Consider the following 144,179-nt stretch of genomic DNA (forward strand, 5'->3'; position numbering starts at 1 on the left):
CCTACTACTACACACAGCTGAGCATTCATCCCCTCTCGAATTTCCCTGGATTTTGCACCTCTAGCCCATCCCAAATGCACCTTTATCTTGGATAACATGAGGCTCCGAAAGTCCTAGGTGCCAGTGAGGGTCCTTCTAACCCCTGCTCCTTTATTCATTCAATTAATGGTAATAAGTTCAACGCGCTAGATATTAGCTGTTCTCCACTTGACTTTCCATTAATGACATGGTGGCCCCTTTCCCGTGGACCTCTTCTTGATGCCTAGCTCCCAGCTTTCTTCTTATGGCCTTCTGAGTAAAGCCTGGGTAGCACTGCTTTTTCTAGAAGGTAGCCTCTCAAATAGCTGGCTGTTCCTATGTCTGCACTGTCCTAACTCATCAAGTGTGAAACTCCAGAATTGACACCTAAATGACAAGTGTTTCCTCTAAGCAACCCCCACTCTACAACCTCTCCTCTCAGAGGGTCGAACACCTGCTTAGTCCTCGTGGACTCAGACACATTCGTCATCTCCCTGAACCTCAGGAAGCAAACACGTTTTCCCACACTCGTGGAAGATGTGATGGATGAAACAGCCAGTGCGGATGGCCCAGAGTTTCAGAGGCACAGTGAGGCTGCCCTGTTGGCAATGACCCATGTCCTTGTGGGGCTGGGGCACCAACAAAAAAAAATCCAGTAGCACCCTTCTTCATCTTCTCCCCAAGACTGTGAGAGAGACACTAACCAAGCTACACTCTACATCTGGAATGTGAGCCAAACACCAGCCACAAAACCCTCTCTCCTCTCTAGGCTCTGACTGCCTTCCAATCCAAGCAGCAGTCGCCCGGAACCCTCCGCGCAGTCCCTGTCTAGGGAGAGGGCTGAGCAGCCAGGCAGGCTGCTGGTTTTCAGGAGATCCTGAGCTCTGGCAGAAACAATCTCCGCACCTTAAGAGCTCGCTCTAGCTCACACACTTAGAAAATCATTGCCAAGTACGTACAGATTTCTTGGATCATTTTCAATTACTAAGGGAAGGTACCAATTGTTAAAGAAAACTGAAAAACACCCACAATGACTGTGAAATCTTTTCATTCCCCACTCTTTAGGTAATTTGTTCTGATTGCAACTATTTCAAAAGGCAAGATTACACACCAGGGAAGCAACAAGATTTTTAAAAAGGGAAATCTGTTCCCTACTGAGGCCTGATCAGAGAGCTTCAACTCGTGTTTGGAAGGAAAAGGCAAAATTTTTTTTGAGCCCTAATGAAAACTTGTGAGCTATGAACACCGAGGCTGCACTGATCTCGTGAGAGGAATTGCTGGGTCATTAGGAGGTCATTAGGGGCCAGTAGTGCATCAGGGATTGTTGCCATTCTTGTCTTTCCTCTTAAAGAAAAAGAACTTAGATATTTACTAAAAACCGTCCTCATTAGGATATATAAAAAGGTAGAACAAAGTGGAAGTCTATCATCTTCTTTCAGATAGAAATATATATTACAGCATTTGTAAGATAAAGACTGAAACATTTAGGTTTTCACACCTTGTTTCTTTTTCCCCTACTTTGCCAATTCTCTTTGACAGTCAGCAACTTACTTATCCTACTTGGATAATGTTTTAATGGTGGTATGTAGGTTAAGGGTGTGCTACTTTGTTTACAAGGGATAAATTTTTGTTACAATTACTGTAAGGAGCAGCAGACAAATGACCTTCAGGATTTGCCAGGAAAAGCAGTGAGCCTTCTGTGTGTTAAAATGATCCAGGCTCCATTCACTAGGACATGGAGCTAGATATTTCCTCTGGTTGGGGGAAGTGAAGGAATGGACAGTTATAGCATTTGATCCACCAACATATTCTTACCTTGGAATCCAATTCCCATCTAAATGAAAACATCTGAAGCAAACAGAGAGCAAACACTGCGTTTTAGACCTCTGTTACAAGAGTAGCAAGAAAAGCGGCTTGAATCAATAGCTAGGTGTTCTGTGTCATTCATTTACTCAGTGATCCTGTAGGCTTTCACCAGGCTTCAGAACTCGTGTGTCATACCTAACAGCCTGCATAACAACATGCAGTGCAGAGCTAAGCTGGAGCACAAGTACATTGGTCTAGAACTACAGCCTCTGAAAAGGAGGGGTACCATGAAAAAAATAAGACTCCCACCCCCCTTGAGAAGATTATGCTTAGATATTATATGAAAAGTAAAGGATACACCCTGGCCAGGCAGCTCAGTTGGTTAGAGCAATGTCCCCATACTCCAAGGTGGAGGGTTTGATCCTCGGTCAGGGCACATACAAGAATCAACCAGTGAGTGCATAAGAAGTGGAACAACAAACTGATCTCTCTCTCTCTCTCTCCCTGCCACTTTTACTCTTTCTCCCTAAAATCAATAGAATTTTTAAAAATTAAGGAAAGGAAGAACTGTACAATCCCTAGGATTCTCTCCAGCTTTCCAATTCTTTGAGTCCGTGAAGAAGACTTGACAGGAGAAACGTCGCCCGGGCCCAGGGAGGACCAGCAGGTGCACTGTTGCTCATTTCATTCTTGCCCAGACCGTTTACACAACTTAAATATCTAAGTGAGATTTAGTTAAATAAAAACTGCTACGTTTGTAAAAGATTATGTTTACATAAAAGGCATCTCTAAGGTTTGAATTTAAAACATAGAAAAGACGTTTAAAGGTAATTGGCGCAGCTGCAGAAATCACCCAGCCCAGGATCTCTTTGTTTCACAGGTGAGGAGTCCCCCAGACTCAGGGGCCGTCCTCCCAGGCCTTGGTTCAGCGAGGGGCAGAGCTGCAGCCCAGGCCAAGGCCAGCGCAGCGCTCTTGCTTTTGTGACAGGGGGCCTCCTGGTTGGCAAGTCCCACTTGCCTAATAAGGAAACAGTGTCACCTAGTGGCAATTTGTCAGAGTCCTCTAGATGGCCTGTGCTTCAATTCCGTACACAGGGAGACAGAGAAAACACCTCATTTTCATCTCTGCTGTCCCTGACTGCCCAAGACAGCATTTCTTCCTCTAGGTTTTCCAAGCCCCAGGCATTTCCCAGTGGACCCCCTCCAAGAACCCCTTTTCCTCCTGACAGTTTCCAGTCTCTTCTCATGTCACACTTTCCACACGGCTTCAGGAGCCATCCGCCTCAAGGGCCACACCCACCTGCTGTTGTTTTCTGAATGCTTCTTGATTCAAGTTTTTGGCAAAATAGCACTCTTACCCATGATTTCAGGCCTTTCCCCAATTGATGTGCTGAACCAAAGAAGTTTCCTCCTTTCTTATAAAGATTCAGGTTATGCTTTTCATGTAGTCATGCTGATGTAACAATAACATTCGCTTTTCTCTTCCTGCCAACAAATCAGGACACTTTCGTTGCCTTTCAAGTAATTCTGAGGATTGCCCAAGACAGTTCTGTGAACAAATGTATGGACTAGTTTCAGGCAGGTGCATCTATTATTCATCTTTCATGTTTTCAAACACTTAACAATCCAGAAGCCAGCCATGTTCCCTCCCTGGGAAACCTAACTTAAAGGTAGAAAACAAAATATATCAACAAATAATTGTCCTATGTGACAACATGCTCTGTTAGAACTAAACTCAAAGGGGGGAAAAATCATTCTGTTGAGCTTAGATAAAGCTGCACAAAAGCGAAAAGATTTAGAATTGAGCTTTGCGGGTAGATAAGCCTTTGTTTTCTGAAGGAGGAGCAGGAACGGCATGCCAGGCAGGGGGGAAGGCAAGAGCAAAGGCCCAGAGTCAGGAGAGTACAGAATATGATAAACAAAAATCTACTGTATTTTCCAAAAGGGGTAGACCAAGAAAATAAATGGGAAGTGATGTGGAAGAGCCATTCAGAATTAGAACCCAAAAATGCTTAGATGCCGTCTTAGAGAACGTGGGCTTTATATGCAATAATTTGCCATCATGTTATGAACCACAGCCAAAAGACCATGTTTCGAGGTCTCCAGGAAATAAAGTACTTTATCCATTACAGCCATTTGAATGCTATTTTCCTCGTTTAAAAAATTAACCAGATTCACACAGCTTCTCCAAGTGGCGTCCTCAGAAACCGCTGGTAACCCTGCACGGGAATTACTTGTCAGTGTTGGGATGAGAACACAGACCCGATGGCTCCCAATCCAGTTCTTTGTAATAAGGAGCTAGCGAAGAAATGAAATATTTATTAGAAGAATAAAATAATTTTAAATTAGAAACTTTCTGGCTTTTCCTTCAATTTTGTTCCCATATACATTTTGTGAAAGTACAGTTAAATATTCACAATTGTTTTTTACCCTGCATCATCCTCATTCATGGGCCTGCCTTATAAATGAGAAAATAATTGGGTAGGTGTTCTATTTAAAAGCACCCATAAGAGAAATAGTCATAAATTTTTCAGACTAAAAGGTGTGATAAAATAGAATAAGGCCAATATAAATCCCCATGCTGAAGAATAAAGAGTGAGAAAGCTCACCTTCAGCATCAGAAAAGCACAGCTGTGGAAAGATTTTAGAAAAGCCTTTTTCATTTGGCTTTGTGGAGGTACCACTCCCACTGTTGCCAGAGGAAAAGACAATATACTGACTGACCCGAGGACATTTGACACCTACAGGCTGACATTCCATTCACCGTGAACACCCGGTGGGATAGGGAACAAAATGGATTGTCATGCTCCTGAGCTGCCAGACCACAAAGAATAAGCAGACTCACAAAGCTTCTCCTCGACCGAGCTCAAGAATCAACTCAGAGCTTCCGGTGTGTCATTTCGAAATTCTCCTCCCAGAAAAGTGGTAGCTGGGCACACCACAAGACCATGGGAAGGGCCAATGGCCAGGCTGCCTCCCCCGCTCCCCACTCTCGTAGAGCCAGCTCCCTTGAATAGCCTTGGAGCCCTGGACTTCGTGGATACCCAGAGCCCCCAAAAGCCTGACCTATGTACCTGTTGGTCTATGGCTATGATGGCTCCATACTTGGCCTTCAGAGAGAAAGTGCCTATCAAATTAAAAGGAAAAACTCTAAGCATTCAAAAGAGAGGGTGGGACTGAGTAGAGTCAGATTCTGTGTCTGTTGAGAGCCCTGGCCCTAGATGCCAGCACACCACAAGGCAGAGCCTCCAAACCTCCAGGGTGGCTGTGAGACAAGGTGGGAGCCTTCGGTAAGTACAATGGTTCACACTCATTGTGAATGTGGCTTCTCACATAGGCCACCTTTTGTGAGAAACAGGCATGGGGAATGAGTTCACATAATTGCAAAAAATCAAAACATAAATGAACACATGAGCCTGACATCATGTTAGACAATGACCATCACTCTGTTCCTGTGGAACTTACAGGTGACATTTAGCAAAAAGAGCAACTCTGATCTTGCCTTTGACAGCAAGGACCTCCCAGAGAAAATGACGTTTAAACAGAGACTAAGAGAAAGGGGCAGAGGGAACCAGGGTCCTTAAGGCACAGAAATAAAGGGATAAATTCCAGAAACCATTGGATGTCTTTGACTAAACAAGGCAGGACGGACATTCCGTCTGCCATCATGCGGCCTGCTTAACTGCAAAACATCTGGCCCCCAAACTCTACCCAAGTCTGACAAGCTCATTTCTCAGGAGCAGCCTGGAAGGGGTATTGTAAAATCTCAGGTATTTGCAACCTATGGCTCACCCCCCTGATTTAAGTGTAAATAAGTGTTCTGGGAACACAGCCACGTGCATCCATTTACATATTCTCTATGGCTGCTGTTGCTCTACAATGTCAGAATTGAATGGTTGCAAAAGAGAAAGTATGGCTCATAAAGCCTTGAATATTTACTGTCTGGCTCTTTATAGAAAAAGTTTGCCAACTCTAGCAATGGTGTGAAGCAAGTTCATGAAATTCTAGGAAGAGGTTCTCAGTAGACCACAGCCCTTCAAACTAATAGTAGTTCATATGCCAAACATGGGGCTCAGTCAGTCAAGTGCAACAACTCTAGAGAGTCCCATGTTGACTGCAAGAGATGGACAGCCTGGTGAAAACCCTCTACAAGGTCACACCCACATATTTCTAGAGAAACTGATGTCAGACTCAGAAGAGTATATCCACTTAGCAGAAAAAGAGGCCATGGCACCAGTGTGATATCACAGTAGCACTCTGGACTACAGGTCAACTTTTCTCCTTCTACAATGGGAAATGCTTTCCTATGAGGCATATGCTTGATATGCTTGACTGGAATCCCTGGCATGATGGCTTTAGTGAGGATGGAAGCTGACTGTAGACAGAGCCATCATTGATGACAGAAGACAAGGGTATGGTTCTTTGCAAGATGGCTGGATCACTGGAGGGGTCAGAAAGCGCATAAGCAGCTCGCAAGAGCACTGTGACATAGTTTCCCACAGACCACTGGCTTCCTCGAGCAATAGGGGAGAGGACCCATGCCTGCCAGGAAGTAAGAAACAGGCTGATTGACCAGACCTTGATTGATGATGCTCCGTGCGTCTAGCACTTCAGTGTGATAGGACACAGTTCTTCCTGAGGCTGAGAACTGCAGCGTGAACAAGGCAAGAACCAGTGAAGTGGGAGAACCTCCAAGAGCTAAGCAATGAAAAAGGGAGCCTTACGTAGCAGAGGTGTGCCAGCCAACATGGCAATGGGCCCCCACGGTGGATGTCAGGAGGTTTGGGACACTTATCGCCAGCAAAAACCTCCTGTGAGAGGACAGAGTCAGGGAGTCAGCACACCTGGAGAGCAGTGATTTTTCAATCGGCGTGCCCCAGGAATGTTCACTTAGTCTGGGGCACTGACCTCTTTTTCCTTAACTGTCATATAAAAAAATGACAACAGACAACACAACAAAATAGCTGCCCAGTGTGAATGAATCAAAACTATACTTTTTTTTGGTCAGATTGGCAAAAAAATATATTTTTTGTTGAGTTGCAGAATTTTAGTGATTAGTTTATATGTGCCATGGGATAAAAATGTTGAAAATCATTGTTACAGAGGGTGGGAAAATAGTCAAAAAACACTTTTATTTTCATGATGTGGGCCTTGGAAAGGCTACAAAGGGCCAGGAGTGATTTGGTGCTGGCCCACAAATCGTGGAGCTAAGGATGACCAAGGCCAACCCGAATACCAAGTAGGCAATCCACATGACACAGCAACTGAAATGGGCAAGGTAGAAACATGATCCTTAAGTATCCAAGGTAAGTGGTTGGAAGTTGGACATCCCAGATGCTAGGGGACAGAGCTTAGAGAGAAACCAAGGACAGCTGGTGCATTCCTGGGGCCTTCTCCATAGGTGAGCGAGTAGGCTGCTACGGTCAGAGTAGGCCGGATACCTGGGGGAGGCATGATCTGCTAATCCTACCTGACATCCCAGTATGAGTGAGTAGTGAAATGATAGTTTCCAGGTGAGTCTGTTATGCGTTGTTGGATAGAGTTCTGGACTGTGAACTGCCCTGAGACATTTCCCTACCTACCAGGGACTGTGTGTGTCTCACTGAACAATTTCTGAACCCAATCTTCATCATCTCTGACAAAGAGATTCAGCCTCATGAGGAAGCTTCCTAGAGGATGCAGCCAAGAATGTCTGAAGGTCACCTTTGCTGAGCTGCTCAGAGAAATGTTTTCTATTTTTGAGCTGTCAGTTTTTTGCCTCTGCCTTCAAGATTCAGATTCTGTTGATGAAAGATTCCACATATGTTTAGTGTAAAAGGCTTTGCAAAAAGAGTCAGAAAACCTAACTCTGGCTGTGCACCTGATTAGGTCCTCCAGTTTCCAATCTGTGGTCCCATCCAGAACTAATACCCTACGATTATTCATAAATCAAACTGTATATTATGATGCATGCTGGCAAAAAGACAGGCCCATATGGTGTTGTACAATCCCCCGCAAATCAATTATTAATGACGTCTTTGGCTTGCAGATGCTGTGTACAAGGATTGATCTGGTGCCCACAATGTAATCATCTGTTTCCAAATCAAGGCTATTGTGATCAATAAGCCTTGTTAAATATTACTAAGGGAGTGGGCAAACGTGCAGAGTTAATAACCTAGTACCCATGCCATTGTTTTCCCCGTGATCCACAATATCTCTTTCTCCTTCTGCTAGATCATGCTTGCTTGCACTAAACATATTCTAACTCATTTACCTTTAAAATTCGTCATTAATCTTTATTTATTTATTTATTTATGTTAAAATTCTCAGAGAGTCATTTCACACTGATTTCCTGAATGGGTCCCAGTCTTGTTACTAGTTTTTGGAGTTTAGCTAACATGGATACATTGGAAAACTTGATCATTTTAGATGAGACCTAGAAATGTTAGCTAAACTGTTTTTTGGCTCATATGAAAGCAATTAATTGAATAAAAGTATCATGCATTTCAGTATTTCTTGTTAGAAAAGCCGTCCACTAATGGTGCCAGAACTTCTCTAGCGAGGCTTTCTGCATTCAGTCACAAAGAGCTGGGGATTACCTTGGACCAGCCTTCCCCACAGAATCTCATTCACTGGGACTCCACAACATGTATACGTGGTTACCTGAGTTCAGTTTAGATGAAACGGTAGGAACAGCTAACCACTACCGAGGGCTCACTTGTGTCAGGCCCTGGTCTCGTGCCTTTGCATACGTCACCTTGTTCAGTCCTTACAACAACCCTATGAGATGTGTTCGACCGCATTCTGTACGTGGGACTTGAGAAGTTGAGTACATCACCTCAGAAAAAGTAAACTTAGCCAGCCTAGTTCCAGAACCCCAGAACTTGGCCAAGTGCTTCCACATGGTTTCCTTTCCTTAAGATGAAATATGCTGTACTTTTCTCTTATTCTGCCTGCTCTGGCCAGAACTTCACTCTCTGAAGCCACAGTGAAGATATGTAACCCATCTTTCTCTCAGCACCTTTTAAACATTGGAAAGAGTAATTTATGCACCATCCTGAATCATATCCTTCCTGGTTCCTCACTCATCACTCAAGTACCACTATTTTAAGATCCAGTTATCCTGGTCATTCTTCACTGGGCTTTCTAAGCTTTGGCAAATTCCATTTGAAATGCAGGGGCTGGAAACTGAGACAGTTGTCAGAAGGCCTGATGATGCAAAGGCATGGCTTCCACGACTGTAAGCCACTCCCCTGGGTGCACCCTGAGGCTGCCATGCAGGACGGATGGCTGCCCTGCACTTGACCTCGCATCCAACTCGCAACCCACAAGGAACACTTCTTCATATTACATTCTTATCAGCTCACACCTCCCCGCTTGGTGTATTTTTAAAGTTATCCTTTTAAGCACAAGTGGAGGATTTAGTATTTAGCAATAATGAACGGACATCCCCTCCAGCCTGCAGAGAGGCCATGAGACAGAGGGAAACAGAGGTATTTTACTCTGTGTTCTTTTCACCCCACAAATCTTTTCTATGGACAGTAAAAAATCCAAATGGTCTGTTAATCAGCTCACAGGCATAATGAGTTATTTTAGAAGGGAAAGCAAAACAAGGTACTATTAGCACAGAGCTAACCTGTACCTTAAAATATAAAAAAGCCAACCAAACGGCTTTTAGAGCCTGGGGCTATTTTCCTATACTGTTTCCCTTGTGGAAAAGTGATCAATTGGATGCTATAATTTTGGACATTTGGTGAAATAAGAGTCACCCCAAACGTCATAGAGGCCGACCTGAAGTTTGTGGAATGTGGGTCACTGTTTTGCCACATGCGACACTGTTTCCATGGACAATGGAATGAACGTGGGATTGAACGTGGGTAATTGCAGTAGTTGAGTCTGCCTATCTTAGCTAAGGCTAATGAAAAAGTAAGGCAGAAAACTAGGTTTGTAGAGAATAAAATATTCCTTCATTACATCAGCAGCACCAATGACTTTACTACACCTAAGGAAAAAAATGAGTATTCATAATTTTACACAATTGTTCTTTATGTTGCATAAACTTTGATTAAATAATTCATAGCTACATAATCAAGATCCCACATGCAAACTACAGAAGATTTTATCTGCGCATTCCAAAGGGATTTAAAATATTTGGAGTCGCATATTCAGAGATCTTTCTCTTTTTCCTTCCAAATCCTTTCATATTCTTTACATCATAAAACAGATTTCGGGTTTAAAAGTCAACAAAGAAACAATGAAACATAGACTTTAAACAATAAGAAATAAAGAGCCTAACATTTAGAACAACTTTTCCCCTTCCTTTTTTTCTGCTGTAGAATGGAACTGGCTTTTTGCAAAACAGAGCTAACATTAAATTATGATGTTAGTGGTTTTTATTAGATATTTTGAAATGCAATGAGGCAATATGAAACATGAAAGAGACATTATGGAAAACATCTTACTATTGTGTTGACTATTCAAGGTATCAAAAGTGTCTAGATATGCAGGTAGATTTTAGATGCCTGTAACTAACACCCACTATCCCCAAGAAAGAGGGAAACCAAGTCAATTACAATAACATTTTCCAAGGGCACTTAAAAGATTTGCAGAGGAACTATAATGTGAATCTGTTATTTTCTGGCACCTCATTGTCTTTCTTCAATGGCATTTTGAATAAGGAGTTAGTAAAGCCTAACATTCCTTTGTTGCAATAATGAAAGAAACCAGATCAGGGCCACGTGACTGGATAACCAGGAAGGAGCTGTGGGGCCACAGAAAAGCAGCTTTTCCCATGTGCCCCAGTGATGTCAAGTAAGACATCAATCTCCTTGGCAAAGATGGACAACCTCTGTTTTCCGCTTTCCTGGGGCCCAACGGCATCCATATCCATGTCATTCCATTGCCTACAGGAGTGAAAGAAAGAAAAATGAGATTAGTGCTGAGTACTTAACACACGTGATTCACTGCAATCAGCTTTAGTAGAGTGCCCATAAACACAGGAAGAAAAAAGAAAACTGTCTTGCTATTATTTGGGAAACTTAATAATCGTTACATAAGGGAAACGCATACTGAAAATTCACAGTGTTCAACAAAAGAGATGTAAGTAGAGGACTTTTCCCAGGCATAGTTTGTCCACAGGCAGTAAGAAACAAAAAAATACACACATACCCCACCCCACCCCCGGAAAATAACAGTGTGTCTTCTGTTTTCACTTTCTCTTTGAAGTTACTCAATTTCCTATCCTCTCTTGTTCGATCCATTCTCTCTTCAACATTTGTACCTATTAATTCCACAGGGCTGTGATTCTCATTTCAGATACATTTTTGAGTATCTGAACACTATCTTAAAAATGTAAATCAGAAGTAGATTAAAAATTCAGTTAGACAAGATCTTATTTTAAAAAAATGAATTTGTGAACCTCAATGTGGTAAAAATATATGTTCCTCTCCTCATATTTAACAAACATATCTCTTTGAGATTAATGACCTATGAGAACTCTGGTTTGCTGTCCAAACGATTCAGGGACCCAGGACGGGTTGACACTGGGGGAGGTTTTGGCAGTGGATTTTGAGTACAAAACACAAAAACACACAATGGGAGTTGAAAAATATTTGAAAAACTCCAAAACAACGGCTTATGTTAATTCTCAGCTGATTTGTGGCTGACCTTCACTTTTCACCTCATTGAGCCTGATGGCAAAAGAGCAACACAGGCCCTGTGGCCTTCTCTGGTCCCAGATGCTTTATTCTAATTCCTTCGTTAAAGAAACACAAACCATCATGAGTGAGATGCGCATTTCTTGGGAAACAGAAATACATGGCAATTAAAACAGACTTATCCACAATTAAAAACAATCGGGCACAATATACTAGGTTTATGAATATGAATCCCATGATATAACCTACGTTTTTCCAAGAAAAAACAAAACAATAAATGAAAATAAAACAATAAAACAAAGACACATAGTATACCACAGAACTGTAGCCAAGCACTTACATTTAAGAAAACATGTTGCATGAGTTACGGAGATTCAGACTAGTGATTTCAGAGATAAGAAAGCTCCAGAGCTCTTTCTGAAATTCTTGACATCAGCCCTGGGTCAGAACACATAGTGGTGGAGGCGCGACTGGTGATGCAGTGGAGAGGGGGCCGGGAGCTCTGCCTGCATAGGCCCTTCTTGTTCCCAGTGGAGGCCTCATGGGCCCCAAGACCCTGTAGATTGAAGAACCGTTAACTTAGAGAGAGTGACTAGATCAAAAACTCTATCAGAACATATCCTTGACAGCAAAGCACTTAAATACCTTAAAAGCAACATATGCAAAAATAAAATAAATGTTTAAGGGAATGAGTACTAGTATAGTGTCAGGATTATGATTTCTTCTAAAGAGATAGAACCATATACCCCAAGCTCAGTGAGTGGCACTGGGCTCACTTCTCGTCTTCCACATCTCTATTCAGATTATCAAGTTCTGTCTGGAATACTCTGGAGCATCTTTCATTACATCCCTTCTTCTCCATTCACCTGGCAGCTGTCCTAACTCAGGCCTTTACCAATTCTCCACCTAGATCAGGGGTGTCTAACTCATTATCACCGGGGCCATATCAGCCTTGCAGTTGCCTTCAAAGGGCTGAATATAATTTCAACTCCTTAACAGTTAAGGAGTAGTTACATTTATACAGTCCTAAAATTATACTTGGCCCTTTGAAGGCAACCACAGGCTGATGTGGCCCCTGGTGAAAATGAGTGTGACACCCCTGCCTTAGATCCTAAGGTAATCATTCTAGAAGCTAACAATATTGGTCACTTCACTCACCTGCTCCAACGCCTCCACTGGCACTGCCATCTTTGCAGAGTCAAGTCCACACTTCTTGGAGTATCCAAACTCGGTCTGCATCTAGACACGGCTGCCTGTCTAGCTCTCCCCACACTCCGGGACAGCCCTCCCCAGCAGCACTCCATGAACCCAAATGCCTCTGTGCCTTTGTGTTTATGTTCTTGCTTCGTACGCCACTCATTCCAAACAGGGCCACAACCCTGAAGTCCTTCTCCCTCCTGCCTTTTTTGATTGGCCTCTACACTTCCTCAAGACTCAGCTCCTCTGTCCCCTTGTATTTCCCTATGTGTGTCCTTGCATGGACTAGAAACTCCTTCTTTTATGCTGTTATACATTATTAAAAACCTCCTTTATAGTATAAATTTTATTGTATAATAATCATCTATGGATCAATTTTTTCACTTCCCTACATTGTAAGCTCTTCAATGAGAGAAATTAATGTTATTCATTTTTGCATCCACAGAATTTAGCTGGGACTTAGTAGCACTCAAGGCATGTTTACGGGATGAATGAAGGAAGGAATGAACGAACACATATTCTGGGGAAATCCAGGAAAGGAGTTTACCAGATAGAAGGTGAATTCTTATTATCAACTCACTTTCGGGAAGCTGATGGGTGAGTCAGCCCTGACCTGTTCCCACACTTCTTGATTTGTTCATTTGTTTATTCATTCATTTATTTAACCAACATTTGTTGAGTGCCTGCCATGTTTTAAGGACTGTACCAGTAATGGGAGTTCCACAAATAATGAAATACACTTCTTGAGCTCAAGAGCTGTATAGCCCAGAGCGGGCAGCAGAGGTGTGAACACGGCTGCTGTAAGGAGCTGCAGGGTCTACGGCGGCAGACAGCGGGCAGAATGGAAGGTGAAGACAGGAACGAGGAGCAGGTATCTCACTGGAGCAGGCTGCCTCCTGGCAGCGCAGTCTGAGGAGCGTTCTGAAAGGTGAACATGAGGACCAGGCAGAGGAAGGCACAACCGGCCAAGGGCAATGGTTTGTGCAATATTGTAGAGATGAAGAAGTGTGCCAGAATTAAGTGAAATGGACACAATTTAAGGCAAAATTGTCACAAACCCAGACTCTAGAAAGCAGTCCTGTATGGAAATTTCGATTCTCCACCTGTGTGGTTGAGTGCTGAAATGATTCAAAGAATTAAAGTGTATGAAGAATGCTGGCCTCTAGAGGGGTGATGATCATAACAACTCAAGTCATGGGGGGACAGTGAAGAGGGGCAGATTGAGTTCATCAACAGGAAAATGATAAGTAAAGGGGAAGCAGACAAAATAACCCAGCAGATTTTTTCATACTCTTTCACATAGAAACTTAATGTGACTAAGTTGTTTTTTTTTTTAACATATTCTGGTGTATTAAAGATGTTCTAGGACTGCAAATACAATATAATAAAAAATGAGTTATAGTTTTATCACACATCAGTATGTTAAAATTCTCTGGAGATTTTTGCTCTGCCTTGCAACTGGACACCCACTTCCCTTATCCCACCCACTCCTGCCAAACCATCATTCTGCTACCATATTCCCCCATTTTATCATCTGTTGCCTTTATACACTTATACTATATAAAATTATCTTGCTTATGTGTTCACTTATATGCTTATTTCTCCCCCTCCCCTAAGAATGAAAGCCCTATGAAAGGGAGGGAACACTATTATGTTCCCATCTCTTAGCAAACCACCTAACACATAGTAGGAACTCAATAAAGGAGTGTTAAATGAAATGAATAAGAGGAGAGATTTTTTTACATACTCAGTTGTTATCAGAAAGGATTTCCCTGACCACCCGATCTTAAAATACCACCCTTCAACCCTCCTTACCTAATTTATTTTTTCTCTTAACACTCATCACCTGATACATTTTGTATGTCTTCATTGCTTTTTCTACCTCTGCCCCATTAGCATGAGAGCTCACGGGCAGCAGGCTATGATCACCAATGTGTAACGTCTCTGTGCTTGGAACGGGTCCCAGCATGGAGCAAGCTCTCAAAAGAAGTGTATAAATGAGTGAACTTAAAGTTAATGCCTGGAGTACACACTGTAGCCATGCCACATATCAAGTTTTTTCCATGTATGCAGTACATTATTTTTATCCTTCCTTAATTGTGATTGGTGTTGATGGCATTATCATCCCCATTCTATTAATTCTAGGACACATACATCATCCAGGCATCATAAGTCTGAGGCTTTAAGTCGGTGACATTGATGTTCAGTGTCCTTTCCCCTTGTCATATGTTCTTCCTTTCCCCCCACCACACACACACCCACCCATTCAGGCTCCCATGTCTTCATCCTATCTCTTGTCTTCGAGAAGTCCGGGTCCAGGCAGGAGCCCCTACTCTGGACGTTTGCCTTCTCCTATCACAATTTACCTCTCCACTTCTCAGGGAATGACAACTGTAACAGTCAACTATGTGTTCACGTAATTTAATCCTCATAATAACCTGTGAAGTAGTCCATTAGTACTGGACCTCAGTATAAGTAAGGAAATAAGGCCCCAAAACTGAAATAATTTGTAAAGACAATAGTATGTTATTTTAAAGGCCCAGGTCAGGTATCCCAGACCTAAAAGTTTGTTTTCTTTCCACCACCCCCATTGCCAAGTGTGAAAGACAAACGAAGGTGATCGTAGCTGGGAATGGCTTACCACGCTCTGTCTCCCTAGGGGGAAGGGGGAGACACTTGCTTTTATATGGCATTGCTGGAGACCCAACAGCCTGACACAAAAGAGTGGGTCTCCAATAGTGGGGGTTATGGGCCCTCTGGAAGATCAGATTTGGGCAAGACATACCCTCTGAGCAGTTTCCTTTAAATCTCACTGTGTAAGAAACCACTTTGCATGCATTTTGCCAGGCCTGGTGAAAAAAGTGCAGAAAGTACTTAATGAATGATGTGTTTCTCTACCTCCCAGGCTGAGCCAAATTATCCTCCAGGTTCGAGTGAGTCTGGTTAGAATAAACTGGCTAATACGAGCACTAGCATTTCCCAAGTATAAATACTTCTATTGCCTTTTATACCTCTTAACTATTTGTTCTATTTGCCATACGATACAGATTCCAAAATTTCAGACACAGGAAGAGGCCTCTGGGACTCAATATCCTAGCCCAATATCCTAAAGCCGTCAGTTCTATTTTGCTCTATTTATGGGAGGTCTTGCTTCACTACACTGTTTTCTTCAGCCTACTCAAAGAAGACTCAAAGAACAATAAAAAACACAGTGGGTTTCGGACCCTGTTTGTTTCCTCTCAAATGAAGGCTGTGTCTGCACCGTAATTCCATGAAACGCCTGACCGTAACCAGCTCTTTGCCGTCATGCAGGTGCAGACTCCTTTGGAAACACTAAACCTAACTTCTGGGATAACGTTACTCAGACGCTGTATGGTCAGTAGCCCTCTTGACTGTCACAACACACCTAAGAGGCAGATTCTCTTTTTTTATCCATCATTTTACAGATAAGGAAACTGCACTTCAGAGAAGTTGAATAACTTACCCAAGGTCACACAGCTAATAAACGGTAAGTTCAGGATTTGAACCCAGGTAGTAGTTTGATGATATAAGAATTCCAAATCTTAACCACTACACTGAACATTATATACATTATTAATGCTAATTGATTAGCAATCAGTTTGCCTTGTGCTCACAATTCATTTTATAGCTTTTATTCATAACTGCCCTGTGTGTGAATTTTATTTATTGCCGTAGGAAGGGAGAAGTCAGCATATGAAGCAAATTGAGTCAATTCCCCAGCTTACCACCAACTCCTGGATTTCAGACAAGAACTTGCACAATCCGTAGGTTTCAAAATGCAGAGTGTTTTATCACCTGAGTTGCTGGCTATCCACGTTATCAACTAACATGCTTTTAAAGTGTGTTTATTTTAAAGTGGCCACTAAAGATTAAATCTCCTGATTGAATCCCAGATAAAACTCGAAGCCACCCAGCTCCATAAAGACCTAAGGCAGCTGCACCCTGGAACAGGATCAGGGGAAACTGGTCAGATGAATTCCCATACTTTTTGAACAGGAAACACATTTGAGCCATCAGAGAGGGGACAGTAGGCTTTCTCCCCTGGAGAGACAACAATCCAGTGTCTGCTGATCCTGGGCAAAGAGTAAGTTGCCCCTGGGGTCATAGGCATGTGAGTGTCACAAACTCTGGGGCCCGCGGACATCGACATGTGCAGTCAGCAGGGCAGTCCCTAGCGCACCTTTCCGAGCCCATCTAGGCAAGCCAGGGCTGTGCTCAGAGTTGCGGGTTCCCTGACGAGCAAAAAGAGTTTACCATTTTGTGCTGGAGGCAGAATTTAATCAAAAAAATCTCCCTCGTGAATATATCATTGCAAATCCAAATAAGTGCTATGAGGCAAAGAAACGGGGCTCTGTGAGGAAATGGAGCAAAGACCTCATGGGAGAAGTGACACTTGAATGGAAACACGAACAGATATTGACCCTTCAAAAAGGGATGGACTTCCAGGCGGAGGGAACAGCATGTGCAAAAGCCCAGTGACATCAAGGCCACCATTGGCCAGAAGCATCTTTGTGCAAATTAGAAAAAGGGCACCACCTCCTCAAGACCCTTTGCTTCTATTGGAAAATTGTTATTTTTATTTATTTTAATAGAACAAGAGTTTTTACTGTCAGTTTCCAGAAAACTTGTCTATACAATTCTATATTACCTGGAATGTCAATGGCTCAGCCCGATGTCATCCAATATTATAGCAACTAGCCGCATTTTGTGCTGAGCACTTAAAACGTGGCTAGTCAAAGATGAGATGTGCTACACATAAAATACACACTGAATTTCAAAGATTTAATGTGAAAAAGTATACAGAATACTTCAATTATGTTTATATTGATTACATGATGAAATGGTACTATTTGGACATATTGAGCTAAATGAAATGTTTTATTAAATTCACTTGCTTCTTTTTACTTTTGTTTTTAATGTGGCTAGAGGAACATGTAAAATTACATGTGTGGTTCATGTTTGTGGCTCCCATCCATTCCCACTGGCAGATGCCCCTTTGGCAGAGTGGCCTTGTGCACTGCACAGCCAGGCAAACCGTGCCGGATGTCCTGCATGGCACAGGGACATGATGAGTGCGGGGAAATGAACGAGGGCAAAGAGGAGAGTGACGCAAGATGAGACAGAGGCCAGGTCATGCCAACTTGTGCTTTGTAAGCCAGGAAAGTTTAATAAGGTTCATCCTTTGCTTCATGTTCACAGATGCTTCCCTTGCTTCTTTGTCAGGAGTTTGTCTACTCAGTGATTAATTTTAAAAGCACTTATTGGACACCCACTGTGTGCTGGGCACTTTGCAGCTGTAGCTGCAAAGGTGAACAAGATAATCTCTACTGATAAGAGCTCTTTGTTTGCGGCAGACACAGATAAAGAAGCAAGCCATTCAATAGAGAGTGAGAAGCCCCGTGACTGTGCTGACCCCTGGTAATGCAAATGCTAAATAACCATGTGCTACTGATAATAGAGGGCCTGGGCAAAAGAATGTGGAGAACTCCGCACATACCTGCACATCCCTCAGAGAAAGGTGTTGGCCCGTGCCTTCTGATGGTGAGCTCTCTCTGTCCAATGGGCATCACACTGGAAGTATCCAGATTTAGTACGAACAGAAGCATACTGTGTACGTTGGGCTAGTTCTTCTCTAAGGGCTTTGCCCTTTAGGTCATTTAAACCTCAGACCACCTTTGTGGAGCAGATGTTACAACTGATCCTTGTTACATGCAGAAACAGAAGCACAGAGAAGCTAAGGAAGCCTGTCCAAGGCGACACTGCTGCTAAGTGACCAGGCAGGGCTTCCCACCCAGACAGAGGCTCTTACTCTGCTCTATCTTGCCTCTTAATCCACATGACTTAGCGCTCCAGGTGCCAAGTAGGTACCTCTGTTTCACTTGTTAGGAAATAAGATATTCTAAAAATAAACTAGAACACTAGAAATTATACTTTAAAAAATATTCAACAAAATGGAAAGTAGCTCGATCATTATTTCTATGTATTATTGACTTAAAATGAGAACCATTTTAACATATCCGAGATGACTCATTTTCCCTTCATTCAGACATCAGTATGCCTGATTTGAAAAGCATAAAATAGCATGCAAAATGGCTCTAATGCGTATTTCTTCCCAAGGACGTACAGTGAGTGGTGTTGTGTGCACACATTAACCCTCAAGGTCACGACACCGAGACTGCTGCCAGGACAGTCAGATGCCAGCGCCAAGCTGCCTCAGCCCTGCCCTTGGGGGTATCTGGAAGAGCTAGAGGTGTGTCTGCACAGACCAATCTGCCGCAAGGGACGCCTGTGTGCCCCAGCCCTGAACAAATAGGGACCAAATGGGCTGATGGGGTTGGCACGACAGCCAGGGAGGCCACTCAGTTTCTGCAGATAACCTTGCTGTAGGCTGGGCTTGTGCCAGTATTCGACGGGGCCACCCTGCGTTCTTGCACGCACATGACCTCTCAGGACTGCCTTGTCCACTGCCTGCTTGCAGTGATTTTGCTGGAATCCAAACAGTAGGACAGCCTGGGGTCCAGATGCACACTCTGGAGCCAGACTGCCCGGAGGGGAGCCTCCCTCTGCCACGCGCCAGCTGTGCGGCCTTCCGCAAGTCACCTGACCTCCCTGTGCCTCAGTTCCCTCATTGTTAAGCGGAGTTACTGACAGCACCCACCCCCGGGAGCTGTTGTTCAGGATTAAATGCATGGACACGTCAGGTCTTTGTACAATGGCTGCTACACAAGGAGCATGGGTGCCGTTATTATTATGGAGAGCACTGCAGGACTGGTCACCTCCAAAGCTGCTGCTCACCAGTCCTCATCTTCAGATGACATATTATTTTTTGTTATTGATATAATCCCTAATTCATCATTCTAAAGTATACAATTCAGGATTTGTAGTATATTTGCTACGCTGTACAACCATCACCACTGTCTGACCCAGGATGTTTTTCATCACCCAAAATGAAACCCTACGCAATGGCTGTCACTCCCCACTCCCCCTCCCCCATCCTCTCACACCCACTTCATCTACTTTCTGTCTCTGTGAACTTGCCTATTTGGGACATTTTATGTACATAAACGGGACCTTGAAATAGGTGGCCTTTTGCAAAGATGACACGCTGTGGAAGAAGGTTTTACACCTCACAAGCAAAATAACAGGATCCTAGCCACTTCCCACCCCCCAATAATAAAGTGTCAGCTGCATTCGCTAGCACTAACAGCCTCTCAGTGGGCTTCCAGGAGGAGGCTCAGCTTGATCTGCAGTTTTGAGACATTCCCAGCTTTGAAGCTCCTTTTCCATCCCACATAGCACAGCGGAGACCAGAGCGGCAGGCCTCTTGTCCCATCCTCCGCCTTTCCTCTCATCTTCAAAGACCAGCAGAGCACTCCTGATCACTAAGTCTCCTTACCCACTAATTATCTCCCCTGACAGCGGACTCACTCCTCCAGACCTGCCCTATGGGAGGAGACAAGGCAGAAGCTTCGGGAGACAAACTCTGGAGCACTCAGAAGCCCCAGGCTAAGGACTCTCGTAGGCTGAAATCCCACTGCAGCTGCTCCTGTTTTAACATACACTGAGGCCACCGGGTGTTTTTGGCCTGGGGGTGCTATTTAATTCCAAGAAAGAAAATTCCAACATTGCTCTTAGAGACAAAAAATGCAAAATAAGCTATGTCTCATTCTCAGTTTGAGAAGAAAGCAAAGAAACGTATTAGTTTCTCAGATTCCTGAAATCTTGTAACAAACACTGTGGACAGAGCAGCACAGGGTGGAGGGGAAGAACGGACCCCCACGTAGCCAGAAGTGGGTTACACGTTCAGCTGTGAGCTCACAGAAGGAGGCAGCGTCAACCTCTGGACTCCCCAGGGGCCAGTGAATGAGGGCCACGGGGAGCAACCTACCAGTCTGTTCATCACAACAATTAGGGGTCTCGTTTTAGAAAAGCCCCTTCTAGATGCGCGCATGTTCATAGAAACCATGCTAAACTAAACCCATACTTCATAGCTGAATCTTTTGAACACCTCGGTATAACTTATTCTGAATTGTTGTTTTATCATGATAACTATTTGTACTGTCTAATTATGGGACTAGATTCTTTTTTCCAGAACAGTGTTGTAAAAAGAGCTGTAAACTTAGACCCAACTATCTAGGGTGCATCCTTTTTCTTTGTTCGAACTGTTTACATGCAGCCAGGACTGTGCTCGGAGTTGGGGATTCCATGGTGAGCGATGTTTTTGTGAACTCTAGAACTTGTTCTTCTGACATTTACCATTTTGTGTTGGAGACAGAACTCAATAAAAAATCTCACACAGGAATATACCATTGCAAATCCGAATAAGTGCTATGTGGCAAAGAAACAGAGTTCTGTGAGAAAATGGAGTGTCTGTGTTTTTCGTGTATTTTAACTGGATGTTTATTTTTGATTGTTGAATTGCAGGAGTTATTTACATATTCTGAATACAAGTCTTTAGACAGATATATTAATTATAAACATAGTGTCTCAGTGTATGCTTGTCTTTTTATTCTTCCTTTAAAAGCTTTATTGTTGTACACCTTAAACTTACACAATGTTATAATGTTAACTACATCTCAATGAAGCTGGAAAAAAGATTTTTTTAAAAACCATGGTTTACAGAAACAAAAAAAGCTTCATTGGAACGTAACTGACACACCCGAAATAGCGCACACTTCTCGTCTACACCCTGATGTGCTTGGAGAGACACACGCACTGGCAGCACCATCGTGGCAGGCGAGGCTCGAGACCTACCCAGCGCTGCTGAAACTTTCCTCCAGTCTCTGTGCGCGCTTTTATTTTGTTTTGTGTGTGGCAGGAACACTGAACCTGAGATCCATCCTCTTAACATATTCAGTGTCCTGTGACCTTTAACAAACTTCTATTTCTTTGCCCTGGAATTCTTCAAGTGTTAAAACAATGGTGACTCCGAGACCCCTACAGCTCTAAGAATCCACCAAAGTTTCTATCACTAATTCACTCATGTGGGAAGGTTGTGTTGTGGGGGAAACTCCCAGAAACTCAGTTCTTCTCGCTGATGCAGTAAAGAATTACAGATCAGTGAATCTATTAGTGTGTAAGCAGGATTTATTGGTGACCTGTTCTCATGGGAGAGAACGGGGCCTGGCTAAGGTGGGGGGTTGAAAAGCATAGGCAAAGCAGGGTAAGGGCGGTGAAAGGAAGGGCAGCCAAAGGCCAGGATGGCAAGTGGGCCAGGTCCTTTGTTCTGAGGACTTATGTAGTGGGCAGGATGGGGTAAAGAAGTTACATATTGATGGATGGGTAAAGGCGGTGCCAGCTTTCCTGGGGGGGATGTGACTACCCAAACTTAGGCATGCGGGGGGGGTCTGTTAGCCCAAATCCCCATCTTGCACCAGACACCATTTGTACATCTTGTTGTAAAACAGACATGTGACAGGAGGCAGGTCATTACAGTTGGGGCAGTCACCCAAAGCTATTTGTGGGCTCTCTCTGTAAGCATTAGGGACTCCCTGTAAAACAGACAGTGACCAGAGGTAGGCAATTAACCAAAGCTGTTTTATGGGCCTCTTCCTTTGGGCACTGTGGACCCTCTCCCGCCTTTCAGGCCTTGAGGTGGAAGCACAGTCTCAGAGGCTTTCTTTCCCAGACAGTGGAAACAACACACAGAATTTCAAGGACGGCCCTCCTCCCATGTGAGCACGGTATTTCCTGTGATGTTGTAACACCTGGCAATGTTATCAGACCAGGCTCAGGACTGCTGAGTCAGTGGGCGAGACACATCTCCCTCCTCCTCCCTGCCTTGGCTTACTATCTATCCTACCTAACAGTAGACCAGCCTCAAGACTCTCAGGGCTAAGCACCTTTGCATAGTCAGGCTGGTCCAAGAGAGGAAAAGTAAGTGGTCCTTTCTGGCCTGCTGATCTCCTGCTGACCAGGAAGGGGTTCGAGAATTGAATAAACACTCCTGAACGTCACTGGTCTTCAGTCAGGTGAGGATATCATTCAGTTAGAAAGTAATGTTTTAATGTCACAATGGAAATAAAGAACACAGATGCACCTCTCCCCTTGCTTTTTAATTGTCACCAGAGTAGAGAGTTTTAACTCCTCTTAAGGAAAACCAACACCCTCCTGAAGGCATTAAGCTCCAAGCTGGCTAACAGTCAGGCAGCAGGAAGGAACACAGTACAGAAGCTGTGGAACCCGTCCCTGAGTAACAGAGAGCTAATTATACAATGGACCTACTGCAGGGCCCCGTTGCCATGGGTCACTCACTGCCCTTCCCCGTTGGATGACCTGGAAAAGGCCGCTTTTGTCACCTGAGTGGACTCTGCCTTGAGAGCCAACAGCTAAGAGTCCCATTGCCTGTGTGGTTCTGATTACACGATTCTTCAAGCTGACTAGGATTTCTTTCTTCTAGATCAACCCTTTTTATCAAAGGACCCAATGACGACCTCTGCACATTCATGCCTTTATGGTAGCAAGGCTATCAATAGCAGTGGGGCCACAGTACCCTCTGGCCCAGTCAGGAAGGGACAGAGGCCTCCTGCAGGCACTGCACCTGCCCCTAAGGCTGGGGTTTGCCGTGTTCTAACTTCTCCGAGACTCCAAAGCACACAGTAAAAACTCAGGCACGGGTCTGTGCGTCGCACAGGTGCTGAGACTACCTTTTGGGATTAAATGCAGCTTGAATCTGCAGTTTACACACAGCGCCCTGTTTCCATAGAACTTGTGAATTTAAAGCAAACCCTAATCCATTTAGGCTTCTTGTCTATCCTGACAAGTTTCACATGGTTTTGTTTCCCAGTCCATTTCAGCAAAACATGATAGATCAGCTTTCACTGTAGTCAAAATATTTTGCAGGAGCTGACGAACAACTCTCATCATGAGGCAGATAAGAAGGTACATATGATGTCAAAACAAGGTCAGGCAAACTTGAAGATAAATATTTCTCAGTGGGCTGTTTTGAACATCCCTCCTTGTTAATTGGAAGAAACACAATTTTTAATTTTCTAAGCAGTCCCTTCCTGCAAATGCTCAAAAATGATAATCTCACTCTCTTTGCTTATGTATGCAAACGTATCTCTGTTGGAGCAGCCCAGGTGGACGAGGAGGAAATGTCGATTACTGCCAAGGCAAGACGAATTTGAGTCAGGGAGCAAATTCCCCCCAGGTCTGAAGCTGACCCCTCAACAGTATTTACTGAGTACTCACTAACTGACACCTGATTTTTTATTTTTTATCTGTGGAGAGGCTGCTGAGAGGACAAACCACGGGCTCTCCTTGAATCCTGTAAGGACATGGCTTATGGGTAGGTGTTGTCATTTACACGGAAGCAGGTGGTGGGATTTTATGTAAACTGGTCCCTGTTTTTCAAAGAATCAGAGTGATCTTTTTTTTTTTTTAACCAGGTATTAGATAAAAATTGTCAACAATTTCAAAGTAAAGGTCAGTAGAGGATAAGTGTGAAGCCCTACATTGCCTTTTAATGTGGTCTTTGTGACTCTGCTATTCTCGCTGCTTAGAAATTCCTTAATCAGTACTTTCCCTCTTGGGAAAAAAAGGCCTCTGTTCGTGTTATTTGCAAGTACTGGAGTGAGTTGATTTTGTTATTTTAGGAGTGCTTGCAAGAGAGGCAGTATTTATAATGTGAAACTAAGCTAAATACTTGCATGTATATTTTTTGGCTAAAAACACAGATGCTGCCTTTCATTTTTTTAAAGTAAAGAAGGCACTGAAAAGTGGACAACCAACCAGGATCCTAATACAAAATAAGCCTTAAGAGATCCATTTAGAACAGGGTTTCTGAGCCTTGGCACTGCTATCATTCAGAATGAAACAATTCCTTGTTCAGGAGAACTCTCCTGTGCATTGTAGGCCTTTCAGCAGCTTTTCGGCGTCTGTTCACTAGAGGCCTGTAGCACTGGCCCAGCTGTAACACACAGAAGTGTCTCCAGACGCTGCCAGGGGCCCCGGGGGGCAAAAGCACCCCTGGCTGACAACACCTGATTTGGATGAAAAAGGGTTGGGTTTTATGGAGGGGTGGGGAGGTGAGGGAGTATAAAGATTAAGTCTGCGAGAGAATCTGAAATGGATTTCTAGTAATCCAAATAACATCCTGAATTGTAAAAACAACAGGGTTGTGTAGAAAGCTAGCATTTCCATCCTAGAGCCTCTGTTAATACATCACACTCTTGTTTTTCAAGCTCCTGAGGGAGCAGGTGACTTATCTGAAAGAATGAAACAAATTATACTGACTTTTAAAGATACAGTGTTTTCTAGACTACATAATCTACTTAATAATAAGAAAAACTAAATTCCAGCCTAAATAATAAAGATGATCCAATTTTTGCTTTAGGTGTTTTAGAACATATTGCTGAAAGAAATGAGAAAAATTCAAACATTAATTTCTTCAGTTTCTAACCCCATAAAGTTGATGGCTAGTTTGTGACTTTCTGAGGGTCTCTGCCACTACGTACCACTGGCTTTCATTTTGTGCGTTAGAGGTGCAACAGGTAAGATTCACTATCGAAGTGTTCCAGCAAATCACACGATCTCTTTATATCACCTTTCTCTCCTTCTCTCTCCCTCCTCAAAACACATGCACACACACACATTTTTCTGAGCTTTGTTCATTTAGCTTGATTTTCTCTGTAACTATTAATTTTAACCTACGGCAGTGGTTTTCTTTAAAAATAAAATAGGGAATCTCTTTCTTCCAACAACGTTTTAAACAGAAACCAACTTGTAACACAAGACTTTTCCTCTCCCCCTGAAACTATTCTTGAGGCAGAGTTTGAAACCCCCGACACAGGGAAAGGAATTAAACTTTTCATTCCATAGTTATTATAGACAACATGAAGCATAATGGTGTAAATAGGGTTCATAAGCATTTTAAGGTCACAATGACTGTCTTTATATGGGGCAAGTTCTCAACCTCAGAAAAAAAAGTCATAGTTTCAAAGACAGATATAGGCTAACTATAAGGAAGAACAACACTCTTGGGTTGTTAAAAGAGCAAAACAAACTGTGATGAAAATTCTGTTTATTGTACAAAGCGGCTGTTCCATGTAGAAGTCACTAACTATCAGTTCTGTGCTGTAAGAAGCCAACTGTCAATTCAAAACTCACAGGAGCCACACTGAATTCCTATCCTGCAAGTCCGCAGCCCATTGACCTGTTTGTTAGTAGCTTCTCCAGCCCCAACACGGCCCCACCTCTTCAACCAACCAGGACATCATAGTGTTCTTTGGACATCTCTATAGATATTTATATCTAACAGGAATTCCCACTTTGGAGTCTCTGGCAAGTCAACTGCTATGTTTGTTTTTAATTTAGCTTCAAATATTGCCCGAAGTCTTTCTTGAATATTTCTCTCTGGAAAGAGCTCTGCCTCCCTTGAAGACGTCTTTGAATCTCTGCTCCGGGCTGAACTAAATCCCTGCCTCACCTTTGAATCTCTTTGACTTGTTCAATGAGCAGATTGGTTATAGAATTATACCTAAACGACAAGTTCCTCAAAGACAAGACCCTATTTTCCCCCTTGATTCCCTACTTTACGTTTATAGGACATACAGTAACTTTTTAAATAATGCTTGCTAAAATAGAATTGCATGTATAGCTTTTAGAAAGTGGGTTACTGCAAACCCAGATATTAACAGGCCAGCTCAGTGGACATAACAGTTCACTCAGTTGACAGAGTGTGATAGTTAACTTCATGTTTCAGCTTGACTGGGCCACAGGGTGCTCAGATATTTGGCCAGACATTATTCTGGATGTTTCTCTGAGGATGTTGAGATGAGATTAATATTTAAATCAATATAATGAGTAAAGCAAGTTGCCCTCCAGAATGTGGATGAATCTCATCCATTCAGCTGAAGGCCTGGATAGAACCAAAGTCTGACCTTTTCCCCAAGTAAGGGAGAATTCTTTTACCTGGTGGCTTTTAAAATGGGACATTAACTCTGCAGGCTTCGGACTTGCCAGCATGCATAATAGCAAGAGCTAATTCACATAATTCACATACATATATGTATTATATACATAACATATACATCCTATTGGCTCTATTTCTCTGGAAAACCCTGAGTAACGTAATCCGCTGAGGGGAAGCATGTTAATAACTGTTACAGGGCCCAATCTGAGCACAGTAGACCTGTCAATCTAACCCGGCTCCTGAGGAAGGAGCAGCAGAAACAGAATGCATGACTACTTCTGCTTCCTAGGCCAGGAGAGGAAGACACACACAGGTCTGGGGGTCTCTCACATGGCCACAAGGGCACAGATGCATGCAAAGTTTTGTAGGACGTGAAGCATAGACCACTGCATGTGTACGGGGTGGGGGTACTTTTCAAGAGAAAAAATATAAAATCAGAAAAATTTTCGGAAATATGTAAATTCAGATAAACACATTATTTGGGGACCTTTCACTGCCTTGGAAAGAATGACAGGCGCTGCAATTTAAGCTTCATTCACTTTTTAATCTATTTACTTCTGCACATTTAGCTGAATGACCCAGAATCCTCCACCTGAGGATTCTGGTTTGATGCTTCAGCAGCTCCAAAAGTGTCAAGGAAGACAGAAAAACAGAAGGGAAAATGAGGGCTGCTGACAAATTTTGACAACTAACTTTGGAAATTATTTCCAGATTTAAAGTAGCAGATGCCCTCCTAAAATATAAACAAGTCCCAAGTAAAAAAAGATACATGCATTTACAAAGAAAAAAAAATCCCTCAATAAAAAAAATATAATTAGTAAATAAAAGTGAAATGGCAGCTGCTTATAATCCTGGCAGATTGTCAGTGTCCAGCTGCATGAGTGCTGAGGGTACATACGGGCAGGGACTGCATCTTAAACCTGAGGGGAGGGCACCAAACTTGGCTCACTGCCAAGCTGCCCACGCAGATGTCACCCCCCATGCTCAGTACGTGTTGACAATGCATGCTGTGGAGAAAAGAAAGCTAGTTTTTTGTTTGTAATGCTTGCAGTTAAAAGAATGGGTTGGTTTTCTAGAAATTCTTCAGGGCTAATGTGAATTTTATGTTTATTCAAATGAAAGACAGTTTCCAAGTTTGGTTCACCTGAGACTGGGAGTTAATTTGGATGACCACGGGGTGGAAAATGACCACACCTCTGTTAGAAGCAGCAACCTTCCATCTCAATTCTTTTCAGGTGAACACAAGGTTACTTAACACTGTGTTGGGGAAGTAGCTATTTGGTTCTCTGCCCATATAGCGTCTTATAGATGCCATTTCTTCAATCCTCAGAATCTTAATTTATGAGTGAAAGATTGACAAATACCAAAGCTAGCCACAGCTCTTGCCTTTATTTCCTTCACAGATGAGGTGTTCTGGGGCAGGTAGAAATCACAATATGGCTGACTCCAAGGGATGTGATTTCTCGCTACTAGCACAGAACTGAAGACTGCTGGGCCCTCAGCTCATCAGCTATCAACCAGCACAATCAAGAGATTACAGAAAGGAGAGCAGGCAAGTCCTGCGTCTCTCCAGGGGAACATAAACGTGGCCAGCAGCATATTGGGCAAGGCGATACCACTGAGGAGTGATGTGTTTAGCTCTGTTATAAACCTCCCTGGGACAAACCCAAACTATGGGAGGCTGGCTGTGCGTCTGCATTCAGCACATGCTACAGATGTTCTTTCAATTTGTTCACCATTGCAGAGCCTAAGGGAAAAGAACAGGTGTGCAGAGCTAAAGCCTCAGAAACAGGAAAGAACCAATGAAGATGCAAGTGAAATTTATGGCAGTGATCACTAGACCAACAGAAATGGTGACATAGTTTCCATTAGAATCTGCCCTTACTTCAGAGTCATTACAGATCACCTACCAAAATAGTTCCAGTGCCAGGAAGACAAGTTCCCATAATTTCTGACTGTAAAAACCAGCGGGGATTGTGGTTAAGTGAGACAGGGGCTCCTGAAGCTCCAGGCATTCTTCTTAAGGGGCTCACACATGGACTCACTCAGACTAACTCACTCTGAGCTCCAGCAATTGAACAGCAGATTGAAAGGCACCAGGGATACAGGGGAGGAACTAAATTGTCTGGCATCAGGGCAAGAGCTGGGAGGCAGCTTTCTCCCAGACAGAAATGCTGGCAGAGGCCATTGTTTCTTTGCTGAGCCTTCTCCCCACAGATCAGGCAGGCAGGGGCCATATCTGAGTCTCCATCAACCTGGCTAATACTGTTTGCCCCGCCCTAGTGGTTCCCTAAGGCCTCACCCCACCCAACATATAAGCCCAATCCAAGCTGCTTCTGGTGGCTCTTCTATACAAAGGAGTCTCTTGGTTCATACCTCAGACTTGACTAAAATCTCTCAAACAAGCAGCATCTGGCCTCAGCATGCTCCATACCTCTCACTAAGTGGCCCCAGGCTCAGCACTAGTGGCAGCTGGCTCTGGTTCACAGCTTGGCCTCTCCTGGGCACCTCCAAGCCCACCACAAGTAGCAGCCATCTGCAGATCACTTTGTAGCTCATGCCAGGTGGCCCCTGGCAGGACACAGGTGGCAGTGGACCTTGGCTTGCACTTTCCAGGATACACCAGAGCCAACACACCCAGTGGACAACTTCGGACCACGTCAAAGTACCACCCATCCCCTCCATAAGTGACACACTCAAGAAGCAGACTCATCTGGCACTAGAGGCCCACTGAAGTAACTTCTGCTCCATGGGGACAGCCCTTGCACAGCTGATCCTCCACAGTAGTCAAAGCCAGTCATTGTAGCCAATCAGCCTGGGGGTAAACCCCTACCACTGAGGTACAAACAGCAATTAGGATTCAAATACAATAGGAGAGTGTACACAGCCTACACTGGGGACACACAGTGAGTGCTCAGCTCGGGTGATCTAGAGAGGCTATGTCACTGGACCCCACAGGATACCTACTACATAAGGCCACTCTACCAAGCCCAGTTACATAACAGTTCTACCTAATACACAGAAACAAACACAGGGAGGCAGCCAAAATGAGGAAATAAGGAAAGATGACCCAAATGAAAGAACAGAAAAAAATCCCAGAAAAAGAACTAAACAAAATGGAGATAAGCAATCTACCAGATGCCGGTTTCAAAACATTGGCTATAAGGATGCTCAATAAACTTTGGGGAAGAGTATATGAATGTAGTGAGAATTTAACCAAAAAGATAGGAAACATAAACACAGAGATAGAAAACATTTTTTTAAAAGTCAGAAATGAGGAATACATTAACTGAAATGAAGAATGCATTACAGGAAGTCAACAGTGGAGGAGATGAAGAAGAGGATCAAATCAGAGATTTGGGAGAGAATGAAGGAAAAATAATCAAAACAGCAAAAATAAAAAAGAATCCAAAAAGTGAGGATAGTATAAAGAGCCTCTGGGACAACTTCAAATATATCAACATTTGCATCATGGGAGTGCTGGAAGGAGAAGAGAGAAAGAGCAAGGAATTGAAAATCTGTGTGAAAAAAACATAACGGTGAACTTCCCTAACCGGGTGAAGGAAATAGACATACAAGTCCAGGAAGTGCAGAGTCCCAAACAAGATGAACCCAAAGAGGCCTACACTAAGATACATCATAATTAAAATGCCAGAGATTAAAGACAAAGAGGAAATCTTAAAAGCAGCAAGAGAAAAGCAGTTACTCATCTCTAAGGGAGCTCCCATAAGACTGTTAGCTGATTTCTCAACAGAAACTTTGCAGGCCACAAGGGATTGGCAAGAAATATTCAACGTGATGAAAACCAAGGACCTACAACTCAGGTTATTCTACCCAGCAAAGCTACCATTTAGAATCAAAGGACAGGTAAAAAGCTTCCCAGACAAGAAAAAGCTAAAGGAGTTCATCACCACCAAACCAGTATTACAAGAAATGGTAAAGGGTGTTCTTTAAGAAGAAAAAGAAAAAAAGATTAAAACTATGAATAATAAAATGGCAATAAATGCATATCTAACAATTACTTTAAATGCAAATGGATTCAATGCTCCAATCAAAAGACATGGAGGCTAAATGGATAATAAAACAAGACCCTTAAATGACCATTACACATGCTGTCGACAAGAGACTCACTTTAGATCGAAAGACACACACAGACTAAAAGGAAAGGGAGGGAAAAAGATATTTCATGAAAATGGAAACGAACAAACAAAAACTCTATGGCAGAGATACTTATGCCAAACAAAGTATACTTTAAAAGGAAGGCTACAAAACGAGAGACATGGAAAGACCAAGCAATTCCACTTCTAGGTATTGATCTGAAGAAACCCAAAACACTAAATTGAAAAGATATATACACCCAAATGTTCACTGCAGTCTTATTTACAATAAGACTTAGCCAAGATGCAGAAGCAACCTATGTGTCCTTCAGTAGACGAGTAGATAAAGAAGTGGTGCAGATATACAATGGAATTTGACTCAGCCATAAAAAAGAACGAAATCTTGTCATCTGCAACACAGGATGGACCTAGAAGGTACTGTGCTGAATGACATAAGCCAGACAGCAGACAAATGCCATATGATTTCTACTCGTGTGGAATCTAAAAAGCAAAATAAACTAGCAGGCAAAATAGAAACAGACTCATAGATACAGAGATCAGACTGATGGATGTCAGAGGGGAGGGGAGTTGGGGGACTGTGTGAAAAATGTGAAAGGATTAAGAAGTATAAATTGGTAGTAAGAGAATACTCTTGAGGATGTAAAGCACAGCATAGAGGATACAATCAATACTATTGTAATAACTATACATGGTGTCAGATGGGTACTAGATTTATTGGGGTGATCACTTAGTAAGTTACATAATGTCTAATCACTGGGTCATACACTAACACTAATACTACTATAATATTGTATGTCAACTGTTGAAAAATTAAAAAATTATTTCAAGTTAAAAAAGCTGAAAAAATTAACAGCAGACTGAGGAGGCAAATTTGAAATACAATAGTGGGAACACTCTTGTTTTATTGTTTTCTGGTAAAAGATTCTAAGGAAAATTCTATCTTCAAGTATAACGTTTGTAGAAACAACATTGAGGTCAGATCAGAAATTTCAGCGATGAAATGGTCTTACTCCTCACATTACTTACTTGTGAATTACAGATACACAGAGTTCACACTGGGTAACCACACTGGTGAAGGAGGAGAAGACCCTGTCTCACCAGAATACAGTTGCGTGTGTGAGCGTGTGTGCACACAGACACATATGTGCTGCTAAGCAGTTGGCCTAAAGGATGTTTTCATGTGCTTCTTTTTCCTGAGCCTCTGACTTTGTAACACTGAGTTTACAACCTCCCAGGCACATTCAGCCTCGGAGCTTGCGGTGGCCATGGCGAGAGGAAGAGGGAGAGGTAGTTCGGGTGTGCATGGGGCTCCCCCTCCGCAAGCTCCTGGGAGCAGGTATTATTTCTGGTCTGTGTCACTGAAGTCTGTTATACCTGGCATCCTTTGGAGTAGGATCTTAATGCTTATTGTAAGTGATTTTCTTTTAAAGACTGTGTAAAACATAAAAGTAACCAGGCAGGCATAATAACTGATTCTTACATAACTTATACAAGTCTCTCATACATACCCACCATATTTACCTACTATACATACTTAGTACATTTAACACTCGAAACATAGCATCTTTCTCCTAAAAGTCTAAGATTCTGGAGTCTAAGATTTGGTTATATAACCTTGGTCACATTTCAGAAATACATTCAGAGGACATCAAATAAAACGGTGCTGGTTGTTCTATCATGTTTACATCACTTTTACCACCCCACCCCTTGTTGCTAATTAGATATAAAACTGAATTGAAAGGCAAAGAGTAAACCCTCAAGCTATAACTAAAGCTTTATTTACAATAATACACCAGCACATTCAATAATTTAGAGGCAGTGACAATGTACCAGGATCCTGAAGTCAGGAGGCTGTTGTCAACTTGCATTTGAAACCTGGAATGATTGAACAGCAGTTGTACCCTGCACTGAGAACACAAACACACCTGTGCTTCCTATTTATGGTCACCTACAAAGTAATGTCGCATTTTGTTGCACAATGGCTTTCCCGAAAAACTACTTTACTGTAATGTTTTAACCTGTTAAATTCCCACTGTAATATAAAAGCGTTCCTCCCATCTGTCTGTAGCTGGATATGAACCGTGGGGTGCCGGAAACAGCTTGTACCAGCTAGCAAGAGCTGATGGTTAGGTAGCATCTCTTCCCGATTTACGTTCAATGATGTCACACTGGTGGTTTGAAACTGGCCGTGGTGGAAAATTTACACCGCAGAAAATGGCAAATGCCTCATATCAGGGCTTCTTCCTCCCCGAGAAAGCTGATTTTTAAACATTTACCAGAGCTACATACACACCTGTTATTACTTCACACAAGGGACTTCACCCCCACTTCTTCCTGGCCTGGCTGGTGTGTGCCAGGTGAAAAACACAAGAATGTATATGCGTGAATGATTAAAAAGGTGTAAGAATTTATTTAGAGACAATGATGGAGGCCTACCCTATATTCTCTCTCTATAAAGTAGACAGAAGGAGAGAGGATACCACAGTTGGTCAGAGTACCTGGTACCACTTTAGGGATCTAATTTAAGAAATAAACATCCTCTGAGCCATAAGTCTGTTTATCAGTCAGGGTCCCAGCATTTGCATATGTAAAGGTTCAACAGAGAACAGTTTACTAAAAAGACAATCCACAAAGTTGAAGGAAGTAAGAAGGAATACTGAAGTACCTAGGGACTAGCAATGGCAGAGAGGAAAGTCATTATTACTCTAAAGCCTAAAAGGGCAAAGGGAAGGGCACTAACAGGAGCTCTAGCCACAGGCAGAGAAACTACCGGAACTGTAGCAAGGTATGCAGGGGCAGGATGACATAAATACCCAGACCTCTCTCTATGCCTTCCTCCCTCCTTACGACTGCCTCCCATTGGACAGGCCAACCAAACAGCAGAGGGCAAGAGCTCAGGTGACAGTCCATTGGGGTTGGCTCCCTGTCGCAGAGCATGGCACACAGGGGCAGAGGACAGAGCTGAGGAACAAAGCAGGCAAAGGAGAACAGCCATCCAGGCTCCTAGGTTCTCCTTTCCCTCCATTCTGTGTTCCTTCTTCTACCTCCATGTGGCCCCAGGAACAAGCAGGGAATTGAATACCTTAGCTATCCAGTCACGTATTTTGAAAAAAAATTTGTATAAATTTTTAAATTCTGATGGAAAGAGAGACTGTGAGAGGGAAAGAAGGAATTTGGAGGAGGTTAGCATTCTGTGGCTGTAATTTCAAAAAGAATTCAAATTGCAAAGCACTCTTCATATTTTCCTTAGGAAAGCCACACAGATTTCCTAAGTAAAATCCACGTAAAAGTGCAAAATAGAAGGACAGTGTAAATATATCCTGGAATCGTCTTTAACAGGTGAGGTGAAGCTAAGACACTACCTTCTTTTGACACAGAACAGCAATGTCATTCCACCAATTCTGCAGACGAACAAATGAGCAATGAAGCCAGACGAGTCTGAATCACCGAGCTTGAACGTGTTAAGGATACCTGCTGTAGTCCGGCACTCCACAGCACGTGGTGACCGGGGACCTCAGCTTCCACTCTGCTCCTATAAGCACAGAGATAAAGAAAATGCATTTCACGATCATAAAAGTTGTTCCAATGTCCTAGCCCTAATGTACTCAGTAAAATTATAATAGCAGCCAACGCTGGCCCAAAGAATCTCTCCATAATAAGCAACACTCCCACACCTGTTTTTGATTAGCGTGTGTGATTCCTACAACTGCCACAGCAAACACCATGAAGTGGGCAGGTTAAACACGGAAATGTTTTCCTCAGTCTGGAGGCTAAAAGTCCAAGACTGAGGGGTCAGCAGGGTTGGTGTCTTCTCAGTCCTCTCTCCTTGGCTTGTAGACGGCTGCCCTTTCCCTGTGTCTTCATATGGCCTGTCCTCTGTCCTACTGCGCTCTAATCTCTGCTATAAGGACAACAGTTACATTGGATTAGGGGGCACCTTAATGACTTAATTTGAAACTAATTAGCGCTTAAAAAAAAAAACCCAACCATATCCAAATACAGTTACATTTTGAGGTAGTGAGGGTTAGGACTTCAATATATGAATATGGGAGGGGACACAATTCAGCAAATAACAGCTCCTCCCACCCCCCACCACCGACCACCAATGCCACAGCTTCCAGGAAGGACATTTTTGCCCTGGTCTACTTTACTTCACCCACTCAAAACACATCATTTCTTGGTTCCTATCTTTCAGTCCATGCTTTTCAAGTATTAGAGGCAAATTGTCTGACAAATTAGAAATTATAAGCAAGTTGATTCTTTCCATTTGTAAGCATATCAATCTCCCAGGTAACAGGAACCTCCTAGAGACAATGCTATTATTGAAAACCTGTACTAGAATGGCAAGAATCTCAGGAATCTTACAAGCTGGAAATAGGAATGTTTGAGGAGGGTGGGTATTTGCAGTTGGTTTCAGATAAAGGGGAAATTGCACAGAAGGTCCCAGCGCAAGGCCTGGTGCTCAGTGGGGTCTGGATGCTCATTAGTTCTCAGGGGCGCAGAGGCAGGTGTCCATAGATTTGACGGCCACCCTCCTCCAGTCCCCCATTGTCCTCTGGTCCAGTGCTCCAGCCTCCTAATATGCCTCTCTGTTTTCATTCAAGGCCCCTACACTCGCTCTCCATTGTCCCCAGAGTAAATTTTTTAAAGTATGTGAAAAAAGTAATTTCGCAGACACCTCGCCTCACCCCCTTAAAATGCTTCCACAAATCCCTATTGCTCTTAGAAAACATTTTTGTTTCTCATCAGGATCTTTGAGCTGGCCCACTGCCTGTTTTTATGCAGCCTGCAACACAAAAATGACTTTTCCGTTTTTAAATAGCTGAAAAAATTCAAAGCAGTTCTCATGATGTTGCTGGTGGAAATAGGACTCTTCCATAGATTCACGAGATAAGCATTTTGGGGACTCTTGCATAGGGGGATGAGGTGAGTGGGAAGATTTATTGGAGTAGAAACACAGGAGTGTCCCCAGGTGCCCGGCGTCTCGGCCATGACCAAATGGCTTAGCTCCGTCTTGCTGTGAAGTCAGTCCTGGGCCTGGTGAGCTTAAGTGCCCAACCAGGAGGGTCAGGATTCAGAGCTGTAACGCCACCATCCTGCACTCTGGTCGTCCCCCGTAATCTCTGCTCCCAGCTGCCTGCCCGCGGGCTCTGCTCTTGGGCCACTCTTGGAGAGAGGAGGCTGCTCTGAAAAGAGAACACTAGCAAACGAGGGGGTGAATCTACCAACAAACACCTGACATGTCTTTGTTAAGCTTTGATTGTATTACCAGGCTTGGGAGAGAGCAGGCCTTCTTTCAAACTAGCCAACCTTCTTCCTAACCCTCCCGGGGCCTGCGCTGGGCCCTCCCCCATCCAATCCAGTCTTCCTTCCACGTTTTCCCAGACTAGACTCCACCCTTTTATTTGGCCATTTTGGCTCCTACTGCACATGCCCCAAAGTTCTGCTGCATCATCCGGTCCCTACTGTGCTCTCTAGTTTCTACTGCACACATGTCCAGCAGAGGAATTTGACTTCCAGACCTAATCAAGCTTAGACTTTGTGGGTTTTTTTCCCTTTTCTTTTTGTCAACAACTAAGCAGCTGCCTACGCCAACGAGGATGCATGACTATGACATAACATTCAAATTACAGGATGGAGAAATAAAGTAAATTGAAACACAGCCACACCGACTTTTCTGCATATTGTCTGTGGCTGCTTCTCACACAATGGCCGAGTTGAACCGTTTGTATTGTATGGCCTACAGGGCCTAAAGTAGTAACGATCTCACCCTTCACAGAAAAAGTTTGCCAACCGCTGCCTTAGGAAATCTGGGTCATTTGACACCTTTTCCACCCTCATCTCGGACGCTCCCCCACTGGTCGCTGTGCTCAGCCACAGGAAGCATCTGACTGTTCCTCACCCAAGCTGAGCATATTTGCACCTCCAGGACTTTAGGCTTTTTCCTCTGCCTGGAATGCTCTGGCTCAGCTCTTTATTAACTGGCTTCTTTTTCTTTAGGAATCAGCAAAAATGGTATTTCTTCTGAGAGGCTCTCCCTAAAGACGCCGTAAAGTAGCTCCCCAGACCTCCTTCCAGGTACTGTATGAAATTAAGTAATTTACCTCTGTTATACCAAGGTATTTAATAAGTACTAACTTCTCAGTGGTTGAAAAGTAAGATAAAATATTGTTTCTAATTTTTAAGCAAAAATTTGAGCAAAATTAGAGTCATAACATCTTAATAGTTTGTTATCTTCTAGAAGTGATATGTGTCTACTGAGGTGACTTTACAAACTATAGAAACAAAGGGAAGATAAAGTGCTTCCCAGATAAGGTCAAGTTAAAGGAGTTCATCATCACCAAGCCCTTATTATATGAAATGTTAAAGGGATTTATCTGAGAAAAAGAAGATAAAAAATATGAAAAGTAAAATGACAGCAAACTCACAGTTATTAACAACCACTCCTAAAACAAAAACAAAAGCAAACTAAGCAAACAACTAGAACAGGAACAGAACCACAGAAATGGAGATCACATGGAGGGTTGTCAACAGGGGAGTGGGACGGGGAGAGAGGGGGGAAAGGTACAGAGAATAAGTAGCATGAATGATAGGTGGAAAATAGACAGGGGGAGGGTAAGAATAGTGTAGGAAATGTAGAAGCCAAAGAACTTATCTGTATGACCCATGGACATGAACTAAAGGGGGGGAATGTGGGTGGGAGGGGTGTGCAGGGAGGAGATGAGTGAAGGGGGGAAATGGGACAACTGTAATAGCATAATCAATAAAATACATTTTTAAAAAACTATGGAAACATAAAGAAGGAAATTTTAAAATTCATTCCAGAATGCTATCTGCCTCAGATTATTACCTTCAATATTTGATGCGTATCCTTTGATTTCTATAGAGCTTTGTTTTTCTACTGAAACAATATAATTAATTAACTTGTGATTAGATTGGTCTAACTCTAAAATATGCATGTAATTGTTTGGTGCTATAATACATATTAGAGAATATCAATTTATTAATTCATGGTTTAAGATACTGTTTATTTATAAGTAAGAATCATGGGCAGACATATATATAATAGCCAAACTTGATTGTGTACTATGAAATACAAGTGTTAATGCTTCCACTATATGTTAGGAGATTCCAAAGTATAAGAAAAAGGAAGGAAGGAAGGAAGGAGAGGAAGAAGAAAAGAAAGGAAAGAACAGTGGAGAGGAAGGAGGAGAGAGTAGTTATTTTTCCTGAGTTTAATTATACCTCTACACTAAATTGCATGCCCATCTCATTTCTGTGTATTCTCTTTAAAGGTTCATGCTAATTAGCCTCTGAGCAAACGTTTTGGAAACAACTGCACAGAAATTGAAAGTGCCCTTGACCTGGGCATTTCACAGGTCTTCATCTCTGTATCTCACCTGCACCAGCAGCAGCACCATTCATTCCCTTTTGCTTGGTGTGGCCACTGTCAAGCATGTCTGCAAAATTGACATTCCTTCCATTGGGAAGTGTGGCCCACGTCCCTCTCCTTGATTCGGGGAGAGCTTGTGACAGCTGCCACCAGTAAAGTATGTCAGAGATGATGCTGTATGATTTCTCGAACAAGGCCAGGAAAGGCCATGAGGCTTACTGGCTAGTTCTCAGGATGCTTGCTGGGTGGGTAGTTAGTTAATCATCATGAAAGAAGTGGGACGACTCTCAGACCACCACCCTTAGGCATTCTGTCAGCAGCCCAGCTGAGCTCCTAGCTGACGACCAGCCTCAACTGCCAACCATGGGAGTGAACAATCTGACACATTCAGCCCTAACTAGCTGTTGTGGATTGAATTGTGATCCCCCCAAAACATATTCATGTCCTAACCTGCGGAATTTGTGACTGTGACCTTATTCGGAAGTAGGGTCTTTGCAGAGATAACTAAGTTAAGATGAAATCATACTAGATCAGTGTGGTCCCTAATCTAAAGACCGGTGTCCTTAAAAGTGAGAAATTTGGACACAGTGACACATACAGAGAAGATGGCCCTGTGAAGAAGGAGACAGGGAGAATGCCATGTGACAAAAAGGCAAAGTTTGATGGGGTCCATCTATAAGCCAAGGATTGTCGGTGACCACCAGAAGCTAGGAAAAGCAAGGACTGATCCTGTTTCTTCACAAAGACCATGCTGCTGTGTGCATGAGACTGTTCTATGATGTGACCACTGCTGAGCTCACAAGCTGAACCCGGCCCAAACAGAGACTGCTTCCCATAAGCCCCTTCAGAGACAGTCTGATCATAATCAGTGCTTTTCTTCTGACATAAATCAGTATCTCTCCTGGTGTCCCACAGCATGCTGGTTCCTGGAACAGGCCGTTGTCCCGACACGGACAAGCATGTAAGGCATTTTCCCGTACCTGAAGTAGGTCACATACCAGCTCCCCTGTCCATCCTGCCCTGTCCTGGTGAATTCTTTTAGGCGCCTGTCCCAGTGACACAGATGATATCCACTCTGTCTTGTAGCCGCCCAAGACACAATGTAAGTTTGCCTACATTCTGTTAATTGCCAGACTGGGGCAGCCTGCCTCTTTCTTCTGTCAGTCCCTGCCTTCCACTTATACTGGCAGGTTTTCAGTCTCAGGGCGTTTCCCTGGGTCTGTGTGTGTGAACATCCTGTCGACACCTTGACGTTGGACTTCTAGTTTCAGGACTGTGAGAAATACACTTCCGTGGTTTGAAATCACCGGTGTGTGGTGCTTGGTCACAGCAGCCCTAGAACGCTAACACACTGGCCCTCAGGTGACTGCGGCCCAGTCGCCATCTGGCTGCAAACACCTGAGACACGCCAAATGTGACCTGCCCACCAAGGCCTTCCCAGTTCCCTGGCCCTCCCAGTTGTGAGCAAAGTGAAATGGTTTTCAGACTCTAAGCTTTCAGGTAAGTTGTTACATTAACAGCACTGACTAGAACACTTGGAGCGCTCCCATTCACCCTTCGATCTAGGAAGCCTCCTTTGACCTACTCCCACCTCCATTGCATGGTCCTCCTCTGAATTCCCATTGTTCCTGATCCAAAAGTTTGTGTGCCTGATGCTCCTAAAGGCCAATATTCAAGAGGTCAAAGTTGGGAGTAAAAAAATATTTATTGACCCAGAAGACACACAATCGAGAAGATGAGGGCGATAGACACCCCTCCTGTCCATCTTCCCTGAGCCCAAAGGCCAGGCTTCTCCAAACCAAAGGAGGAGGAAAATGGGTGAGGCGAGAGGTGACTGACACCACATCTGGGCACCTGCAGGGGTCTGAGGCAGAGCACCAGATCTCTAACTCTCTTTGTTCCAGGTCCATTGACTCCTGCTGATCAGTCTGGAGGTGCCTGCAAATCTTTGAGAAACAGTCTTGTTTGTACACACAAGTATTTCCCCACCCTTTCAGGAGGGATGAGCTCTGCAAGGGGCTGTTCTTCCAAACACTCAAGCCTCAAGCAGAATTCTTCCAATAATTAGCATATCTGTAGCAGAAGCTATTAAAGAATTAAGCTGGAGTCAGAGAGTCCAAACATCTCACTATTACACCACTCTTCACTCTGCCTCGTGCGTGGAACCCACGGGTTAGCTGGTCCCCAAAGCCAGTCTTTCCTTTTGACACATCCTAGTAACTCTTCCCATTCACTCATTCCCAGAGCATTCACTCATCCCTCTTCACCTCAAAGCATTTTAGTGCTTTGACTAAAGGTTTTGTGCAGACACAGAAGAGAAGGACTACAATTTGCACTCTCAGCACGTGTAACGGAAATCCTCACCAGTGGGCGTGTTTTCCTTGTGTCGCCTGAGGTCCTCTGGGGAGCTCTCTACTGCAGAAATTCTCAGAAGCCTTCAGATGTCAGAGATGCTCCCTACAGAGGAGAAAAGACAGAGGGTTTCCCAAAGTTAGAAAATCAACGAACCCATGGGATTGTCGTAAATCCGATCCATCATTATTATACATTTCTTCTAAGTAATGTATTGAATTCTTTCCACCAAAGGTATAGACTCTCTGAAAATAGGGGCAGGAGCCTGGCATTTTACCTTGGCTTCTTTATCATCATTAGTCAGTCCCAGAGCAAGTTTCCAGAGAGACCTATGAAGTGATAAGACTGATATCACTCTGACTCCTGTTCAATGCACTTCAGGCCGAGAGCATCATAGAAGAAGCTCGCCCATGCACTCCTGCTGCCCAAGGCCAACTACGAAGCCATGTGGGCTCACCAAGGACTCAGTTTTCCAGCTCACTGTTTTGTTTTGTTTTGTTTTTTCAGATTGAGGCATAGTACTAGTAGACAATTTTTAAAGTTTGTGGTTCCAACGTACATGGCACAGAGAAGGTCCGCTGGGGTCAGAACAAGTTCTGGTGTCTCTCCAAGCCAAGTTCTCTCACCTCCCAAACGGCCATCAGCCCTGAGAAACTGTTTGCCCCAGGGCCTGCTGAAAAGTTGTGTTTGTAGGTGACAAAGCAAGTGGTGTTATTCCATAACCACTGAGACGCGCGAGTGTCCTGTGAGCAGCATGGAGGCCTGTTTGTGAGCACTGGCCCGGTGCTGGGTGGTGTGGTTGGCAGAGGAGGGCTCCCACAGGACCGCTCTCATTTCCTGTTGAGCTCTGCATGTGCTCAGTTGTCCTATGGTCCTTATCTGTGTGGTTTTCTGTAGTTGCTTGAGCTTAAAATGCAAGAACTATGCCTACCTGAACTCCTATAGGGTAAGGAGAAACCAAGCACGGTCTTTTAATAACTGAAGTGTTATGCCTATGACAAAGATTGAGATGTGTGCTATATTCCTGGTGGGTGACCGTGAGGCCTCCTGAAGACTGCCTTTCTTTAAGCTGAAAGTCATTCACCCCCTAAATTGAAAATATCCCATCCCGTCTCCCAACACACTCCCATTTTCTCATACACTCACACAATACCACACACACATTTTTGTGAGACTACGACTCCCCCAAGACTCTCCTGCTTAGTACTCTTCATTCTACCTGCCTGGTTTTCAAAATAAAACGGGAGGTTGTCCTAGGTCCGTTCCTCTCCCTCTGCGTCAACATGAACAGCTACTATTACTGAACTGAAGGGGTCTGTCTGCTGGTGCACGTCAAAACTGAAAAAACACAAACAGGAGTTTGTAGCACAGACACTGAAGGTCTTTTTAAGGAAATGGTGCCAGGCCCAGAGACACAGGTGGGTAGCGCCCTGGTACCTGGCTCTGAGATGGCCTCTAGGGGATAGATTAGATAGGGAAAATCATTACTCACAGAGACTAAGGGAGTTCGGGGCACAGGCTCCACTGGCTGGTAGGGGCCAGGAGAGGGAGGAGGTGATTGTTGGATCAGGTCCTAATGTCAGCCAAGGCGTCATTCTGTCTGGTTTTTGTGAGGGTATGGTCGGTAAGATCAGCTCTCAGGCCTGGGGCTGCAACGCAGCTGAGGTCAAGATGTTATCTTTAGTTTGACCAAAACTCTGTTCCCTTGATCAACAGACCTGAAGCTTTATTCTTAAGACAGTTTGATGCTGGCCAGGGCCTGATGTCCTAAGGGAAGAGAGTAGATGCCAGTGTGTGCAAAGGTGGAGGGGTCTGGTTGAAAGGAGGCAAGTGAGTCATGGGGCTATTAGATGGGACAAAGCTAGCGTGAATTCAGGGAAAAGACACATTAAAGAAATGAAGCTCCTGTGTGGTTCCACTACTGTTTTCTGCAACCTACCTCCTTTCCAACCCTGAAGGCCACCTTCCCCTTCTCTCCCTGCCTCCTTGTGCATTAGGATCACCAAAACCTTGGCCTGGCTCTTCCCTACAGGCGCAGGTCTACATTCACATTATCGTTCTGCACTAGGCCCTGACAACATAGTGCCTGGCACCTAGCAGGTCCTCAATCATGTTTGCTAAATGAATGATTTTCTTACACAACCTCCTCGTGCATTCGCAAGAGCATATGGCTGCCCAGGTGGTATGACTGGCAGGCAACCAAATGGAGTACAGAATGATTTAAACCCACCTCCCTCACAGCATGATATAGTGCCAGAAATCCCCACTGGCCAAGTAGAAGTAACTCCTGAGCTAAAGCATTATGTTTCTAGGACGCCTGTGCTAAAAAAAATTAAATATGCCCTCCCAGATAAAAAGCAGTGCATCAGATCAATTTATGTGCTCAGGTAGCCAGGGTCTGAGTGGGACATAGGACAGGTGAGTTTGGATAGCTGATTAGGTCAAGCCAGATCCATGGCATAAGGTGTTGTTCCATGGAGGGACAGAAATAAAACTCAGGACATTTGGGCTTTCCCTCTAAAATCAGATACATCATGAGAAAGGAAAACCAGTAGTTCATGTCTGAGTCAGAAATAAGAGCAGCTGTACCTGCTGTCTCAGCCATAGTCTCTATGCTCTGCTTCAGCTGAAAGGAAAAATTCTCATTCTAGACATGAATCTAATAAAACCATGTGTCTGAATTTCCTGGAATTTTTCTGACTTTGAATATGGACTTGTTCCCAAAAACTTCCACGTTCCATCTGCCCTCGTGAATGGACCATTTCCATGACGTCAGCAGAGGGAACGCAGGAAGCTGCCTGATGCCTGCCCATCGCTGCCAACTTCATCCTCACTGAGATACACGAGGCACCAAATTCACCTTTTCATTTATTGCCTGAGTAAAAATAATATGCCAGGAGACCTAATAAAACAATTCAGTTGGCTAGACAGTGCCTGCATCCTGTTTCTAAGAGTGCTCCACACCAGGCTGAACCATCTGAGGACCTACCAGGTGTCACTGATAATTAGAGCTGCTGCAAGGTCGCTGGGCTCCATCCCCCCACCCCCTGCTCCTTCCTTTTTGTGTTTTCTTCCCTTCCCTTCTTTTCTCCTTTTCTCCCGTCCTTGATGTTAGCTTTTATCACATTAGTTAGTGGCACAGCATTCCTGTTGTTAAGTGGCATGCTAAAGGCCAAGACAGGATGGGACAGTGAAGGTGACTGACAGATCTGGGTTGCATTCCTGGCTCTGCCTTTGACTTTATGAATGACCTTGACCAGAAAACTGTGCATAAAATCCTCACCTGAAGAAAGGAAGGGTGGGCCTAGATGCCTACTCAGTTCTGTCTGTCTCACCTGATTATAAGATCTGAAAGGTCCTCTCACTGCATGAAGAAGGGCCCAGGGATAATAATGTGGAACCTGGTCTCCCAAGGTCAGAAATGTGAAAATAAAACCATTAAAAATAAAAAAAAAATTTAAAGTTTAAAAACCTGGCTTTTTGAAACTCTTATATATCAAAGAACATATAATAAATGCAATCAATTCTTATTTCCACTCAGATAAAATGTTCAAAATGCTTTTCTGGGTCAGGCTTTGCAGGATCAATGCCAATCAGATTAGGGAGGCTGAGCAGAAGACGCACATTTTCTGTAGGGAAGCAGCGCCACCTGCTGGAAGGTAGTCGTGCAGCATGTGTTAAATATAAATCACAACAAAGCGTCGGTCTGGGGCTGTACTGAATACGGAATCAGGAGCATTAGTCTTAATCAGAAGCTGAGCCTTTAAACTTTGACATGACCACCAGACTGTGGAAAGATTTCTCCACGGGTTACTTTTAGCCATGTTTTAGATTTATTTTTGCACCAAACTGCTCATCCATGCTTTCCATCCTTCTTCATAAATCAGCCTCAATAGCATGTGCCAATAAAAGCCACTTAGTCAAAATCTGTTATTTTGAGTACATAACTAGGTTCAAAGGCCTAAAGTGTCCTTTAGTCCAGACTCCATTAATCAAAGAGCCAGCCCTTCAGATTTCCCAGTCTCCCTCCGGCTCCAGAATTCAGCTACATGGAGAAAATCATGCAGTTGTTGAGTTTTATTAAACAGGGAACATTTTATATACTGAGGAATATATAGAAAAGAGTGTAAGAAGTGTAAAACACATTCCTGATCTGTCATTGTGGAGATTTGGCATGAAAATACACCAACATAAATAGCAATTATAAAAAGTAAATGATTATGCCAGTCCAAATAAAACATGTCCGGGGTGGAGTGAGCCAGTAACTGCTTTGAGAACCTGGGCTTCAGGCAGGGGGCACAGTGGGTCTTATGCCTTTGTTTAGAGCCCATTTCACCAAAACCTAGCACAGCAGGTAGCGTCAGCTAAATAATTTATTTTTAAAAGTTTAGAACCCAAGTGCCAGCCAGGTTGTGTGTCTGGTGAGAGGCCACGCAGCCCTGGATCACTCTTCACCACTCAAGCACGTGACCAACTCTTGAAGCACAATCGAGTTTCTTGGGTACAGACAGCCCTTGGCCACATCATTTAATTGAACGGCTTCAAAGAGTTCTCGGTGCCACCTCTGAGGAGAGAGACAGGCTCAGAGGTCTGGGAAACAGTAATCGGATAAGTACCTTCCCGTTGAACTGAGAATCAGTCTTGCAATAGAATCTTTGCAAGATAAATTTAAATAACAATGGACTCTTTTGTGTAAAGTTAAAGAGGAGTCTTGAGAAGGTGACAGCCAGCTGTCCTCTGTGTTGTCCTCAGGATTTCATTGTCATTCATTAGTCAATTTTCTTCTTCCCTTCCTCCCTTCCTTCCCTCCCTCTTTTTTTTCTTTCTTTTACTTTCTTTCTGCTTATAACACCCCCTACTTGGGAATACCTGTACAAGGTATTGTGGGATTTCAAATAAGAAAGTAAGATAATAGACTCTATTCCAAAGGCATCTGACATCTACCCTGAAAATAATTTTTAAATTAGCCCATTCCTTTTGAAAGAGAAATCTTTCAATGTTTTGATATCTTTACTTTGTACAATTAGTAAAAGAGAGATTCCAAAAGATGAATTATTAATACTTAAATTTTTACATACACACAAAAATAGCAAATGTTTTAAAAATGAATCGATATAAATGGTTAAAGTAGAATAAACTGGCCCCATGCATGCAAAGAGAAAGGGAGTCACAGAGTACAAGCGTGAGTGTGCCCTTGCAGACATTTTCCCAGGTGCCTGCACACTTGTAACACACATGGAGCAAAGTGCCGCAAGAGTCTTCTCCTGTAGGTGTGAAATCTTGGCTGAAGCTCCAAAGCGGAGGCCAATAAAGCCACACATGATAAATACAATGCCGAAGAGCTGCCCCAACTCCCTTCTGCCTCATAGAGTTGGCCAAACTGGGCCTTCTACCCCTCCTCCAGAAGTAGGTCAGGCTACTGGAAGGACAAAAGGAGTCATCCAGGTCATGAGGTCCAGGCCTGGAGAAAGGGTGCTTCTGCAGGAAGGAGCAGGGATGCTCCCTTCCAAACCCTTCCACCCAAACCCACCGCCCAGTCCATACAGGGCGGGCACCAAGAGCATCAATCCCAGAGAATGGGGTATTGACCTGCCGTGGGACTTCCTAAGGGAACTTGCTGTGTGTCCCTGAGCACATGGAGACTGGAACCTGCTGTTCACCTGGATCTTCAGAAGGCACCAAGGCTGCGTGTGCCGGCAGAGCAGGGGCGGGGGTTAGTGTGCCCCGAGCCCCTGGTGATTCGGAGAATGTAAATGCAAACACTGAGGCACCAGTGTGTGACCAGTGGGCAGCAATTTAAAATGTTGACAAGGTTATGTGGAAAAGGGCATTCTCAGACATCACATGTAGGACTACAAATGGGACTGTCTTTTCAGAGCAGAACTGGCAGTACCTACCAAAATTTTAGAAATGTATTCCTTTATACCCAATAGTTCTACTTTCGGGACTCTGTCTCTAAAAATAATAATAATCTCCCTAGGTTGTTGGGAAACACAGACAAAGCTGCTGGGAGGCTTCATAAACTCAGATAAAGACTTACACTAAGAGAATGGCAGTGAGGAAGAGGAGGAGATGGACTTGAGAGATAGTTGATAGGTAGAATTGCCAGAAGTTAGAGGCTGCCTTGGGTTGAATGTTATCCCTCAGAAAGATATACTGAAGCGTTAACCCCCAGTACCCACGACTGTGACTTTATGTGGCTATAAGGTCTTTGCAGATGTAACCAAGTTAAGATAAGGTCACATTCAGAGTAAGTCCTAAATCCAATATGACTTGTGTCCTTATAAGGAAAGAAGAGACAGAGATGCAGGGGAGAATGTCCTGTGGTGACGTGACAGGGACAGAGATTGGAATGTTGCAGCTACAAGCCAACAAACGCCAAGACGACCAGGAACTGAGGGAAAGCACAGGGCAGACTCTCTGCTAGAGCCTTCCGAGAAAGCAGGGCACTGCGGACATCGGGTTCCGGGCATCTGCCCTCCAGACGTGTAAGAGAATACATTTCTTCTGTCCTACGCCCCGCAGTTCGTGGGGCTTTAAGGCAGCTGTAGGAAGCTAATAGAGATCGGGTGGTGTGAGTGATCGAGAAGAGGGAGGAATCAAAGATGTTTCGCGTGGCAGGGGTCACGAGTTCAGCGTCTGCCATCGTAAATCACCGCCCATGGTCCAGTCCGCCTGTTTGGATGTGTCCATTTTGCATTTAGAAGGAGAATCTGAGATCGACAACAGCCTGGACGTGTGAGTGTGTGAGTTTTGAGAGACGTTAAGGTCACTTACAAAATGTCTGTGTTCGGACTGGAAAAACTCCATTCTCTCCAAGGTGAGAGGGACTCGATGCTGTGGCACAGACAGTAGCCTCTCTGTCGCTACACCCCCAGAACCAGCATGGTGAGTTCTGGAAACTGGGTCCCACCCAATCTTGAGCTGACTCTCTGAGTTGACAGGGGTCTGCTGTGGCTCTTTGGGCCTCAGTGTGACCCAGACAGCAGAGCACCCCAGAGTCTGTGGACCTCAGTGCAGGAAGAATGGGCCACAGGGACTGGAGTGGGCTTGCCCCTAGCCAGGGGCACAGTGGACATCACATAAAGGCATGTGAGAACTGAAGTAACCCCAGTCAGTTCAAGCATTTTGTTTTATAGGAAAGGGAAATCAGACCCAGAGAAGTGCTTTATCCAAGGTCACGAACGATTGGTTTCAGAGCTAGAACTGGAAAGTACTGTTTTCATTACATCATTTCTGATGTCTTTTTCAGCCTTTAAATCTTATGCTTATAAAAGCAATTTATAAATAGAATGGGTGCCAGAAGTTTCTAAATAGCGCCAAATACCAAACATTGCTATTTAAAGAACTAACTGGAATTCATCCATCTCACAATTCAGAGGCCCGACATTAATTTAGTGCATTGGGGCACAGCATTTACAGGCCAGTCAGACTGTGTCTTCAGAACTTTAAGAGCATTCAAGAACACTGACAAAAATCATTTTATTACAAATGTTTGCAGCTGGACTTTCACGGGTGTTCCTGCTACACAGCAATCGGGCTGGCTGCAAATCTTCCCCCACGTGTCCCCACCCCATCTCCAAAGGGAAGACGGACATGGTGGCAGCAGCCTGGCCCTACAGTCCATACCTTGAAATTGTAAAAAACATCAGCTTGTCACTGTCTCAGGTGATGTGTTCACTGAAAATGAGCTTCCTGTAAACTAAACCCAAGCAGGCTCCAGGGGCCAAGCTGGACTTGGAGTTGTGTGACACGTGAAGAGGGGCTAGAGTGGATAGGCCTGCGGATGCAGCCACCTGCCAGCTGCCAGCTCCAGACGTGATCATAGACCAAGGCTGCGCCGCTGCCCAAAGCTGCCAGCTTCCTCCTCCAGAGAGAGCCAGGGCAAGGGAGGCTCTCATCCCAGCTCCCACCTTCTTTCCTCTCTCCCCTCCCCTCCCCTCCCCTCCCCTCCCCTCTCCTCTCCTCTCATCCCATTTTTCCTGCCTTTCCTTTTTCTCTGTCTTCATTCTTACTATTTCTTCCCCTCTCCTCTTTCTATCTCTTTCCTATTTTTCCCTCTGTCATACCTTCACCAGTAATGCTCAACCCCAACCCTGGTCTATTACTGGATGCACGGAAATAATGTCACTTTAAATCAGTATAAGTCAGTCATTTCACTGCCTCAAAAAGACTAGTCTCGTCGTAATGAACAGGTCTGTCCTTTCCTCCAAAAACGTTGCAGCGGGTTCCAGTGGCATGGGCTGGCCACCGTGAAATCGCCAGCCCGAGGAGATCACGCCAAGCTCCGTAAAGGAAGTGCTGCCCTGGTTCCCTCGTGTCTACGCATCAGGACGATTGGAATTTTCTAATACTGAGTCTTATCTCCATTCTCAGTGGACAGGGTAAATTGAGCATGTATAGGAAATACCCCTCTACTCCCAACATCTAGAATGGGTAGAAATACTAGATAAAATATAAATATATATATAAATATATGCCAATAAATATATGTTTGTACGTATGCTATATAACAGCCATTCAAAAGAAAGAAAGAAAGTGCTGAGAATAAGAACTTTAAGAGCACAGCTAGGAGCAGGTGCTGAAGCCCTCAGGTGTGCTGGGAAAAGACATTTCCCTCAGAGCGAAAGCTCTGGAGCGAAAGCTCCAAGTCCCCACTTAGCTGGCAGTTGGAACTAGATGCCCTGCATGAAGCCAGGAATGAAAAAGCCAAGTGCCAGCCCTGATGAGTGACCAGAAAATTCTACCCAGAAGTTGTAAAGCTGCTAGCATTTCTTCCAATCACCTCTGATGCTGATGAAACCATAACTCTATTAATGGGCCCTTTTCAGAGGCTTTAATCTCAGCAGATGGCAGAACAAATCTTTCAGGGAAGCCTGCTTTAATTCTGAATGTTGCATTTCATGTTAACAAATAAGCACTTAGCAGAGAAATAAGGCTATTGGTTTCTAAAGCCGAATCTTTGGAATTTTGCTTGGAATCAATCCTTCTTTTATTTGCCAAAACCTACAGACAGAGTCATATACATCCAAGAGCCACCTCTTACTGGTTTTTATGGATGTGAGTCAACAGCTCCATTGTTGGCAGCCCATTAAGAGACACTCGGCTAGAAAAACTGGCTGCTTCGCTCCACTGTGGAGGCAGCTGAGCTTTCACTGAGGGTTGTAAAGTCTTAACGGAGGAGCAGCAGCACAGCGGGCAATTCGGGCCCACTTAGTTCTTGTAGCACGTATGTGAACAGCTGCCTCATAGTTCTACTCTAACCCTTTCCGCCCCTGGGGAGCCACCCCCAGAACACTCACCTAAGGCAGTGGAGGTCTCCACTTGCCATCTGGGTCACTGTTTGGGTCTGTTCATATCCTCTGATTGTAAGGCCTTCATTTGTCTAGAATTTTAGAAGTTTACAAAATAGTTTCCCAGGATAATCTACTTCCTATGAGGTAGGTAAAAGGACCAATGTTACCATCCACTAATGTGAAGAAGAAGTTCAGGGAAGTTTGGTGACTTGTTCAAAATTCCACGGAAGAGGTGGGGCTGGGATGCATGTTTCTGGTCCACTGTACCATGTGACAAGTGTCCCCTCCCTCCCGTGGCCATTTCCCCTATCTTGACACTGATTGGCTTTGGCTATCCTACACTCTTTTTTTTTCTTTTTCAAATGCAGTACAATATACATAACATAAACTTGACCGTTTTAACCATTTCAAGTGTAGAGTTCAGTCGTGTTGAATACACTCACGTTGTTGTGCAGCCTCCACCACCATCTACCTCCAAACCAAAACTTTGTGCCCACTGAACGGTGACTCCCACCCCCACACCCCAACCCCGAAACCCCCATTCTACCTTCTGTGTCTATGAAGGTGACTACTCTAGGTGCCTCATATAGGTGGGATCATACACTATTTGCCCTTTCGTCTCTGGCTTACTTTACTGAAGATAATATTTTCAAGTTTCATCCATACTATAGCGTGTATTAGAATGTTAATCATTTTTAAGACTGAACGAGATTGCACTGTTTGTGTAGTCTACATTTTGTTTACTCATTCATCTGTCGACTGGTGCCCTGAACTTTTATCTCCTTCTTTGAAAAATAGCACTTGATTTTTGGAAGATGGCGGCAACATAGGTGGGAGCAGAATTCACTTCCCCTCAGTGCCAGGGAAATACCTAGCTGATCTGAGGAGCAGAGCGAACAGCCAACAGTACTCCAGCATATACGAAGATTAGAGACCAAAGATAGAGGACACTGAAAGATCTGACGGTAAGAAGAGTGCTCAAGGACAATAAGGTCCCCGGGACCCGGGACCGCGCGGTACAAGGGCGGCAGAGGCGCCAGCCCTGGCGCAGGGGCTGCTGCAGGAGTCCTGAGAGAGGGCCAGGCTGCGCTGTGAGCAGCCAGGTGCTTGATTGGACCAGGGGGGCTTGAAAAGGAGGAATTTCTCAAAAAGAAAAAGAAAATAGAGACACTCAGGGGCTAGTTAGAGAACTCTCGGTGGTGGCCGAGGCCCCTGGCGCCCCTCCCCCCTCCGCCCCTGGACTGCGAACGGGGAACGCGGGATAAGCAGCACCGGCGCTCACCTGAGGTCCGGTTGCGCGCGGTAGCGAGCGCGCAGATTAGCGAACGGGGCCCGTACATGAAACCCCGGAGGGGCGCCCACACCTGAAACCTCCGAGATCTTTTGGAGCAGAGACTAGCTGCTCCACCCACAGACCCAAAACCTCGGAACCGAGGACCGCGTGATTCGGTCCCAGGGCGGCCCCGCCCACCCGAGAGTCTCAAGCCCCGGACAGCTGGATCGGCCCCCAAGCGTAGAGCCTCTGGCTCGGCGGCGGGCTGCGCGCTCACCAAGCGTAGGGCCGGCTGGATGCGCACTTCCTAAGCACAAAGGGGCTGGCGAGAGACGTAACACCAAGGCGGCTGAACCAGCAGTTTGCGGCGCGCCAGCCTCCCTAGCCTGGGCGGCTCGATCGGTCGGCTGCGCGCTCAGAGCCCAAATAACGTCACAAACCCGAAGCGGCTGGATTCCCCTGCTGCGCGCGCACGCGTCCGGAGCCAAAGCGGCTGGAGCGGCCACTCGAGAGTCCCAAGAACAAAGCTGCTGGATTGGCTGATCAACGGCCTGATTGCCTGCCAGGGACCACACCTACAAAACAGTGAAGAGTGTGACCCAGGAAGGAAGAAAAGTGAAACCAATCCTTCCAACCACCGCCTCCCGTTGCACAGACAGGACAACAGCAGAAATAACCTGAACGGTTTAAAGCCAACAGAAGATTTTTTTTTTTTTTCCCTTTTTTTTTTTTTTTTTTTTTTTTTCCCTTTTCCTTTCCCCCTGAACTCCTTCTTCCTCTCTCTCTCTTTTTTTTCTTTCATTCCTTCTTCCTCCCATCCTTTACCATTTTTATGTCTTCTTCCTCCCTTCTTTTATCTATTTCTATGTTTTAATTTTTGTTAAAATTCCTTCTTATCTTGCCTCCGATCTTTCTTTAATCCTTCTTCCCTCCTTCCTCCCTTTCCTCCTTTCCTATTTCCTTTTTCCCTCCTTCCCATCTTTGGTTTTTTTTTTTTGTTTGTTTGTTTGTTTGTTTTTTCCTTTTCTTTCTCCCCCCCTTTCTATTTTTCCCACAGGTGCGACAACAAAACCTGGAGTGCTGAAAAGACTAGAGTTAGACCGTGTTAAACACATAAACGTCAGCTCAAGACCAGTGAGCACAGGAGAGTAAGGAGACAGCACCACCGAATCCCATTGGCATTCTACCATAGAAGTTCATATCATAAACCCAGGGATTCAGAACAAAGCAATTTAAGAAGCAGAGGCCAACAAGAAGAGCCTCACAAACAATGGGAAGACAAAGAAACAATTCCCAAATGAAAGGAAAGGAGGAAGTCTCAGAAAGAATACTAACCGAAAAAGAGGCAAGTCAACTATCAGATACTGAGTTCAAAGCAATGGTCATCAGGAAGCTCACTGAGCTCTCTGAGCTCAAAGAGAACTACCAGAAACTACAAGGAAACTACAATGAACTCACTGCAAACTATATCAACATGAAAAAGGAAATAGAAAATATCAACAAGAGCCAAGAGGAAATGAAGAATACAATTTCTGAATTGAAGAACACAGTAGAAGGAATTAAAAGCAGACTTGATGAAGCAGAGGATCGGATCAGCGAGCTGGAGGATAAAGTAGAAAAAAACACCCAGAAGGAACAAGAAAAGGAAAAGAGGCTCAGAAAGAATGAAGAGGCAATAAGGGAAATGCAGGACAACATGAAACGTAACAACATCCGTATAATAGGAATACCAGAAGGAGAAGAAGAAGAGCAAGGGATAGAAAACCTGTTTGAAAAAGTAATGATGGAAAATTTCCCTAATCTGAGGAGAGAAAAAGTCACCCAAATCCAGGAATCACAGAGAGTCCCAAACAAGAGGAACCCAAAGAGACCCACTGCAAGACACATCATAATTAAAATGGCAAATTTCCAAGACAAAGAGAGGATCTTAAAGGCAGCAAGGGAGAAAAAGGAAGTAACATACAAGGGAGCCCCAATAAGGTTAGCAACTGACTTCTCAATGGAAACGCTCCAAGCCAGAAGAGAATGGCAAAAAATATTCCAAGTAATGAGAACCAGAGGCCTCCAACCAAGACTACTTTACCCAGCAAGGCTCTCAATCAAGATAGAAGACCAAATAAAGAGCTTCCCAGACAAAAGAAGTCTAAAAGAATACAGCTCCACCAAACCAGCTCTGCAAGAGATGCTAAAGGGACTGCTTTAAGGAAAGGAAGGAAAAGAGAAAGACAGAGGAACACAGGTAGGAAATAATGGCAATGAATAACTACCTATCGATAATAACCTTAAATGTAAATGGATTAAATGCTCCAATCAAAAGACATAGAACAGCTGAATGGATAAGAAAACATGACCCACACATATGCTGCCTACAAGAAACCCATCTCAGGACAAAAGACTCACACAGACTGAAAGTGAAGGGCTGGAAACAAATTTTCCAAGCAAACGGACAGGAAAAAAAAGCAGGGGTAGCAATACTCATATCAGACAAAATAGACTTCCAAAGAAGGGCCATAAAGAGAGACCCAGAAGGTCACTTCATAATACTCAAAGGAAGAATCCACCAAGAAGACATAAACATTATAAATATATATGCACCCAACATAGGAGCACCCAAATACATAAAGAAAATCTTGGAGGATTTCAAGAAAGATATTGACAGCAACACAATTATAGTAGGGGATTTTAACACCCCACTATCAAAAATGGACAGGTCTTCCAAACAAAAGATTAACAAAGATATTGTGTCACTTAACAATACCCTAGAGGAAATGGACTTAACTGATATATACAGAGCTTTTCATCCCAAAGAAGCAAAATACACATTCTTTTCAAGTGTCCATGGATCTTTTTCAAAGATAGACCACATGATAGGACACAAAGCAACCCTCAACAAATTCAAGAAAATTGAAATCATATCAAGCATCTTCTCTGACCACAAGGGTCTGAAACTAGAAACCAACCCCAAGGGTAAAAACCCAAAACACTCAAAATCATGGAGACTGAATAGCATGCTATTAAACAATGAATGGGTCAAGAACGAGATTAGGGAAGAAATCAAAAACTTCCTGGAAACAAATGAAAACGAACTCACAACAACCCAAAACCTATGGGACACAGCTAAGGCAGTCCTGAGAGGGAAGTTCATAGCAATACAGGCCTACCTTAAGAAGTTAGAAACAGTTCACACAAACAACCTAACCCTACGCCTACAAGAACTGGAGGAACAACAACAAAGACAGCCCAGAGCAAGCAGAAGGAAGGAAATAACCAAGATCAGAGCAGAACTAAATGACATAGAGACTAAAAGCACAATTGTAAGGATCAATGAATCCAGAAGCTGGTTCTTTGAAAAGATAAACAAAATCGACAAGCCTTTAAGTAGGCTTATCAAGAAGAAAAGAGAGAGGATCCAAATAAACAGAATTAGAAATGAAAGTGGAGAGATTACAACTGATACCACAGAAATACAAAGGATCGTAAGAAATTACTATGAAGACCTATATGCTAAGAAATTTGAAAACCTAGATGAAATGGACACATTTCTAGAAAAATATAATCTTCCAAAACTGACTGAAGAAGAAGCAGAAAACCTGAACAGACCAATATCAGCAAAGGAAATTGAAGCAGTCATCAAGAAACTCCCATCACACAAAAGCCCTGGACCAGATGGTTTCACAGGAGATTTCTACAAAGCATTTAAGGAAGAACTAACCCCTATCCTTCACAGACTATTCGAAAAAATCCAAACTGATGGAAGACTCCCAAACTCTTTTTATGAAGCCAACATCATCCTAATCCCAAAACCAGATAAAGACACAACGAAGAAAGAAAACTTCAGGCCAATATCGCTGATGAACATAGACGCTAAAATTCTCAACAAAATATTAGCAAACCGCATCCAGCAATATATTAAAAAGATCATCCACCATGACCAAGTGGGATTCATCCCAGGGATGCAAGGATGGTACAATATTCGCAAATCAATAAACATAATACATCACATCAACAACAGCAAAGACAAAAATCACATGATCATATCAATAGATGCGGAAAAAGCATTCGATAAGATACAGCACCCATTTCTGATAAAAACACTCAGCCAAGTGGGAATAAAGGGAGCAGTCCTCAACATAATTAAGGCCATATATGAGAGACCTACAGCCAGCATCACATTCAACGGACAAAAACTTAGAGCTTTCCCACTAAGATCAGGAACAAGACAAGGATGCCCTCTCTCACCACTCCTATTCAACATAGTATTGGAAGTCCTAGCCACAGCAATCAGACAAGAAAAAGCAATAAAAGGCATCCAAATTGGAAAGGAGGAAATGAAACTGTCACTGTTTGCAGACGACATGATAGTGTACATGGAAAACCCTATAGACTCCACTCAAAAACTACTCGACCTAATAAATGAATTTGGCAAAATAGCTGGATACAGAGTCAATACCCAGAAATCAAAGGCATTCCTGTACACCAACAACGAAACTGCAGAAACACAAATCAGGAAAAAAATCCCATTCGATATAGCAACAAGAAAAATAAAGTACCTAGGAATAAACCTAACCAAGGAGGTAAAAGACCTGTACTCAGAAAACTACACAACACTGAAGAAAGAAATTAAGGAAGATACAAACAAATGGAAGCATGTACCATGTTCATGGATTGGAAGAATTAACATCATCAAAATGGCCATACTACCCAAAGCAATTTATAGATTCAATGCAATCCCTATTAGAGTACCCATGACATATTTCACAGATATAGAACAAACATTACAGAAATTCATATGGAACCATAAACGACCTCGAATAGCAGCAGCAATTTTGAGAAAGAAGGACAAAGCAGGAGGTATCACAATACCTGATATCAAACTGTATTACAAGGCAACGGTAATCAAAACAGCCTGGTACTGGCATAAAAACAGGCTCATAGACCAATGGAACAGAATAGAGAGCCCAGAAATAAACTCAAATCTATACGATCAATTAATATTTGACAAAGGAGGCAGGAGCATAAAATGGAGCAAAAACAGTCTCTTCAACAGATGGTGTTGGGAGATCTGGACAGCTACGTGCAAAAAAATGAAACTCGATCACCAACTTACGCCATACACGAAAATAAACTCAAGATGGATAAAAGACTTAAATATAAGCCGTAACACCATAAAAGTCCTTGAAGAAAACATTGGCAGGAAAATCTCAGACATTCCACGCAGCAACATCCTCACAGACACATCCCCTAAAGCAAGGGACATAAAGGAAAGAATAAACAAATGGGACCTCATCAAAATAAAAAGCTTCTGCATGGCTAAAGAAAACAGCACCAAATTACAAAGAGAACCAACAATATGGGAAAGCATATTTGCCAATGATACCTCAGACAAGGGCCTGATCTCCAAAATATATAAAGAACTCACACGACTCCACTCCAGGAAGACAAACAACCCAATTAAAAAATGGGCAAAGGACTTGAACAGACACTTCTCCAAGGAAGACATACAGAAGGCCCAGAGACATATGAAAAGATGCTCAGCATCACTAGCCATCAGAGAGATGCAAATTAAAACCACAATGAGGTATCATCTCACACCAGTCAGAATGGCCAACATAAACAAATCCACAAACAAATGTTGGAGAGGATGCGGAGAAAAGGGAACCCTAGTACATTGTTGGTGGGAATGCAGACTGGTGAGGCCACTGTGGAAAACAATATGGAATTTCCTCAGAAAACTAAAAATGGAACTGCCCTTTGACCCAGCAATTCCGCTGCTGGGATTATACCCTAAGAACACTGAAACACCAATCCAAAAGAATCTGTGCACCCCAATGTTCATAGCAGCACAATTTACAATAGCCAAATACTGGAAGCAACCGAAGTGCCCATCAGCAAACGAGTGGATCCAAAAACTATGGTATATTTACACAATGGAATTCTACGCAGCAGAGAGAAAGAAGGAGCTTATACCCTTTGCAACAGCATGGATGAAACTGGAGAGCATTATGCTAAGTGAAATAAGCCAGGAAGTGAGGGACAAATACCATATGATCTCACCTTTAACTGGAACATAAGCAATAGAAGGAAAAAGCAAACAAAATATAACCAGAGACATTGAAGTTAAGAACAATGTAACAATAGCAAGGGCGGGGGTGGGGGGTGGGGGCGGGGACAGTAGGTAGAGGGGATTACAGGAACTACTATAAAGGACACATGAACAAATCCAAGGGGGAGGGTGGAGAGGGGGGAGGGAAGTGGGTTCACCTGGAGTGGGGTGAAGGGATGGGGGAAAAGGCATACAACTGTAATTAAATAACAATAAATAAATTTAAAAAAAAAAAAAAAAAAAAAAAGAAAAATAGCACTTCAATTTTCCTTAAAAAAATTACCTCTTCCCATCGATAAAGCCTGTTGTAAGTATTAATTAAGATGCTCTGGGCTGAGAACAATCCAAGCAGCAGTTCTCTCTCAGAATCTGAAACCCAAGCAACACGGTAAATAGAATAAAAATGGAAGAGACTTTTAGAAAAATACAGTTATAACTAGGCAAGATGGAGCAGTAGTTTTGGCTACATAGAGATGTTCCAGTTCTGATTCATTCTCAAGCTCTCCCTTTGATTATGTGTCTTACACTACAGCCAGTACTGGGTTCTGTGGCTGGAAACCAGGAAACTCTAACAGTCATTAAAACCAAACGAAGACTACCCCACAACCTCCATGCCGCGATAGGCATGATTGTTTCCCCTTAAAAATGCATTCAGTGTTGATTTTTACATTATTTACCTACATGGATTTGCGGGGACAGGGTACAGAGGGTAGGGGGCAGGGAGAAGGGAAAAAATAGAAGTTGTTGCCAACTATTTGTCCCATAGATGAGCTTGAATTTCCTTTAAAAACCTAGTTATCTTCAGTATGGCTTATTGTATGTCAAACCTAAGTCTAATGTATAAGGACTTGATTATCAGTATTAAGAGACTATGTCCCTCTCTCCAATCTGGTCGCTCCAAGTTCCTCGGGGGTCATCAAACTGTACTTACAGGGTGACCTATGTCCAAGTGTTCTACATCACCAAATCCCAACAGTCAGGCTTTCATTTTCACTGACAAAACAAAGCCCCGTTTCTCTCAAAATATACAATTATTCAACAAATAATTATTGAACACCTGAAATACACCAGCCACTGGACTAGGTTCTGGGGATTTGGCCACAAACAAAAGAGATATGCTTTCATCCCTTGTGAAGAATACCTTTCAGTGGGAGAGACCAAAGGGAATCAAACAATCAGGCAAAACAATTGAAGTCTAACTCAGCTAAATGCTCTGAGCAACTTGGAAGCGGGATGTCCCCCGGTCAGGGATGCAGAAAAGGCTTCCCCTAGAAAAGGTGAATGAAATGAGTTTTAAAAGATCAGTGGAATAAGTAGGAGTTACCTAAGGGGTAACTGGGCTCTGGGGCAGGGAGGGTGTTGGCAGAAGAACAGACAGCATAAGCCAAACTGCTATGTTTGGAGATGGCCTGGCATCTCTGTCTCATAAAATTTTAGAATTTCATTCTTATTTTACCTAATAAAATGGATTTTCTTTTGGAAAATGCTTTCATATACCTTATCCAACAATGAACTCACAACACCCTGTTAGACCAAGTATATCAGGTTTGGGCTGGGTCCCAGCTTCTGCAGCCCATTTCCCCTCCTTCCTTCTTCCAGGCACGTAGCATCCACTTGACCTTCATAGACAAGGCCAGCCTGGCTGGGCTGAGCATCTCGAGGGCCAAGAAAGAAGGGACCAAAGGAGTTCTGGGCTCAAGTCAGTGTGATGGCTAGTTTAACTCTGACCTTCTGTCTCCGTTCTCATAACCTCGTTGCTAAAATAAGACTATTTTACCCACAAACGCAGTGACCGCTCCCTCTATGGGTGACCTTCCTGGAGCTCCTATCTCTCTGTTTGGCCCTAGGGTACTGCCTTGCTTTTTCCTATCTTCCTTCAGGAAACCAGAGCCCCACCCTGAATTCCAGCAAAACCCTTCTATCTACAACCACATTCCCTGAGGCCACACTGTGCTTGCCAGAGTTTGGGACAGGCTCTCACTCAGTATTTCCCATTGCAATGTCTGCCCTGGTAGGACAGGTGCCCACTGCACAGGTGTGCACAGTGACAGCCCACCACCCCAGCTGGTGGTCGTTGCCAGTCGCGATCCCACTTCCTAGCTCATCTAGGCAGGGCTTCGGGCCCTTCAGCACCTGCCCCACTGTTTTGGGGATACCCAGTGCAGGATCCTGGCTCTTTCTAGTTGTATACAACTAGCCAGACCATACATACCCCAGTCAGACTACAGCCAAGCTGCCTCTTCTGACTTCTTAGTCCAGGGCTCGTCACACTCCATCCAAGCCCTATACCTAGCAAGTAAAACTAGCTGTTAACAGGGATTTGTACACTCTGATTCAGCTGTAAACAATAATCGGTGATTAGAGAGGGACTTTATTTTCATTACTTAAGGAACACTGTCATCCTCACTATGTTATTCCCTCGGCTACTCAAGAAACATCTGTAATGAAGTTATTTTCTATCAATGAAACTCATACTGTCAACAGATTCACAGAGAGCATGAGCCACAACCAAGCGGCCAGAACCCAGGATGATTAGATCTGGGTACACAGAACTGACCGGATCCCGTGCACTTCCCCTTTGAGGTCTGCCCAGATTCCTGTGGGGAACAGCTACCTTCAGCTGCAGTTTCTCTTCTCAGCTCTCAGGGCCCCCACTGCTGCCGCACCCCAAGGCTCCCCCTCCCCAGGGCACACAAGGCATCGATCCACTCTTTGCAATACTGAGCCACCCTGCATAAGCAAACACCCAGCTCAAAAGGAGCCCCTATTTCCCAGCCACCCTACAATCTTCATACTAAGAGGCTGCTTCAGTGTGCATTACCACATCTGCTGAGTCAGTGCTAAGGATGACTAGCCAGGCTGGACTTTTCCTTTTCTCTGCTCATGCTCTTTGACACAATTCGAAGACACGATAAGATGTCTCCTCCTGTGTCCTCATTCCCTGCCACCGGCCCAGAACAAAAACCACTCAGCCATTTCCTTGAAAACTGCACAGTGGGCAGAAAGGCCAAGCTCAGAAAATGGGCCAGGGAGCGGGAGTTGTCACGCCACTTTACCGGATGTCTCAGAGTCTGTAACCTAATACAAATCCCCATAATCTTAACACTTCATCTTACTTAGCAATACCCAGTGACAAGGATGCGTGTGCAGATGGCTGGAGCTGCTGATAGGAGCTTGGAGTACAGGCCGTTCTGACAGTATCCGAGAAACACTGAAGGGTGGGGGAGATGGGGCAGGTGGAGAATGATGACGCAGATACAGAATTCTTTAAATCTAGAGAAGAGCACACTAAGAAAATGACTATGTAAAACCTTCCCAAATATGAAAAATAAGAAGAAAGAGGAGGAGAAAGAAAAGGAGGAAGAGGAGGAGGGAGAGGAATGCAAAATGGGAGAGAACAAGAGGCCTCCACAGTCCCTACTGAAAACACATGCATCCCTGCAATTCTTACTGCAGGTCCTCTGTCTGGTTCTAGAGAGAAGGCCTGCCGGTGTTTCCTCAGTGACCCACTTCCATTCACCGCCTCAGCTGTGGTGGCTGCGGTCCCTGTGCCCGTGCAGTGGCCGGAAGCAGCTCACCGACACCATTCCCACTGAGGAGGATTTGGGGTTGGGGATACCAGGTCCAACTCCAGATTCTTTTTTCCCATTAGCTTAAAGCTGCTGGCCAGTCGCTTGAGTGCTGCCAGAGGGTGGTAACTGAACACCGTCTGAGCCGGCCAGGGCACTCCCAGGCAGCCTGTAGTGTTGGTATTTTCCATCCACTGCAAGGCAGACAGAGTGCTGAGAGCCAAGAGGGTCTGCGGAGATGAGAGGAGGGCAAATGGGATCTCGCAGGCATGGGGTGCCCCTACATCTGGCCAGTCCAGACAGGTACAGCATTTCACAGCTCGAAGGGTGGGTGGGTGGAAGGTATGGAAATGTGCACATTTTCAAATCCGGTGCTGACATTCAGAAGGGAAACCCAGCTAGAGAAATGTGACCGTTTGCAAACATAGGCTCTAAAGGACTTGAGAAGTTGTTAAAAGAAAGGAAATTTTCCTTACAAAACATATGCTTTCAGGAATGTGATTATGTAATCCAGGAAAGCTACGTTCAGTGAAAAATCAGGTCAAAAATAAAGACCCGAATTGGGAAACTCCAGAGTATAAAATAAATATCTAGCAGGCCAAGTAAATTTTTTGCTGTTAACAAACAGCAAAAACTTCCTGGAGAAAAGGAAAAGAAATGAGGTTGTGAACTCCATCAGGAGCCAAATAGCTCCACAGAAGACAGTGAGTGTCCCCAGATTAAACTCCAGGACCAGAACGCATTCCTTCAGTTTTCCTACCTCCGTGCGTGCGCTTGGCTTTCTTTAAGGAAACACCCCACACAATACACAGAGTCACCCCAGGCTGGGCAAGGAGATAAAAGATACATCTGGGTAGAAGCAATCCTCTTTTACAAGGGCCAGTAAATTCAGCAGTTCCTGAAGAAGAGAATTATCCTCTGAACAGGGATAACAGAATCACAATAAAGCCGTATTGTCTCCGTGCTCATGAATACATTTCCTTTTCTAGAATGTCAGTCTGCCTCTTTCCCAGCAGGCAAATAAACCCTGGGCTTTTTCAAAACTTCCTGCCATTTTCCCATGAGGAAAATTCCACTTTATGATCATTTCGACCTTGCTTTATATTTTATTATTTTTAGGAGTCAGCATTATTTAATTTTGCTTCTCTTCGTCAGCCATCTCTTCTTCATTAGCCCTCACTGAGAACTCTGAATTGATAGGCTCGGAATCTGCTGTTTCTTTGTGCTCCGTTGTACAAGCCTATAAAGACAACGGGCATTCAAAATACATATTCTTGTTGGATGTTGAAAGTATAACACATTAAAATTATTACTACAAAGATTTCTTTCATATAGAGAAATATTGGGGAAATTCGAAAACTGTCCACTTCCATTCTGCACTCAGGAAATGACTTCCCGTCCGCTTCCTCATGGTTGACTATTTAAAGTTAGACGTGGTAGAGTCCTCGTGGGTTAGTTCGACTCCTTTTCTATAGATCTGAACATGATGGAACTCACTGGAACTCACCTTCTTCATTTCCATTCTTAGCATAAGTCTGGAACCCAGACGTGCAGAATTCGTTCTAGCACTTGCGGTTGATCCTGCTTCTGCACTGCTCTCTGAGTACAGGGGGTCTCAAGGACGATCACCCACATCACTTGCCCTCCATCCAGGCGTGTTTTGTTCCAGAACACATTCACCCAGGCATAACACCCAAATATTTCTTCACTGAAACTCTACTGCATTATTTTTCTCTGTGAAGTGGGCAACATAAAATGAAGGGGATCAGAATATGGCACCCCAAAACACACCATTCTGGCATAAAGATTATTTCAAGCTGGAAATAATTGAGAAAAAGCGGACACAAAAAGAGCTCTCTGCTATCTTCTTCTCTGTCCAAAAGCAGGACCTAAACTCCCCTTGGGAAGAGGTCCCCTGCCCTCTCCCCCACCCCGGGGAGGGGAGAACCCTGATCACCAAAGAAGAAGGCAGCACGTAAGTCAGTCTGCAGAAACAAACCTTGCGAAGAAACCCTTACCTACCACTAGTTTTCCATATATGTAACTTAACACAATTTACCATCCTTTAGTCACTTCTGCAGAATTTATTGTCTCAAATGGCACGTAAGCCTCCGAGGCCAACTGCTTCTTTCAGTTTTCATTTCTTTTCTGTGGCACTCATGTGCAAATAAAATTAAAAATAAAAATGTTATGCCTTTTCTCTTGTGCCTAATCTGTTTTTTGTCAGCTTAATTTACGTGTCCCAGGCCCAGAGCCTAAGAAGGTAGAGGAAAAGTTCTTCCTCCCCTACAGGAATAAGATGAAAAATATGTTCATCTAATTTTTGCTCCTCAGGCATGAACCCATTTCAGAACTTTACATTTGCCATGATAACAGAGCACAGGAATAAAGTAAAGAAAGTAGGAAACAATGGCTTCCGGATTTAAATGCTAAAAGTAGAAGTTGTGGATGACAGGTCCATGTTCTGGCTCCAGGGACTTCTCTGGCCCATGAAGTCCCCTCCTCGTTAAGTGGCCAGACCGTTAAGAGAAGTGGCCTTCTCGTTAAGAAGGCTTCATTTTATAACATATAAACTTACTGCTTTAGTGAGCTTAGTGCGAAACACTTGAGTAAGTACTTTCCTGATTTTAAAGCCCTACAAAAATGTTAGTTCATGCTCCTAATCGGACCTTTTTCTTACTAGATTGGTTTATTGGTACTTTCTCTCTAAGTTTTCAACTTCAAGGTTTTTTCCTGCTTCAGAGCCCAGGCACACACGTTGGAGAGCTTTACAGAAACTCTAACGTTCATTCCCAGGCTGTAAGGCAGCAGTGAGGCAGCCAGGCTTCCCAGTCACTCCGTGAAGCCCCGGGACCTGGAGGCGCATTTCCTGAATTCTGAACATGTGTTCGTGAATGACAGGCTGGTCCTGATGCACCTGCTTGAGTGGTGGTCGGAGGCCCTGGCTTCATTCCCCACCACTTGGGCCACAACTCTTGACCAAGAATCAAGCACCTGGCACCAGGTGCCGCACCATCTGACAAGCCAGGACACCGGACTTCTGTATTCTTCTTTCAGGGACAAATGGGCTTGCCAGAAATCAGTGAAGACTAACATAATTAGCACAACTTGGTTTCAGCCTCATTGCAAACACGTGTGTTATTTCCCCAGGACACAATACAGTTCATATGAAGTCACACAGTGATTTGTATTTCCCTTAAATTCACCACGGCAAGCTTTTATTCAGTCTCAATGCGGTCAGAGGCACTGATCAAACAAACTCTGACAGGCATCTAATATGAAAACCATTCCCTGACTTCATGGAGCTGGCACTCTGGAAATTTTCTGAGCACTGCATCTGAAGCACAGAGATAACTCTTAAATATGTGTCAAAATATATAAATCACCAAAAAGGAAAAACAGGACTGGGCCACCTTAAGATCCATCAGAGGCTGAAAATTAAATGTTGCTTTATGTATGGTTGACCTCTAAGGCAAACAAAATAGAACATAAAAAGCTATCTGTTGCTGCCAAGATTTGAATCATTTTTCCAAAATGGGTTTGCCAAGACCAAAGGAGGTGTTTTCTGCAGTGAAGGGGAGGTGAATGAGAGGGAGAATGTGTTGCAAAGTCCTGAGTAATCTCAGTTAGTATGGCTTCTGCAGTTGCCTGGACCTCTGCTTATGAGAGCCAAGCAGTCAAAAGGCGAGGCCCACCTCACCGTGCCCTGGGATGGTACAGTCTCCTACAAACAATGCGGTGCAAAGGTTCCAGGAGAGTGAGGAGTCTGATCTGAAGCAATGTGGCCACTTATCATTTTTGACAGTTACAAGAAATCAAGAAAAGAGATTTTCTTGTCTTATCATTTTTAACCTTAAAGTTCAGGGAGTTAGTCTTTCTCAAGATTAGGATGCACTAAATACATCCTGAGGAAAGGACGCAGCACATTTTCTGCCAGCGCCATCCAGGAGATGTGAACTCTCTCCCTTTAGGATATCAGAGGAGGGGGCAGGAGTGGGGAGGAGAGTTCAGTCGGCTCAGCTCAGAGCAGATGCTCCACCCGCAACAGGGCAGTAGCCATCCTGATGGTGGAACTCAGTGTGGCTGCAGACCACTGCGGCAGCCCAAGTCCCAGCCCGTGGTGTTGGATCCAGGAGAGTTATAAATAGCCCCCCAGAACTGCCTTCTGGTGACTTATTACTACCAAGGGGAAGCGTGCATTTCCTGAGAGATACCTAAAGTGACTGCAAAAAGGACTCCAGAAGTGTGTCTTTTGCTGAACCTGAAACATCAGAAAAATAGTTGAAATATCTCAGGACAGATAAATATGCCGATCTTCAAGTTTTAACCCATCTCACATGCTTTGATTTCTCAAGGCGGTTGCATGAAAATCGGGTATCTCTGATTTAGGACTCTGTGAGCCCCTGCTGCTCATTTCTCAGGGGCAGACCTGGTGGACAGCTCGATGAGATCCTGCAGCCAGAGCATTTGATGGGGGCACAGAAATCTGTCCCCACGCAGGCAGAGGGGCCCCACAGCTCATGTTGGCACAAAAATCACTCACAACCGGAGCCGGCCCCCCACCACCCAGCAGCCCAACTGCCTGTAACAGGGGATCCATCCTGCTTAGAATCCTCCAGAGAAAAGGTTTTTACCTTCTTCCACCATTCACTGTCTGAGCTTGAAACGTTCAAACAAAGCACTTCTATGAGCGTGTGCTGTGCACAGAAGCAAGGTTTCTGGGAGGAGGGTCACTTACACAAGAAATACTGGTACTGCAATAAGAAATAAATAAGTATTGTACTTCTAGGTTTTCATATAAACTCAAACTGTAATTAAGACTCTGTTTCACCCTGGGCAGTGTGGCTCAGTTGGTTGGACGTGGCCCCACAAACCAGAAGGTTGTGGGTTCAGTACCCAGTCAGACCTGGGTTGCAGGTTCGGTCTCTGGCCTGGGTGCGTACAGAAAACAGCCAATCAATGCTTCTCTCTGACATCATTGTTTCTCTCCTTCTCTCTCCCTCTATTCCCCTCTCTCTAAAAAAATAAATATTAAAAAAAAAAGAAGCCGTCCTCCCTGCCAATATCTTGTCCTCAGTGGAGACGCAGGCCAGCTGCTTGCTCTCTGTGGGAGGAGACTCCAGAATCTTTAATCAGTGTTCATTGCCCTCATAACACCTCCACCTCTTTGAGGCTAGTCTACACGTTTCTGTGCCTCCAGCCCCACCTAGAGGCGCTATTCCCTGCAAGATCTGTGACAAGTCAGTTGACTTCTTTGTGCCTCAGTTGTGCATCTGGAGCGAGGAGAGAGCTGCAGAGGGTGATCTCAGGATCCTTGGCAACTCTACCTTGTTAGGATTCCATGGCTCCAAGGAGTAGTTCTCAGTGCTTTGTTGGGAACAGTTGAGTCACACTGGGTGGCAATTTTAAGATGAGGTTGCAGTATAATCATATTTCCTGAAACACGATTGGACTGAGGAATGTGGATGAGGAATGCAGTGCGGGCGGAGTGGGAAAGCGTGATCAGTGCAGAGAAGGTACATCCTCGGCCAACAGACAAGATTAGGCAAATTCCTGATGCTGGGTGAATGGTCAGCGGCCACGTGAAACAAGACTCTTCCCTGAAGAGCTGCCTACCACCTGTTTGGCGGAAGCCTGAGAGTAGTGACGTCAGTGGTTTGCACAGGCCCTGGGTGAGTCAGCACTGATGGGCAGGCTGGGTGGGGCGCTGACGAACGTGGTAACAGAGACTGTCGAGGTGAATGCTGGGGGCTGTTGGGCTGATAGACACCAGGACACATTCCAGAAGGCTTGCTATAAACACCTGTGAACAAAATGTCTTCATAAAACTAACCCTGGAACGCTCCTCTGCAAAGCCAGAAGTCAAGGGCTGGGCTCTGAGGCATGCTGAGGTCACAGGCAACTGCAGGCACCTCCAAGAAAAGGACACCAGAAATTCCCAGGAGATAAGCCAGTCCAAAGCAAAGAAAGACCGCATCTTTGGAGTTTTCTTTTAAAAGTCAGAGCTCAGGTTTAGGGGAACATCCAATCTGATAATTTTCCTGGACCCGCCTCCCTGGTGAGGCGTGGTGGGAGTAGGGGTCCCCTGGGTTGCCTGTGGGGACTTCCTGCTGAGCAGCCCTTGGGGCACAGGAAGACACCTCCCTCCTTTGACCAGCCCAGGGCAGGTTTCCCAGGTTCTCTACAATCAGGCTGGGTCTCTCAAGATCTCAGGTGATCTCAGGTCTCTTTAGGCAACCAGGGTCGGAGCGCCGAAGACCCAGAGTGCCCTCGGATGGCATGGGGCACGTCTTCCCCAAGTCCCACGTGTGTGAAAAACTTCACCGGAAGAGTTTCTAAATGCAAATATTATTATTTATCAAAGGCTGTTCACAGCATGTTCAAAAAATAAACTCAAATCATACCGAGTGATTCAAATGTGTCTTTCTGTTATGTTGAACACCCCCTCTCTCAGCCTTAGTTCTACTTCCCAGAATTAACCAATTTTTAAATAGCCCTGGTTGTAGGTGTTCTACAGGATGGAACTAGCCCATATGTGTGTGCCTGTGTTCATGGCCTCATCAGCTTCATCAGTGTGAAGTATTTAGTATACTTCCCTCCATCTCAGCTCCCTGCATTTCACCTTCCCATTCTTAGGGGTCGCATGAACATTTTAAGATCTCTGATTTTAAGGTCTCTAATGGCTACATGCGTAACTTTAATATGTATAAATCCCTGTTTCTTGATTTTCCAGTTTCTAACATTATTGACCTGCTCCCTGTTCTTAGGATGAGGAAAGTAGTTCACTGCCTGTAACCTGGGCCCCTTCCTTTCCTCTTCCCAACGTGTCAGCTAACGATACCATCATCTGGTTTATAACCTTCGAACTCTGCTCTATAATTTTCAGTTGGTTTTCTGCACTATGTCTATAGTGTGACTTAAAAAATTAAAAACCAATAAGATGCATTTATAATATTGAGATTATATAGGTAGTAATTGCAGAATCAAGTAAGGCTCATAAAGTTGGAAATGGGATTTTATGTTTCCAAAAATAGGCATCCAAAAAATGATTGAAAAATGGATTCCCTTTACTTACACTCCTTCTATTTTTCCAAGTCATGTCAAATTTCGGTTTGCTTCATCTTTTCATGATTTCTGAATACTTTTAACTCACCTTTATTCTTTTTTTATTGTTATTCAATTACAGTTGTCTGCATTTTCTCCCCATCCCTCCACCCCACCCCAGCCGACCCCACCTCCTTCCTCCACCTCCACCTTCCCCCTTGATTTATTCTAATGGATAGAATAGACATATATGTTCCTTTTTACATATCTAAGATCTTTCAGATAACTGAACCTATTTTTTAAAATTAGTTTCCTTTAATCACTACCTCCTGTTTTCCCTGTTTGAATTTGGGCCAATTGGTTTGTTGGCCTGTTTCATAGCTAACCACTTGAAATTTCTTTTCATTTTATTCCTGAGGCAGTTTTTCTATTTGCTGGACTACTTTTCCTGCATCATATCCCAAGTCACACCAGGAAGAGTAAACAGGAGAAACTTTCTTAGTCACTAGAGGACTTATTTTGCATTAATTCTTGTGTAACAGGTTGCTGGCTCTAAAATTTATGTTCAAAATCATTTTTCCTGAGAATTTTAAAGACTTGCTCCACTGTCTTCTAGCCTCAATGTTATTAATGCGAAGTGTGATGACAATTTTATGCTTTTTATTTTTATTTTTTGCAGGTATCCTGTTAATTCTCTCTGCAAGTTTTACACTCGGCATTTTCAAAGTTTTTTTAAGATTTTATTTACTTTTAGAGAGAGAAGAAGGGAAGGAGAAAGAGAGGGACAGAAATGTTGATTTTTGAGAGAAACATTAATTGTTTGCCTCTCTATGCCCCCTACTGGGGACCTGGCTTGCAACCCAGGCATGTGCCCTGACTGGGAATTGAACCAACAACCTTTTGGTTTACAAGACAATGTCCAACCCACTGAGTCAGGGTTACAATAGGAATTTTTTACTTTCAATCAAATAGCTCTTGGCACATGGTGAAAATTTTCCATCTGAAATTTTTTTTGTAGTTCAGGAAAATTATCTTTTATTACTTATTTCATTATTCATCTTTGTTCTATCATCTTGGATTAGTTACATATTAATAGCTTTCCAGATCTATCCTCCATCTCAACTACTTTCTGGTAGTTTTCCTTTCTGTCATCCTCTACATTCTGAGCTATTTTCTCAACTTTATCTTCCATAATACCAATTTAGTTTTAAGCCATACCAATGACTCAATTCTATTAATGTTTAAAATGCTTTTGGGGAACCAGTGTTCACTATTTCAAGGGCTCTTTCACATTCCTTTCTTGCTCCTTTTTCATAGTAGTCTATCCTTCTGTATGAATGCCTTTCCTCTCAAGTCTCTCTTAGGAGATTAATTCAATTTTGGATGCCTTCTTTCTTTCTTTTATCTGATCTTCCATGGTTAGTAGCTCTCTCACACATTTTGCCATTTCTCTTTTACCAAATATTTGCTGATCCTTGACTGATCCCTCGTGTTTTTTTAACAACAACAACAAAAAATTGGGTATTTCCTATTTATGAAACAGTATAGTGAACACCCATATGCCCATCATCCTGCTTAGAAATAAAACTTTGTAAATATAACCGAAACTCTTGTGGCCCTCCCCAGATTGCCTTCCTTTCAGCTCTGAGCACAGCAAAGCAGGGGTCCCCGCAGCCCCACATCTGTGGGGGCACCCCCCGGAGGGGCTGTGTCCTGGTGTGACACAGACCGCACTGGCACCTTTAGCTGGTGTGGGACCTGAGACAGTCTGGGCTGGCTGGGACAGGTAGGGTCTTGGAACTACATTTGCCCACTCGGATGGGCTAGAAAAAATGAGGAAAGGCCCACCTAGGCTCTAGGACATAATAGCCACTGGTCTTACCGCCGGAGGACTGGGATAGTGTCGGCCTGGGGAGAGCGGCTTTGGTCACCTGTGCGTTACTCAGACTGCCTTGTGCGCCCAGGAGGAGCTTCTGCAGGTTTGAAGACACACAGGAGTGGGGAAATGGCATCCAGAATGTCTGCCATCAGGAAGCAAGCCCTTCCGGAGGAAGGATCAGAGCCCAGGCGGGAAGTGACAAGGGCAGGGCTGGCGCCAGGTCCTGGAGGGGAGTCTCCTGGGCAGGAAACAAGTGGGCAGGAGATGGGTATCCAGGCACAGGGAGCAAAGAGGTTCAGCTGACAGAGTTTGGAATCAAGATATGGCTTTTAGGTCTGAGAAGCAAGGATGAACTTGAGGCAGACCAATTACAAGAATGAAAATGAAGAGTCTTAGAGCCTAGAGCTGCTGAAATTCCTCCTGCTGGTACTCAGAATTGGTCTTAGGCTTAATTAATCAAGGTCAAGGGGCTTCAGCTGGGGAAGAGGGGAGGCGAGGAAAGGAGGAGGAAAGGAAAATAGAAGCTAGGAAGCAGATATGACCCAACACAATCACTGGACTTCAAGGGGATTATATTTTTCAGCATTTGTGAACAAGCCAATATATCCAAAATCCTATGCAAAATTATAAAGATCAATCTATCCCCTCTACTTACCTCCCCCCAAAACTATGCAACAAACACCCCAGAGTTCCCAAAGGACCTGGTTCCATTTCTGAAACTTGTTTTGAGCATCTTTTATGCACCAGGCACTGTGTTATGAACTGAGGCCTCAGGGTGGATGAATGCCTGCCTTGGCCATCGGTGATTCTGGTCCTGTTGGCGGGGAGAGGGTCAGCCGTGCAAACAGACCGTTTCAGGCAGTGTGGAAAGGGCTGTGCCGGAGGTATCCCTGGGTTGCTTGGGCGAGTGGAGCAGAGCAGAAGAGAGGAGGGAAGAGGCAAAGCAGGGGATCCCCAACATCGTGTGCTCCACAAGCCTGCCTGGCTGCTCTGGAGCACAGTCCAGGGCAGGTGCGAAGTGGTCAGAGATCATGGCTTTGGAGTCAGAGCCCTGGGTTCAGACCTCCCTCTGCTCACACTTTTTGTGTGATCTCGAGCATGCTATTTAATTTCTATAAACCTCAGTCTCCTCTGATTACCAGGGCATCTAGGAGAAAAAGCACTAGAAATACCTTTATTACTTCGTGTAAGTCCATACTTCTAACAGGATGGGCAGGAGGAGGAAGAAAGGGCAATTCAAAAAGAAGGTATGCCATACTGGTTGCTAAAATTGCTTCACATTTATCACTTTGTATAGGATTAGTAAATTGTAGGTCTCATTAGGTACACGCTAAGAATTGGAATTGATTAGACTCCACAGTAGGAATGGGTCAGATTCTTCTTGTTCTAAGTTTCTTCCAAAAGTAATAGTTATGTTATTTGTCCTTGTGCTTCTACAGGTATATTAATTGGGAGCTACCATATATGCCTTCTCTAACAAATTCCATGCTGCATTTATCACTGACATTCACGGCCCAATCACATAATGAAGTACAGTCAATTCAGTTAGCCATGCAGCTAGCTGATGGACAGGGACCCTTTGGCAATCTCCCCAAAGGTAGGAAATTATGGTGATTTGTTTCTCTTCAGCTTTGTAGATTTTTTTAACCATCCATGTGCAAATGAAAAAAAATCTGATGATCTGTGAATTTCCAAGAATCCGATCAAAATGGTTTTTTAAAACCCTGTGAAGATGCAACACAGGAGGAACCTGACAATTGCTTGGCTTCCTTTTTGTGTCTTCCTCTGCAGAGGTGTTCTCTTCTTGCCCTCACCTTGAAAGTAGACATCTCTTTGCCAGCAGGTACAAATACTAACTACCGAGAATAAGCCAGAGAGAAGCTCCTGATGGGGTGAGACCTGGCTGGAATTGATGCCAGTATGTCCACTGGCCACATTGGATCATTGACTGCCGTAGCCACGCACTGACCACAACCATTCTCCACTGGCCAAGGTCAGTGTTTAACGGTGACAGTTTTGATTTCAGTGAAGAAGTCATAAGAGTCCTTGGCTCCCTCTCTACCTATTCCAGAACTCTTCATCCCCCCAAAAGGAAGGTTCAGCTCTCTGATGAGCCAGCAGTTGGTCCAGACCAAGCCAGACTGCAACTTCTTAGCCACCCGATGGACACGCCCCACGTTGCTTGACCACACCGTCGCTGCCAGCCCATATTTAACACTGTTGGCTCTTTCAATCACTTCCTCTTCGCTCTCAAAGGGGACAACACACGTCACTGGACCAAATATCTCTTCCTTCATGCAGCATGACTCATCCTTAATGTCTGTTATCACGGTGGGAAGCATAAAATAGCCCCTTTGATTCCCCGGGGGGAGACTCAATGTATCCACTCCCTCACCGCACAGAATACGGGCCCCTTCTGCACGAGCTCGCTCGATGTAACTTCTGACCTGGGTGGGTAAAAACCACAATTAGCAATATCTTACCATTTGCCGTCAAGCAAAGCAACAAAAAATTCAGTATCTGCAAATCATCCAGGAAAGACGTGTGAGGTCATTGCCGAGAAATCGAAGGTTGTCTTATCACTCAGCTGCTAAGACCGAGGCGCAGAAGTTCACTAACCATCACTTGGGCATTGAGCCCTCGTACCGAAAAGGAGCGAGCAGTTTACTTAATGTCTAGGTGCCACTCAGGTAAACGCTTTTTATATAGTCTCACTGATTCTCTCAAAGGCCTATTAGCTAGGTCCTATTATCCCCCTACTTGCTCATAATATCGCTGAGCCTCAGAGAGGGTAAACATTTCATGACACTCATAAGCAGGAAAACTAGAATTCACACTCAGGCATATTCAGTAGTTAAATATGCAAAAGAGTATTTTTTCACTCTTTGAGAGGCTATGTCCTTTGCAGGAAGTGTGAAGTTGAATAGTATGTAAGATTTAATTAAAGGTCAGGATGCCCTTCAAATATCTGAGCTTCCAGAACAAGTAATTTCTAATCTCTAGTCTCATTACTGATAAGTAATATAGCATAGCTAACTATAATGGGAAATAAATTAGGCAATAAGTTAACCTAGTGACTCAGAGATAATGACAGATATTTATTAAGAATGGCTATAGAAATGACTCATTATAATAATAACATATACATCTATACATGGAAATGTTGTTTAAGTCACAGTGATAGATGATGCTACCTCTGAGGGGCATTATAAGCATGGGAGAAATTAAAAATAATCCCCCAAATTAAAAGTATAGAACAAGAGTCAAATAGCACACCAAAGGCAAGGTAAATTTTGGAATGCATTTTGGATTCCTATTTGTCCTTTCGTGTCTGAGGATTCTGTCCCAGTATTAAATTAGGACTCCATTATAGAACTCCATTGTATTCAACACAGAGCTATTTGGTTGCCAAGTAAATGTAAAAAAGGTAATGTTACTTACTATTAAGTTTGCTTCAATTTGTAGAGCACTGAATAAGCCATGAAGTCAGACTTTTTAAAAACAGAACATTTGGTCCAGCTGTATGTGCCCCTCTGCTCCACCCCCGCCCCTAACACGTGCAAGGGTCGCAAAGCCTCCCAGGAAAGCCCGAGGCTGGTGTGTGGGTAGAGATTCAAATAGATTTGGACTTCTCTCTTGCCCTACGCTCTTGCTCCTTTTGAAGCAACCCACCCACATTAATTTTAAAATGCCAAAAGCAGCATCCGGGACAAAGGAAGTCTAGGCGAGGTTCCATCCAGGACAGTGGTCACAATTCCAACAGTTCAAGGAGTGTTCCAGCTTTACGTTACCCCATGACTGTCTCTTAGACACTCTTGGGATAATCAAATATGAAGAGCAGTGTCAGTTTCAAAGGGCGAATTTATCAAAATATTTGATGTATAAGGTGACTCTTACTGAACTGAATTCATTTTCTAGAGAAGGTATCACTGAAGGATGCAATGATATCTATACTAGCAGCAGCTTAGGAACCAAGATTTTCAGTAAAATCTGAAAAAAAAACCCTCATGACTGGCAATGTGCTATACAAGGTAATGAATTACTATTATAAAACTTTTTTTGGAGCAGAGAATAGTTCGTACTTAGTAGCCCAACTGTGTTCAAATTACTCACTAGCTAAGGGATTTTAACTGTTGTATGCCTCAGTTTCATCATCTGAAAAATAGGGGTAACACTGCCACCTATTCATAGCAATAAATAAAATATGTAGAACATTTAGCATAACACTTGGTACACAGTAGTCTTTTGAATGTCAGCAGCTGCTGTTGCTGTATGTGATGATGATAATATAATGCACGATCTGACACTTACGAGCCTAGAGCCTTCAGAGGTGTCCTCCGCTCTGTGTGTCAATTTGTTTAGCTGACAAAGGAGATAAGAAACTGCAAGAGTGGACCTATAGCCTGGTCCTACTGGGGGAGGCACCTGTGAACTTCCTCCGGGCCTCACGCAGCCTCACTGCAAACACTCAAGAATTCTATCTCACTAGTTACTTGCATCTCTGGGAAGGCAGGCATATAGCCAGATACTCTAGACAGCCAAGTGGGGAAGGATTCAGGAGAGTGAAAAGAAAAACAAAAAGCAACTCTCTGAATAGGCCAGGGAGGCTTTCCCTCATGCCTTGAGGACAGAGTCACCTGAAATTTTCTGCACATCTCCTGTGGTCACAAGGAAGCTGGGAAGTGACGTGCCCACTTAGGAGCATGCTGTATCTCTGTGCATTCCTGAGCCCTTTGCCATTACAAAACAACACCTATGTATTCTACTGGGATTCCTCTGTCACTGCATCACCAGCTATCGTGACAATCGCACAGAAGTAGGATGGCACGGAGACCCCAGACTCCACAGGGCTAGTGTGGAGAAGACACGGACACACTGTGGAAGAGGAGACAAGGAATGCAACGATGGCAGACGGGATCTTCCTTGGCACACAGCCCCCAAAGCTTCCCTGTGAAAGACAGACAAAGATGTCCACTGCCTCCTGCATCCCAGATGGTTTGGCAGACTGAACTGAAAAGAGCCACGGTCTGAAAAGGCCAAGATGAGGGGATGAGGGGATGAGGGGACACCAGGCTCTCCCTACATACCTCAGCCTGGGCTCAGATGAGAACAAGCTCACTTGGCAAAACCCACATGGGGAGCAGGGCTGAGGCAGAAGGAGACATGCCTGGAGGTGGGGATACCCAGGGCCTTCAGGTGGTGCATCTTCCCGTCTGTGCCCAGGCGCTAAGGGGACACCCACGTGCTGAAGGAGGCCTTGGCTTCCTCCTGCCCTCAGCACATTCTCCGTCTGCGGCAGGGAGGTGTTCAGGGTGCACCAGCACACCCCGCGCATGCCCGGGGATCACTGTCATTAGACTCCAACCACCAGCTTACTAAAAAGAAGGTAATTTGGGTCTTCTCTATGGAGTCACTCAAAGACGCTAAGTTTAACATGTATATTCCACTCTGGAAAAGAAATTTGGAAATTTTATACTAAAATATTTTGACACTGTAACTTAGTAAGTTGTCTGTGTCCATGTCAGGGGTAATTAAAACTACTGGGAATCACCAAAAAACCCACAAATGTCTGATAATTTGGAAGAATATGTTCTTTTCAACTAAAGTGTGTTATAACTAAAATATTTTGGTACCTTTTTACAAGTTGTTTTTGAGAAAACAAGAACATTGGCAGTGGGGGGGTAGGGGGTGGGGAATGTGGACCTACAGATAACGTTCCATTTGACTGTTTGTAGTAATGCTGTAGAAGTCTCTAATGAATTTAGAACATAAGCTAATCATATTCTTGAAATTTTTTTCAGAGAATTAAAAAAATGTTTATTCTAGTCTCCATGTGGTTTCTTCTAATTCCTTAGTTGTAGGACTTCCATGCAGCCCTATTTCTGGCGATTCTGAGCGACGGTTGTTCCGTAGTGTAACATTGTAACTTTGATGTGGTTGTGTGGGGAGGCGAGCCCTGTTCACCTATGCTGCCATCTTGAATGGCAGTCTCTATTTTTTTGAAATTCTTAGTTGGCATTTAAGAACCTAGATTTTTATAATACTGAGGTATCAAACACCAAATATTTTCCCAAAGATTTTTATGAAACTAGAATTCAATTCTTAAGCTGCCTATGAAATAAGTTGAAATAACAAATAGAAAGATGGAGAGTTAAAGGAGAGTCTCAAGCAAAACCTCAAAGACTTGTATGTGTTTACATGGACTTTTTGTTGTTGTTATAAATTAATGATCAGTGAAACCAGATGTTCCCTGCTTGTGTTCAAGAGGTCAAAGAAAATGGAATCCTCAAGTCTGGGGATTATACTGTACCTGGAACACAGGAGGGAGTGTTCATTTAATCATTTGTCATACAAACACTATGCTCCTTTTATGTTCGGGGTACTTTTTTAGGATCTAAGGATCTAGCAGTGAGTATAACTGACCATGAAGCTAGCGTTCTAGCCAAGGAAATACAGCCAATAAAGGAATAAACCATATGCAGTATATGCCAGTGGTAGTAAGAGTCATGGGGAAAATAGAGCAGCAAAGAAGCAGAGGAAGTCCTGCGGGGTGTGATTTTTTGTAGGGTGAGCCGGGAAGCCCCCATTCGGACAGTCACATTTGATCTAAGGAGAGAGTCCAGCAAATCTCTGAAGGAAGAATATTCCAGGGAGTGTGGGCAGCAAGAGCAAAGGCCAAAAGGAAGGAGTGGGCTGATATTTTCAAGGAAGAATAGGGAGGTCAGCATGCAGCAGCGGACTGACGGAGGGCAAGCAGGGGACAGAGGTTAATAGGAGACAGTGTCCTGGGTCATTCTAAAGACTCAGGCTTGACTGTGAGCAAGATGAGGCTCATACAGATGTATCATAGGACTATGATACTAAAGCAAGGGTTAGAAAGTAACTTGACTAATCTGGAAATACCAGCATGGACACAGGGGCCTCTCAAACGGGCAGTGAGTGAGCTCAGCACAGCCAGGTTTTAAGTTGCCTCCTCCTAAATGCTGTCGTCATCACGGGACATCAAATGGCACCCATAGGGTCAGATGCTGGCCTTGATTTCTCTTCCCCACTGAAAGGCACCGGGGCTCAATTGGGAGGGGTCCCACTGCCCGTGTGGGGAAGAGCAACTCAGGTGGCTGAGGCTGCTTATTGTCAGCGAACAGAGAGGCCCGCAGAGGGCCTTGGGTGGAGCTCAGGAGGACAGGGAAGCAGGCTAAAGGGAGGGCCACCTTGAGCAAGTACGGTCATGCTGAGCATCAAAACTATCACACGAAAGCCCACACAAAAAAGCAAACACTCTGATTTTCTTCACTGATCTATCTCCCTCACTGGGTAAATGAAATAGTGATTGCAGCCTACTGCAGAAAAATCAGTTTCTCCACTGACTGGATGTAAAGAGAACTTGGAACCTCAGCTGAGCAGTGAATCACAAAGGGGACTTCAGACTGCAGCATACCCCTGAGTCTACTGCAAGAAGCTTCGGGAAGTTAACTTTCATTGCACAGGAAGCATTCAGCACAAGCTTACATTGTTTTCACCAGTTATTGGCTGGTGAAGGTGGGCAGGCATAGAGGCCTCCGGTCTGGAACAGTCAGACAAGAGAGGGCAAAGGGGCCTCTGGTACCTGGTGATTCCTGGTCATCTGTGGCAACTGCAGGTCCCATGGGCACTCTGGGGACTGCTGCCTATGCACCTGCGATCTTGCAGGTGACTTTGACTGGAGGGAGACACAGCCATGCTGGCCAGCCTCACTTTAAATAAGTGACCACAAGCCTCAGTGAGCCCTTGGAGCTGACCTGCCAACAACACAGTCATTTCCAAGTCCGTTTTCTCTCGTGATCTCCTGCCAGACTATTCCACAGCTTCTCCTCCCTCCTGAGACCTCCAATACCTTCTCCCTCCTCACCTGCTTCACTGAGAAAACAGGAAAAAGAAGAGGACACTATCAAGCTACCTTCCCACCTTCCCACCTATGAGCATCCGTGCTTCACAATGTTGTGAAGGTCAAAGTTACAATGTGGTAAGTCTGCCAAACCAGTGCAGTGTCAGGGCTGTCTACAAGCTTTGTAAAAACTCTGCCCCTTACTGGCTGACTGGTGGAGGCATGTTTTCCTTGCTGAGCCTTCATTACTGCAGCTGAAGACAAGATCCTTCTAGGACCCAAATCTGTGACTTATTTTGGGAGGAGCCATATCAGGTAATAAGATGACCTTAGAGATCTAAATTCCATAAGCCACCCAAAGACCATCAATGGCTTCTCCCGCACAGGCCACCCCTCGTCATACCACTAACTAAAGACCACATAATTTGGAGCATGTACCCTGGGCACTTATGGAATGCCATCTGCTATAAGCCAGAGGCAGATCCCTTTCCACTGGGAACATTTACTGATGGAAATTCTTGCCACCCTTAATCCCCATCGTTTTGACCTTTAGGCTTTGAAAGCTTCCGTTCTCACTCTTCTGGCGGCATGTCTGTGCTGCTTCTCAAGAGCATTCGTTTTACCCCAGAGCTGCTTTAAATCTGGACGATTCACAGCCAACATTTTTAGACTCTGTATCCAGAGAAAATTCCCCACAGGTCATCATTGTTCAAAAACAAGGTAGTAGCCGGCAGTATTTCAAAGCATGGACTTGTGCTAATCCTTGCACTGAGCTTCTCTCCAAGTAAGAACTTTTCTGTACATACATGGCGGAGACTTGCTCACCTTCTCCAAGTGAGTTTTACTTATCAGAGCTCCCATGCTGGCCGACGGGTCGGAGGGAATGCCGACTTTCCACATTCTGGTAGCTGCTACAAACCTCTTCAAAAACTCACTGTAGATCCTCTTCTGGACAAAGATCCTGCTGGTGCAGAGGCAGATTTCACCCTGCCAGGAACGACACAGGAGGACAAGGACAGGGCTGGAGGACGCGCTCCTCTGTGGGTGGGTCACACTGCTCTCTGAGCACCTGCGTGCATGTGTGTGTGCGTGTGTGTGTTCCTAAGCCCCTTGCTGTAGGAACTTCTGTGAGAAAAATAATTACCATCCTAATGATTGTGAAAAAGCCATCAATGGCTTAAGCCATCATAATTACTGTGAGGAATGTTTTTCATTCTAGACTCACAAAAACCCTATTGGAAGACATTATTAGTGCCATTTCCATAATTTACTGGCAAAAAAAGGAAGTTTCAAAAGGTTATGCAAATTATGCAGGTTAGGTTAAATAAAGATACATCTCATTCCACCCATCTTTCCTTCTATGGAAGTTCTAACTCTTTGGCTTAAGTCTTTGTTTTTTGATACAAATTTTTAAAAAATACACCTTCTGGAGAAAGGCATTGGGACCCACACACACCTGCTCCATCCTCGGCTCTGTCCTGGGTGCTGAGGCTAAAGTGCTGCACAGGCGCAGGCGCAGCAGCTGCCTGCAGGACGCCGCGGGCTAGGCCGTCTGATCCCGCGTCCTTTGGCCTTTAGGATGCTATGGCCTTGAAGACTCTGATGAGATCTATGGACCCCGGGAAAACATCCGCTACAGTTTCAGGGGATGCAAAGTTGCCCTGAATTCATCCATGACTCTAAGGTAAGAAACCAGATGTAGACCTGTTCCAGTATTTACTTGTATGTTTGAGGATGCATTTGGGTTGCTTTTGGGAAGAGAATAAGGTTTCCTGGAGGCAGGACATCTAGACAGCAGGAAGAGCCTAAGGACAACACTATGAATACCAGGATGGAATAGCAAAAATCAATCATGTTGCCCATGGCAGCTCCCTGAGAAAACTTGTGTAGCTCAAGAAAAGGAGCTCTCTGACCAGAAGCTGTGACCCGACAAGGCCACAGATGGACACTGAGGTCGAGCAGATGGAATAACACAAAGTTAACGACTCTCCTTCACTGAGGTAGCACTGGGTTGACTTACTCACTCCGGGCTTTGCACTGTGCTGACACAGATCCTGCCTGACAGGGCACCAGAGTTGAGACAAACAACAACCCCGAGGACACACCTGGTTGGCAAAGCTGGACCTGACAGTGGTGGGGACACACTCCTCCAGGTTGGCGTCCTCAAAGACGATGGCGGGGTTCTTGCCCCCCAGCTCCAGGGAGAGCTTCTTGCAGTGGGGAGCGCTCAGCTGTGTGATCCGCTCAGCAGTGGGCTGGCTCCCGGTGAAGGAGATGACAGGCACCTCCGGGTGGGACACCAGGGCCTCGCCTACCCTGGGCCCTGTTCCGAACACAATGTTTACCACACCTGGTGGCACACCTGGATGAGAAACAGTATCCGTTACAGAAAGTCTTCTCAGTACGTCAAGGACTTCAGGTTATGTGGAGATTGTCTTTGAAAGTCCAGTAGGTGGGAGTGAACTCTTACACTATCCCTAGTTTACTAGTAAAGCAAGAACAACAGCATCACCTCCGCCTAGCACACGCCTAGGTGGAGTTTCTCTGGGCACTTTGCCCTACAAAAATGCAGGGTACGGTACAACATTCGACACCATTCGTTCCATAAAACTGACTAGGCCTTAGGGGCTGAGGATGCAGAGATATCCCCAGGTAGGTCAAGCCCTGTGGGAAGAGAGCCCTGCTCGAAGTTGGCATTAGGAGTCACTATCCAGTGTAAAAATGTTAGTAGAGGGGAATGAAAATGCTGCAAAATCCAGAGAAGAGATCGACTATCTTGGCCCAGGGGGGTGAAGGAGGGCTCCTGCCTAGGAAGGTAAGTTTTGAGTTGGAGGGCTTGTGCCCCATGATAGAGATGCACCATTACACCCTAGGACTGACTTAAAGTACTAAGAACACCCACAAATAGATGCCTTAGTCTTTTCTATCATCAGGCCCTGCTTCTCCAAGTCTCGTGTACTTACCTACTTATGCATTTTTTGGAGTTACCTGTTTATTACTGATCCACCACTAGAAGGCACACTAGCTAAGGGCAGAAACAGCAACTGTTAGGTTTTTTTCCCACTGTCCATTGCATGTGTCCCTGCATGTAGCCTAGTTTGCCACACAGAGTTAACACCAGTGAATGCTAATTCACATTCACCGGGTGCTTACTGTGGGTCAGTCACTGCTGTGAGTGGTTTGCCCCTCTAGACCTGCCAACACCTTCGTTAGGTAGGCAGTATGAACACCCTCACTTTATCCACGAGAAAACTGATGCAAAGTTAAATAACAACGAGTAAGAGGCAACACAGGGTGTAGAAGGTCAAGAAATAATTGTTAAGTAAATGGATGAATGGATGCTTAGTGTACTTTATGCAGATTAGAAATGGTTTTTGACTTTGGAAAACTTCAAGTGTCCAGGAAAAAAAACAAAACAATACAAAAAATTATGAGCAATTTGTGTTGCGTCCTGGACATTCTTAGGGTTGGCCTGGAGGTGGTTGAGTTTATGCCCTTGGTGTCCTTGGGCTTCAGGTAGAGCAAGGGCAGAAACCCTCCCCACCCTGCCCCCGCCCCACACATGAGGGTTTGAACTACTTCCCACTCCTGGTATTTCTCCCTTTCTCCAGGCCAGACACTCTCCCTCTTAGAGTAAAACATTCTCTCCAAAAATATGCTTTTAAAGTATAAATAATGATTTCACATTGGTGACTCATCATCATCTAGAACACCTGCCCACAGAGCCACAGCCTTGGCCTGATCGCCTTGAGGGGACAGCCGAGGCCCGTTCAGGCGAGCCCGCAGGAGACTGGGGGAAGCTCCAGGGAATCATGACGATGTCCGTGGAGCCTCACTTCCGGGGATGCCGCCGCCTCTAGGCCCAGTGTGCCCCCTTGTTGACATCTAGCTGAGGTGGGACTCCTGGATCAGAGCCAGGCACCCAGGGAAAGCCACTGGGCCTGGGGGCGGGACAAAGAAGATGCTGGGGCGAGAGGTCCTCCCCCTGGCTGATGGGAGGAAAACTGGAGCAGGTTTCCCACCATTGGCAAGTCGAGGCCCTGCATCTCCATCAAGTATCAGGCATGTGGGTGTTTGTCGGGTATTTGGGGGCTGGGGCAGGGGTCGGGGCATGGGCATAAGAAGCTGGACTCTTTGGTGTTATAAACTCTGAAGGGAAAAAATGGATCGAATCCCTTGCACTGTTTACAGTAGCATTGTAACCAAGGGAGAGAGGAAACATGGAAACACCTCACATTTGCCACCACAGGATAATGAGCCGTTTTCAGCCAGCGCCAACAGTTTGATTATGCGGTCTTGAGCTCCAGTGTTAGAGCTACCTACTGGCCACTGTTTCTCAGTGCTGTGTCACCAGTTGATCAAGACATTAATGGCATTTTTTTAAAGGGATAGCTGAGCTCTACTCTTAAAAGATTCCATTCATAAGTGAAGGAAGACAGTTTAATGGGCAAATAACAACTGGTAAAACCCAGGATGGGTGCTGACAGACAGGAAGGGAACCAAGCCCCTCCAAAGCTAGGATGCGGCTGGGTGACAACAAGAAGCTGAAGCTTAAATAGATCAGAACAAAAACCAATAGGAAGGACCCAGAAAACTTCATCAGTGGACACTCCAGAAATGAGGGCAAGCACTGGTGCCCCCAAGGAAAAATAAATTAATATGCTAGGACTCCCGAAGAGGTATTCACTGTGCACTTTTTAAAATTATTTTGTTTCAAGGAAAGTCATCCATAGAGTCTGTTTGGACACGTGGGACTGGGGCAGCTAGCTCTGGAAACACCCTGAACATACCAGGAGGTGACCTCAGCTTTCCCCTCCCTGTACTATTAAAGGCTTCTCTCACTGTGCTCTGAGCAGAATTGTGTAGCTGTGATTCACACCTCCTCCAACCCCAGGGGAGAAACTGAGGGCTCACACAGGTGCAAGCTGAGCATCCCCTTCTCAATGCTTGCTAGAGGAGGGAAGCATAGCAAAGCCAACCTGGGGACGGAGGGCGGGAGGTACTGTCTTGGTATCATAAGCTTAGTCACTTGTAAGAAGTAAGAGCAATGCTGTGCAAACAGATGGAAACACAAGGTTCTCACCCAGGCCAGGCTCTGGACTCTGACTGGGAGAGTGGTTAGGGAAGAGACGTCACCCTCAATGAAGAGGTGGTCGAGTTCAGAAGACAGTGGTGTCTGGAACGCAGATGGGCAGCACCCTCCCACCTGCATGGCGCCCTCCCCAGTGTGGATCAAAGCAGAGTTTGGGCTCCACCCCCCACCCCCCCAACCCCCACCTACAGTCAAAGGCAGGGAGGAGATGCCTTGGACCTTGCAGGCACTACAGACTCAATTTTGTGAAGCCTGGGATTCGAGCATGATCCCTTGTGCAAGGGAGGGGTGACACAGTCTGGAACACAAGGGAGGGAGGCACATTCCTGTTGTACACCTGGAAGAGGCTGGGGCATCCACAGACGTAAACCCCCAGAGGAACGAGAGGCCCCCTTCCCCTGGAGGACACAAGGGAAATGGGCAGCCAAACCAGGGCTATGAGGCTTGGTACTCTTCCCTAAACAGACATGGTTTAACTTGCCATCAAAATCTTAAAAGAACTGGCTCAACTTTTCTGGGAGCCTCTGTGTACGTTTTTGTTTTGAGAGAAAAGGTATCCGGGAGAGATGGACAGAGAGAGAAAGACAAGCTCTTCGCAAACACCCACTCAGTGGACATGGGGGCGGAAGGCAGCAGTGTCTTCTCTGTGGGCTTGAAGGAGGTGGGCACAGCAGAGACCAACAGAGCCTGAAAGACAGTCCCTTTCCCGCCACCCCCTCCCCATCCTTTCTACCCAAGCGGTGGAAACAAGAGCTGAGGGCCCTAACGGCAAGGGCCTGTCTCATGGGGTGCAGGGTTCCTTCCAACCCTGGTGCAGCATCAGGCTGAACACCCCGGAACTAAACCAGGAACGCATGCTGAACGTGGCCATTACAATATTATCAGCAAGAGGACAAGAAGCCAGATTATATCAGTACCTGAGTAGTGATTCCAAATGCAGGGAAAACTGAGGAATGTATTTCAAATCTCTTGAAAATGGGCTATTTCTATCAGGTATTCTACAGCCATACAAAGAGTACCTAGTAATATCCTTATTTTCAGCAAGATGAACCTGTGGTCCCAACATAAGATTTAAATTGACTATCACAGACGCCCTCTGGAGCTGGCTGCTGCCTGGTTTGTTGGTCTCCTTAATCCTGAGTTGTGTTCCTATCCTGCGCTCGTTGCTGCCAGCGACCCCTGCAGGGAGGAACGGTGTTACAGCAGCACGTTCTGCAGTTGAACAGAGGAAGCCCCACGAGCAAACCCCGTGGATGAAGGGGATTTCTGAGAAGAGAAACAGCACGACAAAAACCAAAGATGTCAGGGGAATCTGTTTTGCTGCTGAGCAGGTTTCTTTCCGAAATAACTTTTCACATGTCAGTGACCCTCGGGGGGTTGAAGTCTACAAAATGCAGAGCCCCAAAGCTGATCCTCAATCAGACGCGAACACCCTATTACCTGCTTTCTCCAGGAGCTTGCACATCATCCACGCGGTCACTGAAGTCAGCTCGCTGGGCTTGGCTATCACCGTATTGCCGGCAGCGATAGCTGGAGCGATCTTCCAGGTCAGCAAGTAGAGCGGCAGATTCCAGGGACTGATCAGCCCAGCTAACAGAGAGCAGAGGCAGTGCCAACAGTCCCTCGGCCCTCAGAGCAGACCAGCTCAACGGGGTTTACTAACAGGGACCTTCATGCTGAATGAAACTGTAGCTCCTGAAACCCCAAACTTTGCTTATTTGTAGCCAACTTCCAGAAAATCATCTAAAATATATTACAGACAACGGTGCCCTCTAAAACTATGATGACTGACAATTATATTTATGAACAACAGTAAGTTTCAGAGCTCAATGGCTGTCACCTGCCACTGAACGTTTCCGTAAAGTGACGAGTTTTGACATTTATGGACTGATCTTCATGTGTGTAGGCCTCTCCCTCCTCATCTTTAAACTGTGCAGCTACTATTTCTTCAAAGCGTCTTCATCTCTGTTTCTAACCTGTTATGGATTGAGACATAACATCTCAAGCTTTTAAGATTTCTAGAATAAGAGCAAATACATTCTGAGACAGTGAAATCCATTTTAGCTAGCCAGAGTATTTTTGCATAAAAAAATTCTCTCTAGGTTCTCACCTGTATCCTGATCAGATAGGCTTTCTGGATAAGTAACAGAGACAGCAACTAGCGTGTGCCTGCCTGTGATAGTACGGAAGTGTCCAGCCTCCCAACCATGAAACACGTAAGAATAAAAAGCTGCTTCATAAATAAGTAAATGGATTCACCTTATTTTATAATCTGCCTTCAATCCTGTGCTATAAAGGTAAACATATTTTATATTATTAAATTTCCCATTGAAAAACCTTTTCTTTAGGGGATAACAATATTTTTGCACCATAATTTGTCAGCATACTTCTGAGAGGATGTCTGAGTTTTTCATAATGCCTTGAAAGTACCATTTCTGAAGGGTTCAAATAATCAAAGTGGTGAACTGTCCCATTTTCTTTCCTTTTAACTTATCCCATCATAAAATGTAATTAGTAAAATATAAACAGTTGGGGTCTTTTTTATGGAAAACAGTGGCATCTAGTGGATAGTTGGAGTCATTGCAGATATTTATGAGCCCTCAACAGGCAGGAAGCAAAGAACTGAATGAGGAAAATAGGTAATTCAGTCAAGTCTTATTTATCACATCCCTGGTGCTGTTATAAGTGTTCTACACTTATTAATTTCTTTAACTTGTATAAAAATATAATAATACAGAATTAGACCATCCTCCCTGTTTTTCAGGTGAGAATACTGAAGCACACAAAAGTTACGTCACTCGCCCCCCACATACCCAGAAGCCACACTCTTCACCACAACACTCTCTACAAGTAGACTTTGCTTTTTTAGTTGCAAAGGGAAAACACTGGCTTGTGAATTTACTCCCAGCACCATTCTTTTCCCTGTGATTTCCTAAGGACAGTCTTCCAGGAATACGTAGGGAATTTCACACAAAGAAAATAAACTAGAAATCGACTTTTAAGGCCAATGATGTTTCAGTCAATGTAGAAGAAATCAGCTCCTTCCTTTTCCTTAGTCTGTTCCTTGAGATCAATTCTATGGGGCTGACTGAGCATCTCTTTGTGAAATCGTGTCCAGTATTGACGGACAGCACCTACCGATCCCCACAGGGGTCCGCACGGTGTAGTGCAGACAGCCCATGTGGTCCATCTGGGTGCACTCTGACGTGTGGTGGAGGATGGAGGAGGCAAAGAACCGGAAGTTCTGTACAGACCGGGGAATGTCCATGGTTCTTGCCAGTGCTATGGTTTTCCCTGTAAGAAGTCAACAACGGAAGGCACAGTCAGTGGATTTCACCACGGACAGTGGAGACACTATCGTGCAGAAGTCGCCTCCAGTCCTTCCAGCCTGGGGCGGACATTCGTTGAATAGACAAAGTGTGGATCATGCATTGATAAAACCACGCAATAATTAGATAGGAGGTTACAAGACAAGGTGGGGGTGCGGTTAAAGTTGAGTCAAATGATGTTTACTTTATGGACTGAGCAATTCAGAGCCATCCTCGTGAATGTGCCAGATGCTACCACTTCACCCACCCCAGCTCTGTCATTTCAGGGTCGCAAGCTTTGTACCTGCTACAAAGGGGTTGGAACCGTGGGTGTAAAGACAGCTGTCTTTGCACGTCACAGAAAACCACTTTGATGAACACATGATGTATATTAAATGCCCCTCCAATACCTGGTGGCGTCATTAAGACAGACACGTGGCAGAACAACAATGGGACCCCTGGCATGGGGCGCTGTGTGGCACTTGGTCACCCATCACGTGGCCCACACACATCTAGCCCCTGGACTGAACAAAAAGAAAAACCTAAGCTGACCTGGCTTGTTACTTAATAACCCCGAGTGCGGCAGGGACACTGCAGTGTCAGCAGCTCCGGCAGTAAACATGTTCTTTGTAAGGGCTTGGGGCAGTGTTGTGGGTGGGGGCCTGGGGTCCAGGCTGTTGCCTAACTCTACTCGTATAATTTTAAACCATCTGGGCTTTTCCTAACAGATATTATTGCAAGGATTTACACACATTTACTCCATTATCCTCACTTCTGGGAAGGAGTTTTTTTTAAATTGGGAAATGGCATTGGAAGTAGAATGGTGGTATCTCAGGCATTCTTCTGAGTAATGTGGCTGGGCCACTGCCCTTCAAATGATCTCTGCTTTGCAATTCTCAACTTAGAATTGGCGGAAGACTCACGATCAACCCTAGCTCCTCCTCTCTCAGCAGATCCATGCCCTTAGACATTCATCTTTGCAGTTCCTTCCACCAAACAGAGTGTATTTCTTTCCCTGACCCTTGAACTTGGTTTGGGCGGTGACTGGCTTTGGACCCTCAGCCTGCAGAGGCCTTGGGCAGCTTGGCACCCATGTCTCCCTCTGCCTGAGAAGCATGCCCGCTTCTCAGTGGTCCCTGTAGGGGTAACGTGAAGAAAGTGCCCAGTTCCATCCATTACGGTTCAGAGGCAAGAGATCATCTGACAAACTGGAAGGAGGGCATGAATCCCAGCATCTGCAGGATGGATTGTGCTCTCCATAGCGCATTCAGTAAGAGACCGCTGCACACAGCCACCTGGCTCTGCTAGAGAGAGGGCCCGGAAGACGGAAGAGGCGGGGGGCACAGACAGCTCTGCAGACGCGCCGGCTCTCACCTTGGTCCTTAGATTCGGCCTGAGCCAGCTCCTCCAGGGACTGTTCCAGCAAGTCCGCCAAACGGTGCAGCACCCGCGAGCGCTCTTGCGGGCTGCGGGACGCCCAGCCCGGGAAAGCGGCTCTGGCGGCCTCCACCGCAGCCTCTACCTTTGAGGAGCAGCAAATGGGAGAGGGTCGCTTTAAAACTGTTGCTCCCGGGGGGTTGCATGAATCCAGAATCCATACACTCCAATTATGTTTTTCTGCCTAATTTCAAATATCCCCGCAACGTGGTGTTCACGTGACCAGAAAAGCAGGGGGCACCACAAAAACAGAGAAAAATGCTCTGTTTGGAGCGATGCATCCAGAATATGCAGTCAGATCATTAGAAAGCCGCTATTTGAATTGTAACAGATGTACGTTTTCAATCAGTTCAAAATACAGATTTTTAAAACTATGTGAGAGAGGAAATGAGATGGGTAGAATCTCTAAACTCGTATTTCAGCTCTGACATGTCGGGTAAAATCTAGAATTTTGTTTGGAATCACTGTCATCCAACTTGGAATGACCAGTCATGTTGGTGATTTACCAGCTAGTTTTTATATATCCGGAAATATGCTAAATGCTTTATACAAATTATTTCACTTAACTCCTTTTAAAATTCTGTAACATGAGTATTGCTTTGCACATTTACAGATGTAAAAAACTGAAGCACAAAGAGCTCTAGCAACTCGCCAGAGGTCACACAGCCATTAATGGGCAGAAGCAAGATTCAAACCCGGATCTTTGTGGCTGCTAAGACCACAGGCTGGCCTGCTCTGGCATAATCATAGTTTCTGCTCCTTGCTCCCTGCCTATCTCTGCCCAATGGAAGAGGCCTTTGTTGGAGAGAAGGGTCTCTGCGGCTGAAGAGTTAGCCTGGGGACCGGGTTTGAGAGCTACATCCAAAAGGAAATAATGTATGGGAGGTATGTGCAAGGCCAATTAATGCAGGCAGAATCAACTTTCAGGTCAGCTGCTGCCCTTCCCCTCTCTTAGGCAACGCCCAGCTGCCTAGCTCTCATGCCTAGGCAATGCCTTTGCTAGAGACAGCAGATCCACAGACTGTGTTCCACCCTCCCCTCTCTCCCTAGCACGGCAAACATTTATAATCACAGCCTTTTTCCACCCCTGGGCCCACAGGCTCAGCCCCAGAATCCTTTCCCACAGGCTTTTCAGGCAGCCACACCGCATTTCCTGTGTCACGTGACCTAACAATTCAGCCACCAGAGCTTATGCTAGCCCTCTTATCCTAAATCTTATCTACACTTCTGTTCTTTTCAGGTGATAAAGTCAATTTCAGAGAGCTGAAATAAGGTATAAAATGATTCGCGTCTTAGTCAGAAATTTCTGGAAAGGTGATGGTTTCATCTCAAAAACTGGATCTCTAATATGGGCCTGCAGAGAGGATGAAAGAAGACGAGTGGGCCTCGGTGATCTCCACCACGAAGCGGTGGACACCCTGTGGCCAGCCCAGAGAAGCATTCTTGCTACCGTAGTCAGTGCAAAAACCTAATCTTATAGTTGCCAGTGTAAAAATATAATCTTCTAGTCATGTAAAGTCTAATCCTTTTGATAAGCAGAAAACTCAGTTCCAGTCATATTTTCTAAATTGTTTTGTCATATGTCATATGTCCATTTAATATAGAATACAGATTAATCTACTAAACAATATTATGTTACAGATGTATACAATATCTATAAAATATAATACTTAGAACACTTCCTATATGCCAGACACTAAGGGTTTTACGTAAACCAGTCTGTTTAATCCTCAGAACAACACTAGGAAATCGATATGATTATCCCATTTCCTAGATAAGGACATTGAGGCAGAAGGAAGTTCAGCTCTAGGTCCAGACCATCGATAACTAAGTGGTACAGGTGGTCTTTTAAGCCAGGCTGTCAGACTCTGGTCTGTGCTTTTGACTGCAAAGCTCTCATGCAAGTGCTACCACACCGTGTGTGTGTGTGTGTGTGTGTGTGTGTGTGTGTGTGTGTGAGAGAGAGAGAGAGAGAGAGGGAGAGCGCACTGATCGAAGCCTAAGCATCGGAGATCAGAATGTTGGCATACCGTCCTCTGTAAAATAAGGATGATGACAGAGTTTTAATTTGTAGGCTATCACTCATATTTGGGACAATTATATTAAGGAGCTTAGTGTATGCCAAGCATGTAACAAAAACTGAGTAAATGGGATCCACTGCGAGCAGCACCAGCAGCACTTTCTGTGAGTGACTTTTAGGGAAATTGGGCAAGTAGTTTGTACAGTGACCATATTTCTCAAGCCAGAAAAAAAAAATAGGATTTATGGGATCAAATAGAATATTTGCAAGTTACACTGCTAGGAAATCCAAAACATTTAGTCCTCTGCTAGCAGGTGCGTCCATAACTCAAAAATGCATATTCCACTCGCTGCAAAAAAATATTTCAACTGAATTTGCCATAATTTTCATTTTTAACTTCACTTTGGGAAGCATTCTGAGATAAGGAGGGTTGGAAAACACAGAGATGGATTTCCCACATCTATCCAAGGTCATCTAAAACAAACAAAAGTGTGGGTGCAGTTTTAACCAACATTAGCCAATGCTTGCAACCTTTAATTGACAAGGCAAGGTTCTTTTTAATGCAAAACAGATTTAAGATATTAACACAGAAAAATAACAGCTAGTTCTCCCCCCCAAAACTTGCATATTGTACTTTATTATATATTAAGGCTACAATTATCTTACATAATCTAGCTCCTTGTACTTTAAAAAAGTTACTTAAAATCCATTAGGCATTAGATGACTTTACATATATCAGCCACATTTATCAGCCCAGATATATTTCAAATATTTTACAAAAGTCTTCAAATAATATTAATTCTACATCACTAAAAATTTTTTAATTTGTGTGACATTAAGCACTCATTGAGTAAGAAAGATTCTGCTAAATTTAACTCTAAAAGTATATGGAAATTTGATTTGAATTTCACTGTTGAATGATCATTTCTATTGTACTAGGTATTTTGAAAAAGTGAAGAATTATTAGAGAACATAGAACACCTGGGGGTTTTAATTTTATGTTTTAATGAAGTAACATGTGTTTTTAGAAATCCATGGATATAATGGCAAATTTAGGCAACACTTGGTAGAGAAGAGGGAGCACTAATAATTCTTATGAATAATACATTTTACTAGACACCAATCAAGAAATGTCTGAGAATTGTGTCTGTGTCTTAGGTGGCCTAGATTAATGACTTGCTTCTACAAATAATAACCTGAGATTTGCTCATTGTATCTATCTGTCCAGTTACAAAGTAAACTTTCCTACAACTAAAGTCTGCCTTCTGCTAATATGTAACAAGTCTACACTTTTTCCCAACCCCACTTTGCTTCTAGAACATTAAGTGACACATAATAATTCACCGACATCTGAAGACCATTTCACTCTTCTGTACATGAAGAATACTCACCTCTTCTTTTCCACTGTTTGGCACTCTGCAGTACACCTCCCCTGTAGATGGGTCGTGAGAGTCTATATATGAGTTACAGGGTAAAAATTTTCCACCTATGAAGTTTTCCAGCACCAAAAGTGTCTTCGTTCCAGCCATGGTAAGAAAACTCTCAGCTGTTCACTTAGGTTATCCCCTGTCTTTCCCTACTTCTGAGTTAGTCTCCTCCTCTTTTCCAGCCCAACACCTTCATTGGCCAGTCAGTGAAAGGGGGAGGTGGCCTGACACTCAGAATATTCCAGTCTCCAAACTCTGAATGGAGAGAGTTCTCAAGTATTTCACAGACTTCCAGTACATTATGAGAAAAGGACAATATATTAAATTAGTATCAGCTTCTGTGTTGATGGTCCTTTAGAATTCTTAGATGGCACCCAGGCTGGTGTGGCTCAGTGGATTGAGTGCTGGCCTGCGAGCAAAACGGTCACCTTTTCCATTCCCAGTCAGGGCATAAACCTGGGTTGCAGGCCAGGTCCCAGTAGGGGGCATGCAAGAGGCAACCGATCTATGTATCTCTCCTGTTTCTCTCCCTCCCTTTCTCCCTTCTTTCCCCTCTCTCTAAAAGTAAATAAATAAAATCTTTTAAAAAAATTAAGAATAAAAATAAATTCTTAGAATGCTTGTGTGTGTATCATGTGATTGGGCTCACACTCTAAACTAATGTTTTACAGTGGCTCAAATGTTGATTGAGCACCAGGCCCTGAAGCAAGTCCTTTCCATGTATTTACTCATTTATTCCACATGATAACTCTTCTATAAAGGAAGCGTTATTACCTCCCCAATTTTGTAGAACAAACCGAGCCTCGGAGAGGTTAATTTGTCCATGATTACATCAAAGTTAGTCAAGGGTGAACTTCAATCCTTTTGTCTCTAAACCACGTGCTTTTTCTCCGCCCGCACCCTGCAGAGGTAACTGGAGACAGGCCCTCTTTCCCACAGCCCAGTGGCTTCTCTGCCTTGGCTGCCTTCTCTCAAAATGACCTCTCCATCCTGAACACAGGGCTGCTGAGGCAGCCCCGCCCTCCTGGGTACACCACGGAGACGAAGGTACAAACCACAAATATGTGTGAGATAAAACAAACACAAGATTCATATCCATCAGGTATGTAAGAATTTCTACAAATTGGTAAGAGAAATGACCACCCAACAGGACACAGTAAGCTCTGGACCCCTTGGCGGACAGTTGGATCTTTTCTAGGTTTTTTAGTTAAATGTTTAGATAACTTATTTTAATATATGTTGATAATAAAAATATTTAAGGCTATACTGGTTCTACTTTATATTATATGTGTATTATATGTTACGTATTTGTGCATATATACTACATATTTGTGTCACTAATTCTTTTTTTAGCTGTAACAAATCTGTTTTATTGAAATACCAGTTTTTAGTTTCACTTTTGTATTTTTCATCTTTAAGACTTACATTTGATTTTAAACTTATCTGGTCATTTTTTTAAGTCTGTTCTTGCTTATTCACATTTCCACCTTTTGCTTATTTAAATATTAAAGATTTAAATATTTCCCCCAGCCATTTTATATTCCATAAGCAATGCCTCCATCCCCTGCAGTACAGGAAGGGAAGCTCCATCTGTTTAAGACATTCTAAAGGTGAAAGGTAACTCCATTCTATGGTCTGGTCCACTGAGTTGCCTTTACAACGTAACTCTCCAAGAGCAGTATTTTCTACCTTGTTATCAAATTCTTGAGGGAAACTTGACTTGTAACTGTATTCTCTTTGCATATATGCCCATATTTTCTACTTTATTACGTGACTCAAGTCCTCTACGCCTTCGTTTCCATGATCTATAAGGCAGTGCTGTTGAGACTCCCTTCATCCTTGTATTTATATTCTTTTAAATTTCTAGTAAACTTTCATTCTGCATTTTAATGCTATTTGGTACTAAGTTTTATTTTTGCACTCACGATTGTACCTCTTATCCATACGAAATGGTTCTCATCACACTCAAGGTTGTTTTGTTTGCTCGCTTTAAATTCCTGGTCCAGTATTGATGGTCATTCCTGATTTCTGGAGAAGCAGTGTAGCACAGTGAACGTGCCTTCCAGTCAGATGTAAATACAAATTTAAATCATGGATCTGTAATTCATTTATGGGTTTTTATTATTCTCTCCGAACTCCAGTTTTCTTATCTATGGGCTGAAGTTAATAATGCTTGCTTCATATAAGTATAAAAAGGTCGAATTAAATAAACTATTGTGTGAAAAATTTGCCCGGCCTGTGGCAGACACCCAACCCGTGGTATTTTCACTTCCCTGACACATCTGTGCGTTTTTCACTCGCAATCTCTGGTTTTATTTTAGGCGTATCTTTTGTAAATAGCACATCATTGCCTATTCAGTTTGAGTCTGTGTTTTTCACGTTCCTATGTTTGAGGTGTAATTTAATTGACCTATTTCATTATTTTTATACTGTTAATTTACTTCTGCATATTTAAGTGGTTTCCATGTGAGAGCGAAAAGGGGCCTTCTGAGAGCTCGCAGCCGGCCTGGCACTTGCAGCTCGACCACGGCGCTCTCCCACTGAACGTGAACAATTCTCAGGTCTCCAGGTCCGACAAGGGCTTGTGATCCTGATGAAGACCGACCGAAAGTCAATGTGCGAACCAGAAGATGACTAAGCACCCCCCTCTTGTGGCCAGCACCAGCAACTGCTGCGGCTTGCTTTACCTTGCTCCATTTCTACCTCCTAGATAAAAACTGAAACCCAGCTGCGGAATTACTCCCACCTTCTGACAGCATCCAATCCAGAAGAGAGCCTCGCTCACTTGAGCCCTCCTGAAAATTACCTACACGTGCTCAAATTCTTCGACAAATCCCTCCTTACACCTTCTTACTGAGAAGCACCAAGGTGTGTGGTCTCTGTTGCTGCAACAAGCCTCAATAAAAATAATCTTGACTGCAGCTGTGCCTTGGTGGTCTTTGACTGATGGCATCAACAAACGATGTGCTTGCTGCAGAATTTCTACCACGACCCTCCCCACCCAATCTTAAAGCTCTGAACTATCTATTTATGATGAATGTTAAATTCTGCGTCCCTACTCCTCCTCTCTCCCAGGACATCTTCTGAGACCTTCTTACCTTCACCTACACACAATGCCACAGCAGAGTAACGAATTTGTAGGTTACAACCCTTCTAACTTCAAGTTCTACGTATTTAGCTCCTACACCCCTTTGTCTTTTGGAATTCCATGCTGCAGAAAAGACTGAGGCTAATGTCTTGTTTCCTTGAAGATAACTTTTTGGTGTTTGTTTTGTTCCCAAGCTTTGTCTTAATCTTAACACTTTAAACATTTTAACAGAAAAAGTGGCTGTAATCCATCCCTTTGTGATGTTTACATAAAATACAGTGAGTGCCCTACCTTCCTGTGCAAACCTGGGGTCTTCCAGTCCATTTTCAGCTGTCTGAATTCCGGGGGTGGCTCCCCGGGCCAACTTTATGTCATCAATTACACTTTCTGAGATTATTAATTATTTTTACAGTGTTCAATGAATACCTGAATTTTCCGCTTATGAGTTAGGATCTTGTGTACTCATTTCTAACATAAACGGATTCTTTTCTCAACTCTGAAACCCTATTTAGCACTTACAGACACCGCACAGCAGTTAAAGAAAACTTTTGTTTCCTGCCATTCACATGATAGGTTTTTGCCTCCACATATTGAAAAAACTACTCATGTACTGCAGATGTTTCCACAGTCCTGTTACAGGATTTTAAAATCATCTTTAAATTAAAATATATCCAAGTCCAGTGCTGCAAAGTAAGAATGTAGCAATTACCTTCAACCACCTCACAGTCCCCTTGAGGGCTAGTGGGATCCCTGGCAGCCAGGTGATTGAGTTTCCCTTTCTAAAATACAAGCGCACTTGAATCTTCAGGCTCAAGAGGCTCACCCCGGGTCAGGAAATGCTCCAAACCGGGGCTCAGGCTCACCGACAACAGGACAGCCAGAAGCAGTTCTCAGGTTTGCTTATGACAAGTTTTTTTTTTCCTTCACTATAGAAACAGCCCCTTCACACGCAGCATTATAATGGAATAACTTGTAACTTCAGAAATACAGACAGAAACTAAACCATCCAGCACTAATTCTTTCATTCATTTAACAATCAGATGCGCTAGCGACTAATTTCTGAATTGGCGAGAGAGAGGTTGTGATTACAGGTTGAGTGACTTGGACTCAAAAGAATCTTTTCTGTAAGTAAAATTTTACTTCAGGATTAATGCCCCCTCACCCCACCGAGTCCCTTCTGCATTGTCTTTAGAATACATTCCTCCTGCATGTTTTGTGCTATTAATTCTCACTTGTAGTTTACGGAACTGAAACCACTCCCTGGCTGAACTGTTAGCCCTGTGAAGACCCAAGCTCCAGGGCCCTCTCCCGTGCCTGGAATATGGTGGTTCATGTTTAGGGAGAAAGGAATGTTTTTCTATTCATACATTTCCATGGCTATTTTAGAGGGAAATTGGAGGATGATGACCCAACAGTTTTTACTGGGCCTTCTTTTCTAGAAGTATTTTTTATTTGTTCATGATCTTGACTAATTCCTATTCATCAGGGTCTGTAATTTGATATTTTATTTACATGATTTTAAAAAGCTACTAATATTTCCATTGGAAAAATCTAGACTACCTTAAAACGAGAAGATGTTAACTAATGATCACAACTATGTAAAAAAATAAATAAATATGCACTGGAGAGGCAGAAAGGAAACACATCAAAATGTTAGCAGCAGTAATACTTAGACAATGGAACTATGGATGAATTTTATTCTTCCCTCTACTTTTCTGTATTTTCCAAATTTTCTAAAGTTACTCCCGCCTTCCACAACAATCAATTGTAAACATAATGTGCATAAAAAGACTGCAATTTAGCCCTGAATAGTGTGGCTCAGTTGGTAGGGTATTGTCCTGCAAAGCGATGGGTCAAGGGTTCAATTCCTGATCAGGGCACATGCCTGGGTTGCGGTCCGGTCCCCATTCGGGGCACATACAAGACGCAACCAATTGGTGTTTCTCCCTCACATCAATGTTTCCCTCCCTCTCCTCCTCCCTCCCTTCCTCTCTCTCTAAAAATAAATAAAATCTTTTAAAAAAAGGATTGTACTTTATCACAATTTGAGGAATAAATGAATTCATCTCTATTACTGCTATTATTATGCATTTCATGCTAAATTCTTATTTATAATCCTTAGTTATATCATGGCCTTGTAGAGTAGAAGTGTCTTGTTTCTGCCACCACCCTCACTCACTGTGCCCTGAATCGCCAGCCCTCCCGCAGTTCTCAGCTAGGTGTTCTGAGTGATGCTCACTTCACGTCAAACCCCAGGAATGCCCACGGAAATAAACTAAACTCAATTGTAGTCAATGATAGCATGTTTCTAAGGCTTCTGGGAAAAGACATTCTCTTTTCGCCTGTCCTTGCCCTGGATGAGGGTCTCAGGATCTAAATATAGAAGGAATCTCGGGGGCTTCTGCATGGAGCCTGGGGGCAACACTGAACCTAGTGACAGCAGAGTGCCAAGGAGGCCTGCTGACACGGTGAGCTGCTCCGTCCAGACTGATCCAAAGCCAGGGCTACTGCTGCTCTTTCTTGCTTAAGTCACTTTAAATTAGGTTCCCATGAAATCCCCAACGAATACAAAATAGAAATAAAACAAAATAAAACCTTAGCAAGTTCACTCTAAAGCGACAACTGCATAGATACTTCTCAGCAAAGAAACGTGTCACATGGGTATGTTTCCTTTGTGACCACTCACCAAGCAGCACCTTACGCTCTGTGCACTTGACCATGGACGGCGTTCTTCCATTAAGAAGAAAATAAGCTGTTGTGTATGGGCAGCCATCAATATACAAATCACTGCTTCCCAAGTGTACAAGTCTGGCATACGGTCCATCAGATCAAAAGTCCAGGTTCAGCTGAGGACGAAACCTACTCCAAAGCAGCCTGCAGCCGGGAGGCAGCCCAACAATGCCTGCTATCTAAATACACCTTCGAGTTTGCTGTTAAAGCTTTAAGAAAAACGCACCTCTTCCTCACAGGTACACCAGACAGACAGGGTCATCGCACATTCAGCTCAAAGTGAGAACGGGAAAAGCGAAGATATGGTCAGAAATGGATGAGACCACATTTGATCCGCTATCAAGGCACAAAGCAAGAAATCACGTGAAAGTGCTGCGAGACTCTTAGGTTAAAAAGATCCCATAAAACCCCAAAGTCGTATTTACTGGTAGTGTAGAGAATCTTGTGTACATTTATGAAACAAAACACATTTTGCTGTTATGCTCAAACAAAGACATTTTATTAGTTGGTTTTACATCTTAAATAATTCCTTGAATAACAAAGAAAGAGTTTCCACTAATTCCAACCTAATCTTTCAAAAGTTTACTTGTTGGAGAAGAACATTTTTATGCTCAACGCAAAATACCTTTATTATAATCTTTAGCAAATCTTAGAGTTAACCAAAAAAAAGAAAATTGCGCTGGTCAAATATTAACTACCTCAACCACCCAATTTAGTATTTTTCCTTAAAATGTATACAGTGGAGTTGAACACCAAGAGAAAACTGTAAACACTCTGTGGTTTGGCTGGAAGTAGAGTTCATTTCATGATGAGCCAACGTCTTCTAATACATATTCCCGACAGTTTCCACAAATCTCAGCGAAGTAAATCCATTTACTAACATTTCACAGGGAAGGCGGGTTTTGAAAACCACCTGGGCAACTTGAAATTCTTGCAGTAGTGATGCTTAATACTTCTTTGCAGCTGATTGTAGCTTTAATTTTCTCTCATTTAAAAAAATATCAACTGCACATTTTTCCTTAATTAAATAACTGGGTTCTTTAAAAACAGAGGTTATTTATCTCCTTGCACTTGGAAACGTGGTAGAAATTCTGACCCATCACTCTTTTATCTGTAAAGGAGAAAAACATATTTGCTAAAATTTAATCCTTCCCATTAAAAGAACAAATTACAAAAGGCAAATGGCAGTAAAATCATTATATCAAGATGAAACTTTTTTCTTTTTCTCGCCACTTTTCCCTTCCTTAGTCATATTATTTCTGAGATTAACGATAATCTCTCCATTATCTTCCATAAGAAAATGTGTCTCATTTTTAGAATGCTCTTTCATAAAAAATGCTTTGGCAGACTAAATGCGATGGTGATGACAGTGACATCACACAGCATTTGCTGAATGCTTGCTTTGTATGTGCCAGTCTGCCAGGTGTCTCTGCTGACCATTGCATTTCACAGTCACCACTCTGGGAGGGAGACTCCACTACCCGTGTTTACAGAAGAGTAAATTGGAGGAGAGACGTTCTCGTGCTGCTCGGAATCACTGGAGCGCGACACAAACGGGGCAGGTTACCTCTGGAGCCTTTTGCGTATACACGTACAGCTGGACTTTGATACAAACTAAAGCCCTGTGTTCAAAGATGTTCAAAGTATACATCCAATTAAATGGCTTCAATGTGTTTTATGCAAAAAATAATTACATAAATGAAAAAAATCCCCCCTTAAAATATAATATTCATAATACCTATGTTAATCATGATAATGTAGAAAAAATTTAAATTACTGAAATTTCCTGGTCCATTTCTGGTTATTTTCTCCAAAAGCTAACTGCACCTCACATTACATAATAGGTTTGTTTCAGAAACATTACTAGTATGTTAACTGAACTTTTTGAACAAATCATTTCCAATGCCCTAAAAACCAGTAATTTAAAGAAAAAATTTTAATAAATGCTCCTCTATGAAGTAAAACTACTACCCCCAATTCATTTGACTTTTAAGGTCTGTACTCTCACATCTGAACTGCACACGTACAGCTTTTCAACGGGCTCCTTTCATTCTGAGCACTGTTCCTGGTAGAGAAAACAGTCTGGAAGTCTCATTGTGACAAGTTCTAAGACCAAACATTTTCTTCCCATCTTTCTCTTTAATTTTTGAATATAAATTTTAAAATTTATTGTCCTAATACCATAACTGTGTTCCCCTTAAGCCATGAAATCTCAGTAACCATTGCACACAGTGGAAAAAGACACCATGACCAAGCACAGCCAACCGGCCGCTCTGAGATACCTCCGTGACGACGCCAGCAGCTACGGTAGAACCGCTGTAGCGCAGCATGAACCTCCCCAGCTCCTTGAAGTCTTTGTATAGCTCCAGAGCGACTGGTCTCTGTGTCTGCAGCTCTACCAGTGCGTTCTGGCCTTTAGTCAGCAATCTATCAAGAAAAAAGAAAGGAACCAATGAATATCCAACAGAGGTGAATAAATGTAGTAACCACCTGAAAAGTAAACATTACACAATGAACAAAGCAACTCAGTCTTTCCAAAATTTAAAAAGAAAAAAATATATCTTAAAATGAAAATGTGTCCTTTGAATTTTTCTGGGTTAGTTAAAAAAAAAAATTCTAGATTTAAGAAATACTAGCTAGTTCACTTATGTACATATTTTAAGGAATATCAGCTAGTTGATATCTCTCTCTATATATATATGTATAATATATACATATATACTTCATATTATATATATGTATAAATAAAATGGCAGCAAAATCATTACATCAAGATGAAATCTTTCAAATGTAACTCTTTCCTTTGAAGGATGCTATAAATAACCTAAACATGCTCAAGGCCTTCGCGTCGATCCCTCAATGAGACTGAGAGGTGCGACTATCTAACAAAGAAAGGGAGGCCCTTGCACTCCCAGAGAGGAATGCAATGCCCTCTGTCTGTCCGAGTAAAATGGTGACTGTGGATGGTGTGTTAGGAAGTTATGTATAAGGAGGGTAATTCCTAGTGCCAACAGACTACTCCATCTCTCTCTCCCTCCCTCCCTCCTCTCTCTTTCTCACACAGAAACAGTGGCTCTTTAACAGAGCTTCAGGACAAAATCACATGAGATTTTCTCCCAACACCATGCGTGTAGGAAACAAAGGGGGATGGGGCATGGGCCTGACTGTAAACAGGGTTAGAGCGAGAAGCAAACGAACAACGATCCTTGTACATGGGCACAACACCCATACTTACTAAAAGAAGCAGAACGCTAAAGGGGACATTTTGAAACTGTTCTCTAATTTAATCTTGACATGCTCCAGAAGGTCAGAGGACAGCAATCATAAACTCACCTTCCGAAAAACTAGGTCAAGGACAGACTGATAGAGTAAGCCATGCGAGTTTCTAAAAAAAAGTATTGCAAACGTTCCAAATACTGGTTTTAGACAATTTCAGCCCGAAGTCTCATTCCTTAGGAAAGAAAGGATCTAATATATTTATGATTTGCACTTAGTTTCTAGAAAGGTCGCTTCCATTCCATATAAAGCAACTGAGTCTACAAAGTGCCTTTAGTGGACATGAAAAGAAAAGGCCAAACAGCGTTGGTACAAAACAAGAGGAAAGGACTATGTTATAAGTAAGGTGTCAGGAAAAACTAGCATGAGAATATATTAAGATCTAATATCACTGAGCTAGGACTTTACAGCAGGAAAGAGAAAATTCAGCATTCCATTTGACAAGTTAATTGCAGATTGAGAATTCACCAAATCACTTGCCTGGGTCAAACAAACTGGCTCCTGTCAAAAAATATATAGTTTCTGTGAACCAACTGACTGTGCTAGAACCCTGGCTCTGCTACTTGCTAGCTTGGAGACCATGAACATGACATACAACCTCTCCGAGCCTCAGTTTCCTCATCTGAAAAATGGGACAAATATCGTCCCTGCTTCATATGGTTCCTGAGAACAGAACCCAGGCGAAGCATTCATGACAGGGCCTAGAATACAGTGGTTCTCCGGCAATGTCAGCCACTAGTGATATCACATGTGAGAGCACTATGGCAGACTCTCATGCTCGAAGCTAAAGGCTCAGGTTAAAAATAAAGAACTACTTTAAGAGATTAAGTAGCCCTTTCTTCATAACTAACAGAGAAACAGCCATGCATTTAGAGCACTGTGAAGATTCTCTCTTCCACTTGCAGCCAACCCATTAACCCACTAACCACCTTTGGCCTCTTGCACAGGTGCATACGAGGAGGAACACTCAAGGACTGAAAAAGGGGATTTTGGGTGGGATTCCCCACAGAGTTGAAGGGAGGAAAACCCCAAAGCTGAAGCAGCCAAGCCAAACTGTGGTTAGCCTTTACTTGAACTAGGGTAAGAAACTCGAGCTTCTCAGGAAGCACTTCCTTTGAAAAATTCTCACCTTGTCTGAGCCAAGGGGAATGGCCCAAACCTAGGCTTAGATATTCGTGGTAAGAGGAGGGGACCAGCATGGTGGCGATTAGCTCAGCTTAAGTTCCAGGTGGTCACTGAGAAGAAGGGAAATGCTTTGCAGGTGGAAAAAACTAGGAGCTACAGAGTGTGGAGTTCACTCTCTTGCTGGGCTGTTCTGGGCATGGGAACGGCTCTCATTAAGGAGATGACGAGAATGTCAGGGGGAGCACTCGGCTGGAATTTGGAACCAGCAGGGGGGCACAAGTAAACTTTTTTTAAAATGTAGAGCTGACTTTTAAATGCGTTATTTTTATATTGCTTGATATATACATACAAATTCATACTTCCATTTTATTTACAATTCACACCCCACCACCACCACCATACAGAACAGAAATTGAATCTAGCATTCATACCTATATAGGACCTTGGATCTCTAGTTTTGTGTCTGTTTTAGTCTAGCCCTTAAAAACTGATTTCTGGAGCAAGTAGAAATAGGCTTCACTTACTACCCCCCAAAATATTACACAAATAAATTAAACTGCAAGACATTTGTGTAAATTACGTGTGTTTGTTATGTATGCATTGAAACACTTACTTAGGTTTCTTCTTGGTAACTTCACCGGTACTTTTGTTTAAAACACTCACCAGTCGTTTAACAACAGCAGGCTCGCTGACGGTTTGGTAGTGTAGCAGCACCTGAAAGGAAGACTGCAGCGCTGAGGAAACCGCTGACCATCGCGGCGCGGGCCTATTCTCTGCGTGCTCACACCGCACTGCTCCCGGCCAACCAGCAGGACTGCCTCCCCTGCGTCTCATCTCCGGTCTCGCCACTCTGACCGGGCTGCGGCTCCTCAGCCTGGAGGGGCAAAGGTCCTGGGAGGCAGTTCAAGTATGTCCTTCCCCACTTACTGCGCACACTTTAGTGAGCTGCATAGCCTTCCTCTTAGGGTGGTGATGAGAATTAAGTAGAATCAGAGACAGTGCATGGTACAGAAAATGTTCAACCAATGTGAAGTGTTTCATCGTAAAAAGGAGGGACTGGAAATCATGATAGTCAGCAGGAATTAATGTATTCATTGTTGGATAATGAGAATAAAATGTCACATGGGAGTTTAGACAGGCTTTGAGGTTAGACAGACCTCAGTTCAAATCCTGACTCCACAGTTTCCAGCTCTACAATTTGGGGGCAAGTCTTTTATCACCCCTTCACCCCCAGTGCCCCCAGCCTCAGGCTCCTCACTACCAAAATGAGGAAAATCAGAGGTAACATTCGGTTAATCGATGGCTTTATATATTAGCTATTATTGTTCATGTTTTGTATTTAAGAAAATTTAATATCAAAAAAGCTAAGCAACAATGTGGCTGTGGTGAAATGTGTCACAGACAAATTTTTGCTGGGGTCAGCTGGGGTCAGAGTAAGACTGACTGTCCTCCGTTCGAATAGTAAGGATCCAGCGAGCACTGTGTCTACAGTTTGGGTTAATGGAAAGATCAAATACCCAGGAAGTGGCCAAGCTATCAAATGTAATGGGTCTGTAAATACCCTTTTATGCTGTTTTCCTGAGAAACACTGGCACTTTTCTCCAACATTTCCTGGCTAAAATGGTTTTCACATTCAGAAAGCAGAAATAAGTACAAAAGGAACTTGTGCACACACATTCTTGGATTTAGGAACTTTCTAAAAACTGAGTCACCCAATCAGCACTCTGTTGACTAGTTCTGTCTATCTCTCTCTTGCGTCAGTTATGAAAGCGGTCCAGAGCCCTCATCTCTCATCTGAATTACAACAGGCTCCTTGCTGGTCTCTGTGCCACCACTGCCGTCCTTGTTTACCCCATTCTTCATATGTTTAGGAGACTGATCTTTTACATACAAATGTAATGGTATGTCCTTGCTATTTAAAACCATGGAAACTTTAACTCTACTATAAGGCATCAAAGCCCTTCTCAATCTGACCCTTGCTAACCTCTCCAGCCTCATCTTTCTCCACCCTCTCTTCCATTCTATGCTCCAAAGATACAGAGCTTTCACTCCTTCATGCACCAAGCTCTTTCTAACAGTTAAGCCACAGTCGCCCATCCCTGCAGCTTCACTCAGCTAACTCCTACTCATCCTGGTACCAACAGTACATCACTTCCTGCAAGAAGCCTGAACCCCGATCTGAGCTAGCTATCCTTCCTCCACGTCCTATAATCTAGTGTACAGCATGACACTATGTAACATCTCACCTTTACTGTAACTGCTACTTTTAATGTCTGTCATCCCATGCAAATATGAACTCTGTGAGAAAAGGAAGCATGTATACCAGAGCTAGACATTTAATTGGTACTCAGTAAATATTTATGAAATGAATGTAAGAATGAAGGAACAAAGAACACCTAAAACGCATGGAGAAAATCAGTCACGTGGGTTTTGGTTTGTTTTTTTAAAGGCACAACTGAACCTCCGTGATTCTACAGAGGTGAATTAGCTTTTTCTTTTTTCCACTGGCATTTGACCACTATAAATTGGAAAGATTCCAGAAAAAATTAACCACCGACTCTTAGGGGGAAAAAACCTCCCACAGTGCATGCTAAGTAATGTGGTAAGAGCCATGTTTGTACATTCTATCAATTCAGGCATCAAAACAGCACCCATGTAACCCAAGCGTAGGTCAACATAACTAACAAGCATTTCTTTTCAACAATCAGGTAAACAAGCAGGATTCCCCTTTCTTGGGCTCAGATGTAATTAAGAATTGGTACTAGTATTCATGGTTTGCCAAATTTGAAAAAACAAAGGCACATAAACTTCAATTCCTTCTAACCTTTGTTAACTTCCTGTGAGTTACAGCTAGGGTCCCCAACCCCCAGGCCACGGACTGGTACAGTCTATGGTGGCCTGTTAGGAACCAGGCCGCACAGCAGGAGGTGAAGCTTCATCTGTATTTACAGCTGTTCCCCAAGGCTCCCAGCTCCGCCTCCTGTTAGATCAGCGGGGGCTTTCAATTCTCATGGGAGACAAAGCCTACTGTGAAATGCACATTGGAGGGATCTAGGTCGTGTGTTCCTTGTGAGAATCCAATGCCTGATGACCTGAGGTGGAGCTGAGGCGGGGATGCTACCACTGGGGAGTGGCTGCAAATACAGATTATCATTAACAGAGAGGCTGACTGCACAGAGACCATAATAAATCAACTGCTTGCAGACCCATATCAAAACCCTATCAGTGACTGGGGCAAGTGACAAGCTGTATCTGATGACAGGCTATAAAGCCATCCTGCCCCCCTCCTCCCTGGTCCATGGAAAAATTGTCTTCCACAAAACCAGTCCCTGGTGCCAAAAAGGTGGGGGACTGCTGTGTTACAGGATAAAATTAGGGTGGTTGAAGAATGGGTTGTAGCAGTAGGGGGTTACATTTTGTCTATCTCCATAGTGACTTACAGATAATAGCACAAACACAATACTTGTTGAACACGAGTTGAAAAAATCTACATGTAAATAAATGGGAAGTAATTACATACAGTGGTACTATGGTACCTTAGCACTTGTCATTAATTCATTCCAGAACTCATGACAAGTGCCCAAACCAACGAATACCAAACTGTTCACTGGCGACAATGAGGCTGATGCTTCGACCTCTGTTTCATCGCAAGAGAAGGGCTCCGAGTGGCAAGCAAGCCCCAAGCACTGAAACATTTTTTCTCATCAAAATGTGACAAGTACAGGGTTTGATGAGTTCTGAAGCCAACAAGTACCAAGGTACGACTACTATCTCAACGTTTTAATTCACATTACATATAATCAAAGTCACCCATAATTCAAAGGGATCCACAGCATAATGTAAAAGGAAATTGAAAAAGTAGTGAATTTCAAAGTGAAAAGTGCAGCTCATGAGTCACGGCCCAATCACTTATTATTCAGACAGTCACAACCTCTCACGAGTCTCCAGTTCCTCATCTGTAAATGGGTACAATACTAACACAAGTCCACAATCCTACAATTTCAAAATCCCTAAACACTGAAAGCCTGATTGTCCTGTTATAAAAACATTTAGGTAGTCAAATGGGACTTGTACTGAAGTAATATAATTTATAGTCCTTATTTATTTCACTTAGCATTAATATTGATAAGTTGGGATACAAAAATGTTCGATTACAGGGTGCTGACCCATTCTTTGTTAGTTGTTTTATGTAACATGCATGTAACATATCACCTTTCTAAAATCTGAACATTTCTGAACCCTGCAGCACACGAGCCTGAGGCGTTTCAGATAAGGGTCGGGGCTCTGTGCGTCCTGTGGGGTTGTAAGAATCAAATTATCTAGTGTTTTATAAACTAAAATGGTTTACATAATCTGTTAAGTGGCAAAATAAGCCAATGAGAAGAGGTAATTTCTTAAAAGAAAATTAAAGGACTATTTCTCAAAAGAGTTAAGAGTTCAGGGGACTATCAAAATGTGGTATTTCTATACAATGGAATAGTAGCCTTAAAAATGACTGAAATTCTGTTACACGCTACAACATGAATGAATCTTGAAAATATTATGCTACGTAAATAAGCAAGGCATAAAAGGGCAAAGAGTATTTGATTCCACCTATACGAGGCACCCAGAGCAGTCAAGTTCAGAGACAGGAAGTAGTGGAAGAGTGGTTCCCAGGGGATGCAGGCGGGGCGGACAGTTACTGTTTAATGGATACAGAGTTTCCGGCTGGGACAAGGAAAAGGGTCTGGAAATGGATGGTGCTGATGAACACATAAAAATGTGAACACACCCATATTCTGCCATGTATAATAGACACTTTTTCACCAAATTTTTGAGGGCAAAATAAGGATGTGCATTATACATGGGTAGTACCTGAAATTACCTTGCATCTGTTTTGTATTTTGTAATTACTTGATACATATAATTACTTGTACTGCCATAATGTGTTCAAAAATAAATGTTAAAATTCCTTTATAATACAAAAAATATCTAACTATAAATAAATAAATTAATTAAAAAATTAAAATGAAAGATTTTTTTCCTAAAAGTTCGTGCCAAAAACATGGGAGTACATTATACATGAGAGTGCTTTATACATGGCAAAATACAGTGCTTAATACCACTAAACTATAAATTTAAAAATGGGTTAAAATGGTAAGTTTTATGTAATATTTTACCACAATAAAAAATCAAACATGAATTTAATTAAATTCTTCTGTTTTTTCTTCTTAAATATACAGAGTTCACCATATAAATCAAAGGAAACAAATACACTGGGTGAAGCAAAAGTAGGTTTAAGTTGTTCGCATGGAAAATAATACAATAATTAATAAATGATAATACAAGATACACTGTTATGCATGCTTGCAACTGTAAACCTACTTTTGCCCCATCCTGTATTTATGAAGCATTAAGGAATTAGTCCCTAAATAGTAAAACTTTTATTACTTAGGAAGCCTTTTCATGGTTAAAAAAAATAGTTTTGAAGGTTTCGTCCCGTAGGAACTGGACAATGACAAAGCACAACCACCTGCTCTGAAACAAATTCCATCCCGCATTCATGAGTCAACGTACGCGAGTGGGGTCCCACAGAGCAGCCCTGAAATACTTTCAATTCATACTTATTTTTAAGAAATTACAGTAGACAGGAAAACACTATTACTATTCAAAGTACTATTGACCTCTTGCCCTCTCTACCTCTCCATTGGCAAAAATTATTGCTGCATGAGTAAAAACACGCTGTAACCAACCCCTCCAGCTTCTCTCCATTGGACATACTGCTTTCTAAGAATGAGTGCCATCACTTCACAGCAATTCTGTTGTAGTTTCTTGCCTAACAATACATGGATTTTGAATATTTAAAAATGAAATATTTTCAGCTATAACAATTTTTTGGAAAGAATATAATTATAAAACTAAAATATGTAAACAGTACCTTATAAACATAATTTTATACGATCAAATTTACACATAATTACAAAGAATTATAAGGAAAGTGCATGGTTATCCCAAATAAAAGCATGTAAGTATAAAATGAATTTAAATGAGCTAAAATAAATGTATTTCCACTATCACTAACTTAAATAAAGTTTAAAGGTCAATTACTATTATTGTCTTACTTTTATTGCAAAGATGTATCAAATGGTGAAATGACCTGTTTATGTTTTCAAAGGCAAGCCATTTAATTCCACTGAGAAAAATTTTTTACTATTGTGCAAATCTGTACTATTATATAAGCTAATTGAGAAAAAAAAAGGTCTAATGGGAAAATACTTGCTTGTGAAGTGGCAAAAACAAAGTACCAACCTACAAACAGAGTATGGCCCCAAATATCTGTAAAAAATTATACCCAAAACAAGAAATTCACGGTATGCACAAGTAGCAGTATCTTTTCTGGATAAGTAATGTTATAGCATAAAATCACCCTCTTCCCATAAACGTGTATGTTCAAATGATGCTGGTCAATGATAACCTGCAAACCAGCCTCACAGCATGCAGGGTCTGAAGGAGTTGCTTTAGTACAATTAAGTTTACCCTACGGCAAGCATTCCCAGAATATACCCATGAATACCAGTGAGTGGACAACATGTACACAGAAAAATACACAAATGTAAAGATATACATTTATGGATTATGCTATTATAGAACATTCTTACTAACTGTATTTTCTCGTGTTTTCCAAATTTTTCTATAACTATGTATCACTTTTTTAATCAGAAAAACTACAAATAAGCACATTAAAACAAAACCCAGAAAGATCCAACATATATAATTACTCAGGTAACCTTCAGAACACAGCAAAAAAGTTATCTACCAATTTCCCTTGATGAATTTTATTATTATCATCAGTTTGTGATCATGAAATCTCTACCCAATGCCTCATTAAAAAAATATTTCGACTCAAAGGTCAAAATAAAAATGATTTTCAAATTCTAATTTCATGTTTTCCTCAATTATAGTAGTAAGCTGTTAGCTGAAAATAACCGGAGCACCACCACTTATAAAAAAATTATTACTTTTTAGCATAAAGGACTTTGAAAACTGTTTATAAAAACGGTAACAATTAAACATTTTAAAACTTACGGGAAATCCTTTAGTAATAGGAATTTCAATATTAAAGATGAGGATTCGGGCTCTGAAGCGAGTGCAAGCTTTAATGGGCTCTTTGGGGCCACAAAATATGCAGCCAACGCTGTTAACAAAAAAATAAAGGAGAGAAGGTAGTTGCAGGCCAAATAAATATACATCCAATAGGAATACCTCTAAAACCACTTACAGAGTAAAACAGCCAAGCAAATTAGGGACTTTTTCTAAATATTCCCTTCTGGGTTAAAGCCTGGCTTTACACCACCATTAACCTTACATCATCTCCACACAGAACAGCTTTCACTCAGAGAACAAGCGTGTGCACTGACAGGTATGAATTTCAATTTTAAGTAGGTTTTGCTATGGGTGACAATTTTTGGCCAAATGAGATTCGGAATTAATACTCATTCTTTCATTTGAACTGGTCAATCGCAAAGTTTATATGTTTTGAGGTCCTATTTCCAAAACAATGGTCGCTTCAAATCATTTTCTCACTCACTTGATCTTGATGATATCCATCCCAACCAACGTAAGACTAACGTGATCGCCTGCTGCCGCCCAATCAACAGGTTCATCATGCAGAGTGATTCCTGGAAATGAGTAAGAACCAGAAAGAATACAGTAAAACACCTCAATATCAAACCATAACAACCAAGAGTTGGGCCGACTGGTGCCTCATCAGTCACTACTCATCGTTTTCAATATGAATGGAATGAGAGTGAGAAGGGTAACTGAACGCAGAGGAAAACGCACTTCCTCTAGACTTGACTCTCCTGGAAAACCACCCTAAACACAAAGTGACTTGCATTTGTCCATAAAAGGTTGATTTCTGCTTTTTAAAACAAGAATTTTAAACTCATTCACACAACTGAGTGTATTCATTAAACAGGCCCCATTCAAATATTTCTCTTACATTAATGGATGCAGGCATAACAATACAGTTCAAACTATTTTTAATAACATAAAAAATAGGATTAGGCAAGGTGTCTAGTCTTCCAGTTTTTACTTTTAAATAGACAATCACCTAAACAACCGCTATGTTCCCTGAGTAAACCCACAGGGCATCACTGCTTAGTCAGATGTGCCCTTGGCAGGCCCTGCCACAAATTCCTGCCTCAAAAGAACTGCTTCCCAGAGAGAGAAAGAGAGAGAGACAGAGAGACAGAGAGACAGAGAGAGAGAGAAAGGCACCACGATGACTGATCATATGAAAAAAAAAAAAAGATTAATAGTGTAAAGTATTTTCAATTTAAAAATGACCCCAGGTACTGCTATACACATACACTTTTATTACATAGGGATAATCTTGGAGAACAATTGCAAAGAGCAATATTCAGCTACCTTATTCAGGGACTTTAAAGGAATCTTATATTTCATGATCCTATCGAGTAAATTTATGGGGTAAGTTCCTTTCCACTGGAACTTTAGCCTTGTTATGAAGACAGTATGCAGGCCAACAACTGTGGAATAGGTCTTGAATGACATGTTTCTAGTAAATTATATTTACCCTCATATTTCTGAAAATAATTATTTTTTCCATGTAGCAAACACTTAAGTGAGTTTCTTTAAGACTTTCTGAAAGCTGAAGGAGAGCTTTAAAGAAGAAGGAGAGCTGAGACAACTTAGTTTTATTCAAAATTTCATTTATGTGCATATCTGAATTACTCTAAGAAGAGGGACCATAACTTTTGTCAAGGTATGAAAGAGGTTCTTGACTCCAAAATTGTTAACAAGTGTGATACTAGAGAATGTTTGTTAAATTTTCAACTACTTAAATTTAGTTTTTAAATGTAGATTTTAAATGACCACATCTGATTTTGCTATGAAATGTGGAATTGAAGACAGGGGCTAGCTACTTAACATATAACAGAGAGTGCCTTAATTTATGATTGAAGAGCATTCATACTAAAAGTTCAATTAACAATATAAAAAAAATCTAAGAATAATATATAATCTGATTTTCTCCCCCAAACATGCTACACGGTCCTACAGATGACATCTACCTTCTTAAGGACCTTTCTCACTGGACAGACGTTATGAATAAAAACTTCTTTTTCAACACTCCATGCATATGATATGTCAATAAAGTAAAAATGTAATTAAGAATTTCCATTTGTTGGTTGCAGATTTAGTCACTTCTCTTTTAGGACACTACTGGTGAGCGAGCCGCAGTAGCACCTTAAATGATTAGACAGCAGTGTGCATTAAACAACCAAGTAAATGAAGCAAAGCAGCAAGGTTAGAAATTGCGAACTGAGAGCCTCCGAGCTGGATTCGAAGCATAGCTGTCAAGGAGCGGGGTGCTGCTCTCCAGGTGCTTCTGATGCAGCCTCCTGCAAGAGTTACTGGACTAAAGATAAATGGACAGGGTTTTTCTGAAAGGGAAGTGACAGAAAGGAGGGAGGGAAAGGATGTGGGACTTTCAGATGTGACCAAACTGTCAAAAAAAAGAGTCAATCTGTAAGGTCCATGGATAATTTTAAAACCATGGTTTTAATTAATGTCTCCTGATTATTGCAAAAGCTATTCTCAGAAAAGCTTGCTAACATAAATTAATACTTCAAAAGCACTGTAGCTCTTGATCACTTTATAAAACAAAAACAGATCTGAACTTGAAAACAATAAATATATCTATATAAAATGATTCTTTCTTTAAAAAGTGTGTATTACTTTTTATCTAAACAGAATTTTCATGATTCCTAAGCATGCAGAAAGAAAAAGGTAAAATGGAAATAATTTTGGCTTTCATCCCCTTACTCATCTCAACATTTAGGTTAAACTGTTACCTCAACAGATATTCCTTAATTTCTTCTAATCTTTAAGAAATCAGCTTTCAAATTAAAGAAATTACTTTTTTAAATGTACATTCAAATTTATATACTAGTCAGTACAACTCTGGATATATATTATAAATAAGAGTAACAGAAGAGAAAGTATTGAAATTTAAAAAAATTTTAGCATCCCCAGTAGATTATATGTAAGCTTAAAATTGGTACAAATATTACTTTATAGTATAAAACAGATCTTCAGTTTTATGTTGAAGTCAGAGGCTTAGTTGGAAGACTTAATCTTAAGGTATAAAATTATAAACTATCAAGCAGAATTCAGAAAAGAATAACATGTACATATGTATGATCAAATGATTAGAAGATGAAAATAGTTATCAGCCATCATAAAAAGTCATGTATTAAATTATGTGTAAAACCAATAATTGTGGCACTTTAGCTCATAATTTCTCTTTTCAACATTAGGATTCTCTTCATTTACATCTTATTTTCTTAGGTCTTCCTGTAGCATATACACATTTTTTTTTAGTAGAAACATGATCAAAATTGTTAACGTACAGTAATTCTGAAATACACATTTCAAAACAACAGACTAGCAGTCTGCTTCGCCACTGCCTATTTAGTGCCCGGCTGGGGTTGGATTTAATTTCTGCTACTGAATACTATTTTAAATGTACCTGTCAGGTGTCTATACATCTGGTGAAATCCTAACCAGACTTCTCAATCCGTGTCAAAAAAAAAAAAGTGCTACCACAGTTAGAATGCTATAAGTGCACGTACACACACATAGTCACAACAGAAGAAAATCGTTTAATGTTTTCACATTTTTATCTTCAACAGTTAGTATCAGTTTGACAGTCAGTTACAATTTCAGTAAGAGGTTATTTACTCTGGAGTTTAATAACTACAATACTTTTGAAAATCTGCTGTCTCAACGTAAGGGTTGCTCAGCACAAGAGTCTTGCAGAGGAATACCTTTTGCAGTACAAGTTTCATTGGGAGGCATTGCTAGCAGTCGGTCACCAGTCTGGATGTAACCAGCTTCAATTTTACCAGTTACACAAAATCCGGATCCTTGATCTGCAAAACATGCCCAAATCTCAGAATGACTCATGCAGCAATGTTATCTGATGATTAATACTATTAGCTCTATTTGTTGCTCTAGTAGTTATATACAACTGTAGTTCAATGAACATTAATGATCATCCTAGAATTTTTACCATATCTCCTAAATATGGTATATCACATTCTACTCGACTTTCTTACAAATAAAAATATTCGTATTACAAGAAGTGGGAATTCATTTCTTTTTCAAATATTGACTGTTTACTAAGCGCCAGGCACTCTGGGGATAAAGATATGAAAATAAAAGTGCCTACCCATAAGGAGTTTATACTAGTGAAGAGAAAGACGAAGACAATTGCATTGTCCAGAGACAAATGTTATTTATAATGTACACTAGAAACAGAAAAGGTGCGCAGAAGACTCTGTTGCAGGGGAACGATTACACCTTAGCTGGGCCCTTAGAAGGGGAAGGGTCAGGTGACTACCAGGTGCCTCGTGTGTGGGGCAGGGGAGGAAGGAGAACACTGCTGACCCAGGACACTGCACGTTCAAAGTCACACGGTTATAACCGCATATGGGGTGTGCTAGACCATGTGTCGTTTACATGGAATCTACATGGGATCCCATGAAATAACGAGGGAAGCCAAGACATGAGGTAACAGAGCTCGACAAGGGACAAATGGTAAAGGGGCCTCGTAAACCACGCTTAGGGCCTTAATTTCATCCTCAGCTGAGCAATAGGAGCCAGTTAAACACTGTGAACAGAGAAGGGACACGATGGCATTTCCATGTCAGAGAAGGAGGAAGTTTGCCTACAATGCACACGCTGGCTGCAGAAAGGGAGTCAACTCAAGAATTTGGGAAGAAGGTACAACAGAGTAAGGGTGATAAAGTAAGTGGGAGATCATGGCAAAAAGGGAGAAATCTGAGTTGATATAACGCATTAACTGTGAGAGAAAATTAAAAAACAAGGTTCATTTTAGCCTTGGTGAATCTGAAGTGTTGACAAGGCATACAGGTGGAGAAGCTGCATTCCAGGGACACCGATCACACCAAAGGGGACCAGCCACATGAGAATGTGACCCTGGGAGCACACTGCCCGTGGGGATGTCCGGCAGCAGTCAGCACAGGCATCTGGAGAACCTGCACAGGCTTGGGCTAGAGATGCAGATTTGGGAAGTGTCACCACACAGGAGGGAGAACAAAAGGAGCAAGTAGGTGAGAGGACTGAGCAACAGAACACTAGTTAAGAGACAGAGAAAGAGGAGCCCACAGGGAAGCACAGACACGTTAAAGACACAGACTAGAGAGCAGGAGAAAAGGGGGTCCAGAAAACAAGGGAGGAAAGTTTTAAGGTAGATGTGACTACTGGCCTCAGAAGTAACACGAAATTCAAGTAAGATGGAAGTGAGATAGAACTGAAAAATGGGCATCCAAGAGGACATTTGGTAACCTCTGTGGGAACATACTGGGGGGAGCAGTACAGGCAGAAGCCAGGAAGTAGCCTGAAGATGGAGTGGGAGGTAACAAAGTAGAGTTAGCAAACACAGCTAATCAAAAAAGAAAATTAAACACCTCTTGTATTTTAAATAGGTAACAGTAATTTGGAGAAGATTATCATATTTCCTCTACTACTACAATGCTAAAAGCTAGTAACGGTAATGACAAATTTCAGTTCTTTTAAATGACTTTTGTGAGGCATCTTCAATCATTCATTTATGAAACATTTGTTAAGCACGCAGTAGGTGCCGGGCACTGAGCCAGGTCCTGCAGATCCAGGAAAGACGGTCCTTGCTGACAAGGGAGTTTACAATCTCGGTGAAGCAGAAAGCACTGAAACAGTTGTAATTCGGCATGAAAACGCAATGACAGAAGATACAGAGAACACAGAGGAACACCTCCGAGTATGAGTTTGGTGAACTCACCAGTAATCAATTTATTGCTTCTCAGTTCCAAATCTACTCTTTACTGCCTGCTCTGTGAATAAAGGGCATTTGGGGGACAAGTGACATCTTGACTGCATTAATTATTCTAATATATATTTGTGTTACATCCTTCTACTGAGATCTTGTATTCCATTTCCATTTTATAGCTTTCTCTATAGTGTCCTGTACTCAGTAAGTGAGGTTTAGTCTTAGCTGTTTAATACAGCACCTCCTGCAGTAAGGTCTGCACCCTTCCTCAGCCCTGGAGTACCATACAGTTTCCCTCTATCTTAGAGTCACTCTTTTCTCATATTAATAATTCTTTACATTAACTTCCCAATGTACCTATGTGCGGTATCTGTATCCTGATTGAACCCAGGCCCCTATAGATGGCAGGAAATGAATAAAGAGAGACAAGAGCAAATCATGGGGAGACACAGTGGCAACAGAGACCATCCGATGTGGTTACGAAATAGGGAATGATCCAGTTTGGTTGACGCACAGAGAAACTAAGGTGACCTAAGGGGAGAAAAAAACCTATGAGGAACAAAGATAAAGGATAAGGTTTCTTGTACCTGGAAGATAAGTGGGAGACAGGGAAATGGTGAGTACATTGAAGACTTTTCTGGGAAGGGGGGTTAACTAACTAAAACTGTGCCCGCCCTTTAAGATTAATTTGGCAATGGTCCTCACACTGACACAAAGAAGGGAGAATCTGAAGGGCTATGTAATAAGTTTGTCCATGAAAAGAGGTCAGGAGAGAATGAAAAGGCAGGGGTCGCACCGAGAAAGTACTGTAGAGGTAGCACTTACCTTTGAAAACATCAGATACACACAGCCTAAAAGGCTTATCAACAGATCTTTGAGGAGGCTTGAAGGAATCTGGAAAAAAATGGCAAAAAAAAGCAAGGTTTAACTTCTTTGACTCATGTCCAAAGAGTCCATTAAATCTCCATATCTCTTAGAAAATAATTTTTTATAAATATAAAAATAGCAAATTTACTGTCATTCATATAATACTTTGTAGTTTATAAAGTATTTTCAGACATGTTAAATCATTTAATATCAATAACAGTCTGTGAGGTGGGTAGGGTAAGTATGAGCTTCATTAATTAAATAAGGAAAATTAACTATTAGTTTAAATATTACCCGTGTTTTCAAAACTGGAAACTTAGCTCATCTGACTATAAATCCTATGCTTTTGCATACATATCACTGTCTACCACAAAGAATTCATTAAATGTCCAGTTTATAATGCATTAAAGTTAGCGGCAGCCCTGACTGGTGTGGCTCAGTGGGTTGAGCATCATCAACCTGCCAACCAAAAGGTCACCGATTAGACTCCCAGTCAGAGCACAGGCCTAGGTTGAGGACCAGGTCCCCGGCTGCATGTGAGAGGCAACCAATCGATGTTTTTCCTGCACATCGATGTTTCTCTCCCTCTCTTTCTCCCTCCCTTCCCCTCTCTCTAAAAGAAAAATAAATACAATATTAAAAAAAAATTAGTGAGGTGTATTCTTACCAATTTGTTCTAATAAGCATAGTCCTTTATACCATTTTGTAAGTTCACTCAACTGAGATCTTATAATTAGATTTTCACCACTGAGACCACTTGTGGGGATAAAAGCAACATCACTTTCCTGTTAAAAAAAGATTAAATATAAGAAACTTAATACAACTTTTTTTTAAGTTAAAAGTTTCATCATTAGCATAATTGCACCAAGTTAGAAAAAGCAACAACAATGTACTTTAAAGAAGTAATATAAGTCACAGAATTACAATCCTGAAGTTATCACCTTTTTTGATTTTGTGGGAAATTTACAAGTATGTTCCAAAACATAAAAGCATTTTTACCTAGTACTATAAGCATATTTCACATTTTTACTGGAGAAATTCCTCTCCACTAGTTTCCACTTTTCTCTGTGATCTCCCTAGACCTATATACCAAATTTAATAAATGGAAAAAAAAAGTCTTTTACTCATATTAAATCCAAGCCAATTAACAAAATATGTGCAAGTTAGGTAAAGTAATCCAAAATTAAGACAATAGACACACAAGACTGGGGAAATAAAAACAAAAAGAATTAAAGATACTTAACAAGAACACCAAAGTATTAGTTTTTTCTCTCATAACAACAAAATGAGACTTAAGGAAAGTAACCAAATAAATTTAAAATCATCGTACCTTAAAACCTGCTTGCTTAAGAAAGTGTCCAAGTTTTCCAGTAATCTCCTGAAACCTTTCTTGTTGCCAATTAACCTGATAAAAAAATCCAATTTATTGTTAAAACTATGCTTCAGACCATGCTATATATAAAATTTAAATTTATGCAATAAAATGTAAATAATCAAGACCATAAAACATGAAGTAAAATCTATTAAATATAAAATCCTATAAAGTTAAAATGCAGATAATAAGACCTAACTATTAATATGACCTAAAAGTAACTTCTACAACAGAAAGCCTAGAAACAAACTCCAATACATACAGAAATTTTTGCACATGCTAGAAGTGATTTCAAATTTGGAGAATAAACAAATAATTTATTAATTGTGCTTGGGCCAACTGCTGAAATGAAGTAAAGCCAAACAGACTACAAATGTCTATGTACCATGAACTCTAGGTAACATGACGCATGCTGTTGTAGTATTGGGGGTAAGGACAGCAATGTCTGTGACTCACTGGAGAACTCAAATCAAAACTAAAGGGATTATGGGTAGATACGGGGGAGACAGACAAAACTGTGATCAAGTAAGCAGTAGAATCTTCAGTAGTGGGCATGATACGGGTGTTTAAAATTCTTTCAACTTTTTATATTTGAAAACTTTCATACTAAAACACTGGGAAAAGACAAAAGGGGTATGTATATAAAATATTCCAGAAAGTATGTAAAAGAAATGTAGGAGAGTATGTATCTGATTCCAGGGTAAGAAAATACCTAAGCATAGAAAAAGTAAAAACTATATAGGGTCCAGCACAAATAATGCCCCTCTTTTACTACAAAATCTTTTATTACAAAATCATAAGCATGTAATTCTGTAACATAATAAAATCACACTCAAGCACACCACATGACATTTTAGGTGAAATGTTCAAATTATAATTACAAATTATTATACCTATATATTACCCTGCCAACCACACTCAAGCAGGCATTACTTCTGCCAAACCCTGTATATTTTTGTAAATTTGAATATATGTCAAAAATACACCACACACAAGATGAAAAGGTAATAAATTAGTAAAAATATCTAAGACAAGGTAAAATATTAATATCTTCAATAAATAATGCTTATGAATTGATGAGAAAAAGTTTCAAAAAATTAGCAAATTTATAAATAATTCCAAAAGAAAAATATAAATGGTCAATAAATATACAAAGTATATTTACATATTATTGTAAATATTGAAAAGTAAATTTAAAAAGATATATCATGTTTTATACATCAAACTGGAAAACAACCCTTTAGTAACAGCAGCGTTGACAAGTTTGGGGAAGTGACTCCACCATATATGCCAAGAGGAAATAACTACAACTTTTCTGGAAGGCGTTTTGAGCAAGCCTTAAAAAATGTATATTCCATTGGGCCCAGAAGTTTCCACAGAATAAATTACTTCTAAATACACACTAAACTGGAAATATTCAGACAATCTGAATAAATTTCATCTTTAAAATAGACTAGAATAAAGCTATAAAAACAACCTCTTTGTATCAATACAAAAATTATTATTACTTGGAAACATGCGTAAGAATATTGTCAATTTTTTGAAAAAGCAGATAATAAAAGTTTTTAACCCAATGTTATAATGAAAAAGATTCTAATCTATAAAAATAAATTGTATGGATGTATAAAATGAAAAGTATAAAGTTTTTAGGGGGAAAGGATCCTGAGAAATATAGGTTATTTAGTTCCAGTCAAGATGGCGACATAGGCAGACATGGCTCACCTCTTCACACAACCACATCAAAATTACAACTAAAATACAGAACAACCATCACTCAGGAACATCAGAGATGAAATTGAATGGAAGTCTGGCAACTACAAAATTGAGTTGAATGGAAGTCTAACAATGATGGAATTGAAGGAGCTACATCCATCTATACTGGTAGGAGGAGTACAGATGCAGAACGGACTGGCCCCACACCCACACAGATAAATATTCAGGAGGGATATCTTTGAATCGAAGAGACCCAGACCCACATTATGTCCCCTAGCCCATGGTCCCAGTGCCAGGAAGACAAGTCCCTACAACTTCTGGCTGCAAAAACGACTGGGGATTGAGTCAGTGGAGGAGGCTGCTGGAGTCCTAAACAGTTCCTCTTGGGGAACCCACACAGGGACTCACCTATTTAGACTCACTCCCTTCTTGACGGGCACCTGTGGTATACAGGGAGAGACTGAAGTGTCTGGCATCGGGGTGGGAAGAGGCCACTGTCCCTCTGCTGAACTTACGGCCAAGACAGCCAGTAGGCTGGTGCCATATCTGAGACTCCATCAACCTGGCTAACACTGTTTGATCTGCCTTGGAGATCCACAGAGGCTCTACCCCACCCAATTTAGGGATCACCCAAGCTGCTTTTCCATAAGAGTAGCTTCTTGGCTCCTAAATCAAACAAGCAACAGCTGGCTTCAGTGAGCCCTAGCAGCCGCCAGATTAGAGTCTCATTTTGGCTTCACTTGGGAATCTCCAAGCCCAGCACAAGTAGCAGCCACCTCAGATTGCTTTGTAGCTCAGGCAGAGTGCCCTGGGTGAAACCCAGGCAGGGGCTGACCTTGGCCTGCAACACGCAGGAAACTCCAGGGCCAGTGTACCCAGTGGACAGCTATAGACCACATCAGAGCACCACCACCCTGCCCCTGCACAGCTGATTGTCCACAGATGGTGGAGGGGGGTGGTCACTGTTCACAGCCAGTCCTTGTAGCTGACTGGCCTGGGTAAATCCCTCCCATTGACCTGTCAACTACAATCAAGGCTCAACCACAAGAGGAGGTGTACACAGCTCACACAAAGGGCACACCTCAAGTACCCAGCTTGGGTGATAGGGGTGGCTGTGCCACTGGACCCTACAGGACACTTACTACATTAGGCCATGCTACCAAGACAGGGCGTCACATCGGCTCTACCTAATACATAGAAACAAAGACAGGGAGGCTGTAGAATGAGCAGACAAAGAAACATGGCCCAGATGAAAGAACAGATGAAAATTCCAGAAGAAGATGCTCAAGGAAATTAGTGAGGAGCTCAGCAGCATAAAAAAGACCCAGTCAGAAATGAAGGAGACACTAATTGAAATAAAGAACAATTTATAAGGAAACAACAGTAGAATGGAAGAAGCCAAGAATCAAATCAACGATTTGGAACATAAAGAAGCAAAAAACCACCATGCAGAACAAGAAGAGAAAAAAATCCAAAAAAATGGGGATATTATAAACAGCCTCTGGGACAACTTTAAGACGTCCAACATTTGCCTCACAGGGGTACCAGAAGGAGAAGAGGAAGAGTAAGAAATTGGAAATCTGAAAAAATAAAGTAAACTTCCCTAATTTGGTGAAGGAAATGGACATGCAAGTCCAGGAAGTGCAGAGAGTCCCAAACAAGATGGATGTAAAGAGGCCCCCTCCAAGAAACATCATTATTAAAAGGCCAAAGGTTAAAGATAATGAGAGACTCTTAATAGCAAGAAAAAAGAAGTTACCAGAAGGTTGCCATATGGGAGGAAGAGGGGGAGAATGGGTGAAGAGGTGAGGAGATTAAGAAGTACAAATAAGTAGTTACAGAATAGCCATGGGGATGTAAAGTACAGTAAAGCAAATGGAGTAGCTGAAGAACTTATACGCATGACCCATGGACAGTGGAGGGATTGCCTGAGGGAGTGGGGGTGCTGGGTTGAGGGGATCAAAGAGGGAAAAATCAGGACAACTGTAATAGTATAATCAATAAAATACAATTAAAAAAAGAAATATGTTATTTTAGGTTCTCTTTACACGAAAATAAATGTGTACTATTTTAAAACTAAAAATAATTTTAAGACATTTTATTAATTTTAAATATAAGAAGACATGTTTTTTGTTTTAAAATTACTCATATATCCTTTATTTAATGTCAGAATCATGAATGTAATTTTTAAAATATGGCAGCTGGACTAATAAAATACACTAGTCACATCTAAGTCATCAATATGGCAGATTAACATCTTAATTAACACCTAAAATGAATTCGAATAAAGCCTTCAAATACCTGGTCCATTTTGTTGACTGCAACCGCAAGCTGAGTGACTCCGAGAGAGCGAACCAAGAGGCCATGCTCTCGGGTCTGCCCCCCAGTCTCAAATCCAGCTTCAAACTCGCCTCTGCTGGCATCTACAACTAAAACAGCTACATCTGCCTAAGGAAGAAAAAAACAATCAAAACTAGAAACAATGTCACAGCATTTTAATTCAAAGGACAGATTATTCAATTAATTAATTATGTTGGTCAGATTTGAAATGCAGAGTCTAACCTGACATCAAACGAACACCAAAGTAAATCAAAGAATTACACTGATGGATTAAAATGTTTACATTAAATAAAAGTACTAGCATTTAGAAGAAAAAAAGACAAAGAATTAAAAAATTCCATATTTGATTAAACAACAATAAAAATATCTAGGTAAAGGAGGAAAAGTATAAACAAAATTAAAACATAAATAAACAGGGACAAACACTTTTAACATATAAGGCAAAAGTTACAATCAAATAAGTCTTTACCAAAAGAAAGGAAAAAAAGACATAGCTGTAAAAAACTAAAGAACACAATTTGCTAAAGAAACAAAATAGCCAAAAACATGAAAAAATTCAAACACATTAAGAAACAATAAAAGGCATTAAAAATATACATATTCCTCCCTTTTCCCACTTTTACAGATCACACTGGCAAAGACTTAAGAGACTAAATGTTCACCCTGAGGGTAGAGAGAGAACCTCGCCTGTGGGACTCCAAGGGTACAACCTGCTGGAGGGCGTTTTCACAGGACGGGCTAAGAGACTTAAAATATACATGTATTTTGTCTCGCATCAACTCCACCACTGGGAACTTACCCTAATAAGTAATCATGGATCTACAAAGGTAATGTCACACCATTGCTTGGACTCATGAAAAACTGAATAAATGAGTTATCAAAAAATAGCATAGGCACCCTCTACAGCCACTGCAAAAGAACCTTGAATGACAAATAACCGTTGTGGACCATTTTAAGAATCAGATGAAAGACATTTCTCTTCTCATACACAATTACACAAAAGAAGGCTTAGCTGTAGCTCATTTTCCTCATTAGCCTTATAGATACTAGTTTTATAGGTTCCTACTGCTCTCCTGTGTGATGCTTCCTTACCTGAGTCCACCCATATCATGTGGGTGCAGCCTCTGAAAAACTCTGAAAAGTCCAGCCTGCATCGCGTGGGTTGCAATAAAGTCTGCACAACCATAGATGTTCTCCATTTTCATTCTCATCAACTATTTGTCAACGCACTGTCAGGACACTTTTAAAAGAACACTTCCATTTTTCCTTTTTATAGTTTTTGCCTTGCATGCATACCTGTTCTCCCAGAATCTGCTTTCCTGTAATCCAGGATACAGTGACTAAATCTGGCATTCCCTCTGACTCCCTCAGAATGGTACACGATCATCACCCTCTCTCAGTCTTACATTCCATCCATGTGAGCTGCCTGGCCTTTTGGTCGGCACGGAGTCCACAACAGCTCTGGTCTTTGTTGTTTCCTCAATGACACATGTTTGTGGTATCCAGTTTTTAAAGCACTTCACATACATTATCATATAATCCTCACCATAGTGGGAAATAAGAGGGGCATAAAGTCAGCAAAGACTTTATCAGATACTTTGCTTTGAACGCACCTTGGTAATTTAGAGCATCATCCACATGCTAGGGCAATTTACACTATTATTTCATTTCTGTTTTCTTACCTAAATATTGCTTCTGTTTTACTCCTACTCTAGTGCAGCAGCATTCATTTCCACTCCTTCACAACTTACAATGGTGAACTCTAACTTCTTGAATGAGACCCAGTTCTTTGGTCAGGGACTGTTAGTTAAGAGCACAAACTGGAGCAACCAATTTGGAAGTTGGCCCTTTCACTGATGTCACTAGCAGGCATGACACGTCAAGCAAATTGTGTAATCTCTCTGGGTATCATTTACTCACTTCACAGAAATACTGAGGAGGAGGTTAGTACAGTTTATACAACACACTCAGCCCTAACCTCCAAATCCAAATCCAAACTGTAAATCCCTCTCATCAGGTTTTGCTGACAACTGTCAAGTTACATTTACTCTCTGAGGTTAAAATTGAAATTCATTGACTTAGTATTAAGATACCTAAGGCCACAGTATTCTTAACCATCTTTCCTATTACCTTTTCCAAAAAGTTACTGGTCAATCTCTCTATTCTTTCTGTGCACCAGCCTATCTTTGAAAGCGCCACTCCCTACACGTATTCAGGACAGCCGTTCTACGCCGTACAGAGCTCTCTCCCCTCATCAGGTACATCGCACCTGTTCTGCTTGCAGTGCAATTGTGGTACTCTGTCTTTACATGGCTTGCCTTCCTACACTGTGATTTCCTGGAGAGGTGGCATGTCCTGTATGCTTCTTTATGTCCCCAAAGCCTACCACAGTATTCTGCATCCTGGGTAAATGACTCAATAGTTCAAGTCTACTTCTTCATTTGTCACATAACGGCATGCAAAAAGATAATCACTAAAATCCTTCCTAACCATAATTCCACAGGAATATGAAATAAATGACCTTTAAGAATACTCTGGTTCTAGAACTCAAAAATATTTTACTGTAAATACTTGTTCTGGTGTTCGCCATTCCCATTAAACTATTAAAATGTGCTTTGTAGTCCATCTTATCCCACACTTCCTACCATAGTGTTTGGAACACAGTGGGTATTCAATGAGTATTTATTAAACAAAGAAACAAATATACACACATATACATACATATGTATATATACACATACAGAGATACATACATAGAGAAAAAGAGAAAAATATGCTATATCCTTTGGTAAATGCAATGAGAAAAATACTGATTTAAGATGGGGATAATTTGTACTACAGAGAGTTGTTATAAGGATTAGATTAAACTAAATGCATACCAAAAAGATAGTACAGTGCTTGCCCATATTAGGTACTAAAATCAAGAGTGATTTTTATTTTTCAATTTTCATTATCTCATTCAGCCCATGAACATTAAATTTAATACCCTGGAATTATATATCAACTTTCTAAAATACTTTCTCATCTATCTTCAGATGTATTTTAATTTATTCATATAACATCCTCTTTAGCTTGACAAATGCTCGTATTAACATTCCCTTTTAATGAGTGGAGGAAAATGGTCAATTGCTGAAGTCACACTTTTGCCAAGTGACACAGGCAAACTTCTGAACTCTCTCTGTTTTCCAGGAGTGACCTCACCTATTACAAAAGAAATCAATGTCCTGTAGATGAAGTGTTATTTTCATTGCTCTAATTACTTTGATTTTTTTCAGTATTTTTATTAAGTACCATGTAAGTTTACAAACTGTGATTGTTTTTTAACCCTATAAAGAAAGTAAATAAACCACAAGGGGAAACTCCCAAGCTTCATTACTTCTATATGAATTAACTCTTAATAAATATATAGGACTTGAATATAAATACAGTAAAAAGGCAGATGTGAAAACAGGTCACTCCAACTTAATAAATGAAATGCAAAGCTACAAATACCTCATTAAGCATTTTACCATTATTTTTACTATAAAGAAATTCATCATTTCAACATATTTTTCTTTGTAATAAATTAGAAAAGGTGTTATAAAGTACTGATAAAAAGATTATGAAAAATATTTCTCTATTATTTCAAAATATTTTAAAACTTAGAATTTTTAAATATTTTAAAAGTTAGAACCCTAGAATTAATCCTCAGCATCAGGAAATTTTATGTACAATTACTGCACAATAGTTAGGGAAATATCTGGTACCTGGGCCGCTCCTGTAATCATATTTGGAATGAAGTCCTTATGGCCTGGAGCATCCATTAATGTAATGACTTTGGTTGTGGTCTCAAACTTTGTCATACCAACATCCATTGTTACTCCCCTTAAGAAAAAAATTAAGTGGTTAGAATGCAGTGTATAAATAATCAGTGTTATAGATTAAATTACTTCATAATATAAGTTAAATGACAGTCTAAATTCTTAAGTAATAATGGGAATTTAGTTTCATTAAATAGTCTACTATTTTGAGAAATTACGCTATCATTTTTGGGTGGAATTTCTGCTGCAACAGTATTAAAGCCACATAGCTTTAAAACAAAGTTGTGGCTGCAGCAAGAACTTAAACAAAGCAATAGATACTTCTCATTTCCTTTTGGGGGGCAGGGAGGCAAGCAATGTAGACTGCAAGGAAAGAAAGATATCTGGGGGCATCTACAAAGGAGGGAACAGCGAGCACTGCACACGAGAAACAGTAAAATGAGGAATGACCACTATCAGGAGGTAGTGTTCCTCCCCTTCTTATGTTTATGCTTCACTAATTACAGAAATAAACTTATAAAACTTTCATTTGTAAGACCGGTCAGTACGTCACACATTTAGAAAACTGAAAATGCCAAAGGAGATGCCCACTTTTGAAAAATTAATAAAGATGAACAGTAATTTGTTTCATATCCCACTTCATCCTTCTTGGAGACCACAGTCACAAAAACGTACAATAGATTCAGATTATAAGAAAGCCCAAGGAGGGTCTACAAAGGTCCTAAGTCACCCTAGACTTCAGAAATTTAGATGAGAAATCATGTGTGCAGTTAACTAGGTGATCATTCATCTGGTTTGCCCAGGAAACTCCAGAGTAGTGAATGAGCACTCCCTTTAAATGCCTAATACCCCAACAACTGTAAGGGTAAATTTCATGTTCGCCCTAGCGGTAAGGTCACTGTGGGTCTCCTGACTCCAGTCACCCAGTTTAGTCTGAAACCACGGGCCATGTGAGCTTCTGAAAAATGATGCTTCGTTCTCTTTAATACTCCCCAAATAACTGCTTTGAGATTAGTGATGATCCAAGACTTACTCCAAGCCCCTCCCTAGACTTCTTTGACTGCAATACACTCCTTTGACCCGGCTCTGGCCTGGATCTGTAAGCCTAAGGATGTGAAAATGTCACTCACTTTACTAATTTCTGTTCAACATTCAAGCAGAGCAGAAGATTTATAAATATTTAACATACTGGGATAAGCCACACATTATATATCTGAAATGTTATTAAGGAACACACAGTAGTGTGTTAATACTCCCATTACGTATCTGGAAGCTTCTCCCATCTGCAGAATGAAGGAATATTCTAAAAACTGCATCAGGCTGAACAACAGAGAACTAGCAGCAGCAAAACTATGACAGATAACCAGCAGGTGTATTATTAAGAAAACCACTAAAATGATTGATTATTCTCGGAATGAGATTACTATCTTACTTGTCAGCTCAACTTACATATTAAGTAAATTCAAGCAAGGCATTCTAACTTATAGTGTTCTCAATCTGTTTACCTATTTAAGAGATGACACAAAGAAAAGTTATATATTTTAATAATCTGCGTGGTAAACTGATAGATGGAAGTTATTTAGTCTTCTACTGCTTTCCACTATAAGTTTTCTAATAAGAATTTGCAGCTATCCCCCCAACTTTTCTTACAAGTTCGGAAACAAGCTTGTGATACTATATACAAACTGAAGATGGCAACTGTAAGAAAATTCCTATTTATCAGAAGAGCTAAGGCATAATGTGACCTCCTTTGTTGAGAATTACCTCATATATTATAATGTAGACTATCCAATACTCCAATAAAAACACATACTTATAAGAAGTATGCAAATCCAAATATATTCTCTAATCATATTCAGGATGAAGACATCAGGGAACAGAGAATAACCTCTTTGTTGAGTTAGGACTTTTAGAGCCTTTAATTATTTTGACACAGTTGAAATATCTGCCATTTCACTTAATTATTAAGGTGTCCTCGTTCTTCCCTCACATAGGTGCTATTGCCTACCCCATTCCTAACAGTTCTAAGGTGAAAAACGAGGTCTGTCCAGAAGGTATCCAGCCATGTAATGTGAAAAATAGAGCCATTTATTGAAGAAGATAGAATATACAAGAAACACTGAACATAGGTGCCTACATTCCCTTCAGAGGAGGCACCTGGGGAGCTCACACAGTTCTCCCAATCGCCATCAGCTGCCCCATTGTATTTTCCTGAATCTCATCAATGGACTGAAATCTCTTCCCTTTCAAAGGTGATTTTAGTTTTGGGAAAAGCCAGAAAGTCTCAGGGTTCCAAATCTGGGCTGTGGGGTGGCTGAGTCACATGGGCAATTTGATGTTTCACCAAAAAACTGCATGAAATGTGATGAAGCTGCCCATCACCAGCTGCCCATAGCTGCGGCCTTCTGAATCATCAGAATAGTTTCTGTGGAGGAATATTCAAGCTTAAGGCAAAATTTGATGCAGATTCATTGCTCTACTCACTCAGTAATTTTGAATGCGATGGCCACACAGTACACATGCTCACTCAATGGCACCTACTGCCCCCACTGACTAGTACAGTGAAATTGCGGTTGCACACACATGTGCTTTCCAGTCCACAGTACTTGGCTGCCAGGTTACACTGATGTCGCACAAACAGTTCTCATTATATTAACAATGGCTGGACTTTTTCTGGGCAGGCCTGGTATATCATCACCCCAAAAAGACCTCAAAAGAAGTAATATTTTTTGGCCAGAGCTGCACTCTCCTACTAGAATTGCCCCGATATTAGCACTGAACACAGTATCAGATGCAGAAGTAACTGAGTAGATTAAATCTATATGGTAAGAAATAGGTGTAATCACATGTTGACTTCGGTCTCACAAAAACATAGTACAAAAATTATAAAATGACTTAAGTTTGGCCATTTGCATTTACTGGTCATTTTGACTTCGGACAGAAGACAGTTGACTATAAAAAGTTATCTTTCCTTTATAACCTGATGTAAAATTAAAGAGTCTTACTCATAATTTTAATTCAAGATCAAGTCAATTTGACATATAGTTAGGGAAGTAACAACAGAAACTTCTCCCACTGAATAATTAGCTAAGTGTTTTTACTGCTTTTTAAAAACAATTTTTAGTAAATGTTCTCTTAAGCTATTGTCATAGAACTTGGAATAGTAAAAAACACATGTAGATTCATTATGTATGTAGTAAGGAAAACTACAATAAAAATATTTCCCAAATAACTGAAAGCTTTTTTCTAAAAAAAAGTCTAAAATATTTCATGGTATGTTTCACACATATTCAACACATTTTACATACTTAATTAAAAGACTATATCATTTCAAACTGAAAATTTTGAAATATAGTGACTACCTTTCCCTTTCTTCTCCGGTCTCATCCAAGACCCATGCATATGCAAACGAAGCTTTGCCAGCCTTTTTGGCCTCTTGTTCATACTTATGCATAGTTCTTTTGTTTACATTACCCAGGAGATAAAGCATATGGCCCATCAGAGTACTTTTCCCAGCATCAACATGACCTACGGAGAATTGATTCAGGATTAATACTAGGCACATTTCCCAGCAGTTGTTCACATTGAGGCATTGCATGAATATATAATTCGATAGTGCATGTCAGTGTTTAGAGTAATAAATCCCAACTTTTAACGAAATGTTACTTGAAACATCTAAGTGGAGGGAAAAGAGCATGACTTATTAGAGAGGAGGGGAATTTCCCTGAGTTTGAGAAGTTAAAGTTGCCAACAAGACATGCCATTTTCATGAAATGAAAACATTACAACGAAGCCTAATGACCCCGGTAACCTGGCATCATCCCACCCAGAACGACTGGAAAGCAGCACGACGCAATGCCCCCTTGCTCTCTGTCCACTCCACCCACAGGGAAACTCAGAGCGGAACAAGAGTCTCCACGCTGCACCCAGAGAGCTGTCGGGCTATCGCGAGCTGAGAGCCCAGAGGAACGAAGGACGTTACCAATGACCACTAAGTTAAGGAGCTGCTTCCCTCCTTGCCGCTTCTCCAGCTCTGCTTTGATATCTATTTGTTGCCGCAGCTTGCTAGACTTTTTCACTGGCGTTTGTGTTGAACTCTGCTCTTCTGATGCTTGAATGGTGTGGGATGGAAGAGCTGATTTAGAAACGGTCTCAGGAACTTCAGAAGCAGCAACGCTGGTATCTTCACTAGGAGGTCCTTTTTGAGGTGTGTGGAAACTATGACCATTTTCTTCAGCAGTTACTCTAAAGAAAGCAGAGATAGGAAAAGAGGGTTTAAACCAACTCCATTGATGTCCTATAATGTCAAAAGGGCGGAGAAGTTCTCTCTTCATACTCCTTACACTTGCAAACCTAAAACGACCTCTGCTAATTGGTTAGAGTCTGTCAAGGTAGAATGATAAGTAGCTTGACCCAAACCACACAAATACAGACTTGCAAGATCCCAGGAGAAAAACATTCTACCAAAACTGTGACAAGAAGAAAATATCCTGTAAAATAACTGAAATTCCAAGTCTAAGCCCCTGGACTTAGCCAGATAATCCTACCAAAACAGACAGCAGAAAGGAGACTTCTTCTAAAAAGTGACACTAACTGTGTTCCTGGATATAAATTTAGTATTAAAAAAATAGTTTTAGACCTAACACATTCTTTTACCAGAAGAGAGACTTAGAATCTTGCCTGCTCCAATACTATCTTTAAGGCAGTTCTCTCTCAATGTCTACATATCCTTAATACTTTTGCCAAAGGGGCTTCAGTTCATTAATTAAAAAAATATCTGATTTACTAAAACATACAACAGATACTAAACACTAATGTTGAGAAGAAATAATGATACAAAAATGAGAAAGTTATCTACTAGTCCCAGAAGCTCACAACCTAGGAAGGGGCTCAGACACATAAAGTCAGAACAAGACCACCTAGCCAAATTTAGTCTCTCCTTGCCAAGGAAGGTGCCTGCAAAAGTAACCACTGGGCTCAGCTGTCCATCAGCGCTCTGACCATTCTCCACAGGCACTCTAGCAGCGCTGCCCCCTCGCAGCCACAGAGCGTGCCCTAACCCACCGGACTGCCGCAGGGCTTACGCTTCCCTCACGGACTATAGAGAAGTAGAATTAGGACAAAGAACAGGCCAAATTGCAAGTTACTAAGAATGAAGCCAATTATATCCAATTTAATGTGGAGCTGGCTAAGAACACACATAAAAAGTAGTTTATAAAAACCACTTAAGATTGTATCATAATGAAATGTGTAAGAATAGTAAATTTATACTTTCTTCTTCCCTGCTGTACCAAAAAAGAGACTCAGTTTCCCTCTCAGGGCACTGACCCTTAATCTTATGCCTCAGGGAAGGGACAGATTAGTTACAGTTGTAACTTTGTTAAAAACCTCATAACCATTTCCATTTTATTTTGCTTTGCAAATCTCCACTAGTCAATTTTTGTGTTCATATTTAAACAAAGCTTGGCCAGACTAGCTTCATCTTGAACGACAGAGAAAAAATTTTACTAATGTAAAAGATACTCCCATTCTTTTAAAGGATTCCAACAGGCCAAATTAAGTGAAATCAAACTCAGATTATACTTTGCAAACATTTATCTGAATGTCCAGAGCTAGCTTTAACACCAAAACATGACAACTCTGTATTTAGGAGTTAAAAAAAAAAAAAAGAACTCAACTAGAATGACTACACATATGATACAGAGAGAGCTGCTTGGTAACACCCAGGCTTTGCTTCTAATCAGAGCTGGGAGAAATAACAATCTTCGCTTCACATCTCTCTGGTTTTAGTTACAGAACCTTCCCAAACATGCTGACTCCAACATGGAAAACAGATGAAGGAGGAACGGCTATGATTGACACAGCAGGTAGAGGCCTGAAGCTCAGCTCACCCACCAACCCAGGCAGGGACTGCTCAGGATAGCAAGGACTTCACAAAACATGAGTCTGACTTGATTATTTCACTTACAATTCAGTAACATGAAAAGTTTGCTTTTTTCTCACTTTCATGATAATATTCTTTTTTAAGTATACCTAAGGTAAACGAAAAATTAATTCACTAAATTATTTACAGTTAGAGGAAAGTGACTAAAGTAATTAGAAAAGCATTCTGGGTAAATGTGTACTTAATAAGAAGGTCTGCATATAACGAAATAAAACTTAGTATTTTAAAACCTTGAAAAACCTCTAACACAAGTCTAAAAATGACCATTCAGGCTCTAATTACAGACTGATATGAAAAAAAGAGTAACTTGGTTGAATGACTGTTTATTTGGGTGCTTCCTGATATAATTTTGTAATTTTAATTATTATTATAAAATGATGTGTTTTGTTTCTACACCATCTTTTCAAAAGTGGGAATATGAGCCTAGAGGCTTAATCTTTCTTCTTGTTTAAATGATGCTGGAAAGCTTATTTGCATGCTGCTTTCTAGGACTTCTGAAACCTTTTGTATGACGATTATAAAGTCCTTAGAACAAGAAATTGTGTGACTGATTGATCTCTCAATGGAAATAAGCCCATAATAGGATTAAATGGTCCTCAAGACATAAGGGTAAAAGAGGCATTTATGATTCTGACAGCCCAATCCCAATTCAGAGAGAAAAGACATACATTAAAAGCTTTTTGTGATTGAATCAGGGTTTAAAATTATTTTCATGGACTAAAGTTATTCAAATTAAAAGTTAACTTTTTCATTCATCTAATAATTCGACTAACATACACTGAACACCTACTATGTCCTAGATATAGTGAGTTCTTTCCCTCACTAAATCTGAAATCTTATAAAGTCTTGCTTTTAAAAACCAAATAACTGAACTGGGAGACCACTGATTCTTCCTAACCAAGAGGCACGATATATCCATTGACTTACGAGAATGTAGTAAGGAAGAAAAAAAAAGTTCACTGAGTTTATATTTCTTGGAAGGTAAAAAAAATTCCTTTACTGTTTATATTTGATACTAGTGCTTTTTATCCATCTAAATGGCAAAGAAGATATATGTAAGTAAAAATTTAGGGAATGATTTAAAAATCTACAAATTTTAAAGAGGCTAAAAGTTAGTGTTTTCCAGCTGTGCTGTTAAGCCTCAAGCAATCCACTTCCCTTGTCTATAGAAACTCCTGGGAGAATTCTAGAGACTGAGGAGAGGGAACAAATGACAAGTGTTACCAATGTATGACTTATTGTCATCTTTCACTAGATAGCTGAAATGTGAGGTATGTTTCATTTTACATTTTATGACTTTGTTACACTGATACATTTTAATATGACAATTTAAAAGTGTTTAAATAATTAGCAAAAAAAATTAATGATTCCTTGATTGACCAACCACAGTACATGTAGTTCCCAAATGCTGCTTACGTACGCCACCTAGTGGCATAAGTAGTCTCTACCTCACAGTGTTAGATTTCACAAAATCTTAGGTTTTTTGTTAAAGTAGCTATAGATAATTTAATTGACATGAGGAAATGGATAGAGGGATAGAATAAGTACCATACATAGATAAGTCTAGAATTAAGTCTAATTTCTCATCCCCTTCTCTTTGTATCCTGATCTATTGAAGACTGTGATAGTTCAATGTTAATAATATAATTTTCTTATAGTCAAATAGGAGGCAAACTAATTTCAAAAAAAGCTGGGGGTTATAAACCTTACCCAGGCACTTCAAATCCCATGGTTTGCTTCCTTCCAGATACAGTCATTTTAGCGACCTTTGGCACGATTTCAGATTCACTTCGGGATGACTGGGTATGTACTGATTTTCCTAAAGAAAGAGTAGAATATGAAGGCCTAGTTAAAGTTCATTTCTGGAAACATACATTACATATTATATGTCACATAAATATTAAGGTAATTACATTTCACAGAATTCATGTCTTTATGAACACATACCTTTTCTCTAAAAAATTGTAGTGAAATATTAAAAAGCTGAAAAAATTCTTCTGTCGCTCTACTCTGGAAAACCCCCTATATCAGATCTTTGTTATGCTTAACCTCCACCAAATCTCTTCCTAATTTTGAATTGACTCTTAAGTTTCATTATTAAGAGGTCACAGGACGGTTTCTGCACTAAGCCTTGTTCTGACAATATACACAGACCCTCCATCTCCCTCTCCCACCACACCCTTTCACAATACTAAAAGCGTTCGGTCAGTTAACAGATGGCTAAACTATTTTTAATCCTGTGATACCTATAAACTGATGAGAAAGTTGAGTCTGCTGAATTGTGCTGAACACTGCATTTATTTTACTTGCACACAATCCTAGACTCAGTAAGATATATGCTATCTATAAAGAATATGGGGGAAGAGGCCAAAGTAGAAAAAGAGAATTAAGAACACAGAATAAATTATGAGCTAGATCAAAGTAAGACTTAATGCATTGGATCCTTTAAATATATATAATAATTATGTAACTCAGGAAATTCTTTAGTATCATTATAATTTTCAAGAAGAATGCCATCCGGATCGGGCCTACATAAAACTACAGAAACTGCATACGCCACACTGGTAAATACATATATGTGTACACACACACGCACACACACACACAGAAAACCTTAGAAGAGATTAACGTACAGCATTCGTTCAAAATGTATGTTATCCACCTACTATATGCCAAGCACTACGCTGGAAATACAATAGTGAGCAAAAGCAGCCATAATCCTTGTTCTGAGAGAGCTTGTACTAGTGGGAAAAGGTTTTAAGTGATCTCAAAAAATAAAAGTAAAATCAAAACTATTATTAGTGTTACCATCTGCATAGGGTGCCATAAGATTTTGTGATACAGCACCTGAATTAAAGCACTTCTGTAGAAAAGTGAGAGTTGAGTGAAGATGCAAAACACAAGTAAGAATTAACTGCAGAGACAGAAGGAGCATTCCGACTAGAGGCGGTTGCTTGCATACCGGCCCTGGTGTAGGAGGCAGCATGGTATCATTTCAGAGGGAGGAAAAGTAGAAGGGCAGAGGGAGCACAGTTAAATGGCAGGAAGAGGCAGTGGCCAGGCAATGCAGGACCTTAAGGCCATACCAAAGACCCCAATGTTTGTTCGAAAAGAATTGAAAGTCACCAGAATGATGTACACAAATGGGTACGGGAGGAAACACAGGATAAAGGGTCAGGCTCAAGGGAGAGGTCTGGGCTAAAGCATGTGTTTATGATTTATATGCACATAATTAGGGCTTGAAGGCACAGACATGAGTGAGATCATCCAGGGTAATGCAGAGAATGTAGAGTAAGAGGAGGAGTGGTCTTAGAACAACGCTTTGGAATAACCCAGCCTGTAAATAAAAGATAATAGAGGACAATGAGCCTGTAAAAAGGTGCCAGCAGAGAGCCAGGAGAGGACCATGCCAAGGAGGCTAAGAAAAGAGAGTGCTTGATGGAGCTGGTATCACTATGCTGGTGAAATAAGAGCTGAAAACATGCAAATACCTAGGGACATGATCCTTTTAGATAAAGGTCATTTGTACAGTTTTAGCAAGAATCATTTGAGAGAAGTGAGGAAAGTAAAAGCCAGAATGGGTTAAAAAAAATATGAGGAAGATAAGAAAACAGAGGTAGCCATACATGCCCGTGATCTCCTAGTTAAAAAAAATATGAGGAAGATAAGAAAACAGAGGTAGCCATACATGCCCGTGATCTCCTAGTTAAAAAAAATATGAGGAAGATAAGAAAACAGAGGTAGCCATACATGCCCGTGATCTCCTATCCATTATTTTAAAAGCCAAGATCTCTGAAAAATTAAGGGTTTTTGTTTGCTTTGTTTTATTTAATAACTCTTCTGGAAGCAAAACCTGACCTACACTGACATGAAGCTATTCACAGCCCATATTTATCCCACCTATGGTGAAAAGCTGTAAATTTTAGTACAAGATAACAATGGGATAACCACAGGGCTCACACCATAGATAGGATGTACATGTTAATGCTTTTCTAAACCCAGAAAATGCTGAATTCTGAATCAATTCAGGTCTCAAAAGCTTTACATAAGAGATTATAGATGTGCATAAATTGCTCCTAGTGTGGCTGGAAAGGGAGGAATGTAGTCAAAGGGCAGCCAAAGGGGATTTTGGGAGCAGCTGACGGAAAAGACAAAAATAAAAGGGGATGTTTGAAAGTACCGGGAAGAGAAAAGATCGTTTGAGGTATTTTAGAATTTCTGAAAAGGTAGAAAGGGATGGGATCCAAAGCACAGGTAGAAACTGAACTAAAGCAGAAGACAGGCTCTTACATTGTAATAGAAGGCAGATTTGTATGTCGAGGAGCTGGAAGATGAAAATTCCTAATGGTTAGCTTCTATTCTCTCCATAACATAGCAAGCAGCTAGTTACCTGCTGGGACTAAGGGTGAATGAGGAGAGTAAAAAGCTGGTGAAGCAAATAAAAGTTTTCAGTAATCTCTACACAAAGGAAAATGATTTGAACATAAAAAAAATTAGAATTGTTGGATAATATTGACACTTAAGCCCACTTAAGATCTGTAACAATGAACTTATAATGAAATCAACCCGCGTTTCTATGTGACTTTCTCTAGCAATGTTCAGCAATTCAGGAAGAGGCACAGAGAAGACACTAAATGCCTCATCCAGGGCTATGTTTCTACCCAAAAGGTACAAAAAGAAAGCAGAAAGACAAGGTAGTTGAAGGTAGTAACAAAGGGAGAAAGTTGAAATTACAAGTCATAAACCCTAAACTGGATTTAAAAAATAAAATATAAGAGTACTGACACACTTGGGGGAGGCAGAGAGGTCCACAGGTCAAGAAAAGGTCATGACGAGAGAAGCACAACCAGGTGGCTGTGGTCAGAATGAAGCGTGTCAACTTGTAATTTTGAATAAGGGTGCATTAGCAAACTGCTGATAAGAGGTGAAGGTCACTAGAAATGAGGTGGTCAAGGAACTGAAAGCCCAGGGTGTCTAACCTGGTGTTTCCCCACTTCGATGCACAAGTAATCTATGGTCATGAGGAGCTTGGGTTGGAGAAGAAAACTGTGAGCCAGCCTGCAAAGTCTCCAATGAAGAGGAAAAAGAGGCCATGAAGTGGCTCAGATGACAGCTGTCAGGACTAACCAAAGGCTGCTTCAGGCAAAAAGGCAGGAACTTTAACGGAGCAGAGATTTAAAGAAAATAAAAAGGATGGAGCAATAGCAATGCTGGAAAAGTCAGCGAAGAGAACAAATTTGACCTTCCAGGCACTGAGGTTTCAGAGGATATAAATGAAATAGGGAAAGGAAATGGACAAAAAATACCAGGAAAACATTGAAAAGAGATGATTTGCTTTTCATGAAAAAAGTAGTTCCTAGAGTCACAGTAAATGTGGAACAAAGTGAAAGATGAGTGAGGCTTAGGAAGGAGGAAACAGAGCACTATCCTGATGTTCTGGGTATGAGTGTTTGGAGGGTGACAGTGAGGGCGGAATGCCGTGATTAAGACACGAAAAAGAGGCGAGGTGAATTTTGGCTTCTGTTGAAATAGGGGAGAAGAACCGTCAATGTCTCAACCCAGGCTATAGAAGACTAACTCCCACTTCCCTTTGATTCATTTGAATACCTTCCAACCATTTTGCATGAGGAAAATTTCTTGACCCGCTCATGTACATTGAAATACTGTAATTCTGACTTAAAAAAAATAGGTGGATCATAACATAAAAGGTCTCTAAGCATAGACAGAAATCATAACATGATTATATAATATTTCTGGGGATACAATAAATGTATTTTTCATTCCTGGTGATTATTATTTATAGGACATCAAACTCAAGATGTAGTATTTCAAATTTTTGGTTACATAAGTGCAAGTATTTTTTTTGAGAGAAAAAGTTTGCTATTATGGATCTGAATACCACCCACTGAGTTTTAAACCTTTTATTTCAGACTCTTGTGGATTTTAATGAAATCTGCTTGCACATTGACATAATTCAGCCTCTTCAGACTCACTCCTTTGGTCTTTACACACACTCAGTATTTGACTACCAGCTCTTTGGGCGTGGAAACTGCCTCACAGGTGTGTTCCCCTAGTCCACGGACCATGACGCACAGCTCTGCTGACAAGCATTCCATAAACAGAGTTTAATGATTAAACCCTAATGGTTTAAATTTTGAAACCATGAGTTGATCTCTACTGTTTTTGCAAGTTATCTTAGATCTCTTCTTGGGACAATAACCTCCTCAGTTTACCAGCTCTACCTACTTCTTGCACTTAACACCAGCTACCTCCTAATGTTTAGAGATCTGGATCCAGAAAGCCAATGCGGCACCTGCCACAGGCACTTTCATGCGCTCTCCCACCAGGCGCTCTACGTGCTCTCTACCTCCATAACACCCATAAGGGCGGGTTCTTATTCCTACTGTAGAGTTGCTGAAGGCCATCCAATCTGTGACCCAGCCAGATTTTTAAAAAAGATACGAATCGTATGACAGCTCCTATCAACGAGTTCATACACTACTGAGAGATAAGTATAAAAGTTGTGGAAATGAGTTATAGAGACAATAAGCAAGATAATTCAAAGTATGTACCTGACTGATTATGGAAGAGCTTAATGAAATGAGATTTAACCTGACTATAAAAAATAAAGAAGACAAAAGTAACATGACAAAAGGCATTTATTTTAATAAATGGGGCAAAATTCTGAAAAAGACAGGGCAATGATCAATGAACTTTTATAGTAGGACTATATAATTGAGCCTTTGCATGAAAGGCCTTTTTTTAAAGAAAAAAATATCTTTTACAGACTTGTTTTTAAGGATCCTCTTTTTCTCATCTAATAATTAAAAAAGTACAGAAGAGTAGTATTAAACATTCTAAATTAGGAAAGATAATTACTGAGACTGTTTACAAATGGAGAAGGCCACACTCAGATTAGGTAAAAGAAAAACCATAGAAACCTATATGTGATTCTTCATAAATTTGGCTACTATGTCTCATCATTCTATAATAACTTTACTTTTCCCAAGCCACTGAGACACTCCAGGCTTCAGTCTTAGGGTGCTATTTAAATTGAACAGGTAGTGTCTACCCTGAAATAATCAATTTAATTAGTCTAGTTTGGCTAGAAATCTAAGGCTCTGCCATTAGAAAATTCCAGAACTTAAGCCTTGATCTAATCATCAAATATTCCAGAGACTGAGTTTATCCCACTGCAAAATGAGGATATCACTACCTACATCGTCTATCTCACAAAGATGTCGGAACAAATACTAGTTATGTGAAAGCACTCAACTATTAATTAAAAAAAAATATTCTCAAACAAAACCTTCCTTCTAAGGAATTATCTCATCATTATTCATGTAAAATCCTTGCCAGAAAACTAAATCAAAAATAGTTGCTAAGTTTGTGGTCAGTACGTATCCTGCAATTTTTAGTTTGAATACTGCTACACCATTAATATCCCTTTTTAAAGTGATTTTAGGTGATTGTAGGATGATCAAACGCTAGACGCACCTAGTCACAGACAGTAACACAAAAAGTATGCCGTACCTTGGCTTGAACTTAGTACTAGCACTTTTTTATTTACTTAAGTGTCATGGGGGAAACAAACAAACAAACATGAATGACCTGGTAGTGCAAAATGTAATCAACGGGACCATCTGAGAAGAAAACAAGCTGAGTTGACATTGAAGTTCGTCTGGAAGAGTAAAGGTGAGAGGATGCACAATAAAATTTTAAATTAAGAATGACAGGGAAGCAGAACTACCAGATATCAAGACCTCCTATGAAACTGAAGTGAATTAATATGTGGTAAAGGGACAAGAGTAGCTTGATGAATCAGAATAGAATGAACCAATTAATAAGAACATATTTGTATTCCTTATATACAATAATACTTCAGTATATGGAAAAATACAGAGAGAATATATCTTATACACACTCATAAACAGAATTCAGTATTTGCAAAGAGTTGTTTCAAATCAGTGGAAAAAGATGGGTTATCCAATATTTTGTTGGGAACACTGGCCATTCATTTGAGTAAAGGGCTCTATCATGTCTATGGTGTATCATATAAATTTCGTGTTAATTAACAATATTAACAAAGAAGAAAATTATAAAAAGTATTTATAATATTCAGATAAGATTGATGAATCTTATATAAAAATTTAAAAATTTCTCCCTGATTAAGGTTACCACAAGTGAGCATAAAGTACGTGGGGAAAAAAATACAAGGGGTTAATATATATAATAAAAGAACTCCTACAAACCTATTAAAAAAATACTCAGAAAAAGTGAGCAAAAAATAGACCAGATCAAAATATACAACTCAAAGAAAGGTGTGGCAGAAAAAAGGGAGGAGAGGGGATGAGGAGCAGGAGGAGGGGAGGACTGAAAAGAAGAGGTAGTAGAAGAGGGGTACAGAGGGAGAGAAGGGGGGAGGAGCAAGTAAAAGTATTTTTACTTTTTTATTAGCAACTAGTGTTGCCAAAGGAAGCGGGGGAAGAGCGCTATCTGACACTGTTGGCTAGAGTACCACCTGGTACACTTTTGGCAGGAAGAAATGGGAGAAAATCAAAAGTTATTACTATGTACAGTATACTTCTGGAAATGTGTTCTGTCTTGACTTTTCTTAGACTAAATTAAAACCTATTTAGCCATAGAATGAGTGTACCACAACCCGAACACTTTCCTTCAATGGCCCTGATTACAACATAATACTGAAACATCCACTGGAAAGTTCATGTTTTGATGTTACAAAGTTCATCCAACCCATCATTCAATGACAATTTTATATTCTGACTGTTCTAGTAAGGCTGAAAGTAATGCTCTGAACAATTCTGTCTTTGGTGTTAAGTTACAGAATTGTTCAGTAATCAATCCCCCTGTTTAGACTCCGGGGCTCCGGGACAGCAGGGACTGCATCTTTTGGATTTCTCTACTTCCAGCACCCAAGTATTTGATACATTGTACAAAACTATTTCCTGATAGGTCTTCCAATGCTCTGATAAATTCCTAAAGAATTGAAGGTGAAAACTGAAAGGTAATTATAATGTGATTTCTTTGATTTGTAGGCAGCACTTGATCCCCTGAGCCACACCAGCCAGGGGACTTCTTTGAACATATATTTTTACTAGGTTAAAAGTAAATCATGGTAAAATCCATCCTGCCCTTCTAGGATTCTCAGTAGGATTTCTCAACCTTGGAACTACTGACATTCTGGGCAGGGTATTTCTATGTTTTAGAGGGTTGTCTTCTGCATTTTAAGATGTTTAGCAGCACCCCAAATATGTCTCTGGACACAGCCAAATGTCCCTTTCTGGCACCAAATCACCTCCAGTTGAGTACTACTCTAAACAGTTATTAGCAAAGAATTTAATATATATTACAAACCCTACATACATTCACCACCTCGTGTGTGTGTGTGTATATATATGGATAAATACATATACATATATATGTATAAACACATATATATATACATATGTATATCTTACCCTCTTGCCCACAAAATGAGCAATTCTAGTCTTTTCCCATCCAGCCAAGCTTGAAACCTCAGTTACTGATTTGTTTCCCCTCTCGAAACCTCTCTATCCAATTAACAGTAATTCTACTAACTTTTCCCTCATAAATATTTCTCAGATTTGTCATTTCCTTTCCCGTCTTCCTGGGCCAGGCCCTCAGATCTCACTCAGGCCTGAGTGTTGGATTGGGGTCTGTCTGCCTTCTGTCTTACTTACCAAACCATGTGCTACCATTGCCGCTAGGTTTCCCATCATCTCTTACCAGGTAAAATACATTCAGTGGCCCTGGACGAAAAATAATCTTTTATATAGTTCTTTGAAACATGACCCCAATTTACCTTTCAAGACTCATCTCTTCCTTACTACTCCCATAAGCAGACCGGGATTCCCTGGCATAAACACTTTGCTATCTCACGTCTGTGGCCACGGTCCATGCTATTTCCATGTTCATGCAAATGCCATTATTTTCATGAAAATTAGTAATACAAGGGAAGTCAAGGCTTCTTGATAATGCATGAATCACAGAGGCCAACCCCACCATTGTATGACCAATGACTCTTGGATTCATTCCACAAAGTTTTACCAAACCTACGAGGTAAAACTACTAATCAAGTACATGGAAATTTGTTTGTGTATTTTTATGCTCGCACAGGAGAGCCCCAGTAACCACTACACGTCAAAACCTTCCAACTCATCGGTTACTCAGTGTTTGGTAAAGTGGGTGGGACATGGACTCTGCTGCCAGAGAGCCTGGATTGAATCCAGGCTCTGCCACTTACAAATCATGTGAATTCAGGAGAATCAGTTAACTTCTCTCTGTACTAGCTTCCTCATCTATGAAATGAGAATTATAGAACCTGCCTAGTAGTGATGTAGAACTAAATGAGTCACTGTATGTAATGTGCTTAGAGCAATACCTAGTATATATTAAGCACTCAACACTTCATACCACGACATAAACATAATCTGTGGGTCTCTGATATCACCAAAATATCAACTTTCTTTTCCTCGCTTAACACCAGGAAATCTAGACACAAATTACTCTCTAGCAGTCACATATTAATTCATGATGGAGAAGAGGGAAAGGCCAACCATGTGACACTACGCTAGGTACTGAGATAAACAGATCAAAGAGTAAGTACGATTCCTATCCTCAAGAAACATAAGTCTAACAGAGACACATCACAAACATATTATTATAATGTTAACTGCTATATGCAGGCACAATGATAGTGCATATAAAAAGTACTAACCCACTCACACTGAAAAAATTACGCAAAGTTTCCTTCAAAAGGTTCCTAATGAATCTTGGAACAAAAAAAAAAAGGAAAAGGGGATCAGGGAACACAACACCATGAGTATGGCTGAGACGCAGGGAAAGAAATTAACTGGTGAGACAAAATTATGGACAGAAAATCAGGCAACTCACTCAGAGCTGTGAACAACCTTTAAGTACTTGATTTTGAAATATAAGAGCCACTAAAAGAATTTAATCACTGGAATATCACACTGTGATTTTAAAACTTATTCTGACCGTAGCATGAAAAATGGATTGTGATGCAAGACTGAAGGACGAGTAGTTAGTAAGTTGTGCTAATATGTGTAAGAAACGCTATGTACTGATCGAAGAACAATGGAGAAAGGGGTATCTAAAAGATATTACAAGGTAAAATTAGGAACGCTTGACACCTTGACCCATGAAGGGAGGTGACAGAAAGGACAGTTCTCAAGAACTTTCTAGCAAGGAAGAAAGAGGGCAGTTATGTCATCACCAAATAGAGAATACGAATTCCAGAGAATGAGGAGAACTAAGAGAAGTCTGTTGTCAGGAGCTAACTCCTCTTGGACAGTCCTCTCATTAAGTGCAAAATAACAGCAGTGCACAGAGGAAACACTTCCCCCTAAATAAGTGGGCATCACCACCAAAGACATTTTTTTAAACGCTTCCTAGATACTATCTCAGGTCTTTACATTTTTCAAGTTAAACCATAACATGTTCTTGGCACTGAGGACACAAAGATGAGTAATCGTCTATTTTCTTTCAGGTAGCTTTCATTCTAGATGTGATGGACATGTAGATAGACAAGATGGAAAGAAAACACAGACGAGTAAGTAAGAGAATTTTGCAGAAGACTGCAAGTGCTATGATTGCAGCTGAGCAAGTACAAGAGCACAGAAAATGAGTAAGAGGGGACAGGCATTAATAGTGGTAATAAACGTTAGGGAGGCAAAAAAAAAAAAAGAGAGAGAGAGATCTAAATTCCTAGGACTCTAAATTAGATATGAATATAAAACACATTGGATTTGAGATTCTTTCAAGACAAACAGTAGTAGGATAGAAACCTGGATAGTCAAGTGTGCAGAGCACAAGTGAGAGCACTATTAACACATAAAGCAACTGAAGACCTTGGAATGGATGAGCGCGCCTACAGAAGATGAAAGGTGAGAAGCCAGCCAGTGAAGGATTCTAAGAGGCAGGCAGAAAATTTTCCTTTTACAAGGGAGGTAAAGTTTACAAAGGAAGGGAAAATTTTCCTTCCTTTACAAGGAAGGTAGTCACATTCCTTGTAAAGTCCTTACATGAATTTAGATTTATAAGATCATGCCATTTTGTGGGCTGTATTTTTGTAAGAGGTCATTTGGTTCAACCCATTATTTACAGATGAAAATTTAAGTCAATCTCTAAAGATCACAAGCCTAATCAGGGAATTTTGCTCTTGCTTTCTCCAGGCTGCTTCCAAGGCACCCACCGCCCCCTTTCCACTCCGTTTCTGGTTGTGCCTCCTCATGGAACTGATTTTCCCCCAAGATGACTGAACCAGGTTTATTTTGAAGTTAAATGTACATAGAAACTACCAGATTAAGTACCTCCCTAAAATGCTCTGTCCTGATTATGATTTTGTGATTTTGGTGAGCCTCATAATTATCACTTCAGACACTTCTGATAATAGTGAATAATAAAATCAATAATCCTGATTTGGTTTAATATTTGCATTTCAAAATCTCCTAAGATTATATGTAGTTAGAGCCTAGCAGTTAAACCATTCTCTGCTTAATAAAGTTTCTAATACAATTTAAATTTCTGATAGGAAACCAGAAAGCTACCCTACCATTCCTAATAAACACTTGCACACTATCTTCATACCTTTTGCTTATGCTGGTTTTAGGTGGGGAATGCATCTGCCATTAATTCTATCAGTTTCCGGTCACACATAAACTCAAATTCTTGAAAATGATAACGCCAGTCCAAAAATGATATGACTTGAAATCAGAAACCTTTATTGTATATCCTCACGTAGGATGTTTTCTGTCTGTATCATAAAACATCAACATAAAGAATGTGCCTTACCTCTCCAACTAATCTATGAAAACAGAAGGGTACTTTTGATATTTTCCATAATATATAACCCAGTGCCACGCACATATTGGTCACTCAAACATTTGATAACATTACATAATTTTATATATGAAAAAAAGGTAATATATTCTCTAAGCCAGTGATTCTCAGCTTGGGAGATCAAAAAAATAAATAAATAAAGACACCCTTGCCTCTGTCCCTTTGAAAATCATTGTTACTGGCAGATACTAATGTTGACAAGAAAGTGTTATATCTCTCAAGTGTCCTGGGAGAGAAAAAAAATGATTGGGAATGACTTAGCTGGTATAAAACTAGTATTACAGATGAAGAGGTGAGGTTTGTATACGCTATACAACTTGTCAAACCCAGCTTAGCATTCTTTGCAAATTGTTAACTACCTAGCACTGGATGACTGGTTTTAAGTTCATAACTAAAAAGACATTTAAAGATCTGCCACAAATCAGGAAATTAGTTCAGATGACCTTTTAAGATTCCTGTTCTCATAATCTTATTTTTTTTAAATAACTATTTAACCTATTCAGTGAGAATCTCTTCCCCCTACACACACATGCATCATTAATCACTAAATGACATCAACTGAAATTTTTTTGAAAATTTAATAGTAGGTTTGAAAATCAAATAGGTTATTAGCTAATGAAAACTGTTGTTGAAAACTAATATTCTTAAATCCAATCAAAAACAACCAAGGTTTGGGGGTTTTTTCATATAAAATCTATAAATAAACATAAGAGCTATTACTAAGGACAATTTTTAAAGGTAAGCTTTTTTATCTGACAGCATTAAGTAATTTCAAATTTGAACAATACCAATAAAGATGTGAAAATACTAGTTCAGAACACTAGTTTTTATTTTAAATTAAAAATACTTTCTATTATTTCTTAATCAAAGTTATAAAAGTATTCTCAGAATCAAAATGGGACCTAAAAAAAATGATTCCACATTTAAAAATGTGTGTGCAGACTGGCAGATAAGAGGAATATACATAGATATAAATAAAAAGAAGAAATATATAGGATATAAAATTGTCTGTGTAATAATTATATGTAAAAACCTTAACAAAAAAGAATAAAAATGCATCAAAAAAAAGGAAAGAAAATATGGCAAAACATAAGACTGTTGTCTTTGGGTAAGAAAATCATGAGCAACTGTTTCCCCTTTTTCTACAGCAAGAATGTATTACCTTGACATTGAGGAAAATAGTAAGTTAATAGCTGATTTGAAAGATTTCGAAGGCAGAAGCAATTTGTTGTATTTATATGGTTAGGAGAAATATTCAACATAAATTCACAATAAATTCTTAATGTAAAACAAATTCACAATTTAAAGTCATTCAGATCAAAACACCTTAAGCTTAAAAAACATTTTAGGTTATTTAGAAAAAGAAAAAAACAAGTTTTACAGCTAAGTTCACTTTATCAACCAATATTGTTCCTATAAATG

At 41.9% G+C, this 144,179-nt stretch overlaps 2 protein-coding genes and 2 long non-coding RNA genes across 6 annotated transcripts in view; 1 reads left to right on the forward strand and 3 right to left on the reverse strand.

The window, feature by feature from the left end:
• Positions 1-9,942: 9,942 nt before the first annotated feature.
• LOC123478844 (uncharacterized) lies at positions 9,943-60,762 on the reverse strand. 2 transcript variants are annotated; one of them, XR_006654220.3, is made up of 5 exons: positions 60,638-60,762; positions 40,468-40,560; positions 34,073-34,242; positions 11,800-12,015; positions 9,943-10,706 (listed from the first exon to the last, which is right to left on the reverse strand). It is a non-coding gene; the product is annotated as an uncharacterized lncRNA (long non-coding RNA). The 2 variants fall into 2 exon arrangements; XR_006654221.2 differs by lacking the exon at positions 60,638-60,762 and adding an exon at positions 59,340-59,418.
• Positions 60,763-68,007: 7,245 nt separating this feature from the next.
• ALDH8A1 (aldehyde dehydrogenase 8 family member A1) lies at positions 68,008-90,901 on the reverse strand. The gene is made up of 7 exons (XM_024552187.4): positions 90,732-90,901; positions 87,258-87,405; positions 85,714-85,869; positions 84,016-84,165; positions 79,589-79,845; positions 78,309-78,470; positions 68,008-72,066 (listed from the first exon to the last, which is right to left on the reverse strand). The coding sequence occupies exons 1-7, from the start codon at positions 90,867-90,869 to the stop codon at positions 71,614-71,616; spliced, it is 1,464 nt and encodes a 487-aa protein (XP_024407955.2). The 5' UTR covers positions 90,870-90,901; the 3' UTR covers positions 68,008-71,613.
• Positions 90,737-93,852, forward strand: LOC123478847 (uncharacterized). The gene is made up of 3 exons (XR_006654224.2): positions 90,737-90,870; positions 91,675-91,869; positions 93,478-93,852. It is a non-coding gene; the product is annotated as an uncharacterized lncRNA (long non-coding RNA).
• Positions 93,853-97,062: 3,210 nt separating this feature from the next.
• Positions 97,063-144,179, reverse strand: part of HBS1L (HBS1 like translational GTPase) — an 84,598-nt gene continuing 37,481 nt past the window's right edge. For both annotated transcript variants that reach the window (XM_024551886.3, XM_045188801.3), the window contains 14 exons: positions 131,565-131,673; positions 127,893-128,155; positions 127,273-127,438; positions 123,857-123,974; positions 120,072-120,218; positions 116,016-116,090; positions 115,353-115,470; positions 114,644-114,712; positions 111,816-111,920; positions 108,554-108,644; positions 108,052-108,160; positions 101,600-101,700; positions 98,868-99,012; positions 97,063-97,696 (listed from right to left, as the gene is read on the reverse strand). In XM_024551886.3, coding sequence (XP_024407654.2) covers positions 97,685-97,696; positions 98,868-99,012; positions 101,600-101,700; positions 108,052-108,160; positions 108,554-108,644; positions 111,816-111,920; positions 114,644-114,712; positions 115,353-115,470; positions 116,016-116,090; positions 120,072-120,218; positions 123,857-123,974; positions 127,273-127,438; positions 127,893-128,155; positions 131,565-131,673 — 1,628 coding nt within the window. In that variant the 3' untranslated portion in view covers positions 97,063-97,684. The remainder of the gene's footprint in view (positions 97,697-98,867; positions 99,013-101,599; positions 101,701-108,051; positions 108,161-108,553; positions 108,645-111,815; positions 111,921-114,643; positions 114,713-115,352; positions 115,471-116,015; positions 116,091-120,071; positions 120,219-123,856; positions 123,975-127,272; positions 127,439-127,892; positions 128,156-131,564; positions 131,674-144,179) is intronic.

This window comes from Desmodus rotundus, chromosome 11, assembly GCF_022682495.2.
Source record: "Desmodus rotundus isolate HL8 chromosome 11, HLdesRot8A.1, whole genome shotgun sequence".
In the NCBI taxonomy this organism is placed as follows: Eukaryota; Metazoa; Chordata; class Mammalia; order Chiroptera; family Phyllostomidae; genus Desmodus; species Desmodus rotundus.

Excerpts from the sequence above, each read along its gene's own strand:
- ALDH8A1 (XM_024552187.4), bottom strand. The coding sequence starts at position 90,869 with ATGGCTGGAACGAAGACACTTTTGGTGCTGGAAAACTTCATAGGTGGA. Across the intron at positions 87,406-90,731 it reads CAAACAGTGGAAAAGAAGAG|GTAGAGGCTGCGGTGGAGGC; the intron begins GTGAGTATTCTT and ends TGCTCCTCAAAG. Across the intron at positions 85,870-87,257 it reads GGCCGAATCTAAGGACCAAG|GGAAAACCATAGCACTGGCA; the intron begins GTGAGAGCCGGC and ends GACTTCTTACAG.